Below are 139,286 nucleotides of genomic sequence, written 5' to 3' on the forward strand. Positions count from 1 at the left end.
AGTCTGGATAAAGTACAAAGTCAAACTGAAAAGTGGGCACTGGAACACCCCTGGGCCTGCTGCTCCTCTTTTCCATAGGGCTTTGGAGACTATCAGCCACTCGTAAGGAGGAGCAGCCCATTTCCTCAGCTGTCTTTAGTAACCAGAGCACTGGTACTTAACTTGCAACTCTGAACACACACTTTAGGATCTGGGAGCTTCTGGGACCATAACTTTAACCCAGCCTTCCATAACAGTCTTTTTGCTTTCTATTACAGTACATGATACTGCAATAACAGCAAGAAACCGCTTCAGCTTTTTCACTTCTGCAGAAGCTAAAACAACTTCTCCAATATATAACGGGGCTGGGAAGTTAATTTCCTGAGAAAGAAATACACAGCCTGGCCCTGGCATTTTAGTACCCAGAAGAGCTGAGATAAGTCCATTGATCAGAACGCCATGTACAATTGGCTTTCCAAACTTGGTATGTTTTGCAAAATCTTCATTTAAATGCAAAGGATTGACATCCCCAGTTAATTGTGAGAAGACAGTCACATCCCTGTGTGTGAAGGCCCTGCTGAGCTCAGCCCGGTCTCCAACGTGCAGAGACACATTCTGAAAGCACTGTGGGGTCAGCATTGGTGCACTCAGGCAGACTCTCCGCCGAAGCCCATGCCACCACAGGTGTTGGTTGGAAATTATCCAGAACATCTTCAGCATCTTCAAATTTCACCAGCAGGAGTTTTTAGCCTGCTTCTGTTTTCAAATTATGCAAGCACCAAAAATACTTTTGAGAGTGAAGAAAGCTTTCAGAGATTGAGGACTATTCAATCCAATAGTAGTTCCCTACTATTACCAGATAATGCAAGGAGAAATGGAGAAACCTACAAGAGAGAGAGAAAAAAAAAGGTTAATGCTGATAGAAGGGGATATATACACATATACATATGTTTAATCTTTTGTTGTACAAATTCTGTCAGTTTATGCATATAATGCATCTTGAGAGGGGATATGATTGATTGGATACACTATATACATGTGTGAAATGTCACAAGGAAGGAAGAGAGAAGAGAAGGAAGGAGGAAGGGAGGAAATCCACACAATACCAGAACACAGCAATGAAACAAGGGGAAATATAGAAACAAGCCTAAAGCCTAGCTTTATAGGACAAAGCAAGTGGGTACAGTAGCATTTTGAAGAGTATGCTGGGATGCAGCCTTGATTAAACAACAATCAAAACTTAAGAAGTGCATACTAATTTAAAAAAAACTAGGCTAAAGCATTTATCATATGAATCACAAGAGAACTCTGTATATGGAAATTCCCAAACATCACCTGTGCAATCTACAGTGCTTTGTCTCACATTTTCAGAAGCAATTAAGCCCTGGGTTTGAAGAGTTCTTTTCCTCCTTTGTTAGATGACCTAACTACACTACAGCTTTTTTTTCAAACACAAGATTGAGGCACATACATTAAAAAGGCAGTTGATCTACTGTTTAGTCTCATTTAAAAACCATAAAAGAATCACCCTTACCTGAATTACTCTAAAAGCACATTTCTTGCCTTTATAGGATCCTAACAGGGTCAAAGAGCTCCACAATTTGGCCATACCACTGCAGAAAGATCAAGGAAACATTAGTAAACAAGCATTTGTCCCTGAAACATTTCCCTAGTTATTTTGTTTGTGATAGTCTGGAAAAAGGTTGCTTTTAATCAGAAAACATAAGCTAAAAAGACAAAAACAAGGGCTGGGAATGTGGCTTAGTGGTAGAGTGCTTGCCTAGCATTCATGAAACCCCCTGGGCTCAATTCCTCAGTACCATGTAAACAGAAAAAGGCAGAAAAGGTGCTGCAGCTCAAGTGGTAGAGCGCTAGCCTCGAGCAAAAAGAAGCTCAGGAACAGTGCTCAGGCCCACTTTAAGCCCCAGAACTGGCAAAAAAAAAAAAAATTAGGTACAGTGGCCGACTTAGGAGAGACTCTCATCTTAGTGGTACGCACTAGTCATCCCAGCCACCCAGGAAAGCACAGGTGGGAGGACGACGGGCTGAGGCTGGCCCTGAGCAACAATATAAAACCTAAACTGAAAAATAACTGAAGCAAGAAAGGGTTAGGGGCATAGCTCAAACGGTAAGAGCACTTGTCTAGCAAGGGTGAAATCAAACCCTAGCACTGCCAAAAAAGGAAAAACAAAAACAAAAGAAGTGAAAACAAGGAAAGGATAAAAGGACCCTAACAATGTTTCTACAATACACATTTCTGACTTTGTAACCACTTTCATCAATTGGAAAGTAGTTGTAAACAAATCACACCGTTTACTCTCTGTAGAGTATTAGCTCCCAGTGGATAAATGTTTATATTCTACCCAGTTTAAATTCCCCTATGTTGCTCAGAGTTCACAAGCATGCAGCTCTTCTCGATGTTTCTCCACTGGCTACTAATATCGAAATGTTCCACTGTCGATCATACCTGCTAGGTACTCTCAAGATGGCTGACAAGGTCTTCTCTTCAAAGGTTAGGACATCCACAGGTAAAGCAGCCCCAACCTAGGTACACAGTAACTCTATTAGCAGACTACTACCAAAACTTGTCAACATTGAGGTTTTTCTCCTCCATGAAACGTAGCATTTCACTCACTCATCTCGCTTATAGCTCCCTCTGCCTAGAAGCTTCCTACACCTCTTCATGTAGTGGATACCTCCTCACCCCAAATCTTTGTTTTAACTGTCCCTTCCCTAAGTCAAACAGGCTCTGAATATAGGGTGTGGGGAGTAACTGGCAGGAATGGGAAGGGTTAATGGAGGGAGAGAATGAGGATGATTACAGTTGAAGAAGTGCATATTTGCATATATGAAAATAGAACAATGAAAGCTAATGAAACTGTTTTACCAGGGAGAGTACAGGGGAGGATGAATTTGATTGGGACACATTGTATGTACATATGGAAATGTCTCAATGAAACCCCCTTGTACAACTAATGTGTGCAAATAAAAAAATATAGGTAGAATGAAGAGATCCTTTTCTGATCTTCAAGATTAGGTTCAACCTGCTTGCTATACTTTTTCTTATACTGGACACCACACTTCCTTTCTCACAATTCTCTTCTCACTAATTATGTAACATGTTTTCCTTTGGCTTGAATGAATATTAGTCTGTAAGGCAGAGCCCATGTCTTTATTTCACTTATGTGTCCTAAAGCCAAATTTGACCTTTGACATATAAAAGTACACAGATCTCTTTGTAGCTTGTTATTTAGAAAAATTAGACTTAGAGAGAATGGCAAAGCAATATGCAGCAAGGTTCTACAAGCCCACCACTCAGTGTCACCATCTTGTAGACCAATGGTACAGTAGTGAATTTCTGTAATCACTATGAGAGCAATTCAGAGTTTATTAAGGTTTGGCCAGTTACACATACAGGTACATGTATGTATATTTACCTGTATGTATAGTTCCATATAATTCTACTACATAGGTAGCTTCAAAAAACAACCACTGCAATCAAGATAAAGAACTTGCAGCCAGGTGATGGTAGTTCACACCTATAATCAGGAGGCTGAGATCTGAGGATTGCAGTTCAAAGCTAGCCTGGGCAGGAAAGTCTGTGAGAATCTTATCTCCAATTTATGACAAAAAAAGCCAGAAGTGGCACTATGGTTCAAGTGGTAGAGCACTAGCCTTGAGCAAAAGGAGCCCAAAGCCAGGCGCCCGTGGCTCATGCCTGTAATCCTAACTATTCTGGAGGCTGATATCTGAGGATCATGGTTCAAAGCCAGCTGGAGCACAAAGTCCATGAGATTTTTATCTCCAAGTAACCACCAGAAAATTAGAAGTGGTTCTGTGGCTCAAGTGGCAGAGCACTCGCCTTGAGCTGAAGACCTCAGGGAAAGTGCCCAAGCCCAGAGTTCAAGCCCCACGAGCAAACCTACTCCTCCCCATCCCCAGCCTCTGGCAACACTAACCTTTCTACAGATTATATGATTTTTTACATCAAGAGCATTTTATATGCACAAAACCATCTAGGAGATAATCTTTTGGTAGTAGCTTTTTTCTCACATAAGTGTCTGGATTCATTCACCCTCTGAAGGCCAACTGGGATATTTCCATTTTCAGATTATTACAATGAAAACACAGGTTGGAGGTATGACTCAGGTGGAAGAGTGCCAGCCGATGAGCAAAAGTGTCAGAGACTGGAAAGTTCAAGTCCCAGCCTCAGACAAAAAAAGAAACAAAGAAATGAAAACACTACGATCATTTGTGTTCATAGAGTTTATGTGAGAAGAAGTTTTCCCTTCTCTGGGATAATGCCCAGAAGTGGTATTGCTGGGTTGTACGGCAGGTGTATGTCTAGTTTATGTAGCAGATGGCCTCATTATTTCATGTTCTCACCAACAATGTACAAGTGACCCAATTTCTCCACATCCCTGCCAGCATTTAATGCTATCATTTTTTTTAAAATTTGTCATCTGCACAGCCAAATTACATTGTATTATTAATGTACATTTCATCAATAGTTACTATTGCCAAACATCTTTTCATGTGCTTCTCTGCCAAATATACATGTTCATTAAAAAGTCTATGCATGGTTTTTGCTCATTTTCTAGTTGGACTATTTGCTGTTATTTATTTACAAACATACAAATGTATATAGACTTTCTCCCTCTAGTGCTAGTACTCAAGTTTGAACTCGGTGCTTAGTACTCTTACTCAGCTTTCTTGCTCATGCATGGCTAGTGAGCTGCCACAAGAACCACACCTCCAGACTGGCCTGGAACCTCAATCCTCAGATCTCAGCCTCCTGAGTAGTTAGGATCACAGGTATAAGCCGCTGGCATCCAGCTACTGTTTTGAGAAGTCTGTGCATTCTAAACATCAGTTCTTTGTGAGTTTACAAATATTTTCACCAAGTTGTAATTCATCTTTTCAATTTTTGTTATTATTGTTATTAGTTGTGGGGCCTGGGAGCTGTCCCTGAGATTTTCTGCTCAAGGCTAGTGCTCTACCACTTTGAGCCACAGCTCCATTTTTGGCTTTTGAGCGGTTATTTGGAGACAAGAGTCTCATGGATTTTTCTGCCCAGGTTGGCTTTGAACCATGATTGTCAGATCTCCTCCTAAGTAGGTTGGATTACAGGTGTGAGCCACCAGCACTTCACCCTTCTCTGTATTTCTTATAATTATCAGAGGAATATTAACCTAAATGATTCTGTACCTCCCCAAACAGATCCTTCAGAGCAGACACAAGCAGCTGTTTGAACTGGGCAACATTCACTTCAACTCCATGATCTTGAAAGTCTCTGTAAAAAACATTAAAAAAGCATCACACTACAGTTTATGTTTTTCAGATTCATATAAATAATGTCAAACAGAACTTAGGAAATTGAACTTACAGGTAGACTTTCATGTAGTGGTGCTCAGAGGGGTTTTTGTAAACTACTCTTTCATATGTGGTAGCGGGCAATGGCATCTTTTCCAACGCTGATCACACCTATAGCAAGTCAAAAGGACTAGTAATTACTGGTACAAGCTATCTTCCACATTTGTAATAACAACCTGATCTTTTTTTGTTTTTGCTAGTATCAGGGTCTTGAACTCAGAACCTTACAACTGCTCAGCTGGAGTTCTATTACTTAAGCCATGCCTCTAGCATGGCTTTTGGATATGGAGTCTCTCCTCTTCTGCCCAGACTTGCTTTGAACCTCAATCCTCTGGATTTCACTCAATCTCCTGAGTAGCTATGATTACAAACATGAGCCACTGGCACCTGGGCAGCCTATTTGACTTTTAAAAGACCTCCTATTGGATTAACCTCTACTTCTGGTCAGACTAAGGTTACTCATCCACACATAAGGAAGTTTCTACATTGTTAACATGCTAGATCGGTGTGCAATTTAAATCTTAGTAATGTAACTCTTGCTAACATTTTTCTTTATTGGACACCCAGCTCTGGGTTAAGAGTCTCACATACATTAATGTCTAATTCCATTTTTTTTTGGTCGGTTGTGGGGCCTGAACTCTGGGCCTGGGTGCTGTCTTCAGCATTTCAGCTCACGGCTAGCACTCTACCACTTGAGCCACAGCACCACTTCCAGATTTTTCTGCTTATGTGGTACTAAGGAGTCGAACCCAGGGCCTCGTGCATGCAAGGCAAGCTCTCTACCACCGAGCCACCTTGCCAGCCAATGTCTAAATCTTCAATGTGACCCTATGACATGGCATAAATGTAAGGTCCGCCCTGGGAAGGCAGAGCAGACACCTCCCTCCTCTTGGCTAAGTCTGGCCCAGTACCTGCATCACCTAGGTATCTGGCATACCTGGAGGGAGTCACCTTCCCTTCCAGGTCACTTCCTAGGCCACCCCTACGTTTCCTCCCTGCCCCCAGCCCATCATGCCTCCCATGGGACTGAGGGAGGGTCCCAGGCCCTGAGTTCACATCCTGTGTGGCCACACCTTCCCTCTCCTGGCAGCACCTTCTCCCCACCCCTGCTCTATTTAAACCCAGATAGGACATCAGCCTGTCCCTTCTGCAACGCTTCTCCACCATGCACAGACGGGCAGCAGTTCAGTAAAATAAACTTCTCTTCCTGCCTGAATATCATGTGGTGCTCTCCTTATTGGCTACCTAATTAAACCTACCTATTTAATTTACCTAACAGTAAAAACTATCCTCGCCCCTCCTTTTTTTGCAGTACTCACGATTGAACTGAGGGTGTCCTGTTTATTAGGAAGCCACTCTACCCCTAGAGCCATGCCTCTAGCCCCTACTTTTTTTGTGTTTTTGTTTTGTTTGTTGGCTGTGGGGCTTGAACTCAGTGCCTTGCCGCCATCTGTGACCCTCTTTGTACTCAAGGCCAATGCTCTACCACTTGAGCTACAGCACCACTTCTGGTTTTTGAGGGGTTAATCGGAGGTAATAGTCTCATAGAGACTCCTCTTCCCAGGCAGCTTTGAAGGACAATCCTCAGATCTCAGCCTCCTGAGTAGTTAGGATTATAGGTGTGAGCCACTGGTGCCTGGCTACAGCACCTACTGGTGTTAGCAGAGTCTTACTTTAAGCCCAGGCTAGGCTGAGCTCTTCCTACTTGCACCTCCCCACCCTGCTTGGGATGACGGATGAGAAGACACACCACCATGTCCAGCCCCTTGTTGAGATGGACTCTTACAGACTGTTATGCCCACACTGGCCTTGGACTGCAATCCCTCATCTCTGCCTCCCAAGTAGCTAGGATCACAGGCTTGAGCCTTGAGAAGACGAGAATTAGTAAAGATGAAGGGTCCAACCACCTTGTGCTCCCTCAAGATCACTCTACTTCAGAACTGACATAATCCAATCATTAAAAAAAAACTGCTCTGCCTGTAAATGCAAAGGAAAAGCATAAAAGGTAAAATCTGTGGGTCTCCTTGTTTACTCATTCAATATAAAACACAACAGGATAATGAAGAATGGTACTTCTGCTGTCCCTCCCCTCCTAGGTCTGTGGTTCTCACCCAGAGAGCAAGCAGCCCTTGGAACTGGGAATTGGGGCCATTTGAATAACTCATGTCCCTTCCTAAACTCATGCTGGAATCTAATGCCCAAGTCAGGTATTTAGATGCAAACGTAAGTTGTTCAGAGGTGGGGCTTGCAGGAAAGGGCCCCATAATTAAACTCTAGTGGCTCGGAAAGAGGAGGAGAGCATAGGGACACACACATGCTTCCTATTCCTTGTGCTGCAATGTCCTGTACCTCCTTGGAGCCCTACTAGCAAGAAGCCCAGCATCGTTAGATGTGATGGGCTGAATCCCCTCCACCAAGCTGTTTTTCACAGCAGTCTTGCTCCAGCCATTATGCCTCAGCTCCAGCTTTTCCTGGTGCAGGAAATGCCCTTCCTCCAGGATGCCACATGACTCCCTCTCCCTGGCCCCCTTGACTTTGCATGAGAATCTCACCCACTTTGGCCCTGTGTCTATCCTATTGAGGCAGGATAGATAAGAGAAAATGAAGTGTGTGGTAAACAGCTTCCAGGATTTCAGAAAACTTATAGCAAATACAGAAGATATTCATTCATCTACTTCTCTTAAGATTAAGGGACTGAAGTCATTTTAGGGGAAAGTGAGGCAGGATAGACTAGAGAAAATGAGACATCATGAGCAAACTGCCAGGAATTCAAAAACACAAGCTTAAAGCAAATAAAGGAGATACTCATCTACCTAATTCCCTTAACATGAAGGGACCGAAGTCATTTTAGGGGAAAATGAGACAGGATAAAATAGGGAAAATGAAGCCTGGTGAAGGCAAATCAGAAACAGAAGCACTATCTGTGCTCCAAAGAAAAACAACAGGATGCACTCTTTCCTAAGAGATGCCATTTCTCACCCCAAGAATTAACATTGGTTTGGCAGGATGTATCCCTTCCTGAGAGAATGTTCCCACCCAAAAAAAACAACCAGAATGGCAAAGAAAAAAACCCAGAAACTTAGTGTGTCTCCACCTTTCTCTCTGTCTGCATGACTATTTGCCTGCTTGCTTACTTAATAACGGTCCGCCAAGCTTTCTTACCATTATGACTTGTTCAAAAACTCTTATTCTGTGATCGAAGTCAAGGACCTTAAGTGAAGAGTCTCTACTTTTAAAGGGAAACTTCACAGGCCTAGTCCCCACTGTCCTTTACCCCTCCTACCATCATCAGCCACCTCCTGACATAATTACAGTGGGTTTTTTTTAATCTTTGCATTCTGTGTATGATATTGGGGATTGAACTCAGGGCCTGGGCACTGTCCTCTGTCTCTCTTGTGTGTGGGTATGTTTGTTTTGCCGGTCCTGGGGCTTGAACTCAGGGCCTGGGCACTCTCCTTGAGCCTCTTTGTGCTTAAGGGTGGCGCTCTAATAGCTCCACCTCAGGCTTTTTCTGAGTAGTTTACTGGAGATAAGTCTCCCGGACTTTCAAGCCAGGCGGTCTTCCAACCTCGATCCTCAGATCTCAGCCTCCAGAGTAGCTAGGATTATAGGCGTGAGCCACCGGTGCCCAGCATCCTTTGGCTTTTTTTTTTTTTAAGGCTACCACTGGAGCCACAGGCTCCACTACAGACTTTTTAGTGATTAACTGATGATAAAGAGTCTGATGGCATTTCCCGCCCGGGGCAGGCTGGGGACCAGGATCCCCGGATCTCAGCCTGCGGTGTAGCTAGGAACACAGGCGTGAGCCAGGGGCTAGAATTTCACTTATTCTTAGTCTCCACCCTTCCCACTCCGCCACAGCCGGAGCACGCCAGGAGACCGGGGTCTGCCGGGTCCACCGCTCCCCCAGGCGCCTAGACCTGCGCGGCCGACGGGTGTGTTTTCCTTCCCTTGGTTAAAGCTCAGCCTCCTCCGTCGGGCACTTAGGCTGGGTGCAACTTGGCTCGATTCACACCCACCGGGAGTCAGCGCCCACCTGCTGCACGCATGCGCCCTGCCCGGCACCCAGCCGCTCGGCTCTCGCGGCCGCCCGGAGACGCGGCACCGCAGTCGCGGAGGAGGATGGAGGGGGAGCCCGGGTCCCGCGGCCCTCCGGACGACCCCTCCCCAGCCCCTCAGCCCCTCCGGGCGGCCGCCACGGCGCATGTGCGCAGCTGGCGCGCACGCGCAGGCGACTTACACAACGCTCTTCCCAGGGACCCCGCGGTTCCTTCTGGGTCCGTTCTCGGTCCACTCACCAGTCGCCTGCTTGGACTTCGGGCCTCAGATGAAATTCCCCAACGCCTGACGCCACCAAGCAGCCACCAGAGGGCCCCGGCGTGTTTACATTAGGTTAGGTCCAGACCCCCGACGCCACACGTGCAGGCGGATATGACGTCGCCACGCAGCTCGCCCTCCTTCTCTCCCCGCGACCACGGCGGCGTGAAGCGTGGGCAGGTCCCGAGGGCAGCCGTGCGCAGCGCCCTCTACTGCCCGCTCTGGAGATTGCGTGCAATTATCCACAGGATGTGCGAGCTTGGCCCTGGGAAAGGTGGCTTTCCTAGCCATGTGTTTTCTTACGTGTTCATTCTCCGTCAAATTCACATCTAGCATCCACGCTTCCATTTTGGGGTCTCTTTTTTTCTCCATGGTTAAGCATGTACCCAGGGTTGAGTACCTGACAGGCAAGCATTATCCCATCGGGCTCAATGCCCAGCCCTGCAATCTCCTGTTGAGAACACCTCCTGTGTTAAGCGCTCTCCAAGACAGTGCCCATTCTGTGTCCCTGGTGGCTCCGTGTGTTTTATCCTAGTTGACATGGGAACACCCAGTTGGTTGTATTTCCAAATGTAAGCCTACTCATTGTTTCAGCAATAACTTCTTGAGCACCTCATTATATACTAGGCACTATTCTAGGTGCTGGAAACTTCAGGGGAATAAAAAACAATGGCACCTGTACTCCTGGGACAAGTCATGTATGAAATCATCATCATCATAGCTTATATGTATAATATATAACAAATTATATATTATACATATATGTATACTATATATAGTATAGTATACATATATATATATATGTATTACTTACATTGTGCCAGGCATTATCTAAAAGGTTTTGTTACCTGACTTAGTGAGGCTCTACACAGAGTTCCAAAAAGGAGGAGATTTTTACCTAGCCTTTGAGTCCCAAGCTCATGATATCACACACACAAAAAAAATTAGGGCTAGTTGTAGTGGTCCATGCCTGTAATCCCAGCTTCTCAGGAAGTAGAGATCAAAAGAATCTCCTTTTTACCAGTCTGGGCAAGAACGATAACAAGACTTCATTGCCACCAATAAGCTGGGTGTAATAATAATAGGATGATTGTGCTCTAGACAAGTTGAGGCAAACAGGCAAGACTCCAAAATATAACCAACATGGAAAGGGATGGAAGTATGCCTCAAGCACCTGCCTAGCAAGCACAAGACCTTAAGTTAAAACCCCAGTTCTGAAAACAATAGAGAATAATTTCAGTATACAACACATCAAGACCAAGAAAGCTTATTAGTAAAACAAAAGAACGATAGTACACACCCAGAAATGGGGTAGCTACATCTGATAACAGGTGCCAGGAGTAGTTCATGTGGGGAAAAAAAGCTTTTAGGGGATTTGGCTTGAATGTGCCTGGAGATGAGTGTTCCCCTTGGTTCCGGACACACAATGCATTGTCATTCTTACTGTTGCCCTTTTTGACATTAATCATTGGGCCCAGAGATTTCTGGCCAGCTTACCAAATTGAGGTCACTGTGACATAGATGTTTTCCTTTAGCTCCCTTTTAAATAAAGGTCAGATATCATCAGATGCTGCTTATAAACCAGATGGCTTTCCTTAAGATAATTGATTTCCCTTTTTGAAAACAGTTATGTGATCAACGGAGTCCTTTACCATGGGTAAGTGTCTTTAAAATATTCTTGCTCAGTTCCCAGAGTGTAGTAATCATTTGGGCAAGCAGGCGAGGACAAAGAATGAGAAGGGATATATTTTTTAAGTATATGTTGCAGTTTAATGAGGGAGTGCCTTGTAATCAAGCTACTCACGAATACAATGTTTATCTCTAAATTCTTGCTCCAGTTTCCCTTCCTCACTATCCCTGATTTATCCTGCTATACTACCTTGTGGAACCCTCACTCAGTCGATGGAGGTAGCAATTATCATAACCATCCCCATGTTGCAGAGGTGGAACTCAGTATGATGACAGACTAAGTTATTTGCCCAAAGTCACACATTTATAAGTGGGAAAACAGACTGATTAATCCAGTGCCCTCCACACAATTTACAACCAGTTGAGGGGCTGGTGAGAGACTTTGAACATAGACCCCATGAGGGCGAGACTTTGCCTATGGTGGCCCCTTGCTGCATTCCAGGCCCTGGCACCCAGTCACCACTCCACATATAGTTACTGAATTGTTCATTCATAAATTCAGCCTGGGTTGGGGGTGAAGGTACACCTTGCACGGCCAAGCCTGTAACTGAGGCAAAGAGGTTGGTTTCCCTAAATTTTCTAAAAAAAAAAAAAATCCACCATGTCTAGGTACCCATAGCTCACACCTGTAATTCTAGCCACTCAGGATTGAGGTTTGGACAGGAAAGTTCTTGAGATGCTTTTCTCCAGTTAACTAATAAATGCCAGAAATGGAGATGTGCCCCACATGGTACACCACCAGCCTTGAGTAAAAAGGCTCAGGGACGGTGCCCAGGCCCTGAGTTCAAGCTTCAGTACCATCGTGTGCAAGTACATATACTGAAGCTTCATGGATCTGCTGAAGCTTCATGAATCCTTGCCTTGGCCACACTCTCTGGTCCTGTGACTTCTGCTTCCCTTCCCCACTCCCCTGCCCCCCAAAGACAGGATGGGGAGTAAGTGAAAGAGAAATCAACACTAACCTCTGACAGTGGCATTTTATTTCTCAAAAGAAAGAGGGAGGGGAGGGAAGGAGAGAGAGAGAGAGAGAGAGAAAAAGAAAGAAAGGAAGGAAGGAAGGAAGGAAGGAAGGAAGGAAGGAAGGAAGGAAGGAAAAGAAAAAAGTTGGATTGGCTGGGTGCCAGTAGCTCACACCTGTAATCCTAGATACTCAGGAGATAGGTCTGTCTGAGGATCCAATTCAAAGCCTTCCTGAGCAGGAAAGTCTATGAGACTCTTATCTCCAATTAACCATTAAAAAACTGGAAGTGCTGCTTTGGTTCATGTATTAGAGTGCTACCCTTGAGCACAAAAGCTTAGGGATAGGGTTCAAACTCTGAGTTGAAGTTTTAGGACTGGCAAAATAAAATAAATAAATGGATTTCAGAAGTTTCCAGACTCATTTTGAATCTGTTTTTTTTTTTTTTGGCACTTCTCTAGCTTCTGCATTTCTTACATGGAAAGATAATTAGCATTTTCCTCACAGAGCTGTGAAAAAAAAATAGTTGATAGTATAGTGTCTGTCACCCAGGAAACACTAATGGCAAAGACTCTCTCAAAGGCAGCCACCTGGCAAACTTTTCCTGCCAGGCTGTGTGGCCCAGAAAGCCTGAGCAGCTCATACATTTTGGTCTTCAAAGAGCCTTGGTGAATTTTCACTTCTGTACTCAGACCCTGAGAAGGAAGTGCCTTTCCTGCTGCCCAGTTTCCGCCAGCACATTTTCTTAAGGCAGAGTAGAGGATAAAGGAGATCATTGGAATGATAAAAAGCACATGAAATTGGCCTTGAGATTTTGTTTTTCAACTAACGTTTGTCATTTTAATGGGTTTTGTAAATGTACAATTTATTATTTCAACTGATATTAAAGGATAAACAAGGAAAAGTAAGCTTGCCTTTCACCCATTCTCCAGATGTAACTATTGTCTTCCTCCATCCCTCCAGTTTTCTCCTTCCCTCCCTTCCTTCTTTCCTTCCTTCCTTTCTTCCTCCTTCCTTTTGTTTATGTGGAGACAGGGTATCAAATCTCCTAGCTGGGATTACAGGTGTACACCATCTCATCTGGCCCATGTTTTTTTTTTTTTTACTTTTTTTAGTTGTCCCCAGGGGTATGATATGGAGATATTTACATACTAAATTGCATTGGGTGGAGCTAGTTGCCTGGGGATGGGGGAGTTGGGTATCTAGGAGGCCCTTCAAATCACTGTAATTCACAGCAAAGTTGAAGGGAAACAGAACTGGAAGGTATGGCAGCAAAGAGAGAGTTAAGTCATCCTGAACTGTGTGCACCCCCTCCTGCTATGCTTTTCCAACTTGGAAAAGAAAAGGCATGAGAAGGGTCCAAGAGGAATTCTAGTCCCACAATCATCCATTCTCCCAGTGGGATTCATGTCTGTGTCCACAAACTCTGTAAAGGGAAGATTATGGAAATGAAAATAATCATAAGGTAAAAGCTACAGAAGTGCAGCCATGGTTTCCATTAGGAAACCGGCCAGCTGCCAGATAGCTTGTGCATATGATCCCCTCCACTCACTGTACAGTCATTAACACCTTGCACAGATGGCGAAAATGAAGCATAAGGAGCAAAGTCATTTGTCTAAGGTGGTAAGAGGTCCTGGCACCTTAACAGCTGTATCCTATCCCTCCCTTGTGTGTAATCAGGCTGCAAGCTGCTCCTCTGAGGCGACCCAGAGCACCCTCTCCAAACAAGAAGCTCTGGGAAGTGCTCACCTGTGATTTAGGAAAGCAATGCTCCTGTTTATTGCTGGCCAGGACAGAGGTTGAAAGCAGGATTCAGCAGGTAAGGGAGCTAAATTCCACATATTGGTGGTGGAAGAAATAGAGCATAAATAATACCAGAAGTCTTGGAGTCTTTAAGGTCTTTTGAAGATAAGCCTATTTACTTCTCCCCTGGGGCCAACTATAGCAAATGAAAATATAAGAAGGAGGGAGGAAAGAAGGAAAGACGGAAGGAAGGAAGAAAGAAAGAGAAAGAAAGGAAAGGGAAGGAAAGGAGGGAGGGAGGGAGAGAAAATGTGGTTGTCTCTAGTGGAGGGATGGGAGGGATTCTTTTTTTATAAAAATAATCAATGGCGGGGCTGGGAAGTTAGCTCAGTGGTAGAGTGCTTGCCTTGCATGCCTGAGGCCCTGGGTTCGATTCCTCAGCACCACATAAGCAAAAAGAAAAAAAAAGCCGGAAGTGGCGCTGTGGCTCAAGTGGTAGAGCGCTAGCCTTGAGCTGAAGAGCTGAGGGACAGTGCCCAGACCCAGAGTTCAGGCCCCACGACCGGACCTAAAAAAAAAAAATAATAATCAATGGCCCAGGCAAGGGTGTCTCATGCCTGTAATCCTAGCTACTCAGGAGGCTGAGATTTGAGGATCACAATTCAAAGCCAGATTGAGTAGGAAAGCCCATGAGACTCTGATCTCTAATTAGCAAAAAACCAGAAGTGGAGCTCAAGTGGTTCGAGTGGTAGAGTGCTAGCCTTAAGCAACAAACGCTCAGGGACAGCACCCAGGGCCCTGAGTTCAAACCCCAGAACTGACTAAATAGATAAATAAAATACATAATACAAATAAAAAAGTGAAAAATCAGTGGGACATCCTTTTACTAAATGTTCTCATCGTTCATCTGCAATAGAAGTTTTACTGGGCATCCGTTTTTTGTTTTTGTTTTTAAATCTGGCACCCTTGGGAAGTGGGATGTGAGGTGGGCAGTCTCTCTAGCCTGGTCAACTGAGGGTGGTTCTCTGTGAGCCCCCAGCAACCAACACTCAGCAGGGTTGGGGGACCACCAGTAAAGAAGAGCTGGAGGGATATGAGCAGCACTCCTGAGGAGGGACTGTGGGGTAGCCCACCAGACAATAGAAATAGACTAGAAGCTCAGACCTAGACTGTCAGATCCTAACCACCCCCATCGCCTGGGCAGGCAAAGGGGGCAGCAGCAAGCCAGCATGGCCACTGCCCCAGTGTGCTCCACTTGGGCCCCTGCCATGGGAGGATGTCCTTGCTGTCTTCTCTTCTTCAAGCCACAACTCCCCTTCTGTGTGTGCACTGTCAATGCAGCCAGCCACTGTAACTTTGTATCATCCAGAAGCTCTGAAATACATTTCAATAAGGGAGGACACTTGCTTCAGAAGTAGCTTAGAAACCTCTCCCCTAAAAGCTCCAGGACCCAGAGGAATGGGGAATTTGGGGGCAATAACTATCTAGTAATCATGAAGATTATTTCTGGAGAGGCCTGAGATCCTTTCTTAAAATTCAGGGGGCTCAGAGGGGTCCTTATGCTTTTTGCTGGAAGATTCTCATGTCCATTACAAGAACCTGGGGATTTATGGATTGAATCTAGAAGAGTCCTAAAATATAGTTCATCACAACGGTGATGTAAAACACAAAAGCATCTGCACAGATCTCTGTTTATAGGTGTGTATATGTAAGTACATATGTAACACATACTTAGAAAATACTACTTTTTACTGAAAAATCACTGGCTCCTTTTGTGACTACATGAATTCACTAAAAGCAGGAGAAAATCTTGGCCTCTCTGCTTCCATTTTGAATCTGCCTCTGCTGTGAACCATTCTCTGTGCGGTCACTTTGCAGCCACCTTGGAATCCAGGAAGCACAGGACTGATCGATAACATCTTTATGACAAGGAAAGAAATGACCCCAAGGAAAGGTTCAGAAGAGTCTTGCAGGATAGAGCATTCCCCAAATAAGGACAGTTAGCTGCCATAATGAAGCTGCACCCTGGAGCAGCAGGAATCACCTTATGGGAACCAGATTTCTCCCCTCCAGTGATATCAGTGACAATTTCTCCAGCATCCCCTGCAGAACCAGAACTGAGATCCTGATCAACCAGGCCACACTTTGCTTGGGACTGCTTAATTATGCATCACCTTTCTCCTCTAACCACAATTCTATTTAAGCTAATTTGAGAATCATGGTGCAAAGCCAACCTGGACAGAAAAGTTCATGAAACTCTTATCTCCAACTAACAAAAGGCTAGAAGTGTGGTTCAAGTGGTAACACACCAGCATTGAGTGAAAAAGCTAAGGGACAGTGCCCAGGCCCTGTGTTCAAGCCCCAGTATTGGCAAACCACACACACACACACACACATGCACCCTAAAACTCATGTCTGTGCCCCCAAAGATGGGTTAAAATGCTTTTTTGCCAATTCCCATAGCATGCCTGTCCCACATACTAAACCTGACCAAACCTGGTACTTGTAATACCTGGAGTTGGGCCTGTGGCCTAGAGCTCCAGTTTCACACATCCAAGAGGCCAGTGGAGGAAAGGTGGGATGTGCAGAGGATGTAGGAGACTTCCTCCTTTTAGCATTTGTTTCTATTTAAAGTGACAAAGCATCACTTTCCTAACAGTAATGGTTACGAAGTATACTATCTGCATATGCTGCTGGCAGGCACAAGAGGGAGCTGTGGAGCACACCATCTACAGGCTGCTCTGCTCAAGTGGGAACAGACTTGGGGTGCTTTCCTGCCCTATGGAGGAGGGTTGGAACTGGAATGCAGGCTCCTGATCTTTATCTGCAACCTGAGGGGGGGTAGGGGGCCGGAAACTACATCTTACAATCAGACTTAATCTTAACTCAGGAGAAGCTTGCTAGGGTTCTTGTCCCATTGTATGTATATTGCACAGAAAATACAAGAATGCCCTCATTTGCTCATACATGTAGATAGGGTGTTACATGATTTATGGGGTACACACCACAGTACCCTTTCAATGTGAATATTTCTGAACCCAAATCACACCTAGCTCTGAGAGCTCTGGGAAGAGATTGCTGACCTAAGCTCCTCTCCCTCCCTGCCAGCTTTGACCTTGGGTCACTGACATTGTCAAAATCTGTTAGAATCTTCTCTCCTATCTATTGCCTGTGGGATCTCTCCTCTCCTAAACATGGCCTAAGGTTCCTGTACATTGCCTTGAGGATTTAGAGACCAAAAATTCAGCACCCAGGAAGGGGACGTACCTCCCGGAGCCAAAGGGCAAAACACTGCCATGATCATTCAGCAAGACACTGGTGGACTATGCCTGTAATACTACCTGCTTAGGAGGCTGAGATAGGGAAGACAGGTTCAAGACCATCCTGGGCAATACATAAATAAATAAACCCTTTCTTGGTCAGTAGCTAAACATAGTGGTACGCCTCTGTTATCCTTCCTTTATGGGAAATGTAAATATGAAGACTCGCTGTCCAGGCATACTGAAGCAGGAAAGAGTGACACTGTCCAAAAAGAAATGTACTCATTATCTGACTTACATAATTGTAACCTCTCTGTACATCACATTTATAATAACAATAAAAAATAAAAATAACTTAAAAAGTAAAAAAATAAATAAAAAAACAGTGCTAAGCTAGGTGCTGGGCTCACACCTGTAAATCCTTGCTATTCATTATTCTGAGATCTGAGAACTGTAGTTCAAAGCTAGCATGGGGCAAGAAAAATCTGTGAGACTCTTATCTCCAATTTACCAGAAAAAAGCTGGAAGTGGAGCTGTGGTTCAAAGAGCAGAGCACCAGTGTTGACTGAAAAGGCTAAGGAACGGTGTTTAGCTTCAGAGTTCAAGTTCCAGACCAGCACACACAGACACACACAGACACACACAGACACACACACACAATGAACAGTCCTGGAAGCATGACTCAGCAATGGAGCATGTGCCTAGCAAGTGCAAGTTCAAATCCCAGTACTAACTAGCAGAAAAAAAAAAAAGCGGGGGGTGGGGGATAAAACCCAATGCATTAAATTCCCATTGAAACCACAAGGTTCTTCTTACTTTATTCCCATAGCTACTTAGCTTCAGACTCTATGTAAAGATTTGAAAGACTCAAGCTCTTGGGTTGTTTAGGGGGCAACCAAATGCAATAGAAGACAGTCAAAAGGATAGTTTGACGACTTCTGCTTCGGATATATAATTTCAGTTGGGTAAGTACTGCAGTTTCATTAAATAAAACTAATCAAACAGGCAAGCAAAGACTTTCAAAGTCTACATAATTAAGCACCACACATACACTTTAGTCAAACCTAATGGTTCATACCTGTTATCCCAGCACTCAGTTAGGGGCAAGAAACTCAAGAGTTAGAGGCCAGCCTGGCCTATAGAGAGAATGAGGCTACCCGGAAAACATAGTGAGACCCTGTCTCAAAACAATCAAGAGCTGGGGATAGCTCTTGGGATAGTGGTAGAACACTTGCCTGAGGTGTGCACTAGCCTAGGTATGATCTCTAGCATAGCAAAACAAACATATAAAACAATCAAGAAATTGAACGTAAGTGTTTCATAGCCTTGCATTAAGTAAGAGCTCAGAAGGAGAAACCACTTGCATGTTGCATATACAGACTTATTAAATTTATTTCACATCTTTGTAGTCACTTTTACAGCTGTTTTGACTTATTTTCAATCACGCTACTGTTCACAGAATTCACAGAATTCATTAACAAACTAGTATTTTACATCCAAGAGTTTTTCAGTAGCACAGCAAAATAGAAAAGAGTCCCCATGAGTTGCACATGTTTAGAACTTGAGTCTGATTACTTAGATGTCTAGAACATTATTGCTTTATTACTCCTCTTTTTAGAAATCAGGAATCATTCCTGGGAAACCCACCTCACCAGGTATTCTTATTCTGCAACTGTTCTGGGGTCCCTCACAATCTACCTGGCTCATAGGTGCCAAATAAACCACCCACCTGTGTTTTCTGCTACTTGGGCCCATCTGCAAGCTGGCCATGGACAAAGCCCCTCTCCACCACACACATTTCCTCATGTGCAAAAGGTAGGAACAATTTCTACTTTTTTTTTTCTGGCCAAAACTGGAACTCGAACTCAGTGTCTGACACAGTCACTCATTGGCTGGCACTCAAATCACCTGAGCCATGCCTCCAACCCCTGGAGTTCTTTTCTCTTTCTTTCTTTCTTTCCTTCTTTCTTCTTTCTTTCTTTCTTTCTTTCTTTCTTTCTTTCTTTCTTTCTTTCTTTCTTTCTTTCTTTCTTTCTTTCTTTCTTTTTCTTTCTTTCTTTCTTTCTGAGGTGGGGGCCATTTCTACTTTCTTCCTGATCTTGCAGCTCATTGCTGCATTCACATTTCTGAAAGTCTCTATGCAAAATGTGAATTTGATCTAAACAAGAAGGTTCAGAGAATGAGGACTAACGCTCCTGTAAAAAACACTGACCATGCAGGGGATATATCTGAAGCCACAAAAAAAAAATACCTTGAGTTTGAGTGTGTGAAGCAGTGTCTTAAAGAAAATATTCTTGATGATGATGGGCCAAGGTGGCCATTGAACACAAGCTTGTCAGTGACAGAAATTGAAGACCTCAGTAGGTTTCATGGCTAGGCTTTCTTATTTTGTTCCATTTGGGTTTTCATTTGGGGGGGGTGGACAAAAAAGATCTTGGAGAGTTCCTGTGGCTCTTGAAGCTCTATGGAACCAAGGATATAGGAAACAGGGGCCTGGCTTCTTCAGGGACACTGGCGCTGGTGCTCCAACCGCGTTTGGGGCAGGATTCCTGAGAGTGGTGGCCGTGTCAGGTTCTGGGGGCTGATGCTGTGCAGAATGCAGGCTGCAGAAGGGGGCTCAGTCCAGCTTTTTGTTGTTGTCTGTGTTGTGCAGAGAAGCTAAAAAGTCAACAATGAGCTTGGCTGTCTTCCGAGGTCTCTCCATCACCACTGAGTGCCCACAGTTTTCCAGAAGCTCCACCTGGCAGTTGGCGATTGACTTGGCCAGCATATCTGCTCCAGAAACGTCGAGTACCTGCCAGGACCGAGAGGGAATGTGACAGCATGTCAAGATTTGGCCACCTGGGTGCACTCTGTGGACAGAGCTTCCTGGGACTTGGGAGGTCAGGGAGGTGGGGTGGGGTGGATTGGAAGACCAAGTTGATTTGGCCTTGGGGTTTGTGGCTCTTTGATGGGAATGACCAGCTTGCCTTCTGTTTGATTCTGCAACTGATACCAGGAGTTGTCCTGCTGCTAGGGAAAATGAGGTGGAAAAGACAGTCCTTGGCTAAGTAGAGGTTATAGTCTGAAGGGAATCAGCGTTCAAGAGAGAAATACAACACAGCGTGCCAGGGGCTCTGTTGGAAGAGATGCTGGGAGCTGAGAGTTGGAGAGAATCAGGAAAACAGAAGACATTGTCTGAGTAGGGAAGAGTCCCCATTTTTGAGAAACACAAGGGTAAAAGTCATAGAAAAGGGAGGGGTCAGCAGAGAGCTGGAGACTGAGAGAGCAGACAGTGGGGAGGGGCATGGTGGCAAGAAGGAGGCAGGAGGCAGGATACAGGGAAAATGAGGCATGAGAAATAGCATACCAGGAATTCAGACACACTGTACTCATGAGTAGCTTCTTTAGAACCACAGAAGAAAGCTGGGTGCTGGTGGCTCACACTTATAATCCTACCTACTGAGGAGGCTGAGATCTGGGGATCACAGTTCAAGCCAGACCAAGCTGAAAAGTCTGTGAGACTCTCATCTCCAAGTAGAGTTGTGTTTCAAGTGGTAGAGAGCTAGCTTCGAGCAAAAGAAGCTCAGGGACACTGTCTAGGCCCTGAGTTCAAGCTCCAGGACTGGCATAAAAATAAAACAACAACAACAAAAAAACCACACACAGAAACACTGTCTGCTTTGCTTTGGGCTTTTTTTTTTGGGGGGGGTCTGGTCGTGGGGCCTGAACTCTGGGCCTGGGCACTGTCCCTCAGCTCTTCAGCTCAAGGCTAGCACTCTTCCACTTGAGCCACAGCGCCACTTCTGGCTTTTTTCTTTTTGCTTATGTGGTGCTGAGGAATCGAACCCAGGGCCTCAGGCATGCAAGGCAAGTGCTCTACCACTGAGCCACCTTCCCAGCCCCTGCTTTGGGCCTTATATTCCCTCATAAGCTGCAGTACTAGAACAAAGCAAGAAAGTGAGAGAGATGGGGGGTAGGGAAGATGGGGGGAAGAAGAGAAGCTCTCTCAACCTGACCCTGCCTGCCTGCTCCAAATAATTAATGTGCTCTGGAAACCGAGTGAAGATATCTTAAAGAAAGACATTTACCCTGGAAAAACACCTGGGAAGATGATGCTTCCTGGCATAAAAAGTGTTTAAAATACTTATCTCAAGGACAGACACCTGTCTTGAAGGGAGTATGGAGAAGAATCTGTCTTTCTCTGAAGTGATGCCCAGACATCAATGACCAACCATTAAAATCTCTGGCCAGGTTGATAAAACAGTGTAATCACACAAATGACAAAATGTACCAGGTGTCGAATAAAAGGAAGCACTTATCCTAAAGTGAATTTGACCTAAAGTCTACCCTACATCTTTGATTGTTTGTTGCCTAGTACTGGGATTTAAACTCAGGACCCAACTGTTCTCCTTTAGCATTTTTTTTTTCTCAAGGCTGACACTAGCTCTTGAGCCACATCTCTACTTCTGCCTTTTGGACTTTTCTGCCAGGCTGGCTTCAAACTGCAATCCTCAGATCTCAGCCTCCTAAAGACCTAGGATTACAGGCATGAGCCACAGATACCTGCTCCTGTTGCTGCTGCCAGTACTGACACTTGAACTCAGGGCCTCTTATTCTCCCTTGGCTTTTAGGCTCAAGACTGGAGTTCTACCACTTGAGCCATAGCTTTACTTCTGGCATTTTGCTAGTTAATTGGAGAATGAGAGTCCCATGGATCTGCTTGGAACTATAATTGTCAGATCTCAGTCTCCTGCGTAGCTAGGATTACAGGTACGAGCCATTGGCACCAGGCTTCATCCACTTTGTTTTCCCTGTAGGATACCCTCTGTTCTCATGCCTGTCTAAATCATCTTTTTTCTCACATCCTCCCTTGAGGTATGTTTGCGTTTGGTGCAACCTCCCAGCTAAGGGCCCTCTGTTCCATCCTTAATAGCAGAAGCAAAGACTTGAAGCTCTTTCTCTCAGACTTAGATCATTAAAACCAAGATTTCCTATGTACCCAGAAGTGGAACAAGCAGATATCTCAGTGGAGAAGAGAGCCCTGCAAAGCTCATGAAGAGGACCTGGGGCTTCAGAGCTCAGCCAGAAAGGAATGCCAGCCACAGGGCAGATGCTTCAGTGTAGCCACTCACTGAACAGGAATGAAACCCAGTTACTTTGGGGAAAATGTCCATAGTCAACAGATTTAAAAACAGAACAAAAGATGTGGAAAAGAAGAAACTCTCCACCATAGAGCCATCCTGCAGAGAATAGAAACAACAAGTCATAGACAAAACTGCTCAGGGGTTTCCTGTGATCACCTATATATGTTGGTGGGAACCACAGAAGCTATTTATTGGACAAATTATTCATATAAATGGTTTATCTATTTTTTTTTTTTTGTCTGTTGTGGGGCTTGAACTCTGGGCCTGGGCGCTTTCCCTGCACTCTTCAGCTCAAGGCAAGGGTCTCCCGCTTGAGCCACAGCATCACTTCCAGTTTTCTAGTGGTTTATTGGAGAAAAGAGTCTCATGGAGTTTCCTGCCCAGGCTGGCTTTGAATTGTGATCCACAGATCTCAGCCTCCTGAGTAGCTAGGATTACAGGCGTGAGCCATCAGCGCCCAGCAGTTTATTTATTATCTTTTCCGGTGCCAGTCCTGGAGACTTGAACTTAGGGTGTGAATGCTGTCCCTTAGCTTTCCTGTTCAAGGGTGGTACTCTACCATATAATCCACTGTTCCACTTCTGGTTTTTTGGTGGTTAGAGATTAAAGTCTTACAAATTTTCCTGCCTTGGCAGGTGTTGAACTGTGATCCTCAGATCTCAGCCTCCTGAGTAGCTAGGATCACAGGTGTGAGCCACCTATGTCTGGCTTAAATAATCTTTTTCTTCCATTTCATTTTATTCAGGGCTAGGATGAAATGATTTAACTGAAGTCCTTACCTGGAGCACAAAATTTAAATGGGCACCCAAATCCTCATCATTCAAGATTAAAAAAAATATTTTAAAGTGTCACTTAAGAAAAAAACATGAATGCAATAAAGAAATTCAAGATCTTGTTTGTGAGGCACTGTACACACAGGGAGAAGGCACGTAAGAGAGGTGCTTGGATTGACATGTAGGATCCGATCAGGAGGGGCTGCCAGGTTCATTGTACAGGCTGTACTGTGCCCAACAGGAGGCATCATTCACATGATCGTTCACCATATACTGGGATGTTTGCGCCTCACAAGTACCACAGGAGTGGAAGAAATGTTCTATTTGGAGTGGCTGAGTGACTGCTTAAAGGTACAGGCTAAGAAGGGCTGAAAAGGGCCAAAGTGGAACTGGGATGCAGACATTCTGACTCCAAGGGCACCAAGAGCACAGGGCTTGGCTCCTGGAGTCTCCACAAAACAATGGGTTATAGCCTTTCCCTGCTAGTCCCTGGGAGGCTCAAATCACCTGGGTGTTTTTACAATAAAGACCTCTGTTGTTCTGAGCTGATTCCTGATCAACTGACTGCCTGCTGACCAAGCCTGGATGCTACCTCTGTGGCTCAGGCACACAAAGCTGCTTTCATTCTCTGAAGAAGATGGAAACCTTCCTTCTCTCCTCCTCCCCCATCCCTGTGCTGTGTTCCCTCTGCCACACTGACTGGAGTCACCACTGCCCTCCCTCCCCATGGAGGCCTTCATCTTGGGGTCTGCTGAGGTTTCAATGTGTCCTCCAAAAGCTCATAGGAATTTATCCCTCTCATCAAGAGATGAACAGATTAAAGAGAGCTCTGCCTGCCTGGATGGGTGGGTGGATGGATGGATGGATGGATGGATGGATGGAGTCACTGTGGTGGGAAGAGCTTTGTTATTGTGGGAGTGACTTTCTTACCACTGTGGGCTCTGCCTAGATCCGCATCTCTGTCGCCACATGAAACCCTCCTCTCTGTTATAGTACAGCAGGAAGCCACTCAGATGCTGGTGGGTGCTCTATGACATGCCAACCTCCAAAACACCAAGCCTGGTAAACTTCCAATCCATATAAATGACCCAGTTTCAGGCATTTTGTTATAGCTTCAGAAAGTGGATTAAGATAGTGAACTTTAAAAATATATAGTGGATTAAGGTAATACCCTTTATTCACAATATTCCCTAGTATAAGACTCCTGCCTACCCATCAGCAGACACTTATTCTGCCTGTGTTGTAGGTTTTTTAGAGGATCTGTTTCTCACTGCTTCCTCTTTTTTTGTCCCACTCTTTCCTCTGGCTTTCAATTATATGAAGGAGATGATTTCTGAAACACAGTTGTAAATTGGGTGATGGTAGCTTATGTCTGTAATCTTAGCTACTCAGGAGGCTAAGATCTGAGGATGGGGATCCAAACTAGCCTGTGCAAGAAAGTCTGAGACTCTTATCTCCAATTAATCACCAAAAAGCCAGAATTGGATCTGTAGCTCAAATGGTAGAGCACTAGCCTTGAGCAAAAAAGTTAAGAGACAGTGCTCAAGCCCTAAGTTCAACACACACACACACACACACACACACACACACATGAAGTGAAAGAGAAGGCCAGGCATAGTGGCTCATAGAGATCAGAAGAATCTTTGTATAAAGCCAATCTGGACGCTCATCCAGATCAATAAACTGAACATGATGGCATGCACCCATCATCTCAGCTATGCAGGAGGTTATAGGTAAGAGATTTGAGATCTGAGCCATCTCCAGGCAAAAGTGAGACCCTATGAAAAAAAGTAAGTAAAGAAAAAAGAAAAAAAAGGCTAGGCTCGTGGCTTAAGTGGTAGAGAGTTTGCCTAGCAAGCATGTGGCCTTGAGCTCAAACCCAAGTACTACAAAAAAAGAAGAAAAAGATTGTTTTGGACAAGAATCATCATGGATGGTAAATTTAGGGGGGGTGTTTGAGGAGGAGCAGGACAATTGATGGTCTCAAAGTAAATGTCTATAGTCTGCTTCTTAGAAACTCCACAAGAAGAAATGACAAGGGTCTCAACTCAGGACTGTGAATCCAGGCACTTGGCAGGTGCAGATGCCACCCCTTCCAGATAAGAGGAATGGATCAAAAAGACTCTGCCCACTTGCTTTTCCTCAAGGCTCTTTTCTGAGGGCTTTGTGACATACCTGGTCTTGTTTTCCCCAGATGACCTGTGTTGGGACCTTGATCTTCTCCATGTTCTGATGCAGAGTGTATCTGGACTTTTCACTCACGATTTCCAAAAACACTGTCCAAAAAAGGGAAACACGTGAGCATGTACTTAGTGGTGCCCAGGAGTACCACAACAGAGTCAAGGGATAGTGAACCCCAGACCACCACTTCCCTGCCTCAGGGGCCCATAAAACATTTCAGAGTTACAGAGCTTTAAAAAAACAACCAGCCACAAGCTTCACTTGTAACCATCTCCCAGCTGAACAAAAGAGCTACTCACACTTCCGATAGAAGTTGTTATGGGGGATGCGGACATCCACAAGGCCTTGAAGGATCTGAGGACAGATAAACCAAAGTCAGAAAGCAAGGGAACACTCATTTCCTCAGGCCTCTCACAGCTCCGAAATACTGGAGGGGAAAAAAGGCCAGCTATTTCCTGAACTGTCAAGGGCTAATCTTGCAAGTCCTCATAGCCGTGGTATATGGTATTATTGGGAGGTAAGATCTTGAAAGGCATATATATATTTTACAATTTTTATTTTTGGTGCCAGTCCTGGAGCTTGAACTCAGGGCCTTAATGCTGTTCCTGAGCTTTTTTGCTCAAGGCTACACTCTACTACTTGAGTCACAGTTCCATTTTTGGCTTTTTGGTGGTTAATTGTAGACAAGAGTCTCACACACTTTCCTGCCCAGGCTGGCTTCAAACTGTGATCCTCAGATTTCAGCCTCCTGAATAACTAGGATTATGAGTCACTGGCCCTGACTTAATTTTTTTAATTTGTTAATTGTCTACCCTCTATATTGAACTACACCTTCTCAGGCACCTTCTTTGTCTTATATATTCACCACTATGCCCAGTGCAGAGCCTGGTATGTCACTGGCACCATGTAGCCACTGTAAAATGAACAAATGGAAGTGGATAAGAAGGTGCTAGTGAACAGGAACAGCAGAGGACCTAGGAGGGAAGCTGGTGTGGCCACTGGAGCCCCCAGAGAACACAAGGGTATGGCTGCAAGCCACTGTACCTGCTGAGGCACCTTGAAGCGGACATAGGAGCAGAGCTGGAGCATTTCACTCATCTCTTCTGGAGTGGATGGGACCAAGGGAATCTTGTGTGTGGTGGGTGAGTCTTCCAGCGATTTGATCCGTTGTACAAACTCATTATCAGCTGAATACTGCAAGCCTGTGTGATTCAAACCACAGAGCTTGACAATACATCTGCCTTCGTACCAAGCCTCATTTTAAACAGGGAATTTCCAATTGCCATTCAAATCTAACATGTCAGGCTTCTTTTACCAGGAGAATAAGTTCTTTTCCTTTTGGGGTGTGTGTGTGTGCGTGTGTGTGTGTGTTGTATGTAGGGTGTGTGTGTGTGTTGTATGTAGGAGGTGCACGCACGCACATGCGTAGGTGCAAGTAGTGGGACTTGAATTCACACTCTTGCTTGACTTCTTCATTCATCACTAGTCCTCTATCACTTGACCCATGCCTCCACTACCAGCTTTTTGATTGTTTATTGGAAATGAGAGTGTCATGGGTTTGTCTATCCAGGCTGGCTTTGAATTATGATCCTCAGATCTCAGGCTCCTAAGAGGCCAGGGTTACAGGCACAAGCTCCCAGCTCCCCAGCTAATCTTGTTTCATTTCTTTTCTTTTCTTCCCCCCTCTCTTTTTTTTGTCAGTCATAAGGCCTGAACTCTGGGCCTGGGCGCTGTCCCTCAGCTCTTCAGCTCAAGGCTAGCATTCTACCACTTAAGCCACAGAGCCACTTCTGGCTTTTTCTGCTTATGTGGTGCTGAGGAATCAAACCCAGGGCCTCATGCATGCAAGGCAAGCACTCTACCACTGAGCCACCTTCCCAGCCCCAGTTTCCTCCATTTTTAACAAGCTCATCTCACAATAAATTTGTTGCCATTAAGAAACAAGATTAGGGCTGGGAAGGTGGCTTAGTGGTAGAGTGCTTGTCTTGTATGCATGAGGCCTTGGGTTCAATTCCTCAGCACCACATAAGCAGAAAAAGCTGGAAGTAGTGCTGTGGCTTCAGTGGTAGAGTGCTAACATTGAGCTAAAGAGCTAAGGGACAGCGCCCAGGCCCAGAGTTCAGGACCCACAAAAAAGAAAAAAAGAAAGAAAGAGAGAGAGAGAGAGAGAGAGAGAGAGAGAGAAAGACAGACAGGAAGGAAGGAAGGAGAAAAAGGAAGAAGGAAGGAGAAAGAGAAAGAAAGAAGGAAGGAAGAAACTGGGGAAAGGGAGTAGGGTCTTTATTTCTGAAAATTTTCTATAAATTTAAAATTATTTCAAAATTTAAAACCAGTTTAATAATAAAAACTTAGGTAGGGTATTATGCTAATTTTTGAAATATTTTTTCACATATAAGCAATTTAACATTTTACTGATATGAAGTTCTTCTCTGAGAAACCAAACATATACATGGAAATGCCAGTTAGATATAACCTTCCAGAAATGAATTAATATTTAATAGACATCTACTATAGCTGTTCTTCAATTCTCAAACTTTGCTATTAAAAGACCAAATGAGGGGCTGGGAAGGTGGCTCAGTGGTAGAGTGCTTGCCTTGAGCTGAAGAGCTGAGGAAAAGCACCCAGGCCCAGAATTCAGGCCCCACGACTGGACCAAAAAATAAAAAAATAAAAAGAAATAAAAGACCAAAAATAAATAAATAAATAAAAGACCAAATGATTTCATTTCAGACATGGTACTTGGAAAAGGGGGGAAGAGAGAACTCTTTGGGAGCTTGTCTCTAATTTCAGTGTCCTTAACAGACCTGAAAACTTTCATGGTGACAGAAGTATTTTTAAGGTCAACTTGTTAAGGAAGAGGTGCGAATGCTCAGTTTCTAGCTGCATCATATAAATAAGAGAGCAAGTGTCAAAGGATTCCCACACCCTCAGTGTGGGTGCTGAAATCTGTATGGGGATCCTGGTTCTGGTTCTAATGTGATTTTGTATGTGTGCCAGCACGGAGGCTCAGGACCTCTATAGTCTCAACTTTTTCACTCCAAACTGAGGTTCTATCACTAGAGCCACATCTCCAATTCTGGCTTTTTGCTGATCAACTAGAGACATGAGTCTCTAGGATTTATCTGACTGGGCTAGCTTTGAACTGTGATCCTTAGGTACCTGTGTCCTGAGTGGCTAGGATTACAGGCATGAATCACCATGTCCAGCTTAATATGATTTCTTGGTATCTCAATGTTTCCATCTATCAAGTGGGCATAATATCTTTATGTGTATGGTAATTATGAATATAAACAGTCATAGATAAACACTGAAAATGTTTGTATGTGTGCCAGTTCTGGGGTTTGAACTCAGAGTCTAGGCATTGTTCCTCAGCAATTTTACTAAACAGAACCCTACCCCTTTAGCCCCAGCTTCACTTCTGGATTAATTGGAGATAAGAGTTTCATGGACATTCCTACCTGGCTGGCTTTGAACATTGTTCATCAGATTTCAGCTCCTGAGTAGCTAGGATTACAGACAGGCATGAGCTACTGGTGCCCAACATATACTTAATATTTAAACAACAAATTGTTTTATGTAAATAATACCCCAATAAAATATCAAAAATAGAGGGAGAAGGAAAACAAAAAAGAACTAAAGATTTTTATCTATTATATACTATAAACTCAAGCTTGAAGACTTATGGAAGAAAAATGAATTTAAAAACCTTATTTCAGGTGGTAATTATAGCTCAAGTCAACATGTATATGTATAGAAAAAAAATCAAAGCCTACTCATCTTTTTCTAAAGGTCTAGTAATTAATGAAGATCTCTGTTTTCAGAAAGAAACAAAAAGGAGGGGTATAAAAATAGTACCTTCACCTCACAGAGATATAGTGAGAATTAAATTCACAAATACTCTTAGCCCTTGAAAGCTGAATAAATATTGAGTGATCACAGAACATTATAGTTTAAGCTATGGCCAGAGGCTCAAGCTTGTTATCCTAACTACTTAAGAGGCTGAGATTATAGTTCAAGACCAGCTCACATGTCAAAGTTCTTGAGACTCCATCTCAACCAACGGCTGGGTATAAGGGTACACAACCTGTCATCCTCAGCAGCATGAGGAAACACAAGTAGGAGAATTGCAGCCCAGGCTGGCCCCAGCATAAGGAAAGACCCTACCTTGAAAATAACCAGTACAAAAGGAGGCTAGAGGCATGGCTCAAGTGGTACAGCATCAGCCTAACAAATGCCACATCCAGAGTTCAAACCCCAGTTACTGCAAAAATAACACTAAACAAAAACAAATGCTCTCATGCACATAGTTCAAAGCACTATGCACTACAAAGCACTACGCACATTTTCACTTTGTACCTCTGATTGTTTTTTGGAACAGGGCTAGTTCTACTTTTTCTTTCTAATACTAGAGATAGAACCCAGGCCCTTGCATATGCCTGGCAAGCAATTCTATCACTGAACTACAGAAGCCCTCCTCTACATTTTGAATCAGTCAGATTATGGGTAGGTAGTTGTTGCTTGGTTAGTTATCAATAAAGCATCACATAATCTTTAAATTCCATACCAGAAAGGTGATTTTTTTTAAATAGTCATATCAGACACTGTATACTCATGTCTTCAAAGATTCACACTCCATGCACAAGTTACACAGGGGGATGTTCCAGCCATGTAACTCACCAGCAGGGCACACAAGGCACAGGCTGGAAATATCCGATGGGTAATAGGCAGCATACACACCAGCCACGTGGCCACCCATGGATGTGCCGATCAGGTGGAAGGGTTTCTTATTCAGCTTGAGGCATTCAACAAACTAGGTGATGGGGAGGAAGGAAGAGGCTGGTTATACCTCAGCAGTGGTCATTACAGAGTGGAGACAACTGTACACCTGAATGTGACTATGGTCCATGGAGAATCACTACTGATCAAAAAGGTTCTGACACCATGCGATCCACTATCCAGACAATTAGCCATCCCTGTGGTAGGCCCATCCCTTGGGCTATACTCTACTTGGCACAGGTGACTGAAGTGTCACATATGGTCTTTTTGCAACCATTCAACTCTGCTATTATCCCACAAAAGCAGCCAAAGACAATATCTAAGTGACCAAGTGTGGCTCTCTGTTCCATTAAAACTTAGTTTACCCAAACAGATGGCAGGCCAATTATAAGGCCACAGTTTGATGACTTCTGCTTTAATTTAAAACCTCCCCCACAGCTATCCATTTATCCAATCAACTTCCATACATCTATCCATCACAGAAAAAAAATGGATGAGGGGGGATATTTACTATATGCAAGGAATTAAGGTTAGCTGCTGGGGATGCAGAAAAAGGATAAGTTCCTGATCTTATTTAAAATATGTATTTCAACAGCAGAGGCAGACATTAAGTAAACAGAGAAAATATCTAATGTTCATTTGAAACAATATAGGCTGATCGATTGTGAAATGGCTCCCTAGCTTCCCTGGCCTTAAGATCCCAGTCAGGAAAAGCAAGAGATAGATGTTAAAATACAACAAAATGCAAAGTATATTGTCCCTAACTAGGCAGAGGGGCAATTGCTGTTACCATGTAGTTGGTAAACACACAAACAAACCTCGAGAGTGGAAAACTGTCTTGAAGAATTCTAAACTCATTTTCAAAGGGCTGGGAAAATGCTCGAGTTGTATTTCCTCATGAGTAAGTGCCACCAGCTTAGTGCAGAACAGTTCGTAACATGACTGTGGATGGCACTAAGTTGCCATTTAGTTGGGGATCATGGGCAGACCGAATGCACTGGAGGCTGCTCTGGAGTCAACGTGGAACTCTCTTGCCTGGTTCTCCTGCTTGGACAAGCAGTGGTGGGCAGCTGGGTGGGGAGTTTTGATGGTGTCTCCTACTTACCTGATGGATTCTTTTGACTTGCCCATCTATGGACAGGTCATCCAGGGAGGAGCGAGTGGTGCCCTCGTGTCCTGGCATATCCACGCAGATCAAATGCAGATTCTTTGGAAGGAACTGAGGACATATAGACCCAGAAACTCAGAATATGGTGTGACAACTATATCTACTTGCTTTTCTAAAAAGGTTGTTCCCACTTACCAAGTCTCCTGGTTAGACATCCCTGGGGATGTGCGTTTTGAGATCTCCTAGTTTCCTTTTTATGTTTTGTTGGTCATGGAACTCAGGGCCTGGGGGCTATCCCTGAGCTTTTTCTCTCAAGGCTAGTGCTCTACCATTTTGAGCCACAGTGCCACTTCCAATTTTCTGGAGGTTGATTGGAGATGAATCTCATGGATTTTCTTGCCTGGGCTGGTTTCAAACCATGATCCTTAGATCTCAGCCTCCTGAGTAGCTAGGATTACAGGCTTGAGCCATCAGTGCCCAGCTTTTCTTTTCTTAAAGGTTGTGTGTGTGTGTGTGTGTGTGTGTATGTGTTTTCTTTTCTTTTCTTTTCTTTTTTGCCAGTTGTAGAGCTTAAACACAGGGCCAGGGCACTGTCTCTGAGCTCTTTTGCTCAAGGCTAGCATTCTATCATTTTGAGCCACAGCTCCATTTTCAGACACATCAGTTATAAACACTATGCAGTCATAGAGACGATGCTTATCAGTGGGGGATAAGAAGGAGAGACCCATAAACATAAGAGGATGACTATCCTCGTAGCCATCTGGAAATAGGAACCCAAGTAGCCACAGGAGGTATGAGCCTCATCCTCCAGTGTAGGTAATAGTTGGGATCAGGCATGTATGGCCCCACCTGAGGAAGAGTGTGGGATGCTGCCTTTCTCCTAAGACTTCCACAAGCCCCAGCCTTCACTGGCTGGTTATTTTTACCAAGTGCAGCAAGTGAACCAGGACAGAAACTGATTTAGAAAACTATTCCAGAAAGCTACCACATCAAGACTGATTCTCTAAGTGGCTAAGGAAAACAGGGGTGGGAGTGAGAGAAATGAAAGAAAGGTGGAAGGAGAAGGGAAGTAAGAGGAGGGAGAAGAAAGAGGAAACCTGTTATATGTAAATACATTTCTAAAAAATGGTGGTGGGAGGCAGGCCACTGGTGGCTCACACCTGTAATCCTAGCTACTTGGGAGGCTGAGATTGAGGTTCGAAGCCAGCCTGGCCAGGAAAGTCTTTTTTTTTTTTTGTCATTGAGACTCTTACCACCAATTAACTATAAAACAGCTAGAGGAACTGTGTTTCAAATGGTAGAGCACCAGACTTGAGCAAAAGCTTAGGGACAGTGCCTAAGACACCCCCCCCCGCCCCAGAACAGGCACATATACAAAAAATTGGTGGTGAGGGTCAAACTCAGAGCCTTGGGCATGCTAGGCAAGCTACTTTACCACTGATCTACATCATCAGCGTAACAAATGCTTTTTACAAAAGTCCAGCCTTAACCAGGTATGGTGGCTCATGCCTGTAATCTCAATTATTTGGGAAGCTGAAGGGGAAGGATCACCAGTCTGAGGCAAGTCTGGGCTACAAGCAAGTCCTTATTTCACAAAGAGAAAGGTCTAGCCTTGATTACCATGGCAGTTCTGACCTGGCACTGTCAGAAACCTCAAGGTATAAAGATTTCCAGGCACCAGAGGCTCACACCTGTAATCCTAGCAACTCAGGAGCTGAGATCTGAGGGTTATGGTTCAGCACAATCCTCAGAGAAGAAAATACTTCTGAGGCAAGTGGTAGAATACCTACCTTGAGCAAAAAAGTTCAGGGACATGGCCAAGGTCTTAAATTCAAGCCCCAGTACCAGCACAAAGAAAAGATTGCAGAGGTACAGGTTTTACAAATAATATTCAGTTCATTTCTGACAAAAGCATCAGCATAACTCTGTTAATTTCCAAAATAAATGAGAAACTATAGTTCTGGGCTCTCTTTACCTTCCTCCATTGCTGTGAAACCCTTTCCTTCTAAGAGAGGAGAGTCACTTGGACCTGTACCTTGACGACACTGAGCCACATGTCCTTGTGGGCAGAGAATCCGTGCAGCATGAGGATGGACGGCTTGTGTCCAGGCCGGCCCCGGAAGGAATAACAGAACTGGTAATCTCCATGTTGCACATAGCGAACCTGCATGCCCAACGTCCTCCGCCAGTACCTAGGGGAGACGGAGGCAAAATGAAGTGGCATACATGGGACAGAGCTCCCCCCCAGCTCTTTCCCTCTTTCCTACGAGTCCCTTGGGACGTCACCCTAAAGAACACAAAGAAAAGGAAAAAGTATTTCCCTAAGAGCTATGTCACATGGAGTGACTTCGTGTTGTACATCCAGGGACTCAGCATGTGCTCTCCTGCTGGAGAACACGTGTTTTAGTCTCTTTGGCTTTATTTCTTACAACATATGGTGGCTGGTGGAAGGCTCTGCATCTGGTAGTTACATAAGACTTGGCAAAGACAGCCATTTGGCCTCACATCCACTGCAAAATGAAATTACCATTGAAACAAACTGAACTCTCCACATGAGGAGCCTAACATGAAAGGTAATTAATTCATTCAGAGATTCACTTTGAGATATACTTTACACCAAACAAGTAGCCAAGTTTTGCAACAGCAAATAATGTAAGTCTACTGATCTTAACTCTCTGTATACATAAAAAGTCAGGGGAGAGGCAGATAAGGTTGTGTGTGTGTGTGTGTGTGTGTGTGTGTGTGTGCGAGCGCGTGTGTGCATGCACATATACATGCACATTTATACATCCATGTGTGAACAACATATAACTATTACATATCTGGGCTGGAAGTGGGAAATAAATTGAAAATAAGTAGATGGTACAGAGGTAGGAGGGCCAATTAAAACTGCATCCTTTTGGTACTTTTTCAGTAACTGCATTACCTATTCATAACACTGAAGATATAATTAGCCAGGAGCTGATGGCTCATGCTTGTAATCCTAGCTAATCAGAAGGCTGAGAGCTGAGGATTGTGGTTTAAAGCCAGCTCTGGTAAATAAGTCTGGGAGACTCTTTTCTCCAATTAACCACCAAAAAGCAGAAAGTGAAGCTGTGGCTCAAGTGGTAGAGCACTAACCTTGAGCAAAAAAGCTGAAGAACAGTGCCTATGCCTAAAGTTCAAGCCTCAGGACTGGCACAAAAATAACAACAATAACAATTACTTAAGATGCCTCCCATCTTCCTGATTGCAGTGAGCATCAGGAAAGGTTTTCAAGGAATATTGAAGAACATGGAGAAACATTTATAATATGAAATCAAGTGGAAAAAGAGGACCTGATTATTACTGTGTGTGGGGCGGGGGGGGGTCAGGAGGAAGAGGGGTGTGCTGGTCCTAGGGCTTGAACTCAGGGCCTAGGCCCAGTCCTAGAGCTTTTGTGCTCAAGGAAAACACTTTACCACTTGAGCTACAGCTCCACTTCTGTTTTTTTGGTGGTTAATTGGAGATAAGAGTCTCAAGGAGGGGAGGGGGAAAGTGGGAGAAAATGGAGGGCTGACACTGTTCACAAAGAAATGTACTCATTGCCTTGCTTATATAACTGTAACCCCTCTGTACACCACCTTTACAATAAAAAAATTAAAAAAAAAAGTCTCAAGGACTTTCCTGCCTGGGCTGGTTTTGAACAGTGAGCCTCAGATATCAGCCTCCTGAGTAGCTACAATTATAGGTATGAGCCACCAGCACTCAGCTAGGACCCAACTTTTTTATACAATTGATTCCAACTCTAATAAAACATTTAAGCAGACACAGAAGAGATGGGGAAAGGCGGCAAGAACAAAGGCAAGGAGGAAAATGATACAAAGGACTGTGGGTAATTTGTGGTTCCTTTATTACCTGCTTATCACCTTCAAACTCTACAAAATTCACTCAGAGGCCAGTATGAGATCAAGAAGTCGAGACTTGAGCAGGTTTCAGGATATCAACCTGCATTAGCTGGGGACAGGGGAAAAGATGTGTGAGGAGAGGAATCGCAGAGGTGGGCGTGTGGAGGCAGCCCTGAGTGAAGGAAGCCAAGGACAAAAGCAGCCAGAGCGCCAGGCTGAGGAACTGAGGCCTTTGTTACCAGTGGAGCTCCTGGTACTACTCCTTACCCTTCATTTAATTGGGATACTCACTGGAGTCTGGCTGAGGATGAGTGTTTTTAATCATTTCACATGATCCCTTAATGAAAGCGTGGAATGAAGACTAGCTACCAGGCCAGCTGAACATCATGAAAGCAGCAACCCAGGTGGAAAATAACCACAACCAAACAAACCACAATTTCTCTGGTTTAACAATGAGAATAGATTAACTCAGAAAGTCAGCAGCAACCTTACAGAACAGAAAAGTCAAGAATTAAGGTAAGATGAATGAATGTCTCAACAGCAAGATCGTTTTACAGTCTTAGTACAAAGCAAATGGCTCTTGTTTCAGGGACAGAATTGAAGACTCAACTGACCTAAATTAAGAAGCCCCAAAAGGAATCTTCTCAGGTTTGCCTTTAAGACAGACTCTTGGAGTTCAGGGCCCTTGTCTTACAAGTCTGTCTTCCATCAGGTTAATAAGAACTTTGAAAGAAAAGTACTAGAGATTTATTTTTGTTGTGGTTGTTTGCTTTTTATTGTGGTAAAATAGACATTACCTAAAATGGATCATTTTAAGTGTGTAATTCAATGCCATTAAGTGCATTCAAAATCACCACTATCAGGTTGGAGGCTAAGTGGTAGATCACCTGCCTAACTAGCATGAGGCCCTGAGTTCAAACCCCAGCACTGTCAAAAGAAGAGAGCAAGGGACTCAAAATTACCACTATGCATGTCTAGAACTTTCTCAGCACCCTACATAGAAATTCTGAGTACTCCAAGAACTCTCCATTCTTGTCTCACCACAAACCCTGGTTACCTCTATTCTACTTTCTCATGTATATGCTGCTGTGAGGGCTTGAATTCAGGGCCTCATGCTACAGTAGCCTTTCCTACTTCTGGCTGGTAAGAAGCTGCTTGAGCCGTATTTCCAGTTACAGCTTTCTGCTAGTTAATTAGAGATAAGAGTCTAGAGAATGTATCTACTCAGGTTGGCTTCAAACCTTGATCCTCTGATGTCAGCCTCCTTAGTGGCTACATTTGTAGTCATCAGCCACCAGCAACCAGCATCTATTCTATATTTCTGTTTATGAATTTGTCTACTCTCTCCTACCCTCACCCTGGTACTAAGATTGAACCCAGGGCCTAGCACATGCTAGGAAGGTGTTCTACCATGTCAACCTTAAGTCCTTTTGCTTGTATTTTACTTTTGAGACAGGGTCTCTCATTAATTGTGTGTGTGTGTGTGTGTGTGTGCACGCGCGCGCAAATCCTGGGGCTTGAACTCAGGGACTCAGCACTGTCCTTGAGCTTTTTTGCTCAAGGCTGGCGCTCAACTACTTGAGTCACAGTGCCACTTCCTGGGTTTTTTTTTTGGTGGTTAATTAGAGATAAAGAGTATCACAGATTTTCCTGCTCAGGCTGGCTTCAAGCCATGGTCCTCAGATCTCGACCTCCTAAGAAACCAGGATTACAGGCATAAGTCATTGCCATTGGATCTCAGTAACTTTGACTGGACTGCCCTGGAATTCTTAATCCCTCTGCCCCTGCTTCCTGAGTAGCTGAGATTACAGGCATGAGTCACCATGTCAGTTGAGTTATGTACCTGGAGGTCCCTTATATAAGTAGACAGGCAAAAAATAAAATCCCCCCAAACAATAACAAGCCCCAAACCCCAAAACCCACTTGTCTTGTAAGCCAAAGTCTCTTGAGTTTAGACTCCAGTACCAGTTTAAAAAAAAAAAGAGGAAGAGAGGGAAGAAGATGGGAAATGAGGGAAGGAGGAAAGGAAGAAGAAAGGAAGGAGGACAGGAAGGAATGAAGGATCAAAGGAATGAAGGAAGGGATGGAAGGAAGGAAAGAAGGGAGAGAGGGATGAAGGAAGAAAATGGAGGGAGAGAGGGAGGGAGGGGAAGGAGGGAAGGAGGGATCCAGGAAGGGTTGTGAGGCAATACATTTTATATTTCTATCAGCAGCAAATGAGGAGTGTAATTTCTCCACATTGTCAATGGTAAGGAACGTTCAGTTGATTATATAGAGAAGTGTCCCAACTGTAGTCTGATAAATTTTGACCCAGCAATGAACCTATGTGTCTGCCATCCAGTTCTGAACCTGGAGTATGCTGAGTAGCTCAGCTGTCTACCTCAGGTATCTCTCTATCCTATCCCCTATACAAACTTCCATTCCTTTTCCCAGAATGGTTTGGTTTTTTTTTATTAAATCTATTTTGTAAGTTTATCATACACTGAATACTCATTGGTACCTAGTCCTTTTAGCTCAGTATTATGCTCATGAGCATCAATCCTTCTGTTGTAGAATGTAGCATCACTTTTTTGTTTCATAAATATATAATATCCCATTCCATGCATGAGTATATTTCACTTTATCTGTTATAATATTAATGGATATTCGAGTGTTTTCATTTTGGGGTATTATGAATGAAGCTGCTGTGGATATGATTTTGGAGGGGATTGGTGCTAGAGATTGAGCCCAGGGCTTCAAATATGTGAAGCACACATTCTACCATGGGAGCTACTCCTGAAAGTCCCTCAAATATTGTTGAACATGTCTTTTGGCCAATATAAACACTTCCGTTGGAAAGAAAATAGTGGGTCATCTTGTCAAATAATTTTCCAAAGTAAAGGAAGTAAGTAGCAGTCTCATCTTCTATATACTAGCTTCTAATTGCTCTATATCTTTCTAAAACTTATGTCTACCTGGGAACTATGAAGGAAAACATTTTTTTCTTTTTAAAAAAATTATTGTCTTGAGGTAGCTTATTTTGCAAACAAGTCTTTGTAGATGAAATCAAGTTAAGCTGAGATTATTCTGCTCTCAAGCCAATGACTGGTACCTTCAGGAAAAACAAAGGAATTTAGTATTAGGTGACAGATGAGTTGGATGAATCTTCTGTTGCTATAAAACAAATTTCTGTAAGCTGAGGAGTCAAAACCATCCTGGATGAACTCCTAGTTCTATAGTTAAGAGGAGAGCTCGGTGGGGGATGCTCTTCCACCATTACTAGGAGTTGAAATCAAGGCATCAGCTACAGCTAGCTCTAATCTAGAAGCTCTGAAACCAATTCAGCTGCAAAACTCATTCAACTTCAGTTTCTTGTAATTGTAGGACTGATGTCCCTGTGTCAGGAGGGCTGTCAACCAAGGACTGTGCTATTTATCAGTCGTGAGGCTTGAACTCAGGGCCTGGGCACTGTCCCTGAGCCTCTCTGTGCTCCAGGCTAGCCCTTTACCATTTGAGCCACAGCACCACTTCCAACCTTTTCAGAGTGGCTTATTGGAGATAAGAGTCTCATGTACTTTTCTGCCTGAGCTGGCTCTGAACTGTGATCCTCAGATCTCATACACCTGAGTGGCTAGGATTACAGGCATGAACCACCTTGCTTTGCTATGATTTCTTATCCTGAGTTTATAATCCAGTGTCTTTGGGAAGACCAAAAAAAAAAAAAACTTAGAAAATCAAAGTCTTACTCATCCTGTGAATAGTGTGGCTATTTTTATTATACAGTGAAAGGCAGAATTGCCCCTTTGGGCAGAGGAAGCCCCCCTCCCCACCCCAGTGACCGCAGCACTCCAGCTGTGCCCTCTGAAAGCCCTAAGAGAAGCATCTGGCATCTCCTGCAAGAGAGGACTACACCAGTGTTGAAATGGGCTGGCCATGTTCCAGGAACAGTACGACCCAGAGAGATCTGCTTTGAAGGCTGGAAGTGGCTTGGTCCCTAAGGAGCTGGCAAGCTCCCAGGAGGAGTCGGCAGCACAGGAGGAGCCTTCCAGCAGGGTAGGTATGAGACAGAGGGAGGGGCATGGGCAGGGCTGCTTCTGCTGCCGGTGATTCCTGTTTGTGTGGCAATCTTGAAGATTAGACCCCACCTAGAGGCTCATTAGGGGCAGCAGAGCAAACAAGGCCTTTGGAGTGGCTTCCATTAAGAAATACAAGTGACTCAGGGAAAAGCTGCTCAGCCGATGGCAAGCGTGGTGTGAATGCCACTTGCAATGAGGCGATTTGGAAGAAACAGGCTGTGCTTTTCAGTGTGGCAGAGGACGCTACTCCCAGGGTTCCTCTCGGCTCTCTGCGGGGGCATCATGGATGCTGTGACTGTATCATAATCCCCCCACGTGACAATGCCATCTGGCATAATTGGAAAGGTTTTCCAGGATTTTTCTTCTTGGTCTATGTGTTTGAGTTAAAAAAAAAACTAAAGAGGCACGTGTTTGTCCATGGACCACTGCTCTGAGCTGGGCAAGCTTTAAGAACATTTGCATTAAACTGGGCATGGTGGTAAACACTTGTAGTCCCAGCTTCCTGTAAGGATAATCATTTAAGACCAGGCTGTGTAACATAGCAAGATCATAGGTTGCTGAGTAGCTAGGATTACAGGCCTGAGCAACCAATGCCTGGCTTCTTCATGTGTTTCTTAGCTATTTATATCACATTAACATAGCAATCACATTAAAGAGTAAAAAAAAAAAAAAGGTCATGTTTCTCTAGTTTGGGGATGGTTTTATTTGCTTTACAAAAGTGAGTTTATTTAGCCAGGTATCTGGGGTTCGTGCCTGTAATCCTAGCTACTCAGTAGGCTGAGATATGAGAATCATGTTTCAAAGCCAACCCAGGCAAGAAAGTCCATGAGGGTCTTATCATTACTTAATTACCAAAAAGCTAGAAGTGGAGCTATGGCTGAAGTGGCAGACTGCTAACCTTGAGCACCCAGACCCTGAGTTCAAATTCCAGGATCAGTACAAAAAAAATTTTTTAAGTAAATTATTTGCCATGTAGCATTATCAGGCTAACCAAAAGGTGAAAACAACCCAAAATGACTATCAGCAGCTTCATGGATAATCAAAATGTGGTATAACCACACTATCTTGGCCTGTTGTCTGATGCTGTAACAAATTACCTGAAACTGGGAAATTTATAAAGGACAGAGGTTTGTTTTGGTTCATGGTTCTAGAAGCTAAGACATGTGAGACCATGGTGCCAGCTTTGGCTTGGTTTATGATGAGGGCTTTGTGCCGCTTCAACTTGTGAAAGCGAGCAGAGGGCAAATGGGCAAGTGTAGAAAAGATAAAACACAAGAAGCTCCCTCCTCTCACAATCCATTCTCATGGAGTAGCTAAAAGAAATCTAGTAGAAGTTCTTTAATCCCTCCCACAAGCTAATCAGCCTTATAAGCCCTCTCCACACTGCTACAATGGGAATCAGATCTCCATGTGAGTTTTGGAAGGTGTCTACCATCTCAAAACATAGGTGGAGTATTATTCAGCCACAACAATGAATGCAGCCTGGTGCTAGAGGTTCACGCCTGGAATTCTAGCTACTCAGAAAGCTGAGATCTCAAGCCAGCCTGGGCAGGAAAGTCCGTGAGACCCTTATCTCCAATAAACTACTCAGAAAAGCCTGGAAACAAACTAAATTACTCAGAAAAAACTGAAAGTGGCGATGTGGCTCAAATAGTAGAGCACTAGCCTTGAGCAAAAGAAGTTCAGCACTCAGGCCCTGAGTTCAAGCCCCAAGACTAGCAAAAAAAAAAAAAAAAAAGAATGCAATACTCATACACAACTCAACATACATGAGTTTTGGAAATACTAATAGAAGCAAAAGAGGCCATATATAATATAGTTAGTTACATATTGCATGACACTCCACCCCCACCCCAGATAAAAGTGTCTGGACTAGGTAACTCCTAAGAGACTAAATGTAGGTTAGCAGCTACCAGGAGATGGAAAGAAAGAGAAAAACTGGGACTGGCTGATAATGAGTCTGGAGTCTCTTTTGGGAAGTATAAAAGTTAGGGAATTGTATAGTAGTAATGATCAGATAGTACTAGGAATGTATTAAAATCACCACACTGTACACTTGAACATGGTGAATGTGAACTCAATAAAAAAAAAAAAAAGAAAACTATTGCTGCCTCTTTACAAATCAATGATCAAAATCCCTCAGAAATCCTGGTTCTGACAGCGTCTGGAGCCCAGGGAAGGTGGGGGGGCAGGGGGGCTGGGAGAGGAATGCGGTGCCCTTACATAATTACAGCTCTGTATGGAATCATACCCACAGTCATCGTCCACATCAGTGAGCTGGAGTCTCTGCTCCAGCTTGATTTCCTTAATAAAATGCCATTTGTGTGTGGGGGCCATGGTGCCTTGGCTCTGGACCATGAGGTGGGGGAGGAATACTGCCACTGACCTCCTTATGGCCTGGGGCCACCGAGGAACCTTGGCCCCAGAGCATATAACTCCTGATGCGCCAGTACAGAGGAGGCCATGTAGAGATGGGTCCTCGGTGACACTGGGAAGGGGAGGGGTGACACCAAAAGAGAGGGAGAGAGAGGAAGATGAAAAGCTGCCTTCTACTCAATTAGCTTCTTTTTTAAGGATCAGCCTGACTGGCAGACGGAAAATTCCACACTGGCAAAACAAAAGAGAGCCAGAAAGGAGGGCAGAGGAAGGGCACGCCAGCCTCCTGGATCTTCTCCAGTGCGTCCAAGTTCCTTCTAACTTTCCCAAGTCTCACTAGATCTCCATGGCTTTACCCAATGGCACAGAGGGTGGCTGATTGGTCCATCTTAGGATGCACATTACTGGGCGGGGTGGGGGGGTGGGGGGGAGGGGGGCAGGGTGAAGGGGGAGGTGGGAAGAGAAGAGGCAAGCAGGAGGGGAGATTTCATTTGGGAAAGGGATGTTGGGATGAAAAGTCACCTAAAGCACATCCTTTTCCAAAGTTATTTCCTTTCCAAGTATTGACTTGATTTCATCAAGGGAAAGCTCTGGTCAGGACTGCTGCCCTTCTTGTTTACTTGGCAGCGAGAAGGAAACACTCAGAGCCTTTGATAGGCAACAATATCTAGGTTAGAACACAGTGCAATTGTTTAGTGTGCTTATTTTTACTTTTTAATATTAACTTACTATTTATTTTCCCCCTTGAGACAGGGTTTGGCTATATGTACACCCAGGTTAGACTCAAGATCTTCCTTCTGCTTCAACCTCTCTTGAGGACCGGGATTACATTAGGTAGCATAGGCTACCTACTACACCTTGCTTAACTTACTATTTGTAGCAAGCATTGCAGACTTTCCACCTTACAATAGTAATATTGATATCATTTCCAAAAGAAAAATGCAGGTGCTGTGCACATAGGGCAGAATAAGGTGGGATGAAATTGACAGGTACTTTTGAAATGTCTTTTTTTTTTGTCCCTTTAGTAATGAACAGTTCTATAGCTGCATCAAAGCATTCTGTCCTGCATATGCCTCTCAATGGTCCCGAGTGTTTGGAAACCGCTGTTCAGTGATATCAATGCATCTCTCAGAACATCTCTGATGTTTTGGTCAAAGGCCAGCTACTAAGAAAGCACAAAGTAGTTCTCACAAGCATGCATGATCTTTGTCTGTGACAGAGTCAGTAACAGCCTGAAAGGCAAAGATGCTATCTAAAACCTGAGTCTGTGTGGTGCCTGGTGTGGTAGCTCACACCTGTAAACTTAGCTGATATTCAGGATATGGAGCTAGAAGAATCACAGTTCAAGGCTAGCCCTGGGCAAAAGAGTTATCAAGACCCCCACTCCCGAGGTCTCAACCAACAAACCAGACATGTTCACATGTGTAATTCCAGTGATAACGAAGGCACGCTGCAATCCAAAGCTAGCCCCTACAAAGTTATTTGAAAAATAACTTTGGTATCTGGGCCCTGGTTGCTCACACCTATAATCTGACTCAGGAGGCAGAGAATTGAGGATCGAGGTTCAAAACTAGCCTCAAAGTCCCTATCTCCAATGAACCAGCAAAAAGGCTGGTTCAAGTGGAAGAGCATCTGCCATGAGCACAAAAGCAGAGCAAGAGCTTGAGGTTGGAAGTTCAGGCCTCAGCACTGGCACAAAAAAAAGTTAAAAAAAAAAAAACTAAGGAAAAAAAGAGATGGAGTATGACTCTAATAGTAGAAGCACAAGTCTCTAAGTTCAAACTCCAACCCCACCCCCACCACACACACACACACACACACACACACACACACACACACACACACACGCACGCACACAGAGCCATGCTATTTTACCTGGTAAGAAGCAATTATTAATACTTTGAGAACACTTCCAAAATTTGGAAAAGGATGCATGTCTTTCAACTGATACCTTTGAAATATTTCATGATAAAGTGGTGGTCACAAACAAAGATGACAAGGTGGTGATATTCTTACAGATTATCGATCTTATTCACTTACCAATAATAGATTTTTATCAATGCTGAAGGCCACAGAAGAAAAGAGGCCACAAACGCCAGAATTGGGATGGCCAGTGTCCCGCCCGCGATCACAAACATATTAAGCACATCAAGATCCATCCTGCACTCTGGGCTGGCTGACACCTGCAGGGACAGAAAAGACAGAGGAGGGACTGAAGCTATCGCAAGAGAAAGGGAGGAGAAAAAGCCAAAGGAGAAAAGAACAATGGAGGCTCCAGAGCAAGCATTCAGATCAGGAGGAAGCAAAATAGGTGACTTTTAAAAATATTAATTTACGATATTGTTATTATAGAGGTGATGTACAGCGAGATTACAATTATATGAGTCAGGTAATGAGTACATTTTCTTTTGTACAGTGTCTTCTGATTCCTCATCCTCTCCCAGTCACTTCCTCCTTTTGTATATAGTTCATTCTCATCAATGTCCAATGAGTTCCTCTACTACTCTTTTTTTTTTTTTGCCAGTCCTGATTCTTGAACTCAGGGCCGGGGCACTGTCCCTGAGCTTCTTTTTGCTTGCACTCTACCACTTGAGCCACAGAACTACTTCCAGCTTTTTCTATTTATGTGTACTGAGGAATTGAACCCAGGGCCTCATGAATGCTAGGCAAGCACTCTCCCACTAAGCTACCTTCCCAGCCCTTCACTACTACTCTTTCTCCCTTGAGTTCTGTGCCCTCCCTGCCCCACCCTCCCGAAGATATACATATGAAGATACCATACATAAGGTAACGAGTACAAAATCATCAAAAACTAAAAACTTTTTCTAAAAAAGTATTTTGTTTCCATATCTTGGAGTTCATTTCAGTATGTATATTATTTTATATAAATATGAAGCGGCACTGAGGCATTGTACCTCTGTGTTTCTCCCCTTAGAGTACCTTCTTTTGGTCTCTCTGTGTGTATCTAGAATCCTGTATAATTTGTCATATTCCAGTTCATTTTTGATCTAATTTCCACATATCAGAGAGAACATGCACAGTTGGTCTTTCTGAACTTGGCTTACCTCACTTAATATAATTTGTTCTAGTGCAGATGACTATTTAAAAAACTAAACTAAATGTAATAAGGAACCTGAGGGAGGATCTTGGGCTTTAAAAATATGCAAATCACAAGTCTAAGACAGAAGATAGAATTGTGGCTCAAGTAGTACTCTCCTTAAGCCAAAAATGTTCAGGGACAGTACCCAGACCCCGAGTTCAAGCCCCAGGACCAGCAATAAATAAGTAAATAAATAAATAAATTTCTAAGGCAATCAGCTGAGCTTTATGGCTCACACTTGTAATCCTACCTACTCAGAAGGCTGAGATATATGGATTACTCTATAAAGCCAGACTTGGCAGAAAAGTCTGTGACACAGCTCCAAGTAACCATGGACTTCCAAGTCTCATGAAATTCCTGCCTATGTTGGCTTTGAACCATGATCCTTAGATCTCAATCTCCTGAGTAGCTAGGATTACAGGTATGAGCTACCAGCATCTGGTCTTTTCTTTCTTTCTTTCCTTCTCTCCTTCCTTCCTTCTCTTTCTTTTTCTTTCTTCCCCTTTCTTTCCTTCCTCCCCTCTCTCCCTCTCCCTCTCTCATTCCTCCTTCCCTCCTTCCTTTCTTTCTTCCCTCCCTCCCATTCTTTCTGTCCTTCCTTCCTTCCTTCCTTCCTTCCTTCCTTCCTTCCTTCCTTCCTTCCCTTCTCTTCCCTTTTCTTTCCTTCCTTTCTTTCCTTGAAGTAGGATCTCACTATGCAGTCACCAGTGCTAGAGTAACAGGGAATGTGCGATCATACTCAGATTTGTCTTTGTGTATATATACAAGGGCCAGGAGAGTAATAGGGTTTGAACTCAGGGCTTTGGAGTTGCTAGGCAGGCACTCTACCACTTGAATCATGCCTCCAGCCCCAGAATTGCCATTCTTAAACATAAAAAGGAGACCAAAAACTTCTAAGACATGAATGAAGAAAAAGATATAGGTACACATGGACCATGTGCACAGACAGTACTGCTGGGCAGATGTGCAGATATAATCAATCCATGGCTATTTCTAAGGTGGATAATAGAGAACTGGGTGTCATGGATAGATAAGAGGTTTGATTTCCACTTTTCAAGTCTTTCCAATTAAATATATTGTCTTTCCAATATACATATATGACATTAAGATATAAGTGATATATAACAAGAAACTGCAAGGGGAACAAGAGACAAAGGTAGCTTTCTGAGGTCTTCCTAAAGGCTCATAAACACAGATGAGGGCTGCCATGTGGGCCCAGGGCAGGCAGATCTCACCATACCTGCTTCCCCTGTTTTATAAACTTGAAGAAAACTGGGGCTCAGAAAGCTTAACTAACTTATCCAGGTCACCCAGCTGGTACAACAGTGATTAAAAAATGGGCTTCTGATTGCAACAAAACCCCTTGTGCCAAGCTCTAGTTCATGTCATTGTTTCCAATGGTCTCTTAATCTTTGCAATCCCTTTCGTTCTTAGGTGCCTACATTCATTATCTCTGATTTCTCCATGAAGAGTTCTCTCTCCTAGAGACTTAGCCAAACAAGGTGCTCAAGGTTGAAAAGGGGAGACCAATTTGGCTAGGTGAGTTAGACACTCCTCAGCCATATTCTACCCTATTCTCTCTGCCCAGGCCTAAGCAGCACCCTTGTTTCTTTTCTTATTCAACTGCTCTCCTGGGAGCTTAGTTGCTGAGAACAACTGTCCCAGTGAGCCTGACTCAGTGACCAGTTTCTCACTGTGCCCTGAGGGTAGAAATAACCACGCATGTTCTTTCTCTGTGCTAAGCAGAAGTGGACTCATGACAAGCAAAGTTAACAAATGGATCCAATGCTATTGAATTGTCTGTAAAGGAAAATGATTCCCAAGAATGCTGCAAGAGATCTGATGCTTTTCTTCTTCCAGTAACCAAAAACTCCCTGGAGGGGTCGCCTATTAAATTCACAGTACAGAGGATGGAGGTGTGGCTCGGTGGTAGAACACTTAACTAGGAATAAGAACATTTTATGCCAGAGGATATAGCTGTACAAGGCTCTGACACTGGAAATAACAGCCCTGAACTGAAATTATGGTCTTTAGAAAGATACCTCCCTGCCTTGTGGGTGCCTGTCAACAAGTATACATGTCATATGTTTCAAAGAAAGTTCTACCAGGATCCATCTTCCATTTACCAGCAGAAATGTAGAATATGATCAATGGAGCAAGGTTTAGATTTATTCCAGAGAACCTGCAGGCTTTTTCTGACAAGGTCAAATAAGGATAGGCCCTGGCTGAAACAAAACAAAACAAAAAAACAGAACCACTTTCCAATTGCAATGTTTTATCTACAGATAAAAAGTAGACAGTTATTTCTATCTCTGCAACATTGTTTCTTTAGAAAGCAGTTCTTCTGCTCTGCTGGGGTTTATGAATAGAATAATCTACATGCTGAGGAGAAGGCTAGAGACACAAAAACTGAAGCCTGTGAACTAGGAACCACCAGTGACTGAAAATGAGAAAATTTGTTCTGAATGTAAGCATTTCCAGGACCACAGACCCACAGGACTGACAGTGCAAGATGCTTTGCAGGAAAAGGAGAAAATTAAGCCATGCTTCAAGGTTCACAGCTTTAGCTAACACACACACACACACACACACACACACACACACACACACACACACAATCATTATCTCCCTTCAGTCAGAGAGCTCTCAGAATAGTGTTGTTGTTGTTGTTAATTTTTATTACTTTTTTTTGGGGGGGGGTCCAGTCGTGGGGCCTGAACTCAGGGCCTGGGTGCTGTCCCTCAGCTCTTCAGCTCAAGGCTAGCGCTCTACCACTTGAGCCACTTCCGGCTTTTTCTTTTTGCTTATGTGGTACTGAGGAATTGAACCCAGGGCCTCAGGCATGCAAGGCAAGCGCTCTACCACTGAGCCACCTTCCTTTTATTACTTTTAAGTAGTCATACAAAGGGGTTACGATCCAACACGGCTTATGAGAACTCTGCATTTTGATCAATGTCACCCTCTCATCATTCTCCTCCCAACCCCTCCCTCTCATTTTCCTAGTTTCGCAGGATACACATTGAATATTATGACTGCATTCTCCCCTAGGAAGCTATGTTAAATAGTTCTCTGATCCTGGGGACTCCAGGAGCAATTTAGCTGGTCAGTACCACGATTCCCTTCCATTGATTTTAACAGATACTTTTATTTATTTGTTTGTTTGTTTGTTTATGCCAGTCCTGAGACTTGAACTCTGGGCCTGGGCACTGTCCCTCCATTCCTTTCGGCTCAATCACTTGAGCCACAGCATCACTTCTAGCTTTTTCTGTAACTGGAGATAAGGTTGGCTTTGAACTACAAACCTCCTGAATAGCTAGGATTATAGGCACAAGACACAGGTGCCCGGCAAACAAATACTTTCAAGTTATGATGTAGATGCTAATTAATTTTAAGAATAAAAAGGAAAGCCGGGCGCTGGTGGCTCACGCCTGTAATCCTAGCTACTCAGGAGGCTGAGATCTGAGGATCGCGGTTCAAAGCCAGCCGGGGCAGGAGAGACCGTGAGACTCCTATCTCCAATAAACCACCAGAAAACCGGAAGTGGCGCTGTAGCTCAAGTGGTAGAGCACTCGCTTGCCTTGAGCTGAAGAGCTGAGGGACAGCGCCCAGGCCCAGAGTTCAAGCCCCACGACCGACCAAAAAAAAAAAAAAAAAAAATAAAAAGGAATCACCTAAAGCTGCTAAGTATGTGACACACAGGTCTGCAGAGAATCATGATGTATGTGGGGATGGCTGTCACTAAGGGGCAGATTCCCCAGACCCCTGCACACTGGCTGGGGCATTAGCCAGCTCCTCCTCCCGTTGGGGCCCTTGTACACTCTGACTGAAAGACCTTGGACTCCTCATCTACTGAATACGGATATTCAACCAAATCCCCTCCTTTCTACTTTGGTGACACCAAATCTTTCTGAAATTATGCCAGGCAATTAAAGAGTACGGTCTGGCTTGTCATCTCAAGAATCTTGTCTCCTATTAAATTGTTCCAGAAGTTAAGACAGTATCTGGTAAGCATTTTTTTGGTGCTGATAATGTTCACTGCCTTACTTTCCCCGCCTCGTATCCATTGGAGGAGGCAAGGGACCTCAGGGTCCTGCAGTGCAATGTGAAGTAAGGTCATGTCAACAAGAATCTGGCCATTTCAGCACCAGGCAGTATAACCATTGTCACAGGCCACAAAAGACCCCCCCCCCAACCTGCCACATGACCTTCTCTTCCACTTATCACTACCCAAGCTGTGCCTTTATGTCTGAACACAGGACAAAGATTACTTGGATCCAGATAAACACTGCGTAAGGGAAATAGAGTTAGTCTGGATTTTGGAATCAGACATGACATTTCACAATTCTCTTTTAAACACGCTCACTTGTTTTGAAAACTGGAGAATCTTAAGCTCCAACACATGAATCTCCAGTTGATAAAGCAAAATCCAAGAATAAACCAAATGGAGGACATTTTCATGGAACTCTGCCTTTCTCTAGACACCTACCTGTAGCCCATCAAATTTGATCCCTTCAAAATAATGATGATCCTTAACAATAACCTCAACAAAAATACCTGCGTCATAGCCAAAAACCTAAGAGCAATGGCATCAATTCACTGATACCCTCCGCAGGCAGGGCCAGGCATGCACCCTTCCATTTTATCTCACACTATTATAAAACAGAAAGCATGTCTTCCATTTCAAAGATGAGGACAGAACACTGAGGCTAAAACAGTGAATCCAATTTGAGGTGGGGTGACCTAAACTTCACTGAATCCCCTAGGTCTCCTTAGTTCATGCTACCTTGACCTTAGCAAAGAGTTCTGGAGCAGTAATGGACTATGTGTCGCTGTGTACAAGGCTCAGAGTTCTACATCCTCATGGGTGTCCTTTGCCATTCTCCAGAACTGTTTCAACAGGCAGTATTTTAATTTTTTTTATTTCAAATTTTTAAGTCACCTGCCAGCTTAGTCCTATTCCTTGAAATGGAAGCATTATAAGCTAGCTCTTAGGTAGTGTTGTGTCTAACCAACACTGACTTCTGAAACAATGATTCCTCAAAATTATGTAAACACTAGCAGATAAAAAGGATGCAGAGAAAAGATTCTCTTGTGTGGAAGCAACAGGAGAGCAGGAACAGAATACTATACTACATAGGTTGTTCTCAATCCTCTTCTCTATCTCACTGAAACTGTGGAGCAAGCAGGGTAAGGTTGGCCAGCCACCTTGCAAGTATGGCCAAGCTGCAGGGTTCTTGGCCTTTTTTAATGGCCTTCTTGTCTCTTCACCTCTGGAACTGTGCCCATTCCTCATCTGCAGTTTGCTGCTCCAGCAGTCTTGCTATTGAAACAAGCCTGGTTAGGGTTCTAGGATGCTCTCTTCGCTCTCTCCCCAGGATATTCCCATAATGCTCTTCTCTCCTCACTTGCATCCTCCCCTAATCCCTTTATAGGAAATTTAAAAATTAACAGACCCAATCAGACCTCTTTCTAAATTTTTCCAACTGCAATACAAAGTGCCACAATGTCTCAGATATATCTCTCTACCACTTCGTCTGACTGATTTCTGCCAATATCACTTCCAATACCCTCATCAATCTAGTCTGGATGCCAGTGCATCTTCCGTTCTTCTCCCTTGCTCCCACTCTAAGTACGCAATGGTGGAAAGGTACCAGCCCTAAAGTTAACCTGTCTGAGTCTACACAAAATGTCATTCAAACTAAAACAACTCAATGATTAAATAATCTACTCATTCAATGGAATCTAATGTTCAATTTTCAGTTACAGCAGCTACCTTTCAAAGTAATCCACAGTCACATGTGGATCAAAGTTCCCATACTGGAAAACACAAGTATTAACAGATCTACACCCTTGAAGGTCTCCTAGAAGCTATTTCTCTGGCCAGTTTGGCTCAATATTGACTAGGAATGTTGGGTAGGAAGAAAACCCCACTACAATGAGAACTGCATGTCAGGCAACGGAGCTCTGTGTCAGCACACTATGGCCAGGTCCTCTTTCCTCTTTGCTTCCTTTCTGTAAAAGTTTCCCCACACCCACAATCCCCTCTCCGAGAGGGATCGTCTCAAATTCCCCCAGGATTTGGACTGTACTGAACTAATGAAATATCAATTATCTCATAGTATCCCCACTCACTGTAGTAATTTAGACTCACCCGGTCTCTGCTAGCATCCCAACAAACCAGCTCCCTGAACTACCCAGCCCTGCACTGGCCTCTGCTCTATCCCTCCCACTGACCTCTCCTAGCAGAGCCCTGCTGACAAACTGATAAACTTTTGGCCTCCTGGCTAGTTGATAAATTCCTCCAGGCCTCCAGAGCCCGGGTCTAGCACCACATTTCCCAAGGACAGCACTGGTTACCACAGACTGCGCCACCTTCTTCCCATCAGAGTCCTGCTTCTGGCATACCTATAAAAACTGTTTATAGGAGCTTTGAGAGTGAGGAAAACCTCCAGGTACCCAATTCCTTCTTATCTGACCCCAGAGAACCGCCCAGCTCAAGTCGCCTACAGAGGGTAGGAGGGAGTTCAGAAATGATCCAGCCTCAGAAAGACCTGCCTTTTTATGGGGGTAGTCTATAATGTTTAAAATAAAACAAAACCCATACTTACTTTTCAAAGAGTATGGCTTTCTTTCTCAGCTGCTACTGGCTTTGGCAGGAGTTGAAAATGAGATTCTAGAATCACAAGAAATTAAATGACAAAGCATTAAATCATCTTAAGGAATATGAATGAAGTGCTAAGAACAGCCAGGTCTCTGAGTGCCCAGGAAAAGTGCAAACATCCTGTCCTGTGGCCTTTATGGTCTGCCTCAATCTCAGGCCACATCCTTAGGCCAAAGGGCACAGTAGACAAAAGGTCACATAGGGCAGGGCATCTCAGATAATGACCCAAGGTGGAGCGGTAACAGCAGAGCAAAGAAGCAAACAGATAGATGATACAGAGAGTGAAGAGGATCAAAATGTATCACATGTAGATACGGAAATATCACCATAAATTCTATTGTACAGTTTCTAAGAATTTCTTTTAAAAAAATTAGAAAGCAAGAAGGGAACTGGTGGCTCATGCCTATAATCCTAGCTACTCAGGTAACTGAGATCTGAGGATCGTGGTTGGAAGTCAGCCTAGGCGGGAAAGTCCATGTGACTCTTATCTCCAATTAACTACCAAATAGCTGGAATTTCAGCTGTGGCTCAAGTGGGAGACTGCTAGGCAAAAAAAAAAAAAAAGCTCAGAGACAGTGCCTAGACCCTGAGTTCAAGCCCCAGGACCAGGACAAAAAGAGAAAAGAAAAGAGAGCTGGGAACGAGTGGCTCACACCTATAATCCTAGATCCTCAGGAGGCTGAGATCTAAGTATCACCGTTCAAGGCGAGGCCAGGCAGACTCTTATCTCCAATTAGCCACCAGAAAACCAGAAGTGGTGCTATGGCTCAAAGTAGTAGAGTACTAGCTTTGAGCAAAAGAGCTCAGGGGTAGTACCAAGGCCCTGAGTTCAAGCCCCATGACTGAGGGGGAGAGGGGGAGAGAGAGAGAAAGAGAGAGAAAGAGAGAGAGAGGCAGACAGACAGACAGACAGACAGACACAGACAGAGAGACACAGAGAGCGAGAGAGAGAGTGAAAGCAAGTAGGTGAGAAGTGAGAGGTCATACAGCCAGGCTGTATATGAAACACAAGGGGTAGAGTGCTCTTGGGACTCGGGGCAGGAGTCAGTCTTGCTCTGCAATCTCACCTTATCAAAGAAACAGCAGTAAAGATACAGAATCTCCTTTTACCTAGATATAGTAGTCTAGAAGGAATGGGAGAAGAGCAGCAACCAACAGACAAAGGGAGGCAGCAGTGCTACGAAGCACTGAATAGAGAATAGAGAGCAGGCTGTGGCCTGCTCCAAAGCGATCCATATTGGTTGGTCGTGGGACTTGAACTCTGGGCCTGGGCGCTGTCCCTCAGCTCTTCAGCTCAAGGCGAGCGCTCTACCACTTGAGCTACAGCGCCACTTCCGGTTTTCTGGTGGTTTATTGGAGATAGGAGTCTCACGGTCTCTCCTGCCCCGGCTGGCTTTGAACCGTGATCCTCAGATCTCAGCCTCCTGAGTAGCTAGGATTACAGGCGTGAGCCACCAGCGCCTGGCGAGTGACTTCATTTTATAACACAGCAGTCTGACTCATTTTGAGTGCAACTGTTGAGGCCAAATGACGATATACATTTTTTCTTTGTGTGTGTGTACAACTAAAGAACAACCATCTGCTGCCCCTAGGTGCAATGAATAGACACCAAAAAAGGGAAGAATGGCAGGAAAATAAGCCAGCTCTGTTGGGACGTGGGTATCAACAGGAGTGGGTGGGTGAATGGAAAGGGTGATAAAGAATGACTATAATCAGACAAAGGAAGGGCAGGATAAGGGAGAGGAATAGAGTCTGAGGCTGATCAGGTTTATTGTATGCATGCATGGAAATGGCACAATAAAATGTCCCTTGTACAACTGATGTAAGATAATAATAACAATAAGAAATCATTAAAAGAAAGTCAGTAACTAGGCACCTGTGGCTCACATCTGTAATTCCAGCTACTCAGTAGGCGGAGATATTAGGATCGCAGTTCACAGCCAGCCTTGACAGAAAGTTTGTGATACTCTTATCTCTATTTAACTACCAAAAAGCCAGAAGTGGAGCTGTAACTCAAGTGATAGTGCACCAGACTTGAGCAAACAAGCTAAGGGTAAGTATCCAGTCCCTGAGCTTAATCCCCTTATGGGCATAAAAACAAACAAATATAATAAAAAACCATCACTATCTTTCTGGCATAAATAACTTATTTGTGACAATAAATGATTACTACCTATGACTTTATTTAATCAAATCAGGAACACAAGGATACTTCGGTGTATTAGAAATGTATTTTTAAAAAACTAAGTCTATACAGTTATCAAACACTATGAGTCAAGACAGATACATGAGGTGACAGGGAAATTACATAAGAAAACAGGAGGACACCGGTGGCTCACATCTGTGATCCTAACTACTCAGGAGGCTGAGATCTGAGGATCACTGGTTGAGGTCAGCCTGGGCAGAAAAGTCCATGCAACTCTTCAATATATTATTCAGAAAAAGCCAGAAGCGGCACTGTGGCTCAAATGGTAGAGAGCTAGCCTTGAACAGAAGAAGCTCAGGGATAGTACCCAGAACCAGAGTTCAAGCCCCAGGATTGGCAAAAAAATAAAAAATAAAATTTAAAAAGAGATATTTAGGAATTAAAACAGAATCATGAAATAAAAATTTTAAAAACTCAGAGCAGTAATCTATCCTCATGAAATTTTCCCTTCTCCTTGTAGATGTTAAAAAACTGCAAACTCACTTTGGCACTGGTGGCTCATGCCTGTAATTCAAGCTACTGAGAAGGCTGAGATCAAGAGGATCTAGATTTAAGGCCAGCCTGGGCAAAAAGTTCACAAGACCCCCATTTTAACCAATAGATATGGTGCTACATGACATTCCAACTAGGCGGAAGCTGAGATGGCAGAGTTGTGGTTCCAGGCTAGCCCATGGGGGGAAAAAAAAAGCTCATGAAACTCAAGGAAAGAAGCTGGGTGTGGTCACATACTAGTCATTCCAGTTATGGTAAGAAGCATAAAATAGGAAAATTCCTGTTCAGGCATGATGAGGGAAAAGTGAGACTGTCAAATAGGGCTGCATGTTCAAAAGAAAAGGGCTGGGCAGAAGGACAGAGGAGCTGGCAGAAGGGCCACACAGGAGTGTGAGGACATAGCAGGGAAAGCTAAGCCATAGACCCCCAAGTAGTTCAGACAGGTCAGTATTAAATGGTAAACAGAACCATGAACAGTATGGAAGAAATGAGAACTCGTGTGTGTGTGTGTGTGTGTGTGTGTGTCTGTCTTGCACAAATGCCCAAGTCAGTACAAGGTATGGGGAGAGAGGTGGGAGGAGGGGGGATTGTCTCTGAGGTGCTCTTCCACTTGAGCCATAACTCTACTTCCAGCTTTTTGGTGGTAAATTGGAGATAAAAGAATCTCACAGACTTTTCTTTTTCTTTCTTTTTTTTTTTGGGTCCGGACGTGGGGCCTGAACTCTGGGCCTGGGTGCTGTCCCTCAGCTCTTCAGCTCAAGGCTAGCACTCTACCACTTGAGCCACAGTGCCACTCCGGCTTTTTTCTTTTTGCTTATGTGGTGCTGAGGAATCAAACCCAGGGCCTCAGGCATGCAAGGCAAGCGCTCTACCACTGAGCCATCTTCCCAGCCCCAGAATCTCACAGACTTTTCTACCTGGACTGGCGTTGAACCATGATCCTCAGATCTCAGCCTCCCAAGTAGCCAGCCAGAATTACAGGCATGAGCCACCAGCACCCAGCAAGAACCCTTTTAAATATCTCTCTAGGGAAAGGCCTGTCTATGAAGACATGAAAAACAGTAGCCATAATGAAAAGCATCACTGTTACAAAATAATTGTTGTGTTACTAATTTCATTACAAGAGAGAAACACAATGACTGTCTAATAGTTTTTAAATAACCACTTGAACATACTATCAACAAAATTAAAATTCATCAGAGGTAACAGATTAATGTCCTACAAATCGAGAACAACAAACTGCATTAGAAAATAAGCAAAGGATCTGATGAAATAACTTCCTGACAGGTAAGAGAAATGAATCTTAAAACATACAAAAGAAAATGCTTGAACTCATTTACACTAAGAGACACATTACATCTACACATTGATGGTGGGCCTACTTTATCATACTGGCAAATTAAATAAAAAGCTTAATTATAGACAATGTGGCTGAGGCAGAAACAGACAGTTTCTTATTGTGGATCAACTTAGCCTCCCACCCATAAACTCCATGCAGGGCAATCTGACAAAATCTATAACAATATAAGACATATTTACCTTTGACCTAACTATATCATCTTCTAAGAATTCAGCTGTATTCGTATCTGATTGTCTATAAAAATATATTTGTACAAAGTTACTTATTACAGTCTTATTTATATTGTCTGTCATAAGAGACTGTAAGTAACTCACAAGGGACCTCATAAGTAGATAACAATATAAACTTACAAACAATTTAGGTCCAGCCAGACAAGGCAAAATAAAATTGCACGTGGTACAAGTCAGGCAAGATTTCATGAAATCAAAGCAAGTGAGGCTGGGGAAATGCCTGAACAAATGTGTAGAGGCAATAGTTGGACCAGCAAAATGAGAGAGACACATCAAGAATTGATAGAGGAGAGACAAGGAGCTCTTCAGGGGGACAGATACTTGGATGAGGAGGGGGCTGGGGGTGTCGACAAAGCTCTAAGGTATTTCTGCCGAAATTACTTTTTCTGTTAATAGCACCAGGATAACCAAATGTTAAATGGCTAGACTTTTTTTTTTCTTTTTTTCCCCGGTCCTGGGGCTTTAATTTGGGGCCTGGGCTCTGTCCCTGAGCCTCTCTGTTCTCTAACACTTCGGCCACAGCAACACTTCCCGTTTTTTCTGTTTGTGTGTTACTGGGGAATCAAAACCAGGGCTTCATGGATGCTAGGCAAGCACTCTACCACTAAGCCACATCCCCAGCCTCCTGGCTGGACTCTTTGCTATTAAACAAACTACCAGATGTTTATTCTTTGCTCTAAGAAAGAGCCCAATGCCACAATGATAACATGGATTTTGATTCCTATTTACTAATTTTAATTGTTCTTTTACCCATTTGGTTACAGTGCCAATAAAACTGAATTTTACTTTCAGCTAAGAAATGTAATTTTTTAAATTTACCTTATATAAGTTGTGCAAGGCAGTTTCATGGTGCCATTTCTACACAGTGCATCCTGATTAATCTCACTCCTTCTATCACTTGACACCTGATTTCTTAAAACAATTTCAATAGCTTTCAATGTTCTAATTTCACAAGTGCAAATAAACTGTTTTATCATCATCACACTTATCGTCATTCATCATCGTTTGGCCTCTGCCTTAGCCCTGTCTGTTCCTGCTGATAATCACCTTATCAGTGCCTGTCTTACTTTCCTGTCATTCTGTATGTTGTTTAATGTGTATTAATTGCACTAAAGGGTTTCACAAAGATGTTCCAGAGGTACTTACATTACATTATAATCAAACAAATCTTCCTTTCTATTGCCTAATCTTTCCCTGTCCCTATATTCCCTACTGATCAACAGCTTTCATGGGGATTCCTTATATACAGTTCCTCATATATAGTTATACTGTGCTTCAAAATTATTCATTCTCCATCTTTATTTTTCCATCTCCCCTACCCTTCATCCTCCTATATGGTCCCATAGTTACAATCAAGTCTGTGTTAGGCATGCGTGCCAGTACCAGGGCTTAAGTTCAGGGCCTTGTGCTCTCATTCAGCTTTTGTTTCCCCCAGTACTCCACCATTCGAGCTGCTTCTTCAGTTTAGCTTTTTTGCTGGTTAATTGGAGATGGAGTCTCTCAGACTTCTCTGCCTAAGCTGGCTTTGAGTGTCAGTCCTCAGGTCTCAGCCTCCTGAGTAGCTAAGATTACAAACATGAACCACAGGCACACTGCTAGACTCATATTCTGTGTATGCGTGTATGTATGTGTGTTTTGGGGTAGGTATACACACATATATACATGTTCATGGATATGTATGTGCTTTAAATCTCAACTTGCACAATGAGCAAAAACATGCTATACTTGGATTTTTTTTTGTAGTGAAAAGCCACTGTGAAGTTTTATTGAAGGTTCATCTAAATCTGAGGAAAGTTCTGTACATGGGACAGTGAGGGGCTAGAAAATGGACTTTAAATATCTACAGCTGTGCACTCCAAAAGAAGTCAATCTGATGAATCAATTTTACCTCCCCAAAACCAAAACGGCCAACTGGGTTACTACCCCTCAGGTAGATGTTGTGATGATAAAGGGCCTAAGAACTATCCCTAAGCTTTTTTTTTTTTTGTCGGTCGTGGGGCTTGAACTCTGGGCCTGGGCGCTGTCCCTCAGCTCTTCAGCTCAAGGCGAGCGCTCTACCACTTGAGCTACAGCGCCACTTCCGGTTTTCTGGTGGTTTATTGGAGATAGAGTCTCACAGTCTCTCTTGCCCGGGCTGGCTTTGAACCGTGATCCTCAGATCTCAGCCTCCTGAGTAGCTAGGATTACAGGCGTGAGCCACCAGCGCCCGGCTTATCCCTAAGCTTTATCACTTCTAGCCACTTGAGTCACAGCTCAGTTAATTGGAGATAGGAGTCTCACAGACTTTCCTGCCTAGACTGGCTTTGAATGTGATCCTTAGATCTCAGCCTCCTAAGTAGCTAGGATCACAAGCATGTGCCACCAGTGCACAGCTCAGTACTTTTCTTTGTGTACACGTGTTATACTTGGATTTTTAAAATTTATTCTATTTTATTTTTATTTTTTTGCTAGTCCTTGGGGCTCAAACTCTGGGCTTGAGTGCTGTCCCTGAATTCCTTTTTGCTCAGGGCTAGCACTTTACCACTTGAGTCATAGCTCTACTTCCAGCGTTTTCTGTGATTAATTGGAGATAAGAATCCCATGAACTTTCCTTCCCTGGGCTGGCTTCGAACTGCAACACCCAGACGTCAGCCTTCTGAATCTCATTCAACGTGTTCTTCAGTTTCCTCAGTTTTTTCAACTATGAAATTTCGCTGTTGTTGTGCTCCTTTTCCTGGCTTGCTGTGATCTCTTCTGGGGAGATTGCAACTAGAAAGATCACGCTAACCGTCAACCCTGAGTTCCAGACTTTGAGCAGAAAGCCAGAAACCTTTGCCCTTTGATTTCACCACTCTAATTATCAGGCTCTTTGGCAGTCAGAAATATTGCTGACCTTTAGAGATAACAAACTCTCCTTAATTTCCCAGCTTTTCCTTTTATTTAGAAGTGCAGGTTTAGGCCAGTTTGCTTTAAGCTACTGCTAACAGCACCCTCATACACAGGACTATTTTAATTCTTTGAGGCATGTAGAAAACAGTTGTTTGGTATTCTTTCTAGTTCTTTGAGATGAGGAGAAAATGCTGGCTGTGGGCTCCCCAGGGGCCTGAGGACTTTAGATCCTTGAAAATGAAAAGATCAAGTGACTTTTTGGTTACTGTTGTAACCAGCAGAGAAACTGGCTTTCATTTAAATAGTGTTGTCTTGTTTCAACACGATTTTAGCTGGTTGGTTATTTCACCCTATCACAGCTCACATCTTAACCTAGAGTCTAATGTGTTTCAGGTTCTGGGCTGGGCCAGGATGTATAGTAAGGGTTTGTTTCATTGCTTTGCTTCTTGGACAATGGAAAGGTTTTTTTGTGCACGCACTGAGACTTGAACTCAGAGCCTGGGCCCTTTCACTTAGCTTATTCTCTCAAGGCTGGTGCTCTACCACGTGAGCCACAATTTACTTCCGGCTTTTTGGTGGCTAACCGGAGAGAAGAATCTCATGGAATTTTCTCCCAGAGCTGGCTTTGAACCTTGATCCTCAGAGCTCAGCTTCCAAAGTATCCAGGATTGTAGACATAAACCACCAGCACCTCACAAGAGGTTTTTCTAAAAAGCTGTTGCCTCAGATACATAGGCCTTCTGCCTTCCAAATGAGCCCCTGGTTGATCTGCCTGCCTGTCCTCACCTCTGCTGTCATTTCTGCCTCAGGTTAGCAGGATTTTCTGGTTCTCTCCATCCTCGGCCCACAAGCCTCGGCTAGCTAAGCTGGGTTCCCTTGCCCCAGTGCACTGTGCACACAGCAGCACACACACAGTGCTAGTAGATTCTCAAACGAGAACTCCCAAGGGAGCCAGTTGCTAGGAAGGAGAAGAATGAATCTTCTCATCAGTCCCAGAGGCACAAAAGAGATCGGAATTTATGATGGGGTTATATGGTTCCAAACTAGAACATCTTAAATCAAAACTTAAAATGCTGGACTTTGAGTCAGGAGTTTCTAGCAAGAGAACTTAATTAACCTCTGGACACATGGAAGGACTCTCCCTCCTCGAGTCTTTCAACATTTTCTTAGTAAGCACTCGAGTCTTTTATCACTATATATTTCCCTACCACCACACCATCACTGATCAGCCATCCCCAGATGCTTGGGGCCCATCCATACCTCCAGCGCTTTGCCACACACGATCCTCTTTTTCTAGCACACAATTCTCCCTCTTATTTGCTCAGGCTAGTTCATCTTCAGGTCTAGCCTGCTAATGCTGCATTATCTGGCCTATAAATGTTTTACTGGGGGCTGGGTTTTGCACTTTGACAACCTGAGTTCAAATGGCTGTGTCACTTTGGCCACCCATAAAATCTTGAACTTAACCTCTTAGAACTTCATTGTAGGGATGAAAAGAGATGATGTGACCCAAGTTGAAAGTGATTACTGAGCACAGCTGGCCTAGTCCTGCTTCCTAGGACATCCCAACAGCCAGGCAGCCCTGCCACACATAGCCACCCCCATCCCACCCTGTTCACGGTGGCTGTTCAGATGTCTGAAGTCAGAGAACCTGGTCTGTGCTGCTTGCTGTCTTGATACTCAGAGGCTGGCCTATCTATTGCCCAGGCCCCAGACATCATCACAGAGAGGGTTGGAATTTGAACTATCACAAGGCAAATACCCCATGCTAACAGACAGCCAAAGCTTCTGGCAAACTGCCCCAGGCAAAGGCAACAATTACTTCAACTAAGTACTTCATAAGAGTGTCAACCTGCAGTAGTCTCCCTGGGCCTGTACCTTATAAAAGCTGCTGCTCCCCTCAAGTGGCAACTGGGGGCCATACTGAAGAAGCTTAGACAACCCCAAATATATCCAACCACAGGTGGAGACCTCAGTTGCAGGCCAAGTGAGTGGAGACCATGTAATGCTTTGTGTGGCCTGTCCTGCACACTGGAAGAGGTTTACCAGCATCCTTGCCTCTACTAGTGATGCTGTCCACATGTGGTGACAACTAGAATTGTGTCCAGATGTGGACAACTGCTCCCTTAGAGAAAAGACTGCTCTAGCTAGTTCCTCCAGATCTGGGCCCACTGATCACTACCCTTGTCTCATCCTGGGTGTAGCTACTCACTGTAACAGTCTTCCCAACACCCCAAGGATTGTTGTCTAAGTTTTTAATCAATGCCATTCTCAGTCCTGGCTGCTCATTAGAAAACTATGGGAGCTTAAAACAAACAAAGAAACAAACTTATGTTGGGCACTGGTGGCTCAGATCTGAAATTCTAGCTACTCTGGAGGCTGAGATCTGAGGATTATGATTAGAAGCCACCCAGGCAGGAAAAGTCCATGGGACTCATTTCCAACTAACCAGCAAAAATCTAGAAGTAGAGCTGTGTCTCTAGTGGTAAAGCACCAGCCTTGAGCAAAAAAGCTCAGGGATAGCATCTCAGGTCCTGAGTTCACAGCCTTGAGCAAAAAAGCTCAGGGATAGCATCTCAGGTCCTGAGTTCACAGCCAGCACAATAAAATAAAATAAAATAAAAATTCAGATCACTGGGCCTCACCCCAAGAGGTGATGATTTTCACTGCTACAGGGCATTGTTTTAGAAAGATCTCTTTCTGGGCACGGGTGGCTCATGCCTGTAATCCTAGCTACTCAGGAGGCTGAGATCTGAGGATCGTGGTTCAAAGCCAGCCAGGGCAGGAAAAGTCGTGAAACTCTCACCTCCAATAAACCACCAGAAAACCAGAAGTGGCCCTGGGGCTCAAGTGGTAGTGGAGCACTAGCCTTGAGCTGAAGAGTTAAGGGACAGCACTCAGGCCCAGAGTTCAAGCCCCATGACCAACAACAACAACAACAACAACAACAACAAAAAAATATATATATATATGTATATATATGTATATCTGTTGGGCTGTGGCTCAGTGGTAGAGCGCTTGCCTTGCATGTATGAGGCCCTGTGTTCAATTCCTCAGCACCACATAAGCAGAAAAAGCTGGAAGTGGTGCTATGGCTCAAGTGGTAGCGTGCTAGCCTTGAGCTGAAGAGCTGAGAGACAGCACCCAGACCCAGAGTTCAGGCCCCAAAACTGACCAAAAAAAGAAAACCAAAAAAGATCTATTGATGGCTCTAACTTGCAGTACTGGGATGTTTCATTTGAACACAGGCACACGCACACACACACACCAGTAGTTAAAACCTAGTGAGTCAGGCAAAATGACTCCTAGGGGATTTATGAAGCTCCACAATCCTGACAATAAACCACCTTTGCACACTCCATTTCTTGCCTAGCAGATGACTTGACAGAAAGAATGGAATGGAACGGAACCCATCATCGAGCAGCTTCCGCATGGCCTTGCCAGCTGACAAACTGCTGTGTCTCAGGGCTTCCTGTGAGGGGGAGTGGCCTCTCCCAGCTTACCAATGGCGTAGCTGCTGGCTGCACATGGCTATGGATCACTTGAACCGTAACAGTACTGAATTTGAAATCTTATTTAATTTTCATTCATTTTTTTAAATGGCCACATGTGGTCACAGTACTAGAAAACCCAAAAAGTGTCGCCATCCCTAGAGAGTCCTAGAAATAAGGTTTTACCTCTTCTAAGTTATACAGAATAAACTTTATGGAAAATATATATCTGAAAAGATGTAAATCCAATAGTCTTTAGGTTATCAAGTAGGATGCTAGCAGTTTCCAATAAAGTCACAATTTAAGAGAAATTTTCAATGTGTAGAACCAGTTTCCTTGCATATTACAGGCACTTAGCTTGAAGGGGACATCACTGCCCTATTTTTAGAACACATCACTGTGTCTAATTGACCTAGTCACAAAATAACCATGAGTTTAGAAAGAATTTCACAGTGGAAGCTAGGCACTGGTGGCTCATGCCTGTAATCCTAGCTACTCAGGAGGCTGAGATCTAAGGATCATAGTTTGAAGCCAGCCTGGGCAGAAAGTCCATGAGACTCTTATCTCCAATAAAAGACCTAAAAGCTGGAAGTAGAGCTGTGGCTCAAGTGGTAGAGAGTCCTAGCCTTGAGCAGAAGAAGCTCAAGGCCCTTAGTTCAAGCCCCAGGACACGCACCCCACCCCACCCCCCATCCACACAGAGTGGAATTGATTTCTACTCTCAGCTGTTTATCAGACTATGACAACAATACACTCAGGAAAGCCAAAGTTAGGTGAGAATTTTCAAAGAAGTGACACTGATCAAGATGCATTATAACTATTTAAAGATAATAAACAAATTCAAAAATACATTCATCTTTACTTTCCTTCCATCCAAATCCAAAAATAATCCGAGTCTTGTCAACACGACAGGTCTGAGCCAACACATGCTGCAAAGCAACGTCATCTCTAAGGACAGGCTTTTTTCATATTGTCCAATTTCATAATGACCCCCCAATTGCACAAACTGCCTTCCCCACATTAATTCTCAGCATGCAGATACTCATAGAACTCAGTTCATACATCACAAAAGCCAGAAAACTGAAAGCTCACATTTGTTATCCTAGCTACTCAGGAAGCTTAGATGTGGGCAAATCAAGGTTTAAAAACCAGGCCAGACAGGAAAGTCCATGAGGTTCATAAACAACTAACCACCAAAAAGCAGGAAATGGAGCTGTAGCTCAAGTAGTAGAGTGTCAGCTTTGATCAGAAGAGCTAAGGAACAGTGCTCAGGCTCTGTAAATAGACACACACACACACACACCAGAAAAAATAGACACACACACACACACACAAATAAGCTCAATTCTACCCCTAACTGAAAAGGCAAAGGTTAGGAATTTCTGGATGCAAAAGAGAAAAAAAAAAAAAAAAGAGTTTACCTCAGGTTGGCACAAACTTCCTTGTCCACCACTAAGTAGACAAGGTGAGCCATATCACAGAGCTCTTCACAAAAGCTGGCACTTAACTGAGAGCTTACCATCACATGCTGGGCACTGTGCCTTATGTATCTCAGGGATATCACTGCCCTCTGAAGCAACTACTCTTACTGAAAGTTGATGTTCAGAGAGGTTAGGTGACTTGCCCCGAGTCACAGAGAAGTAACTGGGAGAGGGAAGTCGTACTTTAACTCCTTTGTTAACACTAAACACTAAACACATTGTGCCAGTGTTGGCTCCTAGGCTGAGCCATTCTCCTTGGGATCAGGCTGCAGCCCAGGGAGGAAATCTGAATTTGCAGGGTTCAGAAACCTGGGCCTATCCATTTCAAAGGGTACCATCCCCCAGTCCCCATTCCCCATCACCACCACCCCACCCCCAGGCTTGACTGAAAGGTGGAAAGAAGGGCCTTGGGGAAAACTTCCAGTCCTGCCAGCTTGGCCACACCTAAGAGAACAGCACAGATGCTCCCCGGGGGGGGGGGGGGCATTCCCAGAGGAGGGAGAGCTGAGCCAGGCAGCCGTGAGAGAAGTATGGGCACCTGCTTGTTTAACAGCCAAAGAGAGCAGGGCGTGAAGAGAAGCCAGGATGCAGGGAAGGATAAGGGTAATCTCCAGGTACCCATGCTAAAGGTCCAGAGAAGCACAGGAGCCCAAGAATCCTTCTCCATCCCAGCCCTAGTGCTTTCTAGTTGTGTGACACCCTGTTCCCTCCTCCAAACAAAATTCTGCTTTCTGGGCCTCAGTCTTCTCTAGTAGGGCACTGAAGCCCCCTTACTGGTCTGAGAAACTTTTTTTTTTTTGGCTAGTCCTGGCACTTAAACTCAGGGCCTGGGTACTGTCCCTGAGCTTCTTTTGCTAGCACTCTACCACTTGAGCCATAGCACCACTTCTGGCTTTTTCTGTGTATGTGGTTCTGAGGACTTGAACCTAGGGCTTCGTGCATGCTAGGCAAGCACTCTACACTAAGCCACATTCCCCGTCCACTGGGAATCAGATTTTATAGATTAATTATCTAACTATCTATGGTGCTGAGTGTGGAACCCAGAGCATTGCTTAAATCAGGCAACGTGCTCAACCCCTGAACTACACCAACAGCCACTGGACTTAATTTCAAGAAATCAAGTTAATGCTAGGAGCATAGGTTATTTGGTTATAACTTCTGATTTTTATAAAAGTATTGATAAGAATTTATTAGTTAAGGACTTAAGAGAGCTCTTGCTTGGCAAATAAGAGGTTCTGGTTTCAAAAAAAAATTAAAATTAGGGCTGGGGTTTGGCTCAAATGGTAGAACACTTGCCTAGCATGCACAGGCCCCGGGTTTCATTTAAAGTAATGGGGAAAAAATAACAGTGGTATCCATCTCAGGGAGGCTGTTGAGAAATAAGGCAGGTAATTATTTTAAGTGCCTAAGACAGGGCTAGTACTCAATAGGTACTTATTCTATGTCAGTTCTTTTTAATTATAAGCTATTTTTAACTCCCAGACGGGTGCTGCCGGCCATTAGGGCTTTATAGCTGGTCAAGAGGGGTGCTTATAGCTGGTCAAGAGGGGTGCATTCCATGTAACAAGGTTCACAGTAAAGATCCTCTGGACCCTTCGCCCTATCCCTAAGGCCGACCGACCCCAGCTTGGGGTGCACATCATGCACGTGCTCTGTGCTGCAGCCTGCATTACACAATCTGCATGTAGGGATGCTGGGGTGCTGGATCCCTGGGGTGCTGGCAGCCCAAGGCCCGCAAGAGTGCTCGGACCAGCGTTCTGAAAGGGCCAAGCGCAAGGACGAGTTGGGACAGGTTGGGGGAGGGGGAGGGTATTAGAGGAAAGAGCTCTGGGGGCGGCTACAGAGCTGGGGGCAATTGTGTTGGGGTGTGGGGGGTGACAAGGAAGACGATGGCTTCCGCGAGGGCAAGTGGTGGCCCCTCTTTCCAGGAAGTGGAAGCAACGGCAGGTGCAGGAACAAAACCAGCCAGCCAATGGCAGGGGTGCGGGTGTCAGTCCCTCTGCACTCGGTCCCCGAGCTTAGCTCCGGGAAGTGGAAGGATGGGGTAAGGGGGGATCTCAAACCATTCCCGGAACCAGAAGGAGGAATGGAAAGGGAGGTGCGGGTGCGGGGTGCGGGAGAGGCGTGCGAGGAGTGGGGTGCGGGGTGCGGGAGAGGTGTGCGAGGGGTGGGGTACGGGTGCAGGGTGCGTGTGCGGGGGCAGGTAGGGGTGACGGGGTGCGGATGCGGGGTGCGGGGGCAGGTAGGGGTGAGGGGTGCGCGTGCAGGTGCGGGGGCAGGTAGGGGTGACGGGATGCGGGGTGCGCGTGCGGGGGCAGGTAGGGGTGACGGGGTGCGGGTGCGGGGTGCAGGTCCCATCGGCCCGGTGCGTCGCAGGGCGCATCCTGGAAAGGGGGTGTAGGTCACGGAGTCGGGAACGCCCCCCCCCCAACCCTGCATCTCACCCCGGTGCTCCCCGCTGTGCTCACCGGGTAACTTCGGTCGCCCGAGTCCGGCCGCCTGACCTCGGTTCCCGGCTCCCCTCTGGGCTCGGCCTGGAGCAGCGCTCGCTTCCGCCGCCGGCTCCTCCTGCGCGGCGGGGATTGGCTCCTTAAAGGTACAGCACGTGGAGTCGCATCCGCCGACAGAAAAGATGGCCCCGCCCACACAAGGTACTGCTGTCGGCCACCAACTTGGAGATTTAACTCTTACCTCCAATTCTAATAAGGCTCTAGGCCAAGAAAGCAAAGTTAATATTCAGCATCGCCTAGCCCTGGCAACCTGTCGCCAACCACACAAGCCAAGGACAGCAGAAGCTCCTATTGGGTTTCTAGTAGCAAAATGGAATCAGGGGTGCACACGGTGGGGTGGGGTAGGGGGAGGGAGGGTGCCTGCAATGTAACCCCTGGAGCTAAGGTTCCTCAGAGAAGCCAAAATGGGGTAGTGTGGATACTGAGCGCCTGCATTGTGTCTGGCACTGTGGGCTTTAAACCCACCCAAGAGACTCAGGCAGGATCTCTGCTTGAGAGAGCTTAGGGTGAAAGAACTGGATGGATCCTGGGGCTGGGTAGCTCATGCCTGTAATTCTAGCTACTCAGAAGACTTATATCTGGGGATTGTTGTTCGCAGCCAGCCCAGACAGAAAAGTCCTTGAGATTCTTACCTCCACTTAACCACCAAAAAGCTGAAAGTGGAGCTGTGGCTCAAAAATGGTAGAACACTAGCCTTGAACTCAACACCCAGACCCTGAGTTCAAGCCGCAGAAACACCCACCACCACCACCAAACACACCAAAAAAAATAGGACAGATGTGTGTTCATGAGTTGTCTCATTTGCTCCTCTGAAGTGAACACTGTAGTTGGCTTCCTGTGGAGGTGAGGAACTGCTTAGGGAGCCCTCCTGGAGAACACAGAGCTGGAAATTCCAAGCCAGGATTGCCTGACTGTACAGCTTCTGGGCAGGGGGAGTTTAGCAGCTGGAATGGCCTTTCGCTGGTGAAACCTGCAAATGGTCCTTTCTTTCTCATATGAACAAGTAAACCTCACTGTAGTCTGGCCGCACTTTGGACTTTCATGTCTCAATTTAGACATCACTTTCCTAGTAAACCTTCTTTAATTAAGCCTTGGGCTTTTTCACACCATTGTGTGAGGATCTCTGTGTAGTGATGAGCAAAGAGAGACTATGACATTGTGACTTATGGCACACAGGTCTTCCTGTGGAACTGAGGCCTCCGCTTGCTTATTGGCTTCCCCCTATAGGCATTGGTGGGACCAGTGGCAACAAGACTCTCAGCCACTTAAAAATCCACCAGTACCTAGGTATGGTGATTCAAGCCTGGTATCCTAAGCACTCAAGAGGCGGAAGTAAGGAGATCCTGGGTTCATTGCCAGCACCCTAGCCATACCTCAAGACACTACATCCAAAATGTATTTTTTAAATCCTTCATAAAGTAGCCTCCTAGACTGTGTCTACCAATCCCTTCAGGCAGGTCTTGGTTTGCTGGGGGGAGAGGAGTGAGGGTTGTGTGCCACAACTGGAGTTTGAACTCAGGATGCTTTTTACTGGTTAACTAGAGATAAGAGGCTCTGCCTATGCTGGCTTAGAACTCCAGTCCTCATATGTCAGCCTTCTGAGTAGCTAGGATTACAGGTGTATGCCACTGGCACCCAGCTAGGTCTTGGGTTTTAAGAATGGGGCATGAACAAGAAGCCCCAGAAATGTGTGGCCACGGGACATCTCTGAGATTACTGGTGAACCCTCAAGCTGAAAACAAAGGTTGCCTCTGTCAGAGTGGCTAGAACTCAGAACCCAGAGTCTGGGACAATCTCACTGGCTTGGGTTGGAACATCCAACTCCCAGGCTTTAAGGGCTGCATCTGACTCATGTTAGGGGAAACTTCCCATGGTTTCAGTGACAATATCTGCATCAAAGGCTGTGTTGCTAGGCCTCCTCTGGCTTCTCTCCTCACTGCCAAACTAGCACCTATTCAAGCCAGCTGCCCACCATCTTCCTAGAAGATACAAGAAACAAAATGGAGCTGCCGTGGTGTCTCTACCAGGCACTCAGTCCAGTAATCCTGGGCCCTAGAAGCATTTACCAAACATGCTGAGGGCTGCATAAATAAATAAGGAGTGAAATCAATGAATGAATTCCTGGAAGGCCCCAGGTTGAAAGCCATTCATACACTTTACCTCATGTATTTGAATAGTTGCTTTATAAGTTTAAAAAAAAATTCCCTCATCAAATGCTTAAAAATGCCACTGGTGGGGGAAGCTCAGTGGTAGAATACTTGTCTAGCATGTATAGAGACTATGAATAGAATCCACCATAAAAGCAGAGGGAAAAAAACTCATTCAGCTTGCTGGGTGAGTGCTCAACCATTTCAGCCATGCCTTCAAGCCTTGTGTTTTGCTGATTCTTTTGGAGACAGAATCTTATGGACTTCAGTGCCCTGTCTGGCTTCAAACTGTAATTCTCTGTCTCGCAGCCTCCTGATTAGCTAGATCACATGCATTGGCTACCTGCACCCAGTTCCCTCCTAGTTTTATTATGTGGTCATACCTAGTTGATCCCTCAGGGTGACATCACCAGATGACTGACAAGAGACAAGCTGTAATTAGCGGGTTTTACAGTGGCAGAGGGGGCGAGGGAATACAGCCCAGCGCCCTCTGACTCAGTGATACTCCTGACAGCTGTCACTAAGGTGTCAGGGGGAGGTGGGTGGCCAGGAAACAGTCCCAGAGGCCCCCTCCTTGTCAGTCATCACATAGAAACTCCTTATCAGTGGGGAGACCTTGCCCTGACTCACGCAGAGGTTGGAAACCCGTTTCTGCCAGCAGCTGTGGCAGAACGCCCCAGGTCCTGTTACAAGTCTGCAGACGTCACCAGGATGTAGCTGTACACCTGTCAGAGCTGCAGGGTGTGTACCATGGCCACTGTTCAAAGCACATCAAATCACAGCCCTCACAACCACCCCCGGAGAGGTACTAAGCCTGTTTATTTATTTAGCATTTATTTATTTTTGTACCTGTACTGGGGCTTGAACTCAGTGCCTTGGTGCTGTCACTGAGCTTTTTCACTCAAAGTTGGTGCTCTACCACTTGAGCCATACCTCTACTTCCAGCTTTTTGGTAGTTAACTGGAGATAAGAGTCTCATAGACTTTCCTTCCCCGGCTGGCTTCAAACCCCATGTGAGCCACCAACACGTGGACTCTAACCCATTTTAGAGATAGAAGTGCTCATGGGCATAGGGCTTAACCAAAAGGTCCCACAGCCATCATGTGCTACCAGCCACTCACCCACTCATCAGACATTACTGAGAGCTGAGCACAATTTGATACTCTCTGGGTGACCACAGATGCACCTCTTGTCCTCTAGGATGTACAGGACAAGAAGTATAAGAAGAAAGTATTAGAAACTATTCCATCAAGGAATCAGACACTGTGACAAAACCACATGTGGGACATGCAGGGAAGAGAAATGAAATAGGAGAGAGGCGCTGTGCACACAGATGTTGGCAGGCAGCACAGAAGGCTCTAGTATTTGCATGGCAGCCTAAGCCAGCCACCAAGCCCTGTTCCCATTTCGCAACTCAGCTTTCACTGGCTTGCAGCACCTTTCCTTGCTTTTCCAGGCAAAATGAAATGCCCTGTCATCCACCCCCTATAGTTCATTGAATGTGAGGGTGTAGGATGGGCCTGGGATTCATGTAGCTGATTCTGGACTCCACTGGGCTGTGAAGTTTTTTCCTACATTCATGGTCGCAGGGTACAGTACAGTGAATGGCATGGAACAAGCAAATGTCAACTTTTCGTGAATGCCTGCTCTGTGCTCAGGGTCTATGAGTGTCATCTCACTGAAGCCTGTGAGAAGGTTCTATCATTAGCTTTTCTTTATTTAGAGGAAAAATCTGAGGCTCGGATGGGTTAAATATTGAGGTCCAGATACTGCCAAAATCCAAACAAGTTGTGTATGTCTGAACACAAAAGCTATGTTCTAGCCACTCAGCCACCTGTTCCTGTATGGAACAATGGAATTAGATGCAAAAAAAGGGTCTAACACTGCATTCAGCATCCATGGAAGAGTAACATTTTAAGGCCAAAAAATAACTTTGCAAATGACTTGAAATCTGCTTATTCATTGATTTGTGAATTAAGTACTTCTCAAGCTTCTACTTGTGCACAGGAGTCAAGCTAGGGAAAATACAATCTGACTCCTTTCTTTAAGGAGTAATAAATCATAAGATAATTTCTATACACATGAAAGAAGAATATCAATGCAAGAGTTAGGTAATAAGAACCTATCGCAAATCCACAGGTCCAAACAAGGTGTAATGGTATACATCTTTAATTCCAGGACACAGGTATACGAAGCAGGAGAATCACAAGTTTAAGGCAAGCCTGGGCTGCAGAGCAAGACCTATCCCTCAAAATAAACAGAGTTAGCACATTAAAATGTAGGGTATGACAACAGAAAGAAGGACTAATAACTTCTAAATTTGTCCTTTGAACGGTAAGGATTTATTTGTTGACCATTTTGGTTAAGCATGGGTTGGGGGATTGGGGGCAGGGAGGACTTGAGAGGATTGCACAGGTAGAAGTCTAGTAAGCGCAGAGTCTCCAAGTACCTGAATGGAAGTTGGAAGATAATGGAACTTGTCCAGAAAATTAACCTGGATCTTTATAAGAAGAGGCAAAGGAATCCTGGGCATTTGTGACTCATGCCTATAACCCTAGCTATTCCGGAAGCTGAAATCTGAGGATCATGGTTTGAAGCCAGCTCAGGCTTAAATGTCTGTGAAAATCTTACCTCCAATTAAACAGCATAAAAGCCTGAGCTATGGCTCAAATGGTAGAGTACTGGCCTTGAGCGAAAGAGCTAAGGGATGGTGCTCAGTCCCCAAGTTCAAGCCACGGGATTGGCACCAGAAAAAGAGAGGACGCAAAGGAGACTAAGACTCAGGTGGTTAGGACTCAAATGCTAATGACAGAAAAAGGTCCCTTTAAGGCAGATTTGAATCAAGGAGATGAATAAAAAAGGAACTGAGCATGTGGAGTGTTAGCAGATGGCCCAGGGAAAGCTGACTGCCAGTTTCATATTTGACTCATGTTCCTCATGGAGAAAGGACTTCCATTTGGTCTGGTTAGAATACCTCAAAGAGAGACACTGAGCTTAAGATAGGGAAAGAGCACTTGACAACTTAAATTTAGTTCAAGTTACCACCAGATCAAGAGAATTAACTGTCCAGGGTACCAATATGGTCTTAGAAATGTAGTCTGTGGGGGCTGAGAAGGTGGCTCAGTGGTAGAGCATTTGCCTAACATGCATGAGGCCCTGGGTTCAATTCCCCAGCACCACATAAGCAAAAAGAAAAAAGCTGGAAGTGGCTCTGTGGCTCAAGTGGTAGAGCGCTAGCCTTGAGCTGAAGAGCTGAGGGACAGTGCCCAGGCCCAGAGTTCAGGCCCCACGACCGGACCAAAAAAAAAAATGTAGTCTGCAATCTCTGAGAAATTATCCTAGCAAACTTTCATGAGAGGATCCCATTTCAAATTGAGATCAAGGGGTCCCAACACATAAAGCCGGGTGAGTTCTAAGAGCTGGTATGGATTTAACCAAAAAAAATTACACTGAAGGAATATGGATTACTGTTACTAATAGATCTGGACTGTTGGGATATTGTATGCAGATCCTTGACGATAATAGGCTTTGGAAAAACAAATTATATGATCTGTTCGTGAACAAGATAAAGAAATCTAGACTGCTAAATGTCACCACTTGGTAGGTTCATAGAAGGGTAAACAATGACTCAGTTGTATTTAATCTGACAGTATCAGGGTAAAAGCTATACTCTAATAATTCCTGTTCTGCGTCCTTGCAATTAAAAAAAAAGAATTTAGATGGACAATAGTCCTGACCTCTCATGATATTTTTTTGGGGGTCCAGTCATGGGCCTGAACTCTGGGCCTGGGTATATCTCAGCTGTCCCTCAGCTCTTCAGCTCAAGGCTAGTGCTCTACCACTTGAGCCACAATGCCACTTCCAGCTTTTTTTTTCTGAGTATGTGGTGCTGAGGAATCGAACCCAGAGCCTCATGCATGCAAGGCAAGCACTCTACCACTAAGCCACCTTCCTAGCCCCCTCTCATGATATTTTTAAAAATATATTTTGGGTGCTGAGGGTTGAACCCTATCCCTTATGTATGCTGAACATATGCTTACTGAGATATACCTCTGCCTCCTATCAAAATTTAGACCCAAAGCCAGATTGGTGGCTCACACCTGTAATCCTAGCTCCTCAGGAGGCTGAGATCTGAGGATCATGATTCAAAGCCAGCCTAAAACGGAAAATCTATGAGACTTTTATCTCCAATTAACTACCAAAAGTATGGAAATGGTGCTATGGCTCAAAGTTGTAGAGCACTAGCCTTTAACACAAAAGCCCAGGCCCTGAATTCAAGCCCCAGGACCACAGACACACAGACACAGACACACTCACACACCCACACACTTAAACGCAATGTAGCAGAGGAGAAACTTGGAATTCAAAATTGTTTTGATAATTTAGAAGATGGCAAAAACATTATGATGACATTTAACAGTCTCACCTCTAAGCTTTTAAATTTCAAATTGCATCACAGCATATGGTGGGCCAGATGCACCGCTTTCTGAACAATTCTATCCTGGAGAAAATAGGTTTCATCCTATGTTTGGGAGCTGGACTATGCTGAACCTATAAGTTCATCTAAATATATACAAAATAATTTTTTTTTTTTTGTCGGTCGTGGGACTTGAACTCTGGGCCTGGGTGCTGTCCCTCAGCTCTTCAGCTCAAGGCTAGCGCTCTACCACTTGAACTACAGTGCCACTTCCGGTTTTTTTCTAGTGGTTTATTAGAGATAGGAGTCTCACGGTCTTTCCTGCCCGGGCTGGCTTTGAACCGAGATCCTCAGATCTCAGCCTCCTGAGTAGCTAGGATTACAGGCGTGAGCCACCAGCGCCCGGCTACAAAATAATTTTTAAGTAAAATTTAACAACCTTTCATGGTAATAATTCCTAGGAAACTAAGTATAGTATAGAAAAAAATTCTTTTTTGATTTTTTAATTAAGTTTTTATTGTAAAATATAGAAAAGAAGTCTTTTAACCAGGCAAAAAACATTTACTACAAACTTGTAACAACCGCTCTGAGGGATAAAAAAGTAGAAAGCTTCCTTTCAAGTCAGAAATGAGACAATTGTAATCTAAATGTCAATAAGGCTTTCCAAAGAAGATAAGAAGAGTCATAGTGATGAGTGAGCAGCCAAGAAAAGCCAAAGCATTCGCAAAAAATAAAGAGGACAGTATTACAATGTAATTGTTAGGACAAATGGCACTTATGTAGAGATAGATTAAAAACAGCAGTAAGCCCGTTACCGGTGGCTCATGACCTGAATTCTAGCTCCAGGACTGTTACACATACATGTACACCTCCTCACCCCTAAAACAAAAACCCATAACAGCACAAAAACACCGTAGATATGACAGCAAGTGGCATGGTTCACACCTGTAATCCTAGTTACTCAAGAGACTGAGATCTGAGGAACAAGATTCAAAGCCAGCCCAAGCAGACAAATCTGAGACTCTTATTTACAATTCATCAGCAAAAAGTCAGAAGTAGAGATATGGCTCAAGTGGTAGATTACCAGCCATTAACAAAAAAGCAAGTAAGAGTATAAGGCTCTGTAAGCCCCAACAGTCAAGTCTGTCTGTCTGCCTGTCTGCCTGCCTCTGTCTTTGTCTCTGTCTGTCTCTCTGTCTTTCTGTCTTTCTGTCTCTCTCTCTCTCTCTCTCTCTCTCTCTCTCACACACACACACACACACACACACACAGATGTGATCCTCACATCAATGATCTTTCCGAGCACCGAGGAAAGGAGGGACAATTTAGTAAACAGTATTAGGACAACTGAGTGTCCATATAAAAAAATAAAGTAGTAAATAATAATGCCCTTAACACCTACCCCCAAAAAGCCAACTCAAGATGGGTTGAGTCTTTAGCTTAAGACTTCAAACTTTGCAAAGATGATATAAGAAGAATATCTCACTATCCTCATCAGTGCTTGACATAATCTGTTCTTCTAATTAAATAGTTGTGAGATGGTGACTGATTACCATCTCAATCTTCATGTCCAGGGTTACTGAGGAATGGCTCTTCCTGTATTTCTTTGCGGTTCACGTCTCTGTGTCTGTGAACTCACTGTGCAGGCCATTTCCCCATCCTCTAGCTGTTTTCATGGTCTGTAATTACATGTGTAGCAAGTGTCTTTCCTGTGTTTAATGGATTTGGATAAACAGACATTAATTTTGATGTAGTCAAGTTTATCTTTTATATCTGGTGCTTTTTAATGTCTTGTTGAGGAAATCCATTCCCACTTCCCTCTTGTCTGGAGAAGGAGAGATGGGGGAGAGAGATACAGGAAGACAGAGCTGAGTGAACAATGGTAGTCATTGGGGCTGAGCCAGCCCAAAGCCACAGGCAACTGTACAGAGAGGGAAACAGCTTTAGATGCACTTGGAACAGGCCTCGCCTAGATGAGACAGGCAGTTGTAGAGAACCGATCTCCTGTGCTTTCCTGAGCGTTCTCAGTGGGTCATTTTCATTTAAAAACATAGAGTAGCCAGGTGCCAGTGGCTCATGTCTGCCTGGAAACCTAGCTGAGATCTGAGGATTGTGGCTGGAAGCTAGGGCAGAAAAGTTCATTCAAAGATTCTATCCCCAATTAACCAGCTCTTCTGCCTCCCCACTGCCCCCCCCCACACTCCCCATCCCTGTGCCAAAACAAAGGCTGGACTGGAGGTCCCAGCCATGGCAAGCCAGTTAAGTGAGACTGCAAGGCTCTGAGTTCAAGCCCTAAAAGTATGAGCACTCAAAGAAATAAAGACACAGAGTGGCTGCCAGCATCAGTGAGTACATGTGTCATTATTTCTGTCATGTAACAATGAGCCTCAAAGCTGGGTAACTTGGTCAGAATCACATAGCCAGAGGCTGATAGAGGAGCAAATTCTCTAAATCCGTGCCATGCGGCACCATACCCCATGGTGTGGTGAGCATCTCCCTGGGCTTTGGGCCACACTCACACTTTGCAGGTTACCACGGAGACTTCACCAAAGGCACACGTGATACAGTGCACACTGGGGAAGCTCAGCAAATGCTCCTGAGGATCTCTCCTTAAGAAATATTGCCTGACATGGTGGCACATGCCTGTAATCCCTGCAGTCAGGAGGGAGAGGTAGGAGGATGGTGAGTTCAAGTTCAGCCTACTACAAAGGGTGACCCTAGGTCTCAAAACAGAAATAGAAAGAAACCTACCTCATTTTAGTGATGGCAGCTTCCCACCACCGTGGCTACATCGGAACACAGCCTTGGTTATGAATGGGTCTCCATGGAAACACAGCATCCACTGACTTCTGGCGCTGGAGGAGTCTGCTTGTGGTCCCTGAGAATTCAATGACCATTTCTGGACTTTATTCAGCACACTGGCCCAGAAGCCTTCTCAGGTAGTGCAGGGAACAGATGGGAATATGGGCTTCTGCGGGCTACATTCTGCCACTTACGGAACAGACATTCTGGGTCTTTGTTTACACTTCTATAAAATAGGGGTCATATAGTACTTATCCCTTACATTTGTTACAAGTGTTAATCCATTTTTAAATAAAGTCAATGTGAAAGCCAGATGTGGTGGACCATGTCTATAATCCTAACTACCTAGGTGGCTGAGATTGGGAGGATTGCAGTTTGAAGTTGCGTGGGGCAAAAAAGGATTGGGAGATTCCATCTAAATTAATTAAAACCTAGGTGCAGTGGTATGTCATCTCGGCTTTCCGGGAAACTTAAATAGGAAGATCACTGTCAAAGCTAGCAGGGGGGTGGGGAGCCTAGCAGAAAAATAAACTAAAGCTAAAAGGGTTTGGGGGCATGATTCAAGTGGTAGAGCAAGAAGGAAGCCTTGAATTCAAGTAGTGATGCTTCTTTTTTTTGTTGTTGGTTGTGGGGCCTGAACTCTGGGTCTGGGCACTGTCCCTCGGCTCTTCAGCTCAAGGCTAGCGCTCTACCACTCAAGCCACAGCACCACTTCTGGCTTTTTCTGCTCATGTGGTGCTGAGGAATCGAACCCAGGGCCTCATGCATGCAAAGCAAGCACTCTACCACTGAGCCACCTTCTCAGCCTGATTCTTAACAATAAATAAAGAAATAAATAAAATCATTGTTAGTTATGATTATTCCTCTCCCACTGAATCAGGAACTGCTGCCCAGTGCCCAACATTAGAGTGACCGATTAAATCTGGCTGGGGTGGAACTCATTCTCACTCATTTAGTACTGGACAGGGGTGGCCTGAGATCTCCCCAGACTGGGATGCTGGTCATACCCCGATACTGCAGTCACGCAATTCACACAGCCATTGGAGCAACGGTGGCTGGAGCCTAGATTTACACAGTTATTACAGCTTCCTGACAGCTCTGCGAGTATGAAATGATAGCGCTGAGGCCCAGAAAACAACAAAACCAGAGATGAGTCCCTATAATGACTTTTGAGCTCTCAATGGTCCAAGCTATTTGATTCATCCTGCTTGGCCTCTCTGTCTTAGTCCCTTTCCTATCACTGAAACAGAATACCTGGCATTAGGCTATTTATAAAGAAAAGAGGTTTAGGGGCTGGGAAGGTGGCTCAGTGGTAGAGCGCTTGCCTTGCATGCCTGAGGCCCTGGGTTTGATTCCTCAACACCACATAAGCAAAAAGAAAAAAGCCAGAAGTGACACTGTGGTTCAAGTGGTAGAGTGCTAGCCTTGAGCTGAAGAGCTGAGGGACAGCGCCCAGGCCCAGAGTTCAGGCCCCATGACTGGACCCTTCGCCCCCCAAAAAAAGAGGTTTAAAGGGAAGTAGGCATGTGAAAGACAAAGCAAGGATTTATTTTTAAAAATTTCTACTTATTAAAATTATTTTAATAAAATTTTATTTATTTTAAAAATTAGTGATTTATGTAAAATTAATTTATTTTAAAATTATTTTTGATTTATTTTTTAAATTATTATTATTTGGGTTTTGGTTTTTTTCTTTGAGACAAGGTCTTGCTGTATAGTCCAGCTAGCCTTAGCACTAATGATCCTTCTGACACAGCCTCTCCAAATGCTGGGATTACAGGTGCACACCACCACACCTGGTTTAGCAATACTCCTGCTAGAACAAATTTACTCCCAGAGGAAAGCATTAATCTCTCTCAACAACCTAATCACCTCTTTTTTAATTAATTAATTAAAATTTGCCAGTCCCAGGGCTTGAACTCAGGACCTGGGTGTTGTCCCTTTTGTCTTCAAGAGCCACTTCTGGCTTTTTTTTTTTGGAGAAGTTTATTGAACATAAGAGTTTCAGACTTTCTTGTCCAGGCTGGCTTTGAATTGCCAATCTTAGATCTCAGCCTCCTGAGTAGCTAAGATTCCAGGCGTGAGCCATGGGTGCCCGGCTCCCAATCACATCTTAATGGCTCGCGGCTTCTCCATGATCTTATATCAACAAGAGTTTCAGAAGGGAGGAGCTACACTTAACCACAGCACCCCAGCTCTTGGCAGGCTGAATTATTCTTTCAAAACTCATCTTGTAAAGGGAGCACAAGGTCAGGAGCTGCTTGTCTCAACAGCCTCTAAGGCTAACTTAAGGTGGTGTTATGAGTAATACTGGTCCAGATGCTGCCTCCAGAGGGGACAGCGCTTCTGCAGAGTGGGCTTTTGGCCGCAGGCTCAGCTGAGTCACTGATTAAGGCTGGGTACTTTAAGCTCAAATACCTTCCCCCCCCCTCATCCTTTGTGATTCATGTGGTTTCCATAAGTGACAGTTGTAAGAATCAAAATGGAATCACTTGTGCTAAAAGAAAAATAAACAGCGGGTCATAAAGGAAATATTCTCCAACACTTTCCCCTAACAGATAATACTACAAAAGACTGTCAGAACCACTGCCGAGGTCACCACAACCACACACACACACACACACACACACACACACACACACACTCTCCGAAACCAGGCATTACAGAACAGTCTAGTAATCCCACAACTAGGAAGGCAGAGGCAAGAGAATCTCAAGTTCAAGGGCAGCCTTGGCTGCATAGCAAGACTTTGTGTTAAAAAAGAAAAAAAAAGAACACATACATTTTTTGTGAGGATGTCCATCTAGAAACAGTTCCACCTCAGACTGGTGCCAAGGTTAGTGTTTCAAAAAAAGTCTGCGTGGTCCTTATTTTACCTTTAAAAACGTTGCCTGAGCTGGGCACTGGTAGCTCATGCTTATAAAATCCTCAGATCTATCTGAAGATGGAGGAGAGATCCAGGAGGCTGAGATTTGAGGATCAAGGTTCACAGCTAGCTCAGGTAGGAAAGTCTGTTACCCTCTTATCTCCAACTAAAACAACCAAAAAGCCAAGTGGAGGTTGATTCAAGTAATAGAGCCCCATCCTTGAGCAAAACTGCACCCAGGCTCTGAGTTCAAGCACTGGTACCAGCTTAGGGGGGAGAAAAGTTCCCTGGCCTCAATCTCTTTGAATAATGCTCCAGGTTACTATGGAAATGTATTCCCATTGCAGTACTTCTCTCTTCCCAAATAAACAGCATTATTCTTTGGAGATTCTCTCCTTGGTTGTTATTTTGGTTGACAAATATGAGCCAAGCTGTGGCATTTCAGAACACAGGGAGTAATTTCCATTTGCTGGGAATATGGCTGGGGTGGGTCATAGATTGTTCTCAGTGTGGCCAGCAAGAACTGGAGGCAAACCTGGTCAGTTACACACAGAGAACAAACAGTTCAGGAGACTAACCAGGTAATTACAACTCTGGTGTTCCATAGTCCTGGCTATGACTCACTTGTAAAACCCCTTCTGAGAGCAGGTTCGCTCACCCATAAATGAGAACCATAGTACCCTGGCAACTGAAAGGCCTAATGGACCTTGTCTATGTAAAAAAGATGAATAATGTAAGGACCAACACAGCTCAGTACTCACATTCTTCTTCCCCTCCCCCCCACTATTTTTTTTGGTATTACTGGGATTTGAACTCATAGCTTTGCCCTTGCAAGCAAGCACTCACCTTAGCCCTTTTTGCTTCCCTTAAATAGTCCCTTGACCCTATTAAACTTTAGATTCTGATCATCCTATCTCTACCACCCAAGTATCTGCAAGTACAGGCATATATTACCACACCTGACTATTATTGCTTTATAACTGTCGTGAGCCCACAGAAACAGCCTACACATCATTGTTCCAGGGAGAAAATACCCTCCTATAATCATCAAATGTAATAAATTAATGCACATAAGTTAATTATTAAGACTTTTTAAATCATATGGGCTTCCTCTATGTCAGTTACTCAGCTTCCCTGGGAATTCTAGGAGACATTTAAGAATTATGAGACACGGGGCTGGGAAGGTGGCTCAGTGGTGGAGCGCTTGCCTTGCATGCATAAGGAACCTGGGGTTGATTCTTCAGCACCACATAAGCAGAAAAAGCCGGAAGTGGCGCTGTGGCTCAAGTGGTAGAGTGCTAGCCTTGAGCTGAAGAGCTGAGGGACAGTGCCCAGGCCCAGAGTTCAGGCCCCAGGACCAACCAAAAAAAAAAATTATGAGATACATCTCATAAGCAACATCCCCTGAACCCAATCCTGAGACAAACAGCCTGAAGGGGCTTCAACTGAATGACAGCTCTGCATTCTTCAGGCAAGGTTGAAGTCATGACCAAGAAGGGCTCTGGTAAGAGGGGGCCACAGACAGGACTGCTAAGCTGATGAATAAACTTGGATTGAATCTTTGACAAGAAAGGAGGGGAAGATGCTATAAAGGAAATTATTAAATCTGTTGGCAAAACTAGAATAAGACTTGCAGATTCATTAATAATGCTACTTCTTCCTTAAACTGTCTGGCTTTGATATACTTCTGTGTTAATATAAGAAAATAAATTTGTTCTGGAGGATGGGACCCTGATTTTTTTTTTTTTTTGGCTGGTCATGGGGCTTGAACTCATGGCTTGGGTGCTGTCCCTCAGCTCTTCAGCTCAAGGCAAGCGCTCTACCATTTGAGCCACAGCGCCACTTCCAGTTTTCTGGTGACTTACTGGAGAGAAAGAGTCTCATGAACTTTCCTGCCCGAGCTGGCTTTGAACTGTGACCTGAGTAGCTAGGATTACAGGTATGACCTACCAGTGCCCAGCAGGACCCTGATTTTTAAGGTTAAAGAGACAATGTCTCAGAGGTGACTCAGAAAGTAGAGTGCCTGCATAGCAAGCCAGCAGGCCCTGAGTTCAATCCCCACTACAACAACAACAAAATCAGAGTCATACTGTCTCCAACTTAACCACTACTGAGTATTAAAATGTGCTTGGGGAATTTGCGTAGGTAAGCTATAGGTTGTTTCATTTCTGCTATTAGGCACACTTGAGCTATCTTAAAATAGAAAGATAAACATGAATAAAACACAGCTAAGAAACTATCCTTAGAAGAATTTTTTTTAATGCATACTTTCGATGGAGCTGTGACCTCCTGACGGGGTCCACCCGCCAAACTTCATTGAGAAATCATCTACTTCTTGGTCCAGTTCTCACAGCGCCATCTTATGGTCATCCTGGGAAAGCCAGCTTGACATCTTCAGGCTGTTTTAGAAGTGATTGACACAGAACCTTCCACACGTTTGCACAGATGAAGATGAATGGCACTGGATCCGATGCGGTACAGCTGGTGGAAAGGGATAAGGACGGGACTCCAATTATATTTTTTGACCAGCACTCACCTCATGAACCTAACTGTCTCCTGCTGGCAGACGGGAAAGTGTTCTAGCATTCAGATGCTGCCTGCAGGGGCTAGGTTCAGCTTCCCAGGAGAGGCGGAGCGCTCCTCATTGGCCAAAAGAGGGCAGTGTTTTATGTTTTCTCACATCCACCTTTGAACTGCTGAGTGGTTTCACTCAGCGGATCCCAGGGGCAGGATAAGGGTGGGAAGAAGGGAGACAAGGTCTACTTCATGTGTAGGTTCTGGTGGTATATTTATTTAAGATGTTTAATATCGAGTGTGGTGGTGTTCACCTGTAATCCCAGCACTTGGGATGCTGAAGCTGGAGGATTGCGAGTCCCAAGCCAGCCTGATCTACCACATGAGATTCTTTGTCTCAAAAAAAAAAAAAAAACCCAAACCTAAACCCTCCTAAGATGTTGCTACTTCATGCATCAAGCATTTTCCTCTGTGTGAACTTTGATTTCACAAAGCATTTCATTGTGTCATTACGCACCTTCATTACTGAGTTGTTTGGATTTTGTGTCTGAGGCTAGAGTCACATTTAGCTCCTCCAGTTCCCTGCTCGGCACTCACCCACTAACCGAGAACCTGGAGTCTGTCCGGCATGGTATGTGACTCACTCAGCACCTGTCACATGCCTGTCCTGGCCAGGGCATCACAGACACAGGTAGTCCTCACCCCCAGAGAGCTACCCAGCAGAGAGGCAGCCACCCAAGGAGAAAACACACAAGCTCCTGACACATGTTGGGAAGCAGAAGGCCCAGGTGTGGCGAAAGAGAATAAGATAGGGTAAGTGGGGAGTGCCAGGAAGGTCTCTCTGAATGACACCGAAGCTGAAAACTGAAGGTAAGAGGCAGGTGGAGGCAACAAACAGCCATGCAAAGGCCCTGGGGTGGGAACTGAAAGCTGGACAGGAGGAGGCCATGCGGTGGGAAAAGGAGGAGGGAAACAAAACATACACTCATGAAAATGTGGGTAGGAAGAGGCCCTGTGAGGCTCCTGTGCATTCTTTGGTGGATATTAATCAGGCGGAGACTTGGCAGAGTTGTGTCATGAGAGGTTGAAATCCAGAGCCTGTTTCACCCACACCAAGGGAGGTGGATCACAGTGACACAACCTTCCGTCATGCACCTTCCTCTCAGCTTAGGGACACCACGTGCTGATGAAGCAATCTGCATGCATAAGAAGATTAGCACCAGGCCCACTCACCATTAGACAAAGCGCTTCCTCAGTCACTGGCTACTCCCGCCTGGGTCTCCAGGCCCATCCCTGCCCAGAGCTGGGGCTTTCTAAACATGCTTTGTTTCTTTTTGCAGCTTTTAATGACTCAGCCTCTCAGGCTCTTCTCCTTGTCCCCCGCCTTCCTTCGATTTCAAGGCTGTGGCTGCTTGTGATGTTTGGATCACATGTCTGGACTCCCCACCTGCATTCCTGACCATGTGTGTGACATGCATGGGCCCAGGGTGGGGTATTTTGTGGGGATCTCCACAATCAGACACACAATTCCTATTGTGTCCGTTCCTCAAGGGATCATGGGAAGGAAGGGCTCCCATGGACTCTATATGTGAGACATTTTGTTCCAATTCAGCCAAGCAGTTTCTGAAAATTGTAGGGCTTACAACTGAGCAACACTGTGTATATAAATGGGCTTGTTAAAATGAAACCCTTCTGCCAGTGTCCGGAAACTCACACTTGCAATCCTAGCTTCTCAGGAGGCTGAGATCTGAGCATCACAGTTTGAAGCCAGCCTGGGTGGGAAAGACTGTGAGACTCTTATCTCCAATTAACTATCCACAAGAGGCAGAAGTAGAGGTATGGCTTAAGTGGTAGAGTGCTAGCTTAAGCCAAAAAGCACCCAGGCCCTAAGTTTAAGTCCCAGGACCAACAGAAAAGGAAAGGAAGGAAGGAAGGAAGGAAGGAAGGAAGGAAGGAAGGAAGGAAGGAAGGAAGGATGGGAAAGGGAGGGAGAGAAAAGAATACTCCTTCTTGTACCAATAATTGATACTAACAGAAAATTTTTTTAAAGTTGCAGGACTTTTCAGGACATTTACTATGTTGAAATGCACTGTAACTCTCCAGCAAAGAGTGATACACCTTTACTTTTATTCCAGGAGTGTCTGGCAGACTGGTGTTTGGAAGTCCATGCAGCAGGAAACAGCCACCACAGCCACCAAATGACACTTCAGAGTGGTCTCCTTTCCTCCCAGGTTCTCAGAGGGATGGCCTCAAACTTCCCAACTTACTGAGTGTGATGACACATACCTGGAATCCCAGCCATTGGGACTGAGAGGTTGAGGTAGGGATCATGAGCTGGAGGGATGGACCTACATAGTCAGACCATGTCTCAAGGCAACTATAGGAAGGGTACCTGTCTTGGGTACCTGACCTCCCCACTCCCACCTCAACCTTCCCAGCCACTCCCCAAAGCTGAGGAGAGTTCCCCTGAGTTTCACTGTATACAGATAGAAGGTGGGGTTGCATGGAAGGTCAACCTCTTTACAAGAAGGGAAGGCTTTTACCTCCTTTCCCTAAGTACTTAAGTATATGACTTTGTTTCTTTTTCTTTTTTGTAGGTCGTGGGGCTTGAACTCTGGGCTTGGGCACTATCCCTGCACTCTTCAGCTCAAGGTGAGCACTCTACGGCTTGAGCCACAGTGCTACTTCCAGTTTTCTAGCGTTTATTGGAGATAAGAGTCTCATTGACTTTCCTGCCTGGGCTGGCTTTGAACCTAGATCCTCAGATCTCAGCCTCCTGAGTAGCTAGGATTACAGGCGTGAGCCACCAGCACGCGGCTATGATTTTGTTTCTTTTGGGTTTTTTTTTTTTTTGGTCCATCATGGGGCTTGAGCCCAATTTTGTTTCTTAAAACTATCAAATACTAGCCTGAACATACTGGTTATGGAAAATGGGGAGAGCGCCGGGCGCCAGTGGCTCATGCCTGTAATCCTAGCTACTCAGGAGGCTGAGATCTGAGGATTGTGGTTCAAAGCCAGCCCGGGCAGGAAAGTCCATGAGACTCTTATCTCCAATTAACCACTAGAAAACCAGAAGTGGTTAGTTAGGGGAGATGCTGGCAGCTCAGGCCTGTAATCCCAGCTACATAGGAGGCTGAGTAGCTCACTGTGTGCCTGGTACCATATTAGGCTTCTTCAACACATTTAAAGCAAGCTAAAGTTTATGAAGACCCGCCGGGCCCGAAGCATCTGTGGCCATCATCTCCTTTCCCACAATTCCTTCATCTAGTAATTTTTTAAAATAACATTTCTTTTTTAAAAAATGCATAAAGCTAAGCTGGGAACTAGTAGCTCATGCCTGTTATCCTAACTACTCAAGAGACTGAGCTCTAAGGATCAGGTTCAAAGCTGGCCAGGATAGAAAAATATGAGATTCTTGTTTCCAATTAATCAACAAAAAGCCAGAAGTGAAGGTATGAGAATGAGCCTTGTGAGAAAAAGCCAAGTAGGAGCCAAGGCCCTGAGTTCAAGCCTCAGTCCTGGCACAAAATAATTATTATAAAAATAAATAAGGGGCTGGGAAGGTGGCTCAGTGGTAGAGCGCTGGCCTTGCATGCATGAGGCCCTGGGTTCGATTCCTCAGCACCACATAAGCAAAAAGAAAAAAGCTGGAAGTGGCGCTATGGTTCAAGTGGTAGAGCGCTAGCCTTGAGCTGAAGAGCTGAGGGACAGCGCCCAGGCCCAGAGTTCAGGCCCCACGACTGACCAAAAGTAAAATAAAATAAAAGTCTAACTTTGTGAAATGAACATGGACGTACAGAGTTGGGTCTTACTCCTCAGACTGTGCAATCTTATTGGAGTTCAGGCCCTGGGGGGTTCAATTTAGGATCTTGCTAGGCAAGCACTCTACCTTTGAGCCACTCTCTGGACCTTTGAACTTTGGTTATTTTTCAAATAGATCTTGAATGCCTGCCTTGGCTAAACTGCACCACAATCCTTCTGTTTGCACTTCCCACATAGCTGGAATGACATGTAGGGACCACTGTGCACAGCTTTTGTTTGAGATGCCGGCTCACAAACTTTGGCCTGGGTTGACTTCAAACTGTGATCCTCTCAATCTTTGCCTCCCCAGTCAGTAGATTATAGTCATGAGCCACCTCCCCTTGTGGGGTACATTTTTAATCCTTATAAGCAGTTTCTACATGCAGACTCCACAAATTAAAGGCTTATTTTACCATTTAACACTTAAGTTCTAAGCCAGTGGCTCATATCTGTATTTCTAGCTACCCAGGAGGCTGAGATCTGAGGATCACAGTTCAAAGCCAGCCCAGGTAAGAAAGCCCATAAAACTCTTAACTTCAATTAGCCACCAGATGTGGTGCTGTGGCCCAAGTGGTAGAGCACTAGCCTTGAGAAAAAAAAAAAAAAGGGACAGTATCCAGGTCCTGAATTCAAGTCCCATGACCAACAAAAAAAAAATTTTAAGCAAAAAAACTTAAGTTCACAGCATTAAAGTTATTTTGAAAACTGATTAGCTGAATTCGTTTATTCTACAGATGTTTCTAGGTCTCTGATGAGGTTGTTACCCTATAAAATTCCATCCTCAAGTTCAGCTTATGAAAGTTCTTACTCTTTTTATAAGTTCATTTAGGATTTCCTGATAAGAAACAGGCTGCCCAAATAAATCTGAATTATCTAAAAATCCATATTTATCTTCTGGTTTGTATTTACACTAGATAAAGCTGGTAATCTTGAATCCAACAAAAGCTATACAAAGGTTTTGGAGCTATTTACATTTTAAACTTCCTTTACAAATTTAATATAACTTACTCTTATAAAAGTTTTTCAATTGTCTATCAACAAAAAGTCACTTTTTTTTCCCCTTTGGTTCTGGGGCCTGAACTCTGGGCCTAGGCGCTGTCCCTCAGCTCTTCAGCTCAAGGCAAGCGCTCTACCTCTTGAAGCCACAGCGCCACTTCCGGCTTTTTCTGCTTATGTGGTACTGAGGAATCGAACCCAGGGCCTCATGCATGCAAGGCAAGCACTCTACCACTGGGCCACTTTCTCAGCCTAAAGTCACCTTTTTTATATTAAACACTTCTGAGTATTTAATATATAAAAATAAGAACCCTGCCTGGAGCCAGTGGCTCACACCTGTAATCCTAGCTACTTAGGAGGATGAGATCTGAGGATCATGGTTCAAAGCCAGCCTGGGCAGGGAAGTCCGTGAGAGTCTTAACTTCTAATAAACCACCAGAAAACAGGAAGTGGTGCTGTAGCTCAAGCGCTAGAGTGCCAGCCTTGAGCTGAAGATCTGAGGGACAGAGTTGAAGCCCCTTAACTGACAAAATCTTAGGATCTCAGTTCATAGAGCCAATCTGGGCAAGAAAGTCTATGAGACTCTCATCTCCAATTAACCACCAAAAAGCTGGAAGTGGAGCTATAGCTCAAATGATAGAGCACTAACCTTGAGCAACAAAGCTCAGAGACAGCGTACAGGCCATGAGTTTTGTTTTGTTTTTAAAAAGAACTCTGTTACCCTAGGGTCCTTAAAAATGTTCTAAAATTGTCCGTAGATTTCAAGTAAAGGCATGAATCTAAATGGATCTATCTAACTGCACATTTTACGTTAGTTATAAGAACATCCACTTAATGGGCTGGAAAAATCTCTCTGGCGTTGTAAGTTCATAAAATTCTAAACACAATACAGATTACATCTTTCATTACAAAAACAAGGTGTGGTGGTTGAGTCCCATAGGCATAGGTGCTACTTAATTCTGTCTTCCTCTAATTGGAAGACACTTCACCATCCTGCTAACTCTTCAGAGACCCAGTCAGGCCTGAGCTGAGAGATTCCCCTCAGGAAACCATGACCACTCACTGGGTCATCTCTACAATTCCTGGCTGCCTGGCCTGGATGCTAACTGCTGAGGATGTTCCTTGGTGATGTACGGAATTGTTGCCATGGCTACTGCCCCAACCCCATCACTCCCCATTGGTCCAAGGCTGGCTTTGAGGAACTCTCCAGGCCAAAGCCCACAGCACATCCTGACATTTCCTGTTTCTCTTGCTTTACCGATCTGCAGATCTGTTCTCTCTCCCAAATCTCGAAAATCTTTCAATTCTTGCAAAACTTTCTTTTCCCGGGGTCATGGGAATCTTGCAGACACCAGAACCACAGGGCTCTCTACAGGGGCTGCTCTACAGGGCCAGTCTAGCTGGCCACTGTGGCATTTAGTACAGTAAACTGGGCACTGTAAAATGGGTCTTGATGATGTCATTCAAAAAAAGTTAAATCTGATCTTAATTGATACCTATCCGGGTGTTTCCAGAATTACAGTGTGGGTGCACCCAGGGACAGCTGGCTATCCTATCCCAGTGATTTTGAGAAAACAGGAATTTCCCTTGCTTCCAGAGGACGGCAGGGGTCCCCTGCCACCCCAGGGGCCCTCTTGGAGAGGCCACTGGCCATTTCATCAGCTGTCAGACCACAGGAAAGGTGGCCAGAGGTCAGAGCAGCCGGTTCTTCTCGGATGTGAGTGGCTTTGCAGTGGCTGGTGTCTAAATTAGGCATGTCACTGTCCCTCACCAGAGTGACAAAAATAAGGACTCACTCCCAAGACCAGCGCAGTACCTTATTTCCTTGGGGATAGGAACCCCCCCCCCCATGTTCGATCTTCAGTTCCTCAGAGAAGTGAAAGTAAGCAAGCCCAGAGGAATCCGGTCATTCCTGTTATCGGCTGCCTTTATAAGTCAGTGAGCCTCACCCAGCCCAAGCCAGGACGCCAGGATGTCTCCAAGGAGCCGGGCTTCCCCAGTGCTGCTGCTGCTGCTGCTGCTGGCCCTCCAGAACACCCTGGCCCTCAGGCTCTGCTCCTTCAATGTGAGGTCCTTTGGGGAAAGCAAGAAGGACAATGGCAAGGCCATGGATGTCATTGTGAAGGTGAGCCCCCCCACTTGTTCCTGCTCCCCTCTTACGCCTTCCCCCTATCTGCAAGGCTCTGTGAGACTCAGGAATCATTTTTAAAAGTTTGTTCTTAAGGTGAAGGTAGCTGCTGGCTCAGAATGTGATCACATCGAGAATGGGAGCAATGACAAGGGTCAGTTTAGGAGGGGGGAGGGAGTCCTGTCAGGTCTTACAAACAGGACTGACAATGCTCTTCCCCTTCATAGGCATAAGTACATGTTGTAGGTTCTAGGTGGATGCTGGCTGTTTCTGATGGCTTTTGCTACCTCTGAGTGCTCATGTCAGGTACTATGTCATCCGAGGAGCTGGGTAGGCAGAGATAGTGAAGAGGATGCTGGGTGAGCATGGGGGAGGCAAGCCCTTCCTCTCTTCTTTCTTTCTTCTTCCCTCCCTCCCTCCAGCACCAGGGCTATTCTTTCTCTGCACCTGGTGATGCTGTCCTTGAGTCATATGACCCGTGTCTGGGGACACTGTGATCGGGAGATGCTCTGTCCTTTTGATGGTGGGAAATAAAATCTCTCCCAGGACACTGGCCGGCTGGTCACCCTGTGTGAGATGGGGCTCTGGGTTCTGATCCATCCATCAGCCGGGGGTCCTTTTGGTCTGCCTGGTGGGACAAGGGCAGCGAGCCCTTGGGTGAGCCACGCCCCAGCAGAACCAGCCATGGGGAGACGGGACGCAGTGAGGGCCAGCCTGCGCTGGTCTTGCTGAGATGGACTCTGGGTCACCCTGCCTGTTGGACAACACCCTAAGCCCTCCAGATGTTGTTTTCCCAGGACAGCTGTGCCAAGTCTGTGGGAGCCACTATGTCATGGCTAAGAGGGAGCTGTGCCAGGCAAGGAAACTATGTCCCAAGTCCCCACCTCTTTCCTGGTTTATTTAACCCACGGAGCACCCACAGTCCCCGGGCGGGCTCTTTGTTCTCAGTGACTCCATTCCCCCACTCAGCATGTCTGAGGACTGTGTCAGGACCGTGCCCCATGGCCTCAAAGCCGCAGGGACCATCCCCCGGCCCTGCCAGCAGCGCCAGTTCACACCACATGTCCTAGCGCCAGGCTTTCAACCCAGGCTGGCTTCTAAGGTCCATGGGCTGGGCACCTCTGGGAGGCCAGGGCCCCTACACACTGACTGAATAGTGGGGCTGGACAGCGTTCCCCCCTTTATAATGGAGAACACGGGCTCAGTGTAGCAGTGACAGGGGAAGAGTGGGGACCAAACCCAAGAACACAGGCCAGGTGCCTGCCTCACTCTGTCATTCCGGACTCATCACCATGGGCACACCGCTGCCCTCGGAGGCTGGAGCAGGAGAAGGCTGCCTTTCCCACCGAGGTGCTCCATTCCTGCTAAGTGCCATTGTGGAAATGCCAAACCCTGCCCCGGTGAGCGCCCATGTTCTCACAGGAACACCACACAGTCACCGAGGACACAGCTCATGCTCAGTGCTCCAGGGCCCTGGGGCTGGGGGTGGGGGGAAGTAGGGGGTGGTACATGTGTGAGGCCCAGAGAGTTTCCATTCATGGTAGTCTTTATTTGGGGGGGATGCTTGGTCCTTAATAAACAGCACCCATGTTGAGCTTTACCAGCACTCCAAATAGTATGCTCATTTTAAGACTAAGTTACTTGGAACTCAGAGAGGTGGTTCGGCAGCATGGAAGGGGCAGGGTAGAGACTCAGTACCATGGTCTTTTGTGGGTTTGTTGTTTTGATCGTGCTGAGGGTTGAACTCAGGGCCTTGCACTTGCTAGACAAGTAGTGTCTCACTTGAGCCTTTTGGACTTGAGGTTATTTTTCCTACTTATGCCTTCAGAGTATCTGAGATTATAGATATAGGCCACTGCACCTGGCTTGTTTGTTGTGATGGAATACTTTTTATTAGGCTGAACCTTAGATCTCTGCTCTCCAGGAGCTGGGATTACAGACATGAGGCACCATACCCATGCCAGGGTCTCCAGTCACATGCTCCCTGGTTAGAGGCACAAACTAGGGTTTCATTTGCCACCCTCTGCCCAAGAATTTTCTAGACCCAGCTAGTCTGTGTTCCCTTTTCCCAGGCCTGCTCGTGATACCCATCACCCAGATTCCATCAATTCTATGTGCAATGTGCACACAATGTGCACTGTACGATGTCATGTGCATAGTGCCTTAAACTTTCCCTTCCTTCTATGAACATGCAGAAATTTGGCCTTAGGGAAATCTCAGGTTCAGGGCCTTCTGGGCAGGGGGTGGGCGGGGAGGGAGAAGTTCATCCTTGGATCCTCCTACCCAGGAGATGGAGCCAGGAGAAATATTTTTCCCTTGGTCATCTAGCCTGAAATTGCGACCAGAGAAAATGTGTAGCAAGACTAGACTTGAAAACTGAATACTTCAGGACAGTGAAAGAAGAGTTCGCAACAGTATTCTGCTAGCGAAGCAAGGCTAAAACTGACTGATAAACATTACCACTGCTTACCGTGCCAGGGACTAGCTGAGATCAGTCCTTGGGATGCTGGCTGTTTTCTAAATTCACAGGGAAGGCATCTGGGGGCTCAGGAAGCTTGGGTGACCTCCTAAGGTCATGTGTTGATGAATGATAAAGTAAAGATGTGAACTCAAGGCCATGTGATTGAAAGCCAAGCACTGGTGGCTCATGCTATAATTCTAGCTACACCGGAGGCTCAGATTTGAGGATCTTGGTTGGAAGTCAGCCTGGGCAGAAAAGCCTATAAAACTCTTTTCTTCAATTAAGCACCAAAAAAGCCAGAAGTGACTGTGACTCAAGTGGTAGAGGACTAATCTGGAGCATAAAAGCTCAGGGACAGTGCCAGGCCCTGAGTTCAGAACTAGGACTGGTACAAAAAAAAGAAAAGAAAAAACATAGCCCATCCTTAGGACCAATAGGATTCTCATGATGATGCCACTTTGTAACTAAGTAATCACAGGGCTGGGGGTGTGAGGTTGCAGGTCCCCTGGACTTTTCTAGTCCTCTCTGACGCTTCTGAATTTCTCAGATTCTCTACAATAACCAATATTATTAGTGTACTGATACTGGGACTTAAGCTCAGGGCCTCACACTCTTGCTTTAGTTTACCACTTGAGCCACACCTTTACTTCTGGCTTTTTGATATGGGCCTCAGAGATTTGTCTTCCAGGGCTGGCTTCCACCCTCAGTCCTCAGATCTCAGCCTTCCGAGTGGCCAGCATTACAGGCATGAGCCACTGGCACCTGATTGCCAATATTATTTCATAATTAGAAACTAGCAACAAAACTCCTTTCAAGGTGCTGAGGATGGACCCGGGACCTCATATGCCTGCAGCCCACCGCCCACTCTGAGCTATACTTTCAGCTCCACAAAATGACTTGTAAACACTCAAGCAGGAAAGTCATTCTCACACTTTTCTTACAACGCCAGAAGAATAAATTTGGTTCTAGCACGGTCCTTCCTCTCCCCCTGTGCCCTGGCACTTGTGCCAGATGCTGTGGCAGAAGTTGAGGATAAAGCTGTGGGAAATGTGAAGGCCTTGTATGTGCTGGGACACTGGATGGGAAAGCCAATGCATGGCTAGATGAGAGGGAGGAGGGATACATGGGTAGATGAAGCTACCTGGCTAACGCCACGGGGATGGATGGCTGCCAATTGCATCCCCAGAATTCTGCCATTAGGAGCTTAAGCTATCGCTTATTACAGCACAGATTCTCTTGTGTAGGAATCATTCCTGTGTGGGAATTAGACCCGGGGCACGTGCAAGGGAAGTGAAAGCTAGCGGCAGCTGGAGGCAGGCTCCCATGTGCTTGGTAAGCAAGAACAGGACAAGAAACAGGAAGCTGAGGCCCGACTCGCTCACGGAAGTGAGCGCGAACCCATCCTCTCGATGCATTTGGCACTAAGGTGCTGCCCTTTGGTGTTGGAGGAAGGGCAATCACAAGGTCCTCTCGGTCTCCCTGGATGTTGAGAGTCTTGTTATTCCATGGTCCCTTAGTGTTCAGATTATTGACAGCCCCCCCACCCCAGGCCTCAGATGAATAAAGTACATAGCACAGATGGACCACATGATGTTTAGTTAGGAAAATCAGTGAGTCACTGGTAATAGCAACTTTGTTGTTGTTGTTGGAGTTTGGGATCAAACCCAGGACATTCTGGCAACTGGACAAGTACTGTACCAATCTCTACCGCTGAGCTAACCCCAGCCCTAAGAGCTATGTGCCAGGTACCATATTAGGTTTCCCCTACAAGACAACTCATTTAATCCATGTTCAAATCTACAAGTAAGGGCCATGTCCTAAGCAACTGTGGCCAACATGTCCTTTCCCACAATTCCTTCCTCATCAATTACTTTTATTTTTTCCTTTTAAAAACAGCATTCCAATTGCTTATAAATCCTTAATTTAAAAAGTGTAGCTTTCTGCCAGGCACTGGTGGCTCACCTAGTTCTACCACGCTTAGCTTCTTCCATCAAGATGGAATCTCCTGGCTTTTTTCCCTAGGGTGGCCTGGAACCATGATCCTACTGATTTCAGCCTTCTAAGTACCTAGGATTACAAGTATGAACCACCAGTGCCCAGCCTCTGAGGAAGCTTCATAAAGGCCGTACTCAGGGTCTGAGTGTTGTCCCTGAGCTTTTTTCTTTTGCCCCTCAAGGCTGACATGCTACCACTCAAGTCACAATTCTACTTCCAGCTTTTTGCTGGTTCATTGGAGATCAGAGTCTCCTGAACTTTCCTGCCTAGACTAGCTTTGAGCCACAATCCTCAGATCTTAGCCTCCCGAGTAGCTAGATTTACAGGCAGGAGCGAATGGTGCCCAGCTATTATTACTTGTAGGACTGTTGAAATGAAGAGGCAGGATGTGCAGGACTGGATTCAAGATTGCTTGGGATCAAATTCTGCCTTGGCTACTTTCTAGCTTCTAGGTGTCATGTAATGTACGTGATCTCTCCTGATCCTCAGCCTCCTTGTCTTTAAAATGGATATACACAAAAAAAAAATCAAGTGAGAATGACAAAATGCATTGGCCATCTTATGCACACCTGTAATCCCAGCTATTTGAGAAGCTGAGGCAGGAAAACTACTTGAGCCCAGAAGTTCAAGGTCAGCTTGGGAAACAGAGCAAGACCCTGTCTCAAACCACAATGACAATAATTACATCAGACATAATTAAAACACCTACCACAGGGAGGCCTTCATCTAATTCAGGCAAGAAACTGAATTATTTTTCACAAGCACTCAGTGCCACACTCTAAACATCATAAATGCACAATAAAAGGTTTTGTGACCTTTGATAAATGGCCTCAAACCCCTGGGAATTCTCTCTCCAGGTCATCAAGCGCTGTGACCTCATCCTCCTGATGGAGATCAAGGACAGCAGCAACAAGGTCTGCCCCATGCTGATGGAGAGGCTGAACGGGTAAGGAGGGGCCCCGGAGGGCTGAAGGCCCAGAGGAAGAGTACTGTAGAGCAAAGACGAACAGAAGGCAGTGTGAGCACCAGCAATAACCCCACCTCTCTTAGCCACAGTCCTAGGAACTTTCCATGGGCTCATTTAGTATGATATAGGAAAACTATATATATATATATATATATATATATATATATATTTATATGTATGTAATAATACATAATAGATAATATACATAACATATAATTCCATATATATGGAAATATCTATGGAAACCAGGTGAGAGGTTGGGGCAGAGAGAAATGAGACTAGCAGAGAAGAGGCTGAGCTAAGAAGTTCAATTAGAAAGAAAAGATTGGATGCAAACAAGAGTGAGTAAAATCGGGCTGGGAAGGTGGCTCAGCGGTAGAGTGCTTGCCTTGCATGCATGAGGCCCTGGGTTCGATTCCTCAGCACCATATAAGCAGAAAAAGCTGGAAGTGGCGCTGTGGCTCAAGTGGTTAGAGCACTAGCCTTGAGCTGAAGAGCTGAGGGACAGTGCCCAGGCCCAGAGTTCAGGTCCCACGACTGGCCAAAAAAAAAAAAAAAAGAGGGAGAAAAATCATCATGTATACCTGCAGGCTGAGATACGCAGCTGTTAAAAATCATGCCTACTACAGGTTAACTTAAAGCTAAATATTCCAGCATAAAAAGATGGCTGTGAGGGCTGGGAAGGTGGCTCAGTGGTAGAGCGCTTGCCTTGCATGCCTGAGGCCCTGGGTTGGATTCCTCAGCACCATATAAGCAAAAAGAAAAAAGCTGGAAGTGGCGCTGTGGCTCAAGTGGTAGAGCGCTACCCTTGAGCTGAAGAGCTGAGGGACAGCGCCCAGGCCCAGAGTTCAGGCTCCACGACCAGACCAACCCCCCCCCAAAAAAAAAAATTCAAGAAAGCAATGTCCTTAAATAGGTTCAGGTGACAGCTGTTGATATTGACAATTTCCATCTTTCTGCATGGGCAGCAGCCCCATGGCCTCCTCAGCTTTCCATCCCTGGGATAAACACCTGCAATAAACAGCTTATGGGAAGAAAGGTTTGGGCTCACGATCTGGGGGGTTTCAGTCCATGGCCGGTTGGCCCATCACTTTGAGGCCCGTGGTAAAACTGTGTATTGTGGAAGCAGCATGTGGCTAAGGAGGTATGTGAGGATCTTGGCACCCACAAAGGAGAAAGAGGAGACCAAGATCCTAATTTCCTCTTCAAGGAAAGCCCCCAGTGATCTCACTTCCTCCCACTAGACCCTCCACCACTTCCTTGGTCACCAGCCTGTAAAGCATAAGGCTTTTGGGGGACACATCAAACCCCAGCAACCACCCACCCGAGTACCCTCCAAAAGAGAGCTAAACTTGCATTGGTGCCTCCCACCACTGGGTGAGAATATTTGTGAGAGGATCAAGAGTCTGGGCAAAGGAAAGGAGGAGACACTAAGTAGCCCAAGTTGGTGTTGCCCTGACCTCCAGAGTGCTGGGCTTACAGATGGATGCCACCACACTTGGCAAAATATCTCCATGTGCCAGGCATCAGTGGCTCATGCCTGTAATCCTAGCTACTCAGGAGGCTGAGATCTGAGGATTGCAGTTCAAAGCCAGCCTGTGCAGGAAAGTCTAAGAGACTCTTACCTCCAATAAACCACTCAGAAAACCAAAAGTGGCACTGTAGCTCAATTGGTAGAGCACTTGCCTTGGGCTGAAATGCTGAGGGATAGTGCCCAGGCCCAGAGTTCAAGCCTAGAACTGACTAAATAAATAAAATCTCCATTTTAACAAGCTTCCTTGATGTGAAAGATTAAAGCAAGTGTTCTTTTTTGTTTTTTTGGGGTCTGGTTGTGGGGCCTGAACTCTTGGCCTGGGCGCTGTCCCTCAGCTCTTGGCTAGCACTCTACCACTTGAGTCACAGTGCCACTTCCGGCATTTTTCTTTTTGCTTATGTGGTGCTGAGGAATCAAACCCAGGGCCTCATGCATGCAAGGCAAATGCTCTACCACTGAGCCACCTTCCCAGCCCCTGAAGCAAGTGTTCTGCCACCAAGCTATACCTCCAGCTTGATGTGCTTTTAAAACCTCTATATAATGCTTATATTGTAGATAAATCATAAGATTAAGCAACAAGCTAGAGTACATAATATGGAATGTGTTTACTCAGTTACAGTTCTGTGTATGTATGTTGATACCGGTGCTCAAACTCAGGAGATGGGCACTATCCCTTAGCTTTGTTGCTCAATGATAGTGCTCTACCACTTGAGCCACAGTTCTACTTCTGGCTTTTTGGTTAATTGAAGATAACAGTCTTATGGACTTTCCCACTTGCTGGCTTTGAACCGCCATCCTCAGATCTTAGCTTCCTGCCTAGCTAGGATTACAAGCCTGAGCCATGGGTGCCCCGCTCAATTATGTTGTTTTTTTTTTTTTTAAAGAATTTTGTTATTATAAAGGTGATGTACAAAAGGATTACAGTTACATAAGTGAGGTAAAGAGTACATTTCTTTTTGGACAATGTTACCCTTTTCATTTCTCTCTCTCTCTAATTATGTTTTTAAGACTGTAAAAAGTCAAAGTTAATGCACCAAATGTGGGTGCCTATCCCAGAGTACACATTGACAAGGAACTGAAGAGTGTTTTTTCTATGTTTTCCAATGAGAATGTTGTATCTTTCCTTTTTCTTACAGAGTATCTCAAACATACTTAGAAACACAGAGAAGATTCTAATCTTTGGCAATGACAAGCAGTAACAGCTGGCTATGGCTAGCTTTCTAGCGTTAGGAAAACTCACTTGGTTTCATCAGTGGATAAGCAGCTTGGGCTCCCTGGGCCTGGGAGGGGACAGCTGGGAAAGCTGGCACACAGCAGGCACACAGCAGGATTTTGGTCTGGCCAGATTTCTGGGTCTGACCTTAGAAAGGTGGAAATGGAGGAAGTAGAGATGTGTGAATTGAACCACCTGGGTCTGGATCTTGGATTTCTTTGTGCCTCAATGTCCCCATGTGTAAAGTGGAGATAATGTAGTAGCATCTTTCTGGGCTTCCAGGAAAATTAAGCGAACCCCTGCCCAGAAGCATGAACCAAGCCTGGTGGGTGGCCATGGATCAGGCTTGCTAGTGGTACCTCTAACGACTGGAATGGCAGTTGATGGTCTGGGGACAATAAATGCCTCAGCTAAACTCCAGGCCAGGCATCCTGCTGATCAGTTTACATGTCTGGAACATTTACTCCCCAACAAAAGCTGAGGGGCAGATTCTGGGGGAACTGAGGCCCAGAGAGGAAGGATCTGCCCAAGCAATCCAGCCAGGCTTACCTCTGGACCTGCATCTCAGCTGACTCCAAGCCAGTTCTCTCTTCCAGCCTCTCCTGGAGTGTCCCCCTTCACTTTCCAGGAGTGTGGGGGGCTGAGGGGACAGGTGGGCTCCAGCCTCCATGGTCAATATAAGGTGTGCTCCCCAACCTTCCCAGACTCTTCTGAGGACTCCTGGTAGAGCTCGAACTCAGGCCTGTGTTCTGCCACTGAGCCGTTCCCCTCCAACCTCCCCCTACCACCCCTGCTGTCTTGTCCATCCCTAGGCAGGATATTTTCCAGCGGTCACCCCAAGCTCTGGGCCAATTCAGGCCCCACACACTAGTTCAGCAGGACCTCTTACCTTCACTCCCGGGGGCCCATGATATTTGAAGTCTCAGGAACTTCTGTGGAGTCTAAGTTGATCCTGAACCCCACTTCCCTTCCTTTCCCACTGTCCTCGAGGCTGCTTTGGTCATGCCCCAGATCCTTCTCCAGCAAATGTTAGGAATCAGGTCTCGCCCTGATGGAGTAGGGCTGGAAGAAGGTTTGGCGCAAGCGCAGTTTTCCCTCATGGAGGGAAGGGGCGGGGCCCAGGCCCCTTCATGGCTGAATCTCTAGTCCCTGGCCTATCAACAATATTGACTGGAAATCCTAGTTGCTAGTGTCAGGAATATAAGAAATTCTCTTGGAGGAGAACATGCTCTTCCATCTGGTAAATGCTCAAGAGGGGCAGAAAGACAAGGCGGCCTCTTAAACTTGACTCTTCCAGGAAGCTTGAACTACAACTCTGGTGAGAGCCAGAGAAGGGGTTTCTGAGTCTGCCTTAATTGTCAAAAGGTTCCATGGTTCCCACAGCAGCAGGCCAAAGCTTGTAGGGTTTGGGATAGGAAGATCTGGGTTCCAATAGCAGCTCTCTACTTTTTAAGTATATGTGTGTAGTTATAGTGCTAGTACCAGAGCTTGAACTTGGGGCCTCATGCTCTTACTCAACTTTTTCACTCAAGACTGGCCCTCTACTGTTTGAGCTGTACTTCCTGTCTTGCATTTTTCTGATTATTTGGAGATGAAGCCTCAAAGACTTTTCGACCCAGGCTGACTTCAAACCACAATCCTCTTGTGATTAGCCTCTTGAGTAGCTAGGATTACAGGTGTGAGTCCCTAGCACCTGTCTTCCAGTTTGTACTCTCAAATGTTAAAAGGGTTTAAAATTGCACCCAGCTTTATAGAACTAAAGGTTGGCATGGTGGTGCACACCAGTAATCTCAGCACTGGGGAGGCTACAGCAGGAGCATTATAAATTGGAGGTCAGCCTGGGCTACATAGTAAAATCTTGCTTCAGTGAAGGTGGGGGTGGGGAGGGAGAGAGGAAAGGAAAAAAGGTGAGAAGGAAAGAGGGCCGATCCCCCAAAGACTGACGATCTTGTTAGACATCTTAGTTCCATGCAATGATGGCTGGAACGAAGGTAGAATGAGTGGAAAGATCCACATGATGCCTTGGGAGCAGGAAAACGATAGGAGAGAGGGGACAGATGTAGCCCAGCAGGTTGATTGTTTAAGACACAATGTATATTATGTTTTCTAGAAATTCAAGGAGAGGCATTACATACAACTATGTGATTAGCTCCCGACTTGGAAGAAACACTTACAAAGAACAGTATGCCTTTCTCTACAAGTGAGTATAACCCGCTGGGGCACCGGCACCTGATGGCAAGTTAAAATATACTTCCATTCTTCAAAAACAGGGTCTGGTCTCTAACCAGGTCTCTATCAGCCAAAACAATTGCAGTTAAAATTGGGCCTGATGCAGTCTTAATCTTCAAATTGAAAAACTCCAACCACTTCCTTACATCTGCTTTTTGCCAGAGTCAGGAGTTGTTGGGTTTTTTTTTTTTTAACCCTTCATTGTCATGCCCTGCATAATTTTCTCTCCCTCTCTTCCCCCCACCCCACCTAAATGCCAGTATTGGGCTTGAATTCAGGACTTGGGTGCTGTCCCTTGGCTTTTTTGGTCAGAGCTGGCTTTCTACCACTTGAACCACAGCTCCACTTCTACTTTTTGGTGATTCATTAGAGATAGAGTCTCACGGACTTTCCTGCCCCAGCTGTCTCTGAACCTTGATCCTCAGATCTCAGCCTCCTGAGTAGTTGGGATTACAGGAATGAGCCACAAGCACCTGGCTCACGATTCCCTCTTGAACTTCCTAGTCCTGAAAGGTTCTGGCTGTGGAGAGCAGTTGACTCAGCCTTGATTGCCAGGCTAAAGTCCCTGTGTGCTCTAGAGTCAGAGCACCCTGGGAATCCAGTAAGAAACCTGGGGCTCAGCAAAGAGGACTTCCTTTATTCTCTTCTAGGGAAAAGCTGGTGACGGTGAAGGACAAGTACCTCTACCATGACTACCAGGATGGAGACGCAGATGTGTTTTCCAGGGAGCCCTTTGTGGTTTGGTTCCAGTCCCCGCACACTGGTGAGAACTGCAGGATGCCCTTGCCTTGCCCCAGCCACCCCGAGAACAGGCAGCGGCCTGGTATGCGCAGGCGCAGTGGTTTTAGGGTTCCTTCCACGTCTCTGGGGACGCACGAAGCGCCAGGTGACCCGGGCGCTTCTTCTCATTCTAGAGAGGAGAAGATGTAGTACTTCTTCCTTCTTCCTTCTTCCTCCTCCTCCTCCTCCTCTCCCACCTCCCTCTTCCTCCTTGCTATTTTTTTTTTTTTTTTGGAACTAGTTCTTGAACTCAGGGCCTGGGCACTGTCCCTGAGTATTTTTGTTTTTTTGCTCAAGGCTAGCACTCCCCTAATTTCAGCCACAGCTCCACTTCTAGGTTTTTGTTTTGATTTGTTTTGTTTTTAGGTGGTTAATTCGTGATAAGAGTTTCATGGCCTGTCCTGCCCCGGGCTGGCTTTGAACTGCAATCCTCAGATCTCAACCTCTTGAGTAGCTAGGATGACACACATGAGCCATCAGCACCTGGCTTAGATCTCTTAGTTTTAAGACTACTATTTTTGTTTGTCAGTATAGAAGAAGAAAAGTAAACCAGAATGGAACAGCCACTGTGCCAGCCAGGAACACACTGTGTACCAGCTTTCTCTTAGCCATGCAGGGCAAGTGGGAGCAGGCTTACAGACCTTAAGATCACTACAGTCTCAGCCATTGCTGGACCCTGGGAACCAGGGAATCACAGGACACAGGCCCCACCTGCTAGAAGGGAGAGCCAGTTTCCCCGGTGTTGAGGGAGGGGGGTCAGAAGTCTACCAGAGGAAGGAGTGACCACCTTCCTGTCCTGTCCTCAGCTGTCAAGGACTTTGTGATCGTTCCCCTGCACTCCACCCCGGACACATCTGTGAAAGAGATCGACGAGCTGGCTGATGTCCACACCGATGTGCAGCGCCGGTGGGAGACACAGGTGAGGACTTGCGTGTGGTCTGTTTCCTGTGGGGCAGAAACTAGTCCTGGAGGAAGAGAAGGTGGGGGTGGGGCAGGCCACCACCACGTCTCAGACTTATCTTAGGTCTTCTCCTCAGTCTTAAACATCCTTTGTGCCAAATCTGCCTGGACCACCCTGGTGGCCTTCAGAATTCATAGTTTGACCCATTTATAACGGATACCAATATTGCTGAGTGAGGAGCTGGCACTGGGCCCGGTGCCCAGCAATCCCACAGATGGCTTCTTTCATCAGATCCATTTTGCAGCTGAGAAGAATGAGGCCTAGATCTTTGGTAGGTTTTCTTTTTGGTGGTACCAAGGCTTGAACTCAAGGCATCAACCTTGTGCTGGGCCACTTGTGCCATACCTCGGAACCCTTAAGAGTAAGGCTCAAGCAGGGAGCTGGTAGTTTACACCTGTAATCCTAGCTACCCAGGAAGCTGAGATCTGAGGATTGCAGTTCAAAGCCAGCTTGGGCAGGAAAGTCCATGAGACTCTTATCTCCAGTTAACCACCAGAAAATGGGAAATAGAGTTGTGGTAGAGAGCCAGCCTTGACCTGAAAAGTTGAGGGATGGTGCCCAGGCCCTGAGTTCAAGCCCAGGACAGACAAATAAAGTGAGACACAGAGAAGCTAGGAATGCTTCAATGGCAAGTGATGGGAGCTTAGTGGAAAAGAGGAACAGTTGTTCCCCTACCCTCTCCACTATTTCCTCCTACAGAAGACAGGGCCAGCCCCATCAGCGAGGGTGAGGTGGTGAGGGAATCTGAGAAAGCTCCTAACAGCTACGGGAAGTGCTCCAGAGAGCTGGCCTTCCAAGTTCCCCTTTTCTCCTTTTGGGATGTGATTTTCATGCTCCTTGCCCTCCTCCCCAGTTCCGCTACTTGAGGTACAGAATGAGTCAAGGGTAAATATGTTGATCAGAGCTGGGGTACTAAGGAAATGAGGGGTGCATTTCATTGCTTCTTTGTGAATAGCAGGACAAGAGAAAGACTCATTCATTCAAAACATTTGCACAATCATTCATTCAAGCATCCACTGAGCATTGGGACTAGTGCCTGAACTTAGATGTCTCACACTCATTGGTTTTCTTGCTCATGGCTAGTACTCTACCACTTGAGCCACACCTCCAAGCTTCGTTTTCTCTTGGTTATTTGGAGATGGAGTCTCGCAGACTTTTCTGCCTGAGCCAGCTTCGAATCTCAGTCCTCCAGGTCTCAGCCTTCTGAGTAGCTTGAGCTACGGGTGCCAGCTGGGGTTTGACTCTTGATCTGATAATATAACATTGAACCGTCCACTTAATTTCCCTATCCTGTTTCTAGAGTTTAATGGTGCCTTCTATCACCTAGCATTTAATGTTGTGAGACACAGATTCATCGTTACCAAACATTTCATGCTGGCCGGAACACGTGCAGGCTTACCAGAGCGTGCCTGTATTAGCACAAGTCTGGTGTTGTCAGGTTAAGGTGACATCCTGTTGCTCTTGGCTGTGTCCATTTATCTCAGGGGATCACAGAGGTCAAGAAATCTTAAAGTCAGCAACCACTCCCACACAATGGCATAAACAAGGAAATCTAACACTTCCCCTCCATTGTTATACAGGAAAATTCTGGTCCAAGGGCCCTGTGGGGGAGGGGAGTACTTCCAAAACTGAACATGTCTGTTAGTGGTCTGGGAAGGTAATGGCTCCAGTGCCCTGTGGCTCCTCTCTCCCCTAGGATTCTCCCCGCTTCCTCCAAAGAATATATTCCTAAACCTCAAAACAATTAGACATCCAGGCATCAGTGTCTCAAGCCTGTAATTCTATCTACTCAGGAGGCTGAGACTTGGAGGATCAAGGTTCAGAGCCAGTCCAGGCAGAAAATTCCAAAAGGCTCTATCTCCAAATAACCAGCAAAATACTAGACTGGAGGTATGGTTCAAGTGGTATAGTACCAGCCAAGCAAGAACATAAGGCCCAGAGTTCAAGTCCTGGTACACACACACACAGACAGACACACATACAGAAGATGAGTAGGGGAGAGAGAGAGCGGTGCTGATTCATTTATACGTGTATAGAGCCTGCAGTACTTCTAGCCAGAGACAAAAGATGTGAAGGAAGATCTAAGCTGTCTTTCTGGGCCCCACCCACAAGCCTGCACTGAGCTGTAGAACTGTAGACAGGTGACTAAGACCAGGAGGGCTCTGTGAAACCACAGCGCCTCTACTACACGTCTGTACTCACTACCAGAACTCTCACTCAGTTTAAACTGTGGCCTCTTCTTTTAAAAGGGAGACTAAGGCAGATTCTCAAATTGATTTGCGAGGGCTGTCATACGGAAAGGCTACACGAATGAAAAGCACAAAGTTGTTTCCTCACAGTTCTAGAGACTCCCAAGTGCAAGATCCATGTGTGTGAACGCGATTGCTTCCCTCTGGGTCTCTTGGTCTTGTGGATGACCATCTTCTTCCACATCCCTGTCTCTCTGTTCTAATCTCCGCTCCATTTCATTCCGTTTCCTCCCATCCCCTTCTCCTTACTCTCTCTCCTTGATTCCTCTTTCCCTCTCTTCTACCTCTCTCCCTTCTTTTCTCCCTCTCTCCTTACCTTCCTCCCTCCCTCCTCCCCTACCTCCCCCTCCTCTTCTTCTTTCTCCCCTCCCTTTCTAATGTGGCCTTGGATATCAAATCTGAGGTCTTCAGATGGAATGTGCTGGGCTGGGTGAGGATGGCTCACCACTGTAATCCTAACTACTCAGGAGGCTGAGATCTGAAGGTTGCAGTTCAAAGCCAGCCCTGGCAAAGAGCCCCCATGAGACTCTTACCTTCAATTAATCACAGAAAAAGCCAGAAGTGGAGCTATGGCTCAAGTGGTAGAGTGTGAACCTTGAGCAAAAGGAGCTCAGGGACAGTGCCCAGGCTCAAAATTCAAGCCTCACTACGGCCCCCCCACTCCCACCCTCCCACCCCCTCCCCCACCCCCGCCACTCACACACAAAAGGAATGTAGCCAAGCACCAGTGGATCATGCCTACTCAGGAGGCTGAGATCTGAGGATCACAGTTCAAAGCCAGCCCAGGCAGGAACATCCATGAGACTCTTATCTCCAATAAACCACCAGAAAACTGGACATGGTGCTGTGGTTCAGTGGTAGAGTTGAAGAGTGCAGGGACAGCGCCCAGGCCCAGAGTTCAAGACCCACAACCGACCAAAAAAGAAAAAGTGCACTTCCCAGAGCCCCTCTTCTTTTTAAAAAATTAAAAATGCAATCTGCATGTGCATCTGATCATATAAAATACTATGTAGCAAAATGAACTCCAGGAAATAGAAACAAAAGGTTTTTTCTTTGTTACTGTTTTTGTTTTTGTCTTGTTTGTTCATTTATCTGTCTTTGGGAGGGTAATGTGGGGCTCAGAAATGGAGGGTTCATCAATTACAGCAGACAGATACACTAGATACTAGGTGGAAAATGAACTATGCAATTTGTAGGTGGGGACAGAAGGAAAAATGAGAGAGAGGGAAAAGATGACATTGTTCCCCCCCCAAAAAATGTACTCTTTACCTGACTTATATAACTGTAACCCCTTTATAATAACAATTAATTTTTTAAAATAAAGCATTGGGGAAAAAAAGAGAGGAAAACCACAATATGATTGGATTAGGGCCTAGCCACCTGACTTTATTTTACTTAATTACTGCTTTAAGAACCTATTTCCAACTACAGTCACATTCTAGCGTTCTGGAGAACTTACGGATTGGAGGGGGCACAGTGATGGCAGAGCATTCCCCCTTTCCCTGGATGTGGGGGACACTTATTGCTAGCAGCTCAAGCAGCACCCACCAGTGGACCGCTGACAGTTCCAACATCTACCTTCCAGAATTTCATTTTCATGGGTGACTTCAATGCCGGCTGCAGCTACGTCCCCAAAAAGGCTTGGAAGAACATTCGCCTGAGAACTGACCCCAGGTTTGTTTGGCTGATTGGAGACCAAGAAGACACCACAGTCAAGAAGAGCACCAACTGTGCCTACGACAGGTAGGTGGAAGACCCCTGGGGGGGGGGGAACCTGCTGCTAGTGGAGGGGGGAGGGGTGCATGGTAGAAAAGCCAGCTCACCCTCCAGGTGGCTCAGTGCATCCATTGATGGTTACTTGCTCCTTCATCAAGGAAAGTACCGATGGTTCACCCATCCCCTGCAAGGGACGGTATACTATGATGGAGAGTGTGCCATTAGAAACATTACTGAGATGAGTATCTTTCTGACTTGGGTGTTTTGTGGGTTTCCTTAGGGGACCACTTAAAAAGTGACAGCAGTCAGGCTAGAGTACTCATACTCCTAAGACTTCTGCTATATGTGCAAATGCATTCTTTATGTCATAGCTTTCATTGTACTTTAAATGTCTACTCATGCCTATAATCATAACTACTCCTGAGGCTCAGATCTGAGGATTGAGGTTAAAAGCTAGCCAGTCAGGCACTGATGGCTCCTGCCTGTAATCCTAGCTACTCAGCAGGCTGAGATCTGAGGATCACAGTTCGAAGCCAGTCCAGTTAGGAAAGTCCAAAAGACTCTTGTCTCTAAGAAACTACTCAGAAAAAGCCAGAAGTGGTGCTATGGCTCAAGTGGTAGAGCACTAGCCTTGAGCAAAACAGCTTAGGCATAGCGCCCAGACCCTGAGTTCAAGCTGCAGGACCAGCACAAAAAATATTAAAACGTCTGCTGTGGGGTTTTCAAGTACTTTCATCTTGAGCAAGGAGGGAAATGGAAGTTTCAGAAACATGTGATCACCAAGGGTGTCAACGATTGTCCCTGCAGGCAGGGAACCCCCTGGGAGCCTGGTCCTGGGTGGGGGCCGTGGGAGCTCAGCGGGCTGCTCTCCTCCCAGGCCCCCTGTGTGGCTTCCTTATTCCTCTTTGGGGACTTAGGGGCTGGAGTTTCCTTTTCAGTTGCTTTCACTCCAGCCTTTGAAAGAGGAAACTAGGGTGATAATTGACGAACCAGAACCTGGGGTCCCTACATCTCGTGTGTGTGTGTGTGTGTGTGTGTGTGTGTGTGTGTGTGTGTGTGTGTGTGTGGTGTGTGTATGTGTATGTGTGTGTGTGTGCGCGCGCACGTGTGTGTGTGTGTGTGTGTGTGTGTGTGTGGCCTGAGGCTTGAACTCAGGCCTGGGCACTGTCCTTTAGCTTTTATCTACTCAAGGCTAGAGCTCTCCCACTTGAGCTACACCTCCACTTCCAGCTTTTTGCTGATTAGAGATAAGAGTCTCTTGGACTTTTCTGTCCAGGCTGGCATTGATCCCTGATGCTCAGCTCTCAGCTTCCTGAGTAACTGGGATTATAGTCATGAGCCATCCATCTCATTCTGAAGGGTTTTGAGCCAAACTTAGAAGGAATGTCACTTGCAATCTTACCCAGGCCAGGTGTGTGACCTTGGACAGGTCACTGGCCCGACCGCACTGTTCTCTCTGACCTTTGAGATCCGACAGAGCAGGCAGTCACTAGGAGAGGGAGCCATGCAGTCCAGATGGGCTGGCAGAGTCAGTGAGGAAGAGGTTTCTTAAAGAAACCTGATTTTATACACATTTGCCAAAGGATGGTGGAATTGAATAGAATCTTTTAAAAGACTCTCTTCTTATTTGATGCTTTAAATGTTCTGGTTTCCATAACAACATGTATAACTTTTTTTCTGGTTTACAAATAAGGTTGTAAAAATAGATTTGGCCTTTGTTCTAGGTTCATATATTTATAGAATACCTCTGTGCCAAGCACTGCTGGGATGCATAAAGATCACAGAGACTCGCCTTGTATGCCTTGGCTCAGCTTGTGCAAACCTAATCCACACAGCTGACCGGTACACAGAGACAGCAGAGCTCTGAAACAGAACAGTACCTGTGTGGCTCTTTGCGCTCTGAGTCTGAAAAATTGCCTTTCATAAAGAGTTTACATTTGAGTTGAATAAAAATAAAAACAAAACCAATTTTTTAAAAAGCTGGGCACTGGTAGCTCATGCCTGTAATCCTAACTACTCAGGAGGCTAAGAGCTGAGGATCACAGTTCAAAGCCAGCCTAGTGAAGAAAATCTGCCAGACTCCTATCTCCAATTACCCACCAGAAAAACCGGAAGTGAAGCTATGGCTCAAAGTGGTAGAGTGCTAGTTTTGAGCTCAGGGACAGTGCCCAGGCCCTGAATTCAAGTTCTATGGCTGACAAAAAACAAAAACAACCAAGATGTGGTGTTAACAAACTCAGAAAGCTAGCCACCAGTCTGAATTTGAATAGATGAGCAGCTAGGCAGGGAGGGCAGTCTGCCTCACTTCCTGTTCAGGCAGAGGTCAGGACCACATAGGCTAGACCCGTCCCACCCACTGGACCCCATTTCCAACACTCAGTAGACTGCTGCATTCCTCCGGGGTGTCACACTGCGCAGACCCTGCTTTGGGGGTTTCTCCATGTGTTCCTACAAATCCATCCATGTGAAAGAAAGTGATTTTAAGAAAATATCCTAATACCATAGTAAGAAAGCAGCATTGTTTGTCATAAAGACAACTAAAAGGTCATTTAAAACTGCCCAGTGTTAAATTCTGCCTTAATTTTCTTGCCTACAAAATATTGGAAGTGGTGACTTGCTCTAGTTCTCTGAAGGAAGTAGGAAAGATAAGCTAGCATGTCCAATCCAAGCAGGAAACGCAGAAAAGAATCAAAGGAGCAGTGATCATCTTCGTATCTAGTCCATTGCTGCCTGGGGTTGTGTGCTTGTAGAAAACCTGTCCTTCAGAGGCTGAACAATGCAGCAGTGGTCCGCACTAGACACTGTGTGGAAAATGAACTACACAACTTGTGGGTGGGGATGAGAGGGAAAAACTGAGAGACAGCAAAGGAAGGAATGACATTGTCCAAAAAGAAATGTACTCTTGACTTGACTTATATAATTGTAACCCACAGCGCATCACCTTTATAATAACAATAAGAATTAAATATTAAGAAAACCTGTCCTTACACCAGGATGGTTTTGGAGATATAGGCACTGTCCTCTAGAGTCCCAACCTACAGCTAGGTGTGGACTTGGAGTGCCACACAAAAGGGCCAGGATGCTGTTAGTTGCAGACAACACACACACACACACACACACACACACACACACACACACACACACACACGTTTGACCTTGGAAACCCACAGTGTGGATTCACAGGTTTGTCTTCCTCCCTGTGATCCAGGATCGTGCTTCGAGGCCGAGACATTGTTGACTCTGTGGTTCCCAACTCAAATGGTGTCTTTGACTTCCAAAAAGCTTATGGATTATCTGAAGAGGAGGTAAGGCAGTCACCTTATCTTTCTTCCCTTTTCCTTCTCTCCTCCCTCCCTCCCACCTTCCTTCCCCTCCTTCTTTCCTTCTTTCCTTCCTTCCTTCCTTCTTTCCTTCCTTCCTTCCTTCCTTCCTTCCTTCCTTCCTTGCTTCCTTCCTTCCTTCCTTTCTTCCTTCCTTCCCTTCCTCCCCTTTTCTTTTTCTTTCTTTCTGTACTAGGGATTGGACTCAGGGCCTCTTACTCTTGCTTGGCTTTTTTTGCTCAAGATGGTACTCTACCACTTGAGCCATATCTCTACTTCTGGCTTTTTGCTGATTAATTGAGATAAGAGCCATATGGACTTTTGTGCATAGGCTGGCTTCCAACCTTGGTGCTCAGATCTCAGCCTTCTGAGTACTAGGATTCTAGACATAAGCCACCAGTACCCAGCCAGGCACCTTGCCTTCCATGCTACCATCTTGGAAAGGTAGGCTGGTGTTACTTTCTGAGTTCACCATGGAAGACACCACACTGAGCCACTGAACCTTCATTTGATAACCTGCTAATGTTCCTGACCAAGGAAACAAGTTGGATCAAGGATGATGCTCACTGGTTGGCTGGGTGATATCATGCATTCATCTTCCCTTTGTTTCTGAATTTTCTCATTCCTAAACTGATAGCTTGTCCGGGCATCTCCTGGCCTCTGAATCTACCTACCTTTTCTCCTTTCAGGCTCTGGAAGTTAGCGACCATTTTCCAGTTGAATTCAGACTACAGTCTTCAAGGGCCTTCACCAACAGCAAAAAGTCTGTTCCTTTGAAGAAGAGAAGAAAGGGGAATCTCTCCTAGATCCAAGGGCAGCTTTGCTAACCATTTCTTGCCTCTCAATAAATGGCTATAACAGGTATGAACTTCTCCTTGCATGCTCAGGAAATATAACTGGTCCAAATGCTTTCAACTTCCACTTGCATCAAATCTGCCTTGAGCCAAATCAGGAAGAAAAATCTTCTGTTATCCCTCCATGGCCCTGACGCCTGGAGCTAGAGCTGCCGCCACCATCACCACTGCCACATGGGAGATTGCAGGAGCACGATTATCGGCTGTCAATCTTCACAAGGAAATACTGTTTCTGGGAAATGAGCAGGAACAACAAGACCCCCGTAACGCTTCATGACTTGAACCATTTCCTGTTCTACGACTGCCCCTCCATGTCTGGAGTCAAGCCACCCTAGGCTCTCACAGAGGTGAAGAATGAAGATGAAGGCATCTTCCCCTGGTTTCCCTGCCTGGGATCCTCCTCCTCCAGTGCATCCAGCACAGTCACCACAATGCTGTACCATTCCTCATTTGCACCCCCAGCCCATAAGCTCTCAGGTCCCCCTTCCCTGGGCAGAGTGAGCTCAATCTTTGCCTAGCCACCAAAGTGTCGATTACCTGGCATCCATCTTGTGTTGTTTCCCAGCAGGATGGCTCTTCCCTGCTCGTTCGTGTCCATCCTCTCTTCTGGTCTTTACTCTGTGTGTTCTACACTACCTCAGAGCCTCAGCAGCTTAAGTGCTCCCACCCCCTGTCCCATGCCTCCCTTATAACATTTACTACCCTGCATTTGTCACCAGGAATCCTTATTGTTAGATCTCCTGAGGGGGTCCTGGGAGGTCAAAGGTCCCTCTGGCTGACTGGAAAGCAAGGATTAAAAGAAAAACCCTTTCCTGTAGTCCAGCACCATGGCACCATTTTTCCTGTATTCAAGGTGCCCATTTCTATGGAGCTTGTGCTCGCTCGCTCTCCCTCTCTCCCTCCCCACCCCCCCTCTCTGTCTTTCTTCCTCAAATTTGAACTCAGGGCCTCATGCTTCCTCGGCAGGTATGTTACTACTTGTCCCATACTCCCAGCCCCTATTTTGTAACTCTTGCTCTCTTCTTCTGATGCTCTCCCCTCATTCAAATAGTACATGAATATGTCTCAGTGCACACGCAGTGCTGAAGAAGGAAGAGAAGAAAGCATGGCCACGCCGGGCCCAGCCCCTAGTTTGTCTGAGAAGCAGCCCCTCTGCTTCCTCCAAGGGAGCCTGCATAAATGAGCGCCATGTGTAACCTTAAAAAATACAGAGTGTGGCATACCACAAGCATGTTCTGAGACTTTCTTTTCTCCCCTAAACATTGCAGCACTGAAATTAACCTCTGTGTGTCAGTCAGCTTTCTGCACTGACAAATACCTGGGGTAATCAAGTTAAAAGGAAGAAAGGTTTCATTTAGCTCATGGGGCCAGTTGGCCCCATTGCTTTATGGGCCAATAGTGAGGCAGAATGTCACGATGCAGAGTGGGTGATGGTGCATGTCCTGTTCACCCCACCAACCTGGGAAGCAGAGAGAGACCAGCAGCGATTAGGCCACACCTCCTGTGGGGGGCTTCCTCTAACTAGGCCGCATCTCTTAATTCCGCATCCTTCCAATTCCAGCATGGGCTGAGGGTCAAGTTTGTTTGTTTGTTTCCTTTTTTTAACTCAGAGACTGATTTTGAATGGAGATTCTGAGAACTCAGTCTCCTAAGTAGCCAGGATTATAGGCCTGAAACACCAGTGCCTGGTTTGAGATTTCTGTTTTCCAATTCTCTCCTGAGATTCTCTCCTGAGCAGATAGCAAAGCCCCTCTGTCAGCTCTCCTCTAAGGCTGGATGGACTCTTGGCTCCAGGCTCCATTCCACAAGGCTTCAAAGGGTCAAGCCAGCTATTCACAGATGGGCTTTTTCCTAGACAGAAAAGATTATTCTTGTACTCCTGAGCTTTACTAAACCCTCCATCAGCTGACATGTCTGAGTCAAACTGCTGGCCACTGGCCTCTAGACTGCTGAGTAGGGTTTTGAATTGGGGTCAACAAGTCCTAATGCTCTGTCCTGGAGGGAAAAAACAAAATGCTTCTGTCTTTGCCAGCAGCCCACACAGCATGACTGGCCTGTGCCAGTTTTCATTCTGGCAAACTCTGTGCGAGGGCACAGAATGGGCTCATCCTCAACCTAGTTGCAAACCTCCTGTATATCTTAGGTTGCCCACCCTAGCCCAGGCAAGGAACTGAGGTGGTCTTCAGGAAGGAGAGGATCCCTGGTCCATCAATTCACCTTTCTCAGCCATGACTTTTAGTCTAGAGAGTCTGAAGCTTCATGTGCACCAGAGTCCCTAGGGGCCCGTTCAAATTCAGATCTGTCTGCCTCCGCTGTTCATGTTTTCACAAACTTGGTGTAACTCATTTTACAGGGGAGGAAATTAAGAGTTCAAAGACGCATCGCCAAGGGGTGTCAGAAGTGCACTAAGAGTAGTGTGGTCTGATAGCACCACCTGGTGGCCTCTCTGAGAACTTCCCCCTTAGCCACCTGGGAAAATTAAGAAGGAAGCGGCCTGAGCCCCCTTGCAGTTAGGAATTACACATCCCACCCCACGTATGCCCAGAGTAACAGCCCACTCTCAATTAACACTTGTAAAGTGTTTAGGTTGCTTTGTCCAACACAAACATAGTGAGCCAACATGCAACTTAAAATCTTCTAGAAACTGCATTTAAAAAAAACAAAAAACAAATGAAATTTTCTCTTACAAATTTAAACCCAGTGACCAGCATACTGCAAAGCCCACCATGTATTTCTTATTTTTAGAAGTTATTTGTCCCAATATGGCTCGTTTCTATCTTGCCTGAGGCTGTGTTACACTAGCCCAGTGAAGTGGTCCCTGTGGTTGGTACCAGATACCTCACAAAGATGAAAATATTCACTATTTAGGACCCCCTGACTTAACCTATCTATCCAGGTGTGGTGGTTTCAATACATGATTTTTTTCTGGTCCTGGGGCTAGAACTCAGGGCCTGTGTACTATCCCTGAGTTCTCCCTCTTCCCCCCACAAAAAGCTGGTACTCTTCCACTTGAGCCACAACTCCACTTCTAGCTTTTTGGTAGTTAGTTGGAGATAAGACTTTCAAGGGCTTTCCTGCCTGGGCCAGCTCTGAACTGTGATCCTCATATCTCAGCCTCCTGAGTAGCTAGGATTATAGATGTGAGCCATCTGCGCCCAGCTATGATTCAATTTAATAATAGTTAATGAGATACTTCACATTGTTGTCAGACAAGCCTTGAAATGTACCTTTTTAAAAAATCATTCCAAGTGCCAAAGTGGGTCGATAAGACACGTGTGTTGTTAAATGTTCGATGACACACCAAGGTCCTAGCTACTGAATCAGTGAGTGCTTACAGCCGCCTCAGGAACACTCTACAGGTGGTCACTAGATACATGAAGAATCCCTCCATCCCTCCTTAGCTGGCTACCTGGAGAGAATTAAACCCCTGTATTGAATCTACCTCTTTTCTCCAGAATGGTACTAGCCCTACAGTGCCACCCTAGAATAGCAGAGAAAACAGCCACGCAGATCGTTTTTGGAGTGTCTGATATATGTTTGTAAAGCCTACACGGGGGCAGTTGTGTCTTCTAAGCAGCTAAGGCACATGGGGCTGATGAGATCATGATGTGTAATTCACGTGTCCAGAGCCAAGCACTGACGAAGCAAAAGATGTTTCATTTGTGCCCCAGAGGTGTCCTCTTGCTTCAACACAGTGCTTCTCACTCCATTCTGAGTGCTCCAAGATCTGCCCCCTTAGGCCCCAAGATTCCACCCTAGGCCTGGCTACATCAATATTTATTGCATTCAACCCAATGACCCCCAGAGAACCCAACAAGATGTTTGGTATTCAGTTAATCAAGTAGTCAGGCCTGGTAGCTCAGGCCTAGAACATCAGCTGCTCGGGAAGTAGAGGTGAGAGAGCATTGCAGTTTGAAGCTAGCAAAGGCAAAAAGTCAGACTGCATCTCAACCAATAAGCCGGGCGCAGTCATATACAACTGAGATCCCAGGTGCATGTCAAGGCCAGAGGTAGGAAGATTGGGTCCAAAGCTGGACTTAGGCAAAAACATGAATCTGAAGGAGGACTGTGGGTAAGGGTCTAATGGTAGAGTGGCTGCAAGTGTGAGGTCTTGAGTTCAAACCCTTCACTGCTAAACACTAAAAATAATCCCATCTGCTCTGGCATTCAAGGCAACCACGTGTGTTTCAGAAGAACCCATTTCCATGGGAGCCCCTTGCAAGTTCTCACTCAGAATGGTTGGCAAGGCTGACTAGAGAAAACCAGGCCAGTTGGTTGTATTTGAAGTTCTAAGGGTCTAAGGCCTCTGTGAGGTTGCAGGCGGAGGAACAGAGCAGTAGGGACCTGGAGATTTCCTCCAGGGGTGATCCTCTACGTGCTACTCTTTGTCTAGACTGAGGGTTTGCCCTTTTAGCCAGGCAGGGATGGTCTGCTTCAGCAAGGCCTACCACTAGCATTGTGGTCTGGCCAAGAGCTGCGCCCTTTGAGGATGATGATTTGGGCTCCTTCCATGCTGGGGCTTCTACACAATGAGATGCTACAGGCTCTGGGGGCCATCTTTTATGTGTCTGGGGTTTTGCTTGAGAACCCTTTCCAAGGAGAGAAGGAAACCTAGCAAGTTGGCCCCAGTAACGGAGAACTGGCAGCCAGAAGGGAGGTGTGATGGTTTTGTGTTCCTCCAAAAAGATACATCATCACGGCCACTGGCTCAGAGCATGCCCTGATTCGGAAAGAAAGTCATTGCAGACAAGAGGTCATATTGAGTGACATGAGTACCCTAATCCCACATGATTGGAAGATGGCATGTGAAGACCATGTTTAGTTTTATTATTTTGTGCCAGTACTAGGGCTTAAACTTAGGGCCCGGACACTGTCCCACAGACTGTTTGCTCAAGACTTGTACTCTGCCCCTTGAGCCACAGCTCCACTTCTGGCTTTTTTTGGTGGTTAATTGGAGATAAGGGTCTCATAGACTTTCTACGCTAAGCTGGCTGAGGACCCTAATCCTCAGCTCTCAGCCTCCTGAGTTGCTACGATTACAGGTGTGAGCCACCAGTGTCCAGTGCCCAGCAAAGACCACCATGTAGATGCAAGCTACGGAGTACTAGAGTTCCAGCAAGCCACCAGACGCCTCCATAACTGTCACAGGGGACACAGCCCTGATACCACGTTGATTTTTGAACCCCTTGCCTCTAAACCTGATATAGTGAACTTCTGTGATCTTATCCCAACCAGGTATAGTAGCCAGAGAAAATGAACACAGGAGGAGGCGATGTTGAGTTTGAGGTGGTGATTATGCCTAGAATTCATCCATAGGGCAACCAGTGGCTACACCAGGCTCTGGAACAGAGATGATCTTGCTGTAAGGGCATCTTTTCCTCTCTTCTTGGGCTTCTGGTTCCCACCTAGAAGTCATGTGACCAGGCAAGGTAGGGGGTGGGGGGAAACAGCCTCTCTTCTGACTGGCATGAGAGAGGGTATCCACAAAACATCACATGAGACCGTGGTAGAAAAATGACAACTTTGTTGGTGTAAGAAACTGAGGTTTCAGGGGTGTTTGTTACAGCAGCAAGGGAGCTTTGGCTAACCTCTAAGAAGTGAGAAAAGCAACAACTTGCAAAGGAAGCTACTTCTTAACTGTAAACTACACTAGGACCACACAAACCCGGCTAGGAATCCCTTCAACAAGATGCAGGGACATGAAGAAGAGGGAGAAATTTACTTCCCTTAGCATCTTGAGGACTTAGCAAGTCCCTCTCTTATCCAAGCCTGCTGATAGAGCTTTGAGAACCCCCCCACCCCCCCCCACCTGGGGTCCCCAGGAAAGGATCAGGCCCACACTTGCTAGTGAGGGTGGGGCTTGGGTAGTTTTGGAGCAGGAGTGGAGGTTTGTGCACAGAGACAAGAGCCCCAGGGAGCCGCCAGTACATCTTCCAGGCATGCTTGCCCTCCCTCCTACCCAACTCCTGTAGCCAAGGGGGCAGAGCTCAACCGAACGCAGAGCAAGGTGAGGCCGGCTAGCTCCGTCTTCCTCTAGAGAGTCCCGGTGGAGCCCCCAAAAAGGACAGCCACCGCCGCCCAGTTCACATGACCTGGTCTGTCCGCCGTGGAAAGTTGAAGGCGCCATTTGTGGTGTAGAATGACTTGGAGATGGGATGGACTCTGGCATAAGTTGGTGTCCTGAAGTTCTTCATGACAGGCCCTGAAACATAGCAGAGGCTGTGAGCGAGGCTCACCTCCTTCTGCCAGCACCCCCTCTCCCAAAGGCCTGCGGGGGTCGGGGGGGCAGCAGAGACACACTGCTATGACTAAACCCCAGAATGGCCACTGTCCTCTTAGTCTCCCACCCCTGCCTCAGTCTCCCCACATCTGTGATCCAATAACTAAAAGCTAATGCTGGGGCAGAGGTAGCTCAGGAACGCCAAGGCTCTCCGGGAACACCAGGCCCAGGATCATGCAGTGTTGCTCTTTCCAACGTTGTCTCACCCTAGCCCAGGCTCACTCATCTCTCACCATCTTCCAGCCATGGTCAAGACCTGGCCCATCCCACTGCTCCACATGGAAGACCTCCAGGTGTGCCCCAGGCTATACTAGCTCCTAGAGTGCCCATTGGCTGCAAAGCCTGCCTGTGGAGGCAATAGTAATACTGTTTGTAATATCGGTTACCATTTGTAGCCAGGCATTGGGCTCTTGCTGTCTTTCTATATGAAAGAGGTACTTTTTGCTGAGCATGTTGAAAGATAATGCCTGGAAACCTGTTTGCATCCTCTGGGAGGATGTAACTGGGGTAGGAGGAGATGCTCAGTCATTTGTTCCCCATCAGACACCCCCCCCTACACATCTCAAATTAGGGTTGTAAGGTAGCAGGCTTATAGAGTATTCTGGAGATTCGGGGAGCAACTGTAAGCTAAATAGAACTCTGGAGGACCCCAGTCTTCTTGTCGCTGCTGCAAAGTGGTGATGGCCCTACAGTCAAGAGTATCGAGTCAGCCCCCCCCCCATGTGACCCTGACCAGTGACTAGGCCGCTTGTCACACATAGAATGCCCGTTACCTCCAAATTCCAGATGATGACAAGTGACTTTTAGTATATGTTTCATGCATACTTAGGGGTTTTCTCTTACTGAAAAAAAAAAATATGTTACCTAATCTCAAGGGAGACAAGGCAGCTAGTGGTTCATGCTTGTAATCCTAGCTACCCAGGAGACTAAGATCTGAGGATCAAGGTTCGAAAATCTATCCAGGACAGGTGCTGGTGGCACATGCCTATAATCCTAATTAGGAGGCTGAGATCCAAGGATCAAGGTTCAAAGCCAGCCTGGGCAAAATAAATAAATAAACTCTAGGAGACCCTCTCTAACCATCAGAAAACTAGAAGTGGGGCTGTGGCTCAAAGTGGTAGAGCACTAGCCTTGAGCAAAAAAGCTCAAGGACAGTGCCCAGACCCTGAGTTCAAGCCCCATGACTGACCAAAAGCAAAAACAAACAAACAAAAACAGGCAGACAAATTCAAAAGACTAGTATTTCTAGTCAACCAGCAAAGGGCCAGAAGCAGAGACAAGGTTCAAGCAGAAGAACTCTAGCCTTGAGCAAAAATGCTAAATGAGAACGAAAGGCCCTGAGTTCAAGTCCCAGTACTTACACTAGAGATGAGAGATGAGACAGACAGAAACTTACGAGTCCTGTCATTTCACTTGCTAGGTCTGCTACCTACTGGAAGGCACAGACAGAGACCTGTGGGTGAGGGAGGAGAGGAAGACATCCTGTGGGGCCTACACTGAGACTTGCTCTGTGTAGTAGATGCTTCCCCGCTCACTACTCACAAGTCCCCTCCCCGACCACACACCTACCGGGGCAGTTCCCCTGTGCTCACAGTCCTGTCCTGATTTCTCATCTATAGTCCTGATTTGTTGTTGTTGTCAGTCCTGGGGCTTGAACTCAGGGACTGGGCACTGTTCCTGAGCTCGTTAGCTCAAGGCCAGTAGACTACCACTTTGAGTCACAAGCCCCACTTCAGATTTTCTGGTGATTAATTGGAGATAAGAATCGCACAGAGGGGCTGGGAAGGTGGCTTAGTGGTAGAGCGCTTGCCTAGCATGCATGAAGCCCTGGATCAATTCCTCAGTACCACATAAACAGAAAAAACTGGAAGCGGTGCTGTGGTTCAAGTGGTAGAGTGCTAGACTTGAGCAAAAGAAGCTCAAGGACAGTACCTAGGCCCTGAATTCAAAGCCACAGGAATGTCATGAACCATGATCCTCTGATTTCAGCCTTCTGAAGAACTAAGATTACAGGTGTGAGCCACCAGCACCTGGCTTTAGCCCTGATTCTTTAAGACTGTAGGACAGCAGTAGTAGCTGCCCCTCCCTGTTACAAGGTACGTGCTGCATGGGAGCCTGCCTTTCCACAAGGCCCCACTGGTTCCTGTGCACAGAAAAGTCTGAAAAGCATATCCCTCCCCCCACCCTTCCCTCAGTACTACGTCATGTAATCTACTTTTGTCTCCAGGAGCAAAAGGTGCCTGAGACATATCAGAGTTGTGTGTGTGTGTGTGCGCGCGCGTGTGCATGTGTGTGTGTGTGCATGTGTATGTGCGTGCGTGCATGTGTGTGTGCATGTGTATGTGCGTGCGTGCATGTGTGTGTGTGTGTGTGTGTGTGTGTGTGTGTGTGTGTCCATACTAGGGATTAAACTCAGGGCTTCCTGCTCTTGCTTGGCTTTTTCACTCAAGGCTGGTGCTTTATTACTTGAGCCACACCCTGACTTCCAGCTTTTTTGCTGGTTAATTGGAGACAAGTGTCTCATGGACTTGACTGCCCAAGCTGTATTCAAACTTCAGTTTACAAAGAAATCCTGGAGCCCAAAAGTTCTCTGGAATTGGGATAGAGTCGGTTGTATACTCTTATGGACTGGAAAAGCTACAGAATCTGCTGAGGACATGGTAAGAAATTCAGTCGGGCAAAGGGAGGGGCAAGTGAAGAGGACCAGACAGACGATGCTCGGGCCTACAAGTGAGAAGATTCCTGGCCTGTTTTGGGGGTGCTGAGCTAGTTCCATGCATTGAAAGAGAAATGATAAAGGAAGAGGCCAAGGTGGAGGGGACGGGGGGGGGGGGGGGGGGAGGCGCCTGAAATGGCAGGAGGGTTGTGGCCTTACCCACGTGCCAGCCATATTCCCAGGATGACAAGATGGGGTACTGGAACCTCTCCATTGGTGTCTGTTGGTATCTCTCTTTGAAGTATTGAGCTCGGCCTTGGCCGTCATAGGAGATGCCTTGGTACAGAAGCTTCAGAGTGCTGGAGGAGACTGGCTTCATGAGAAAGTCCTCTTGCTTTCTTTGCTCTGCTAGCTTGTGTGTGTCTTCTCTGGCCTGCCCAACCCTGTCTCCCTTGGGTGGGTGGCCTTGGACACTCCTTGGTTTGGGCAGCTGGTGCTGGATCCTCTGGGTTTCTGGTGGACCCGACTGTACCTTCTTGCAGCCGGGATGCACTGGGTCCACTGGCAAGGATGCGTTCAAGGGAACCTGCCAGGTGTGTCTCTTTGCCTTGGTCCTGTCTTTCAGGTACTGTTGGCCATAGCAGATTCTCCAGTTGGCCCTAATGGCAGCCTCCTTTTGGATTCGCTCCTGCCAACAGTTCTGGGCCTGGGTAATAATCAGATCCCTCATGGCTAGGGTGGGAAGAAAGAACAATGCTTCCTATAGCTCTGAGGCCTGTGTTTGAGGGCTAGTGTCTGTCTCCAAGGAAACGAGTAGCCAATGAGAGCCAGGTTGCTAAGGTTCTGCTGGAGTGGAGGGGCTGGGCTAGTGAGGGGACACACACGGGCAGGACTAATTAGGCTGGAATATGGTCACAACCTGCCATGGGTACTTGGCAGGGAAGGCCTGTCCCATACCAAGGGAACTGGGCCTGGGGTGTCACCTTCAAACCTAAAGATCCCTTAGCGCAAGGGGGTACAAGGAGCCACAGCCTCTAGCCCACAGAGTGGACCTTGATGTGCACCTATCATAATGCACCAGGAAGCCAGGAGGGTCCAAAAACAGACCCACTCTCCACCTGTGGGGAGGTCCATGGCTGAGGCTTTGCCATAGTAACTCTGCTGCAGTGATGCTCACTGCTCAGCTCTGCCACTGCTAACTCAACGGCCTCATCTAGACACAGATGGCAGCAGGTGTGTCCATTAATGTAGGGAGTGTGAAGTTCAATAGCGTTTGCAGTATTTGGAGCAGAATCTGGCCTAGTGGGCATGCTCCATCAACATCAGCTATGATTTGACAAGATGGAGGTGCACAGAGATATCACAATGAAATTCCCCTTGGACAGCTAAGCTAGGCTAATAATCATAATTGATAATTTTTTTGGGAGGGGGTCTGGCCGTGCAGCCTGAACTCTGGGCCTGGGCGCTGTCCCTCAGCTCTTCAGCTCAAGGCTAGCGCTCTACCACTTGAGCCACAGTGCCACTTCCAGCTTTTTTCTTTTTGCTTATGTGGTGCTGAGGAATTGAACCCATGGCCTCATGCATGTAAGGCAAGCACTCTACCACTGAGCCACCTTCCCAGCCCCCTGGAGTTCATTTCTATAAATATTATATGATCAGATGCACATAGGCATTGTGCTTTGTGTATTTCTCCTAAGAATATCCTCCTTTGATCTTACTGTGTGAATGCCTGGAATCCTGTATATTTTATCATGTCCCAATGTATTTTTATCTAGTTTCCACATGAAAGAAAACATGAGTCATTTGTCTCTCTAAGCTTGGGTTGCCTCACTTAACATGATTTGTTCTAGGTCCATCTATATATATATAATTGGTCATGGGGCTTGAAGTCTGGGCCTGGGCACTGTCCCCCAGTTCTTCAGCTCAAGGTTAGCACTCTACCACTTGAGCTACAGTGTCACTTCCAGTTTTCTGGTGGTTTATTGGAGATTAGAGTCTCATGGACTTTCCTGCCCAGGCTGGCTTTGAACCATGATCCTCAGATCTCATCCTCCTGAATAGATAGGATTACAGGCATGAGGCACTGGCACCCAGCTGATATCATATTTTTTTTAATCCACTCATCTATTGTAGGACATCTGGGCTGTTTCCATAGCTTGGCTTTGTGAATACTGCAGCAGAGAACATGGATGTGCAAATGTCTTAAGTATCCTCACTTGTAATGCTCTGGGTAGGTGCCCAGGAGTGGTATGGCTGTGTTCTAGGGAAGGTCTATGCTTGAAACCTTTTAAATTTGATACATGCTTGTCAGTTCTTGTTTTCTGAGCAATTGGAATCTTATTTGGAAAATAATTTCCTATGTCCTTATCTTCCAGAGTTTTCTCTATACTTAACTATATTAAATTTTAAGTTCTTACTTTTTCTTTGAGTCATTTGGAAGTGATTTTTGTAAAAGGTAAGATATAGGTCCAAGATTTAGTCTCTTGCAAGTGAATATCAAGTTTTCCCAGCATACCTTTTTAAAGAGATCATCTTTTCTCCAGTATATTTTTCTGGCTCATTTTATTTTATTTATTTTTGTTGTTGTTGTTGTCAGTCACGGGGCTTGAACTCTGGGTGCTGGCCTGGGTGCTGTCCCTGGGCACTGTCCCTCAGCTCTTCAGCTCAAGGCTAGCGCTTTACCACTTGACCCATAGCCTCACTTCTGGCTTTTTCTGTTTATGGGTGCTAGGAATTGAACCCATGGCTCATGCATGCAAAGCAAGCACTCCAGCAGAGCCACCTTTCCAGCCCTGCTCCTTTGATTTTTGAAGGTTTGTTTTATATCTTGCTACATTTAGAAGGTGTTTATCAGATCTAAGAAGGTTAGTTTCATTGTTGTTGTTGCTGTTTATTTGTTTTTTGTGCTGGTCCTAGGACTTAAACTCGGGGCCTGGACACTGTCCCTGAGCTTTTGTACTCAAGGATAGTGTTCTACAACTTGTGCCAGAGCTCCACTTCTGGCTTTTTTGGTGATTAATTGGAGATAAGAGTCTCATGAACCGTCCTGCCTGGGCTGGCTTTGAACCATGATCCATAGGCATGAGCTACTAGCACCTGATCTAGAAGGTTTTTGGTGGAGTCCGTAGGGTCTGAAGGAGATGATCATATCATCTTTAAGTAGGGGATAATTGGGCTTTTGTCTTCCCTATTTGAATTTTTTTCCTTCTTTCTTTCCTTCCTTCCTTTTCTTCCTCTTTCTCTTTCTCTTTTTCCTGCCTTATTTCTCTGGTGGAGAATTCCAATGCCATAAAAAAATTTTTTTTTGAGACAGTCTCATTGAGTGATCCTGGCTGATCTCGAACTCACAATCCCCTGCTTCAGCCTCTGAAATGACAGGCCCGGGCCACCATGCCCAGTTTATAGCCTCATTACTGGTGTGGAGATGTTTCAGGGCCCACTTTCAGTAGGTGGAGTCAGGCAGGCCGCAGACAGGGAGTTTTTACTGCACTCTCTCACTTATTGCAGAAATGTACAAGGAGGCTGTCTAATATCACTTTTCCGGATGGAAACAGAGGCTCAATAATGCTAAATGGTTGCCCTGGGATTGACCACAGTATCAGTCAAGACTTTCTCATTGGTGTGATCAAGATACCCAAGAGAGCAACTAAAGGGAGTAAAAACTTATTCTTTATTCTTTACCTCATAGCAGAGAGGAAGCAGAGAAGCTAGGAGGGACAAGGGTGAGATTCAGATACCAATGATAAGCCTCCAAGTAACCTACTTCTTTTTTGCTTTATGGTGCTGTCCCTGAGGCTTAAATTTAAGGCCTAAGCACCGTCCCTGAGCTTTTGTGCTCAAGGCTAGCACTCTACAACTGACAGCCCTACTTCTAGCGTTTAGGAGGTAAATTGGGAGTCTCATGGGCCTTCCTGCTGAGGCTGACTTCAAACTGTGATCCTCAGATCTGAGCCTCCTAAGTAAGCTAGGATTACAGGCATGAACCATCAACACCCAGCTTCCCTTCTTTTTATCTAGGCTCCACCTCCTGCTTTTACCACTCCACACTCCCCCCCAGCTCCCAACCATGCCATCACGCTATAAATTCACCAAGCAATCCTTCCATTGGTTAGGTCATCATCCTCAGGAACCAATCATCTCCCAAAAGCCCATGCATTGGCAACTGAGACCTCAGGAAATGAGCCGGTAGGGAATATTACATATTCAAATCATAACATGCTGCCCCCAGTCCCCAAAAGCCCAAATCTGTCTCATAATGGACAATGCATTCGATCCATCTCCAAGAGTCCCTGTGGTCTTAACGGTTTCAGAATGCTACCAAAGTCCAAGTTCAAAGTTTCCCTTAGAGATCCAAGGTAAACTCATAGCTGTGAGTCTGTGTAAAATCAAACCCAATTTATATTGGTTATATTTATATTGGTTATAGTGGTACAAAGTAAATATTCCCATTCCAAACAAGAAGAATGGATACATACAGAAAAGGATAGTACCAAGGCAACTCTGAAACCCAGCAAGACAATTGTGTGTGTGTGTGTGTGTGTGTGTGTGTGTGCGCGCGCGCGCGCGCGCGCGCGTGCGCACCAGTCACAGGGCTTGAATTCCTGGCCTGACTGCTATCTATACACTGTTTTGCTAAAGGCTAGCTAGTATTCTACCACTTGAGACACAGCTCTACTTCTTGCTTTCTTTGGTAGTTAACTGGAAATAAGAATCTCTTGGACTTTCTTTCCCCAGGGGCTGGCTTGGAACCATGATTCTCAGATCTCAGCCTATTGAGTAGCTAGGATTACAGGTATGCACCACCAGTACCTGACTCCACATGGCCTCTCTTTTGTGCTTATAAAAGGGACTTAAAAACTATTTGTGCTAAAAAGCACTGGCTCCTTTTGGTCTCTCTGCTGCCATTCTACAACTTTCCTCTGAGTCTTTCTCTCTTGCAATCACTCTCTTGCATGTCAGGAAGGACAAGACCAATCGATAACATCTTTAAGATGAGGGATGAAGCTACTTTCAAGGAAAGAAATATGAGAGCCTCCACAAAACAGATCATCCCCTCAGACAACAATGAGTTTCTTATCATGACCAGGCGCCGGGGCTGCTTGACCATTCCAAGATAGTAATCAACCAAACCATATATTTGCCTGGGCCTCTAATAATTATGCATACCTCTTGCTCCTTGCCCCAATTCTTTATCTAAATCTTTATAGTGTTAGTTCATGTCTGTATCTTTTTAAAAATATAATTTTATTATTACTGTTTTATGTGGCACTGAGGAATCAAACCCAGGGCTTCATGAATACGAGGCAAGCACTCTACCACCAAGTCACACTTGTATCTTGAAGATGGGCTGAAGTGCATTCTTTGCCTCTTCCACAGGTTTCCATGCCTTGTATAAATCTCCTTTCTCTGTGTTTCATGTTATTCACCTACTTGTTTGATGCAATTGGTGGGAATGGCCAGACCTGACATGGGGAGCCGCTGGAGATAGGCCTCTCCCCTAGAACTCTGTTACTTGCTGGCTTTGTTGCCTGCCTGCGGACATTCTGCGTTTCTGGCTTTTCTAACTTCCTTGGGTCTCAACTGTAGCTTAGGCTGCAGTTTTACTTATTGATTCAGGAGTTACAATCCTGCAGGAATCCTGACTGTGGTATACAGCACCTGGCCTCTCAGGCCTGTATTTGAAATCTGGGTAGAAGCCCTGTGATCCCTGTAACTCTGACAGTCTGTGTGGCTGAGTAACTGGCAGGGCCATGGCTGCAGCAGCCTCTGATTGCCTGCATGACGGAACTCTGGGATGGCTGAACATGGGGAAATGCTTCCCTAGCTGCTCAGTCCAAGCAGGGCACCCTTAGGTGATCTCTTTCCAAAAGTAGTCTTTAAAATAATGAGTTAAGCTGAGTGCCCATGACTCTTGCTTGTAATTCTAGCTATTCAGGAGTCTGAGATGTGCCTATCATGGTTCAAAGCTAGCCCAGGCAGGAAAGTCTGAGACTCCTAACTCCACTAAACTAACAACAAAGTTGGAAGTGGAGATAGGGCTCAAATGGTAGAGCCTTAGCTTTGAGCAAAATGTAAGTCTAGGCCAGAGCCCAGGCCCTGAGTTCAAGCCCCAGGACTGGCTGGCATATACACATACACACACACACACTAATAAGTTAAAAATATTTACACCCACCGGGCACCGGTTGCTCACGCCTGTAATCCTAGCTACTCAGGAGGCTGAGATCTGAGGACCACAGTTCAGAGTTCCAGGCAGGAAAGTCCTTGAGACTCTCATCTCCAATAAACCACCAGAAAACTGGAAGTGGCACTGTGGCTCAAGTGGTAGAGTGCTGAAGAGCTGAGGGACAGCGGCCAGGTCCAGAGTTTAAGCCCCACAACTGACACACACAAAAAAATCTTTACACCTCAAGCCTGCCATGGTGGGCTCTGAGATGCTCTCAAAAATCTTTCCTATTGTCCAATGCAAAGTACTTGGCTTTGTTCTAATGGCCCTAATCTCTTTAGCAACCACACACCTTTCTTAGCTCCAATTTTACATAGGTTTTCTGGCCCAACTCTTTCTTCTCTGCATTTTGCTCCTAGTTCTCATTCTAAATCTGGCCCTGCCCAGATTCCAAGATGGCTGCAAATTAGCTGTAGGAGGAATGGCTCAGGACAAGGACAGAGATACAAAATGAAGGAGTCTGGGATGCCTAGCCTTTATCCAATCATTTCCTCAAAGCCCATCAGCTGCCATCAAGCTCCCCAATAGATAAGTCTGTGTGGGGTGGGGTTAGAGGGAAGGTATTTCATATTCAAACCAATGTACACCATGTATTACAGACACAAAATTCCCCTGGACAGTAACAAGCACAGAGGGGGCTGCGAAGGTTAGGGCAGAGGAAAGCTCACCAGAGACTCCAGCAGCCCCATGGGCCAGTCTGTTTGTCCTCACAGCCTCTGCCTCTCTGACCAGGGGATCTGGTAAGGCCAGTAAGAAGCAGACTACTCAGGATGTGCTATGCACTCTTTGCTGTGTGTGAGCTCATTTATTCACTGAACAAACAGGAATTCTCTTCTTGATCCTGTGCTTGGCACCAGGAATCAAGGTAGACGAGAGTCAGCCTACTTGCTTTCTGGACCACAATTTCAGACCAGAAGTCAAAAGAAAATTATAGGGCTGGGAAGGTGGCTCAGTGATAGAGTGCTTGCCTTGCATGCTTGAGGCCCTGGGTTCAATTCCTCAGCACCACATAAGCAGAAAAAACCAGAAGTGGCGCTGTGCCTCAAGTGGTAGAGTGCTAATCTTGAGCTGAAGAGCTGAGGGACAGTGACCAGACCCAGAGTTCAGGCCCCACAACCAACCAAAAAAGAAAGAAAATTGTAATCAGGTGTAGGGTAGAGGGGAACATTCAGAGAATGCTTCCCAGAAGATGTGTCTTTGAACTAAGATCTAAACTAGGAATATGAGTTAGCCAGGCAGAGTTAGGGAACAATGATACAGCCATTTGCTTTGAATGGAGGTTCCCCCATAATCCCTACATTTTCCAGAGGGCACTGAGGTAGTCATTACCTGCACTGTCTCCACCAGTAGGTGGCAGTGTCGAGTCCAGAATCTAGATCTGAGCCCAGTTGTGAACCTCTGCTTTTCTCACAAGACCCCACATCAACTCTTCAGCTTGTAGCTGGGCCTAAAGTCCCTGGCCTCATAAGTCTGCCCAGACTTCCTTCACTGAGAACATCCTGAGCGGGTTCAGTCCACTGGATAGGATGGGTAGTGCCTGACTGGGCGAGGCAAGGCATCCTGGTGCCTGGGGAAGGCGGTAGTTAGGGCTGAGGGGAAGCCAAATGCAATAAAAAGGCTGGATTCTTTGTCTTGGGGAGATAAGCAAGTCCAAAGCTCAGAGCACCCTGGGATTCGTGCCATGCATCAGGCTCGTAAATTCCCATCCCCTGCCTGCCTTTCAGAACTCTCAGCAAGAGAAAAAGGGTGTGAGAGGTGGGTGTGTCTCTCCCCCCACCCCAAATTCCATGCACATGAGCTGGTGTCCGTGGGCTTGGGGATCCAGACAAAGCCCGTACAAAACAAAGAAGGATCCTTTTGTTGGGGGGAAAATATCCCTCCTACCAGAGAGGAAAATTGAATCCAGGTTTCCCTGAGGCTTTCTCTGCCTCCAGCATGACATTTATGAGCAGAAAAACCCTAAATAAGATAATTTTAGGGAAGGAGTCTTCATTCATGAACTAAGGACTATAAAACCCCTTCCTCCATGGTGGATGGGATCCTTGCAAGTCTATACTCGTGTGACTCTGTGGACCCAAGATTGAGGAGAAAGAGTGCTTTGGTTAATGTGTTTGTTCCCCATTTCCAAATTCAAGTTAGAGCATACATTTGGTCTCTAGCCTTTAGCCTGCTCATTTGTAAGGTTGAGCAGGTTTCCAAGGGAATTAAAACTTCTAGCTGCCCAATTTAGCTTACACCAAAGTCATCAAAATGTGGCTTCAAGGACCCAAGAGCACAAGGGTTTGCACACTCAACTGGAAGCCAAGACAAGTTAACACAATGTTTTCTTCCTGCCCTGGATGGCGAAGGGAAATCTGATGACCCAGAATGGGCCCTGGGGTTGGACGGGGCTGACCAGGCCTCCTCTGCCTCCATGTAACCTCCCCAGATCACCGGAGTCAAGCCCAATTAGCTCCTGCCAGGAAAGGGGCAAGGCTAACCAGTGCAAACCAGAAAAGACACAGCACCAGGCTGTCCTGGGGTCAAGTTTCAAAGGTTTCAAGGTGTTTTCCCAAACAACAGTGGTTTCCATAGCAGCCAAGCCCAGGTACAGATAAAAGTAGCCCTCAACCCACGGCCCAGTAGATGTCCCAGGCAGCTGTGGCCTTTAGAGAAGACTGGGCTCCACGTGAAGCCATCCCCAGGCCCATGCAGGAGGCCACCAGGTGCCAGCAGTCAGGACCCTGCCTTGGGCAAGGGGAATCAGCAACGGGTGCTGGTCCCAGAAGCAACAGAAAACACAGCAAGGTTCCTTCGGCTCAGCACTCAAGAGAGGTGGAGTGACTTCCTGAGGCTCCCACAGCGCATTGAAACTCTGATACCAATGTCAAATTCCATGCCGTGCACATACAAATACCACCGCCTCCAACCAACCCAGTGAGGCCTGGTGGAAAGATCAAGGCCCGTGCCCTGGGTGCCTGAATGGACCTGCCTGGCCCCACTCTGCCAGGAACCCTGGACAGTCCTTCAAGGGACTGTGTCCACCCGCAGCAGAAAACAAATCATCCTGATCCATAGCCAAGTGTCACAAGAAAGCAGGATTTTGCATCCCTGCCTGCCTTCTCTGTCCCCTACCCCAGACAGCAGGGCTTCATGGGGCTCTAGCAACCTCTTCCATGCCCTTGGTGGTGGGACCAGAGGCAGAACTCCTGCTCTGGGGTCCAAAAGGCAGGCTCTAGGACCTGTGTCCAAGCGAGCGCTGGGTCAACAGGGATTTGACTGTACCTGTTGGTTTTTGCCATCCTTCCAAATGGGGTCTGGGGATGCTGTGAGGAGGAGCCAGTGCCAGGAATATCCTAAGCTCTCAGCTGCCAGAAGCTCCTCTGGGCAGAGAGGAGAGGAGGGGCAGACAGCCTTGCTCATCAAGATGGTGGGAAGACTGGTGATAGGTTCCTGATCGACAAGGCTGAGACGGGACACAGACTGGGCTACCCAGTGAGAGCTGGTCTCAAAAGGAAAAGGCACAGCTGTGAAACTTGGGAGGGCTTCACCTGTGATGATGGTGTTGGGGCTGACAGAGCTGCCTCTGTCTGGTGCACTGGCCTCACCCTGCGAACAGAGGATAGGCTCAGTGTCACAGCAAGCGGCTTGCTCGCGTCATCACAGCCAGGGCTTAGGAGAGCTGGTTAGTGTTCAGACCATTGATCCAAAAAGACACCAGCCAGCTGGGTGCCACTGGTCATACCTCTGTACTCAGGAGGATGAGATGCACCTATTGTAGTTTGAAGTCAGCCCCAGCAGGAAGGCTCATGAAACTCTTATCTCCAATCAACTACCAAAAAAGCCACCAGTAGAGCTGCGGCTCGAGGGGTAGAGCGCTAGCTTTTCATCACAAAATGTTTAGAGACGGTGCCCAGTCCCTGAGTTTAAGCGCCAGGACTGGCATGCACATACATCACTAGAGAACACCAACAACTTTATGAAGCACACATTTTATTTAATAAGTTATACGATACAATTTACAGTCGGCATTTGATTCCAGTTTGGCTTCCATATCCCAGTTTACAACCTCGCAGTCCTTCCCTGGTGGGCTTTGGTGCCTGGCCTCAGAGCCGGGGTGGGCACCTCGCCCCTGCCCGATCTGGGACCACAACAGCCACCTGCTCAGGGCTCAGCAGCAAATCAGAATGTCTACCCATCAGACCACACGATGCCGCAGGGGGAAAGTCTTCCGTTGCTTTAACTTTGCCCTCAAGCCGGCTAGGGTCTGAGGGAAGCCTTGGAAAATGCCCTGCACCCGCTGTGGGAGGCCCACCTGTGAGCCGCTTCCCCAGCAGCCCCGGATGATGCCGGGTCGTTGTCAAAGCGTGACCACGGGCAGCTCCACAGCTGTGGCTGTTTTTGCCAAATGGTAAAGAGATCACCAATGAACCGCTCCCCCCCACCCCCCAGTTCCCTTTCAGGCCAAATGCCAGCGAGAAGTTCATTCTTTCCTATATTAAAAAAAATAATAATTGTTTTCCAGAAACAGCAACTCAGGAGGCTGGCTGGGATGTGTGCTCTGACAATGGACAGGGTTCATCACACAGAACCCATCTGAGATCTCTTATAGGCTTTGGTAAGACTTGCCAGGCTGCAGAACAGCTGGGGCATGTGTGTTAAAAAAAAAAAAAGGCTAGTGTGTTAGGAAGGATCTTTGGCAAGTGGCTGCTGCTTCCCCCTGCACACAACTTCCTTGGCTAAGGAATGGAGACACGGAAACAGACCTGGAAACAAAAGCAGACATACGGCTGCCAATAGTCCCTCTGACTGCAAGGGAATGATCAGCAGAAGCAGGGCAGAGGTATGGGGAAGCCATCTGTCACTGGCACACTCCACCCGTGAGGAAATGTCAGAAGGCCAGGGTGCATGATGATGGATCGGGCAGGGTACGAGGCAAGCGGGGGCGATGTGTCAGATGGCAACCACGGGACAGGCTTTGCTTCACAGAATCCAGGCCCTGGACTAGATCAGGCTGCTTTTAAGCCATCTCCTTTGCTAAAAGACAACCTAAATGAGGGCTCCTCTTTTCCTCTGCCTCTCGCCACCCCCGAGTCTTGTTTGAGAAATGTTCAAGAGAGAACCAGTAGTGTGGGCTAGCCAGCATCACTGTGGAAGTGGGTCTTGCTGGTATTCTTGTCTGTCTGCAGTGAATGTGCCAAGGGCCCATTTGGATGGGTCTGCATGGCTTGCAACTTTCCACCGCAGCCCTCAAGAGGCAAGTCTAGAACGGACTTTGGAAAGCACCTCGAATGGGCAATGTGTGGGGATGGGGTTTCAGAGCCACCAAGAGGCCGAGGACACTGTATAAAAACGAATTTACAAACAAGCCACAAAAGCAACCACAAGAATGATGCCCCCCCCGGGATTGCACACAAACTGGTTTAAGGCACTGTGACATGAAAGGGGCTGCCGGGAATGTGCTCCTCCCCCCACTTCACAGCCAGAACGTAATCCCCCCTCTCCTTGACCACGTATGTGACGTTATACTGCTGGTTGCCCACATGTTTCATGGAGACCTCTTCGCAGGGGGTGGTGGGCCCATGGACCCCGATCAGCAACATGTTGGAACCTGGAGGCAGAAGAAAACTCTGTTACTTGGTGTGACTGTATCAGGTGGACCGGGAGGGAGAGACTAGGAACTATTGGTTGAGCTCTTGCGATGATGCTGGGACCCCTTGGCAGGTGCCTGTGGTGGGGTTCAGATCCCTGCCCTGCCACTTCTTGCCTGGTTGACCTTGGATGTGGAGCTCACCTTTCCCCACCAGCAACCCTGGAGGACAACAGCGCCTCATGTGGCCACAGAAGTTACCAAGCTAAGCTCTTACTTAGCTCATAACAAGTGCTACAGCGTGTTGGCTGTTACGGTTTTTTCATTAATTCCTATGAGAAACTTAAAGAAGGCATTAGGATCCCCGCTTGGGATGAAGAGAAATTGACTTTTAGGAGATTAAATAACTGGCTTGGAGTCACTGGCCTGACAAGCTTTGTGAATGGATGGACGCATGGATGAATGGAGTAAAAGAGCTGGTTTTCCAACAGATGAATAAGTGAATAAACAAGGGAAGGAAGGAGCTGGGTTTCTAACCCTTATGTGTGGGATGCCAGAACTAGGCAACTGTGGCTACCGTTATGATACCCAAGTTCAAGTCACACTTTGAGCCATTACCTGAGAGAGAGAAGGGCCAGGGTAACCAATTCAGCTTTGCCATCGGTAATGAGGCCTTGTAACTTTCCTAACTCACTATGGGGGCCTCAGTGAAAGGATCGAGGCAACATGAGAGGCAAATCATTTTCAAATATTGAGGGCAGGGTAAGAAGCGTGGTTACTTCCAAATAGCTGGAAGATGTGTGTGTGTGTGTGTGTGTACACACATACACTGAAGAAAGTCTTGACCTGGGAGGTGAGGGCAGATGAGAGTCCCGGCCTTCCCTGGCCCGCACACCCACATCAGCCCAGCAGGTCTGAGTGCCTACCAGCTTTGCTGCAGTCCACCAGGAAGGAGCTCTTCTGGCCCACAAAGGCCTTTGAGAGCCCTGCCCCCTTGGAGGTCACCTTGCTGGCATCCGAGGACGACTTGGGGATGGCACTATAGCAGGTCTCTGTTGAGGATCTGGTCACAGATTCCACCAGGATAGATGAGGTCTCGTTGGCTGAGCCTGGGCTGACCAGACGCTGGCCTAGGATATGGGAAAAGGCAGGCATGAATGGCCACACTAAAGGCCTCAGCTAGAGGATGGCTGAGTGCCCCATGCACAAGTTCCCATGTCCCAACGCCTAGATACAAAAGCCACTGTGTCTGTAGCTCACATGCTCCTTTTCTTTTCTTTCTTTAGTGCTGGAGATTGAACCCAGGACCTTGCACATGTGAGACAAGAACTCTACCCACTGAGCTATGTCCTTAGTCCTGAGACATGGCTTCAGATAAACCTTGAACTTGCTATGCAGGCCCAGGTTGGCCACAAATATGCCATCCTCTTCCCTCTGATTCCCATGTGCTGGGATTACAGGCATGTGCTATCATGCTCAGCTTACTCATAATTTTTTTCCAAACTTCCTAGGGTATGATTTTCTGGGCCAATGGGCCAGTATGGCCTAGGCTGACAAGGCCTAGAAATTCCTCCCATCTAAAGACACACAATGCTGTAGAACTGACATCTTTTCACTAATGTAAACTGTTCATAGGAGTAGTACTAACATCTCAGAAGACAAAATAAAAAAATACCATGCTGGTTATGTATGCATGTGAGAATTCTTCTGAGTTTTCTAATTTTTCTGGGCTGAACTACGTATGAATCCTGGCTCATGGAAGAGATTTAGCACATATTTACGGAGATGGTCTTGGGTGAGGACTGTGAAGTCCTCTTTTACGTGTGTGTCATTTCCCAGGATTTTAAGGGAAGCATATACTTACAAATTGAATAGCACATTTTGATTATTTCAAAAGTGAAAGTTAGAAATGAAAGGATCTTATGAAGCAGTGGAGTGGGTTACTCTGACCAAAAAGTAATAAATGTACTCCTAAAACACCCCAGTGGAACCTCTTGGTGTCATTAACAGACATTTTAAGAAAATGGCAGAAAAATAAAACAGGCTCTGTTGCGGGGGGGGGGGGGGGGGAATTGGAGAGGAGAGGGGGGGGGGCAGGGAAGCTGACAGAGAGGGTTAATGAGGATGAACATGATTGAAGCAGTTGAGTTGGCATGTGTGAAAACAGAACTATGAAACCTATAGAAATTGTTTTAAGAAGGAAGAGTGGGAAGGCAGAGAGTGATAGAGTGGGTAAGGAAGGTATGTTGTCTGAGTGTATGGGAATGCCACAAACAGTGTTTGCTAATTAAAAAAAGATCAAGATTTTTTTTTTTTAGGTCCTAGTTAAACAAATACATAAGGTGACAAACATGCAAATGTTTCTTCTTTTTTTGTCAGAGACAGAACACCATCTAACATCTTTTGTGGGCGGATGGTACTGGAGTTTCAGCTCAGGGCCTTGAGTTTACTAGGAGGGCACCAAGCCACACCTCCAGGCCTCTTTTGTACTGGTATTCTTTGCAATGGGGTCTTAATTCCTGCTTGTACTGCCGTCTGCCTGGTTAGCTGGGATGACAGGCATCTGCCACTGTGCTAGCTATGGGTTCAAGAGGGGAGGTTTTTGTGAACTTTTCTGCCCAGGCTTCATACCATGATCCTCCCATCTCAGCCTTCCAAGTAGCTAGGATTGCAGGTATAAGCCACTGGTAACTGGTTTAGTATTCTTTCTCAGTTTACACATCCTCACTCTGGGAATATATTACTACAAGTTTTGAACAGTGCGGCTTCTGACATGCCATTTTTTTCCCCCATTCAAGTTTCAAAGTAGATTCAACATATCAAAAATCAGCTGTAGTTTCTACTGTTGTTAATTCGATAAGACCAGTTCCATGGGGTAGAGTAAAAATCCCTCAGGTGGCTCATGGTTACCTGTCACTTTGGCCTTGAAGGGACTGCCCATGATGTGGTTGGGCCCACCATATTTGACACTGATCAGGTAGTTTCCAGGGGCCATGGGTGTGTACATGACCTTGTACCCTTCTGGGGTTTCCTGGCAATCCATTTTGACCTTAGATGGGCCTTCAATGGTGACGGATAAGGTCCCTGGGCCTGCCCGGGTGGTGTTGATGAAGAATTCAGACTGGATGCCTGGGAGAGAGAAGATGGAATGCATGTGGATGGTTTAAAGGGAGCAGGGGAATGACTGGGTGGCGGCTTGAGGGAGAGGAAGCAGTGGAGTTGCACACTCACGCACTTACACACACACACACACACACACACAATCCCTTCATGGGGCACTTGCCTTGGTGGCATGGGAACCCACTTGCACTAACTCTGAGCTAGTGGGGGCTGTGGGGTGGTAACTCCCTTTCCCGGCCTGGGGCAGGAGTATTGCTGACATTTCGCCCACCGGCACTGGGTGCTTGAACACTCTGTTCTCTGCTCTGAGCATGAGCTGTGCAGAGGGCGGGGACTCTGAATCAGCCTGAAGTCTGGCCTCAGCCGCCAGGGCCCGGCTTTGTTTCCCGGTGCAGGGAGGCGTGGGCCCTCTGCCCTTTCCCTTCTCCTCTGGCTGGAGCGAGAGAAGCCGAGCATCTCCTCCCGTCCTCCTCAGACTCCTCATCCCATGCTGAGGCTGAGGCCAGGCTCGGGGACCTGCCAGCCCACCCACTGTGCCATGAATACCAGCTTGGAGAGCAAGAACAAACAGCGGCTCCTGCTGAGCACACAGCCATGCAAGGCTGCATGGGATCCTTCTGCAGTGGGTCCGGGTTCACAAACAAAGGGAAGTTAGGCTGCCAATCATGTTACACCACTAGAAAGTGGTGCGCCATGAGGCCCTGCTGCCTGACGCAGCTCCACTACTGGATAGACAATGGGGTTACTTGGCAGCCCCGACACCTGACTGCAGACATCTTGCCTGGTGACAGAAGGAAAGACAAAAGAGGGTGCTGACCTATGACCACAGAGGTGCCCCATAAAAGTTCCCAATCCAGACCAGAGGGGAAGGAGGAGATCAGATGGGCTGGGCTGCTGGGTGGTGTCCTCAGCAGTGTCCTCTAGGGGGCGCCCCTGACACAGCCTCTCCACCCAGCGCTGCCAGAGAGCCTGAGCCACCAACCAACCCAGCTGGGACATATTTTGGTTTAATTATAGCTCCTGGGCCAGAGAAAGAATTATTGTTCTGGTTATCAATAAAACAAAGGAGCTGCTATGTGTGACCCTCAAACACAATCCAGCTGTTTCTGGAGGCTCTTGAGGCTGTAATCCCAAAGGTCTCTCCCCACGGTCTGGGTCTAGTCACAACCTCTAATCAATGCAGTGGGGAACCCCCCCCCAGCAGTGGCTGAGAGGCTGGGGGATGGGAGGGCGGGAGGGGGGGGGGAAAGCAGCCAGGGGGCCAGGAAGCGGCTGTGAGATGGCGATAAGGAGGTATTTTTTACAAAGTGAAGTTGAAAAGACCTGGCTATAGTAGAAAGACACTCCACCCTCTTTAATAAGCTTCATTCACTATGACCTGGATAGCTTGGGGAGGCCGAGACCAGGTTCCTGGAGCAAAATGGGGGATTACAGGATGAGAGCCACCTAGCGGTCAACTTTCATGTGCTCTAAACAAGCCTATTACTCCCACTTCACAGAAAAGAAAGTAGAGGCACAGAGAGGTCACCTAACTCATCCAGTGTCACACCGTTAGGCTCAGCAGAAACAGGACTTAGAAGTAAGTGTCCAACTTGGAGCTAAGGAGAGAGAAAACCCACAAGGGCAGCTTCAAGCTGCAACGAGTGCTCAGACAGCACAGCCCATCATCCGTAAGCACAGCAGGCCGCCCTGCCCTCACCCCCCAGACTGCTCCAAACTGTCTGGAACTCCCAGGTCTAACTCCTGCCCTCTCCCCTGGAGCAGTCCTGCCTCGAATTCTCCACATTCTCTGCTTCTAGATCTGCAGAAGAGACCATTTAAAGATGGAGCCAAGACATACAGCAAACCCACCCAGAAAAACACAGGGTCATTTGCTTTGTTCCAAAGGTCAGGACGCCGAGCCCTCCGGTGGCCAAGCCTTTCCCTTCTCGTTGCGTTCAGGCCGCAGCTGTGTCATCTCTGGATGAAGAGTTGGGAACAAAGCCTGGGAGCAGGAGGGCTAGAAAAACACGGCGCCCTGCCCCTGACAAGAGCAATATTTACACAGGGTTGAGCCGGCCTGGAGCTCCAGCAAGAATAGCACTCGCGGCACAGAGCAGACACCCAAGCTTCTGAGGTGTGCAAACGGCCATGAGGCAGTGAGGAAGCTTCTGCTGGAGAAGGGCTGGGCCAGTGCCAGCCGGCAGGAGGGTCACATGGCTCTGGCCAGCCTGGGGGGCCCCAAGACCACCTCAGGGGCAGGGCTGGAGGCTTGCCTATGCTATACTGTCAGAACCCCAGTAAGCCCTCCATGGATCCCCAGGTCTCCCCTGTACCCCAGAAACCTCTATAAGCAGCTGGGACATGTGTCCTGGGTTAGCACACCCCACAAAGCAGGCAGGGGTACACGAGGGCAAGCAGCTGCTTAGGAAAGGGGTAAAGCTCAGGGGCTAAGGATTCAGGCTTCAAGGTCATCATGCCCTGCTTGATCCCTGGTTCTAGCTCTTCTAGTTGAATGACCCACCTCTGTGTCTCACTCTCCCCATTTGTACAGTGATCATCACCCAGGGCTCTCCGCAAAGGGTAAGCAGCTGGGCCAGCACGGGAGGAAGCCAACGTGAATGTACCTGGGAAGGCTGGCAGCACCAATGTCACCCTTCTCCTTGAGAGGGTGGGGTTCCCCAAGGCCTCTGCTTTGGCCAGACTCCCTGGTAGCTGGCCAGACACTCCTGAAGCAGGGTGGGGCTCATTGGCTACAAGGAAACTGGCTCTCTAGAGCTGGGTGCCAGGTGATCATGGCCACTCATCCCCTGGTGGTCTGCTCCATTCCACCCATCGTAGGGTAAAGGATGAAAGGGGCATGCAGGTGTGAGGCAGCTCCCAAAGAGAGTCCCAAGGAACTCCAAATGCAAGCCACGTGCATGCCTGGACTTGCCCTGCAGAGACGCCAAATTCCCACATTAGCATCCTCCAAAACAGAGACGCAGTGGACCGCAGCCATGTCTGTGCCCTAGCTGATTCGGCCGGAGCTTTAGGTTCAAGGCATGCACTCACAGCAGCCATTGAAAGGACAGCTCGGGGCTCTGACATGGAAAGTCCCTAAAGATGTCCACTCAAAGAAAGCAAGCTGCATCCTGGCCCGTTGATGCAATAAGAAGACTTCTGCAAAATCCAAGCCCTCAGAGTGTCTCTGTCTGCCGGTGGAGAAGCAGCTGGCCAACCTGGCCGAGAAGAGAGATGGGAAACAGGTGGAGGGAAAGGAGGCCTTTCTCAACCTGCGAGCAGTGTTTATTCCTATACGGCACACAGGAGTGCTGGGCTTCAGTTACCTACCACTCCCCTGCCCTTGTCTTCCCAGTCGGAAGGGCAAAGACTGGAACCACACTTGAAGAGATCCAAAAAGCAGTAGGAAATGTGGGTCAATCCAGCCTGTTCTCTGTGGGGAGCAGAGAACACAAGGAGGAGGAGGAGACAGCCGAGACAGGTCTTTGATGGTTTGTGGGAGACAGAGGACCAGAAAGAATAGATGAGAAGAAGAAGAGAGCTCCCAGGAGGCTTGCAAGATGCATTATGAGTTCTGTGCAGGCAAAGAAAACTCCCAGAATAAATGCCACTGGGCTGCGCCCGGCCACTAGGGAAGAGGAGGTTGGTGAAGGAAGGCCTGGGATCACAGCACACAGACCTGGCCACCAGGGGTCAAACCTCATCTCCCAAGTGGTTGGTTGGTAGGGGCCTCCACCTGGCTTTGCCTTGGAGCCAGCTCAGGTAAAGATGCCGGGCCGTGCTGTTACCTGTGGTGCCCCCCTCGAGGCCTGTGCCATAGGCAGACACCAGGGCAGGATTCCCCGCTTGTCCGGGCTCCCCGACGCGCACTTTGAAGGGGCTTCCAACCACGTGGCTCCTGTTGAACTTCACATCGATGGTGTGGACGCCGTTCTCGTGGGGGATGAAGCGCACGGCGTACTTGTCTGAGGAAAGGAGCAGAGGCCCAGGGTGAAACCAGGCGAACGGACAGCGAGGAGTTAGGTGAGGACAGAGGATCGCGGGCCAGCGCAAGCCTGGCACCGCAGGCATGGATTTCCAAACCAGCTGGGCTTCACTGTGTGTCCCTACTCACATCTCAAATTCCGCTTCCCACTCTTCCCCAGGGCCTCAGAACTTTCTTTATGAAGAGCTCGCTGCTCACAACATTTCCCTGTTTGGAAACTTGAAGGGGAACAAAATGGTTCCAGCTGGCATCCGAGCTCCTTTCCGAAGCTCAATGTGAGCGCCTGTTCTCCAAGGGCAGCAGCCAGGTTCTCTAGCGGTGTGTTCTGGGTCACAAGGAAGCAGGCACGTTGGCTGTCCGTGCTCTGTTTACCACGTGACCATGCCAGCCTAGGGGGCAGAGCCGTGCCCTCCTCCTCCTCCATCTCCTCCTCCTCACCAGCCTCTCAGCCCCTCCCTGCCTCCTTGGACCCCTCATCTCCTTCAGAAACTAAGACTTACACCCTCTCTTCAGGCTCTCTCTATAAAGTCATCTCAGTATTGCCCTTCCCCCTAAGTTGACTTCCCACCACCCCAAGCTGACTCCTCTCTTAAAGCCAATGTGCTTCAGGGAGGTAGAGCTCACCCTAACATCTAGGTGTGCTTCCTGGACATTGGCTGGGGGAAAATCTTTGTTTCCCTAAGCCTAAATCAGTGCAGGGCATTTCCTGAGCCACAGGAAGTGATTCTGGAACGGGCATATGTCCAAGTTCATTGAGATGGGATGCAAAGTTTTCCTGTTGACTGTGGTGTGAAGATGGAATATCAGGTGCTACTGCAGCTGTGTTGCCACCAAGAGGAAAGGCCAGCCTCAGACTAAGGCCCACAAAGCAGAAGAAAGAGTAAAGGCCTTGGCAAAGTGAATGTTCCAAAGTGACAAACAAATCAAATCCTTGCCAAAAAGCCTTCTTAGGCCCTAAGGTTTCTAGTCCTATGAATGACTAGTCCAATTCAGTTTAAGTTGGGTATTCAGTAATTAAAAACCCATAGCACTCTAATTGTGGAACACTGATGATCTTAGACAACAGAGATTCAAATACTGCATGAGGACACAAACACCAGCTTTACTTACTGCTGAGAACAATTAAAAAAACAACCACCACCACTGTGATGCCTCCTCCGAGATTCTCCTGACCTCACCAAGGCACGGCCTAGTTCTCTGCTGCTCTGACATATTCCCCATCGACTTCTCTGCAGTCCTGTGGCGGTTGCCTGTCTCCAGTTATTGTCCATTTCTGGCTTTGTTCTTGCTAGATTTGTGTTGTTTTGTTTGAGACAGGTTTTCTCAATAGGGCCCAAGCTAGCCTGGAATTCATGATCTTCCTCTGCCTCATCCTCCCCCATTGCTTGGATCACAGGTGTGTGCTGCCCTGAGCAGCTCTGTGAAGGCAGGAATCATGGGTTCTCCTGTCTCACCTTCCCGCCAAGTCTCTGACAAGTAATGCACGTCCAATGGCAGAATGGAGAACATGATCAAGTTTCTGGGTATCAAGAAAGGACTGGGAAAAAAAAAAATCTAGATTCTATCTGAGTGCTGGTAGTTAAAGCCTGTAATCCTAACTACTCAGGAGGCTGAGATCTGAGGATTGTGGTGTGAAGCTAGTTCAGGCAGAAAAGTCCGTGAGACTCTTATTTCCAATGAATCACCAGGGGGAAAAAAATGTAAAATCTAGATTCTATTTTTTTGGGGGGTGGGGGGTGGGGGTGGAGAAGGGTAGGTCATGGGACTTGAATTCAGGGCCTGTGCTGTCTCTGAACTCTTTTTGCTCAAGGCTAGGACTCTTCTAATCTTCCAGTGGTTCATTAAAATATGGTAGTCTCAAGGACTTTCCTGCCTAGGTGGGCTTCAAACCATGATCCTCAGAGCTCAGCCTCCTGAGTAGCTAGGATTCCAGTTGTGAGCTACTAGCACTCAGCTCTAGATTCTATTTTTACAGGTGAACAACTAGCTGCCTTTCTCTCAGACTACATAAAGTAAGATCAAAATGGACCTAGTTATGTCATAAAGTCAATAATGTAATAAAAACCTGAGATAAATGCAGCGAGGAATGTATGCAAAAGGAAAAACTAACAGAAAGTAAGGCAGAAATAAAAAGAGGAGAAGGGGGCGGGGGAGGAGGAGCAGCATTGTATGTCCAAGTTCAGAGGCGCCATATTCCAGGCAAACATCTCTCTCCTAATTGATAAACAGTGTGTGGCAGCACGCTCACTGGCACTCGTGAGTGCCTCCCCTGGGAGGCACAGCTGCGGGAAGTTCTGCCGGAAGTGCTGGTGCTGGCCCCGCCACACTCCCACACCGGCCCGTGCTTACCAGGCTCCAGCTCAGACACATGGCATTCCTCCACAGCTCCTGAGGGGCTATGCACCTTTGCGTCGATCTTGCCCTTTGCGCCATTCAACCTTATAGCAAAGGATGCTGGCTGGTTCACTTTTAATCCCGATTCCTGAGAATTCAATGTATTAGACAGGTTATGGCGCTTGGTGTTCCCGTCCAGTGCCAAACACTGACTGGGCCTGGGAGTCTGGGGTCCCATTGCACATTCCCAGTACAAAATATATGCATGTCTGCACAGACAGACTCATCTGCAGTTGTATTCTCAAACGACCATGACTCAGACAAAAAGATAGGGCTGGAGACTTGAGATACTCAAGTCAAGAGGGTTAGAGTCAGAGCTTCTCAAATAAGATCCATGCAGGCTAGAAAAAACAGGTGAAAAACTACAAGCCCAGTTTTATGAGGTGTTGTAGTCAGGACTATGAAGTCACTACATTCACCACACACACATTACTGTTGTCCAATCTCAAGGATAGCAATGGACAAAACTTCAAATATAACAAGCTTTGCATGCAAGGCTAGATCTTGGTTTACTACTGCTTCTTAGAACTAAAACTAAGTTGTTGCTGGGAGCTGTGGCTCACGTCTGTAATCCTAGCTACTCAGGAGGCTAAGACCTAAGGATCCCAGTGTAAAGTCAGCCCAGCCATACAAATCTGACAATCTATAATTTAACCAGCAAAAAGTTACAAGTGGAGGTGTGGCTCAAGCGGGAGAGCATCAGTCTCGATTGAAAAAGCCAAGGGAGACAACCCAGAGTATAAGGCCCTGAGTTCAAGACTCAGTGTTGGCACAGAAACACGCAAAAAAAAAAAATGAATCCCTGAGTCTCAGTTTCCACATCCGTAAAATCGAAGTCATAAGGGAATCTATCTTAGAGGCCAAAGGAAATTGCGCAAGTGAAACAGACTACAGCCTGACTCATAAAGAGTCGCAAAATGCCAGTTTACTGTCAAGAATTTATATGCTTTTTGGGGATGGGAAGGTGGCTCAATGGTAGAGCGCTTGCCTTGCATGCCTGAGGCCCTGGGTTCAATTCCTCAGCACCACATAAGCAAAAAGAAAAAAGCCAAAGTGGCGCTGTGGCTCAAGTGGTAGAGCGCTAGCCTTGAGCTGAAGAGCTGAGGGACAGCGCCCAGGCCCAGCGTTCAGGCCCCATGACCGGA

General features: G+C 46.1%; 4 protein-coding genes across 7 annotated transcripts in view; 1 reads left to right on the forward strand and 3 right to left on the reverse strand.

Moving 5' to 3' along the window:
- Positions 1-9,776, reverse strand: part of Rpp14 (ribonuclease P/MRP 14kDa subunit) — a 10,034-nt gene extending 258 nt beyond the window's left edge. The window contains exons 1-6 of one of the 2 annotated variants that reach the window (XM_013010397.1): positions 9,651-9,776; positions 5,366-5,463; positions 5,188-5,272; positions 2,447-2,523; positions 1,514-1,592; positions 1-863 (exon numbers count right to left, since the gene is read on the reverse strand). The exon at positions 1-863 is cut by the window's left edge and continues 258 nt beyond it. In XM_013010397.1, the coding sequence (XP_012865851.1) occupies positions 807-863; positions 1,514-1,592; positions 2,447-2,523; positions 5,188-5,272; positions 5,366-5,442 (375 nt within the window). In that variant the 5' untranslated portion in view covers positions 5,443-5,463; positions 9,651-9,776 and the 3' untranslated portion in view covers positions 1-806. Of the gene's footprint in view, positions 864-1,513; positions 1,593-2,446; positions 2,524-5,187; positions 5,273-5,365; positions 5,464-9,592 lie in introns of both variants that reach the window. The other variant, XM_013010398.1, reaches the window with a different exon arrangement.
- Positions 9,777-19,357: 9,581 nt separating this feature from the next.
- Positions 19,358-66,002, reverse strand: Abhd6 (abhydrolase domain containing 6). 2 transcript variants are annotated; one of them, XM_013010386.1, is made up of 10 exons: positions 65,938-66,002; positions 51,289-51,353; positions 43,621-43,763; positions 33,319-33,475; positions 31,281-31,394; positions 30,077-30,209; positions 26,444-26,601; positions 25,699-25,753; positions 25,394-25,494; positions 19,358-20,113 (listed from the first exon to the last, which is right to left on the reverse strand). In XM_013010386.1, the coding sequence occupies exons 3-10, from the start codon at positions 43,737-43,739 to the stop codon at positions 19,937-19,939; spliced, it is 1,014 nt and encodes a 337-aa protein (XP_012865840.1). In that variant the 5' UTR covers positions 43,740-43,763; positions 51,289-51,353; positions 65,938-66,002; the 3' UTR covers positions 19,358-19,936. The 2 variants fall into 2 exon arrangements, with proteins under 2 accessions (XP_012865840.1, XP_012865841.1); XM_013010387.1 differs by lacking the exon at positions 51,289-51,353 and having other exon boundaries at positions 65,938-65,996.
- Positions 66,003-87,359: 21,357 nt separating this feature from the next.
- On the forward strand, positions 87,360-109,157 carry Dnase1l3 (deoxyribonuclease I-like 3). Its single transcript, XM_013010551.1, has 8 exons — positions 87,360-87,647; positions 92,964-93,052; positions 97,931-98,020; positions 98,700-98,812; positions 99,636-99,748; positions 103,625-103,782; positions 106,964-107,060; positions 107,765-109,157. Exons 1-8 carry the CDS (start codon positions 87,495-87,497, stop codon positions 107,879-107,881), a joined length of 930 nt encoding a protein of 309 aa, XP_012866005.1. The 5' UTR covers positions 87,360-87,494; the 3' UTR covers positions 107,882-109,157.
- A 17,886-nt stretch (positions 109,158-127,043) lies between these two features.
- Positions 127,044-139,286, reverse strand: part of Flnb (filamin B, beta) — a 152,507-nt gene continuing 140,264 nt past the window's right edge. For both annotated transcript variants that reach the window (XM_013010498.1, XM_013010497.1), the window contains 5 exons: positions 138,097-138,350; positions 135,551-135,727; positions 131,571-131,789; positions 129,587-129,790; positions 127,044-128,681 (listed from right to left, as the gene is read on the reverse strand). In XM_013010498.1, the coding sequence (XP_012865952.1) occupies positions 128,494-128,681; positions 129,587-129,790; positions 131,571-131,789; positions 135,551-135,727; positions 138,097-138,350 (1,042 nt within the window). In that variant the 3' untranslated portion in view covers positions 127,044-128,493. The remainder of the gene's footprint in view (positions 128,682-129,586; positions 129,791-131,570; positions 131,790-135,550; positions 135,728-138,096; positions 138,351-139,286) is intronic.

The sequence above is a fragment of the Dipodomys ordii genome, unplaced genomic scaffold (genome assembly GCF_000151885.1).
Source record: "Dipodomys ordii isolate 6190 unplaced genomic scaffold, Dord_2.0 Scaffold12, whole genome shotgun sequence".
NCBI lineage: Eukaryota > Metazoa > Chordata > Mammalia > Rodentia > Heteromyidae > Dipodomys > Dipodomys ordii.

Excerpts from the sequence above, each read along its gene's own strand:
- Dnase1l3 (XM_013010551.1), top strand. The coding sequence starts at position 87,495 with ATGTCTCCAAGGAGCCGGGCTTCCCCAGTGCTGCTGCTGCTGCTGCTG. Across the intron at positions 99,749-103,624 it reads AGCGCCGGTGGGAGACACAG|AATTTCATTTTCATGGGTGA; the intron begins GTGAGGACTTGC and ends TCTACCTTCCAG. Across the intron at positions 103,783-106,963 it reads ACCAACTGTGCCTACGACAG|GATCGTGCTTCGAGGCCGAG; the intron begins GTAGGTGGAAGA and ends CCTGTGATCCAG.
- Abhd6 (XM_013010386.1), bottom strand. The coding sequence starts at position 43,739 with ATGGATCTTGATGTGCTTAATATGTTTGTGATCGCGGGCGGGACACTG. Across the intron at positions 33,476-43,620 it reads TTGATAAAAATCTATTATTG|GTACTGGCGGAGGACGTTGG; the intron begins GTAAGTGAATAA and ends CGTCTCCCCTAG. Across the intron at positions 31,395-33,318 it reads TGTGGCTCAGTGTCGTCAAG|TTCCTTCCAAAGAATCTGCA; the intron begins GTACAGGTCCAA and ends ATATGTCCTCAG.